This window comes from Xenopus laevis, chromosome 5L, assembly GCF_017654675.1.
Source record: "Xenopus laevis strain J_2021 chromosome 5L, Xenopus_laevis_v10.1, whole genome shotgun sequence".
NCBI classification, from domain to species: Eukaryota; Metazoa; Chordata; class Amphibia; order Anura; family Pipidae; genus Xenopus; species Xenopus laevis.
Genome location: NC_054379.1, coordinates 53,789,127 through 53,911,022, shown reverse-complemented (window position 1 = coordinate 53,911,022; position 121,896 = coordinate 53,789,127). Strand labels below are relative to the sequence as shown.

The following is a 121,896-nucleotide window of genomic DNA, read 5'->3' as shown; positions in this document are numbered from 1 at the left end:
TCTGAATTGCCATCTCCCATAGACTCCATTATAAGCAAATAATTCAAATTTTTAGAAATGATTTCTCTTTTCTCTGTAATAATAACATTCATGTTTAAAGGGGATGTAACCCCAAATAGTTTTGCCTAATGAAAGAAAAAATAATTCTAAGCAACTTTCCAGCATTCATGCTGAAAATAATTTCATGTAAAATGTAAATGCAATCGCAATCTATAACAGTATATGTCTTTCCCTTGCTATTCTCTTCACTGGCCAGTCTCACTTTTAAAACAAAGCAGAAAAAGTCATGGTTTGAGGACAGCTGAATTCTGCTACATTTGTAAATGTGAAGTGACATTTCTTTCTACATGTTATTGTTAAAGGGTTTGTTCACCTTTGATTTAGCTTTGAGTATGATATATAGGGGCAAATTCACGATGCGCCGAAGCGCCTAACGCTAGCGTCAATTCGCTAGCGTTGGGCATTTTCGTTACTTCGCAAATTCACTAACGGACGCTGGCGTAACTTCGCTAGTGTAACTTCGCACCCTTACGCCTGGCGAATTTGCGCAATGGACGTAACTACGCAAAAAACGCTGGCGTTTTTTCTATATTATGGGTGATAGGCTGAAAAAGATTGAAACATTTTTTGGGGCTCCCCTCCTTCCCCCCTACATTTCCTAACTCATTTAACTATACAGTGGGCACATGTGTAGGGCAAAATAAAAATTTTATTTGATGTTTTGAAGGTTTCCCAGGCATTTGTAGTGCTGCTACATATTCCTCCATTGAAATTTGAATTTGGCGCCATATGCAAATTAACCATCGCTAGGGTAACTTTGCTTCGCTTAGCAAATCAACGCTAGCGCAACTTCGCAACCTTACGCTACCCCTAAGCGCAACTTCAGATTTTAGTGAATTTGCGGAGCGCTGGCGAAACTACACCTGGCGCAACTACGAATCTTAGTGAATGTCCCACATAGCGTGATATGCAATTGGTTTTAATTTTTTTTTACTTGTGGTTAGGAGAGGGTCTGAATAGAAAGATTAGTAATAAAAAGTAGCAATAACAATAAATGCGTAGCCTTACAGAGCAAATGTTTTTTAGATGGGATCAGTGAGCCCCATTTGTAAAGTGTATAAAGTCAGAGGAAGGCAAATCATTCAAAAACAAATAATGAAGACCAATTGAAAAGCTGCTTAGATTTGCCCAATCTATAACATACTTAAAGTTAAATTCTGCAAATGTATAACATAGAAAAAATCATTAACTGACCCCTGAGTATTTGTATTTTAACACTTTTTTAATATCCTTAACCTCATTCAGTGTTTTTTTTTGAAGCCTAAAATGCCATGGCACCCTGTCTCATAGAACACAGTGGATGTATACAAACTAGCACCCTGTGCAGCACAGGGGATCAAGTAGACAAGTTGGTGGGCTGAGAAGGACTATTGCTGCCAAATAGTTTGCAGCTCTGCACAGGTAAAATAAACATGGAATCTGAAACTTGCCAAAAAATATGAAGGAGCCGTCACATTGGTTCATCATGCAAAATATAAAGCAAAATAAAAAGCAAAAGCAATAGGTCTACCCTAACTCAGTAATGAACAGGGAGTTATTATCACATAGACCATACGATTGCTCTACATTGCAAATTGCACTAGCGAAATTGTGATTAGCTGTTATGTATCAAACTCTCAGAGGGCCTCCTGATTGCTGTGCTGGCCTCAAAACATTGCGGCTCAGGGGCTGAATATTCCTGCTGTGGTAAATGATAAAACACAACACAGACCTGGTTGATTTCCCTTCTCAGGACAAAGTATGGAGCACCCCTTGTGCACTTTGGTCACGGTACATTTACACTGTTATTACAGCAGAAAACCTGTTAATCCTCTAATGGCTGCTCCTGTGTATTACATTAATGCTCACTATAAACTCTGCTGTTGTGCATTTCATGCATACTCATTCTATACTCTCCTGCTTTTTCTGCCTGCACAATCCCTACAGGAGTTTATACATATCCCCTGTATCCCTTGTACATTACAGGCTAATTCCTTTCAATTCCAAGTCTTCTTTATACTATCCCTTGTGGCTGCTCATTCCATGTTTCCTACCTGCTAGGCTACAACCTCTGATGAATGCATAAAGGAATCCCTACCCTCCCTGTATCATTCCTGCCTACTCTGTTATAGGGTAGTTTATCCATATTATCTGCCTTCTCTATTTAACCAATAAAGGCTGCTCCTGTTCTTTACCAGTCTTATCTATATAATCCCCTATGGTTGCTCCTGTATATCCCGTCTGGTCTGCTTAATCCCTTATGTCTACTCCTGTACAGTTTCCCGGTCTCCCTACCTGCCTGTTCCTGTACATCCAATTGCTCATTCCTGTATATTCCCCTATCCTTTCCCTGTGCTCATTCCTGTATATTCCCCTATCCCTTCCCTATGCTCATTACTGTATATTTCCCCTAGCCTTTCCCTATGCTCATTACTGTATATTCCCCTAGCCTTTTTATTTATTGGTAACTAAATAAACCTGTGTTGCATATTCACATGACTATAAGCTGCCTTTGTGACTCAATCTTTTTTGTATTAAAGGGGTAGACTTGAATAGAAAGATGGGTAATAAAAAGTAGCAATAACAATAAATGTGTAGCTTTACAGAACAATTGTTTTTAGATGGGGTCAGTCATCCCTATTTGAAAGCTGGAAAGAGAAGAAGGCAAATCATTAAAAAGCTATAAAAAAATGAAGAAATGAAGGCCAGTTGAATAGTTGCTTAGAATTGGCCATTCTATAACACAGTAAAAGTGAACCACCCCTTTAAATGGCAGGATTATACATCTGTTGTAAAGCCCTTCTTTTGTTCTCAATAGCTTCCAGTTGAAATGACTAAAACAGTTTCTACATTCTTATTGTACATCAATCGAATTTCTAATTAAAAATAAATGAATATATATTTATAAAGGAGCTTCATCTGCTAAGTAAGAGTGTGTGAGTACTACAGTATACAAAAGTATGAGTATCGGTACACAAGTGGCATCCCCAAGTGATTGTATTTACTTACCTGAAACCCCAGGCCGGTGCTCCTATCAGCAGAAAACTGCACCAGCCCAGGGTTATTCCAGCGAGCACGACTTCTTCTTTCTTAAAATTTCCTGGGGCAGACACATGCGCATTAGAACAAAAAAAAACCAACTTAGTTAAAGTTCAGCTTTTTACTGTAATGCGCATGCACAGCCGCGAGAAGAAAGCCGGAAGAGGATCGCTCCGTGGTGCTCACTGGTATAACCCCGGGCCGGTGCAGTTTTCAGCTGATAGAAGCAATGGCCCAGGGTTTTCAGGTAAGTCAATACAATCACTTGGGGATTCCTAACATTTGGCACCCCCAAGTGGAAGAAGACATTCCTTCTCCTTTATATAAGATACTATTCGAGTTTTGAGGTCATTCGAGGTAAAAAAAAACTGTATCTATCGACCTTTGATAAATCTGCCTGACACTTTTATGCACCCATACTCTTCCACTCCCACACTCTTCTGCTTATATATTCAAATACTTCCATACTCTTCCACTCTCATGCTCCTGCACTTGCTTGCTCTCATACACTCCTACTTCTATGATATCATACTCTCATGCTCCAAATAAGATGATGAGCGGCACTCCGAACAATGATTTTTATTCAATTTAGCGAGAATAGCAATGCCTGAGCCATTTCGGACTACACAGACCAATAATACCAGCATGAATTATACAAATACAGATTAACACCCTCTGCTGGACCTCACAGTTAAAACCAAAACCAATTATTTGCAATATATAGAGTACATATAATCGACTGTACATGTATGGGACCTGTTATCCAGAATGTTTGGGACCTGGGGTTTTCCGGCTAACGGATATTTGTAATTTGGATCTTCATACTTTGTCTACTAGAAATCATGTAAACATTAAATAGGCTGATTTTGCTTCCAATAAGGATTAATTATATCTTAGTTTGGATCAAGTACAAGATACTGTTTTATTTACAGAGAAAAAGAAAATAATTTGTAAAAATTTGGATTATTTAGATAAAATGGATTTTATGGGAGATGGCCTTTCCGTAATTTAGAGCTTTCTGGATAATGGGTTTCCGAATAACAGATCTCATACCTGCATTAAAGACATAAAAAGTAAAACTGGAAAAGAGAATCAATATCATATGTCATGTTTAAACCCTTTGATTTTCTTGTATCCATAGTCAGAATCCTATCTTCCCTTAAGTTAAAAGGACACAGCAAGTCTCCCTTTCTTAAACCTATTGGTACCTGTTCAATTTTCTTTAGACTCTGGTGTACTGATTATCAGTTGCATTTCTGTGGTCTCTGATTCTGTCTTTTAATACTACGTACTGTATGGTCTACATATTGTTTTTCACAATGTTTGCACTGGAACCAATATACAATCCTTTTTGTACTGTATTTGCATTATGTTTTATTGTAATAACATTTCCTGTAACTGTAAAGGTAAAGTGTGTGCTTGCCACACTCATAACTGCCCTTAAATGATAGCAAAGTATCCTTACTTTGACCATGAAGATATTAAACTGGGAGATAATGTATTACTTAGAGTAGGTGCTCTCCTGGATACACCTTTAGACTGGGGTTTTTAAAATAAGATTAAGAATAACAATCCAGCTAATATTGTGAAATTCTGAGCTCAAGTCCGTAATAAAAAAATACAAATATTTTGTTTAGTAGTATTTTTCTCTGGATAATTCCTTACTGTAAGAAGTTTAAGGCAGTCTGAATAGCCTCTTTTTTCAAATTTGAACTGAGAATCTTTACTTATTCACTAAACATTTCTAAGTTAGTACAATTAAGTTTATACCTTACAAACCGATATGTTTATGATGATAACTACTAGCCCATAATATGGTATTGCCTGAAGTGAGTTTAGAATAGATCCTGAGTTCAATCTTTCCAGTGGAAATGTTATCCATAAGAGTTAAATATAGAAAATTAATCTCAGCAGTATCTGATGTCATGGTAAAATGTAAGTTCAAATCATTATCGTTGAAAGAAACTTTCATATAAAGAATATATAATCTATATAGCAGTCGTACCACACAATATGATCACTAAGGGAGTTATGTCCACAGATGTTTGACCACTCCAAGCAAACCATATAGAGGTTGTGTATAAGGGAACAAATTACTTCCCATATCTCTGGAGGTAAAACTCCCCATCAAAGTAAAAAAACTGATGTGACAATAGAAGTTCATGTGATAAAATTGGCTTAAGAAATTTGAAAAAAAAATGTTTTTTTTAAACAATAGGCAACAAGCAGCACAAGACCGATTCAATGAACTCATGTTAAAAAAATGCATATTGCATACATCATTTTTATGCATTGTAAATAAATGACATTTCTCCATGATTTAGGTATTTAGAGCCATACAACCTGCTACAGAAAAAGTCACACACACACACTTTTATGGTTTTTCTAAGTTGCCCTCAGAAATTACCTCTAAGAGCCCTTAATACTGAAAATTGCTTGTAATTTAACATTTAAAGATCAGTTGGCATTCAACGAGTTAAATCACGCTACAATATCTATATATTAGCTCATGTTTGAAAACATACACAACAAATCTTAATATTTGATGTTTTATTATTTTTTAAGGCCTCAGTAACTGCGTAACAGCCATTCTCACCTCAACTGTACTAAAAACACATTTTACAAGAGAATGAGACGTGCCAGAAGTAAAACGCTTTCACGTAAAGATTGCCTATAAGAAATGCTGTAGGTTTAAAAAAATGGCAGGATTTAAATAGGTTAAATGACAGTGGTTTCAAGTTTTGTGAAATCCCCAAGGAGACCCTAAAGTTTTTCAAATTACTGATTAAGTGACTCGGAGCAGTTTCCAGTAAACTCTTCCTTTAATGTTTGAGCACCAGGTGGATGGACGTTCTCACTCGCTGTACTTTCTGTGTTGGAATGCTCGGCATGTCTTTGTACAGACAATCCTCCTTCAGTATTTGTATTATTATTGTTTGATGCATCACCCAACAAGAGGTTACTGTTACTCTGTAAAACCTGAAGGTGAAAAGCAGCAGGAGCAGATTTTTTTCTGCGTGGCGGAGCCTTTGGAATAAATGAATGGTCTTGCATTGGAATAACTTGAGTTGCTGACGATATCTCATCACTTAGTTTCCGTTGATGAATTTTGGCAATCTGAGATGGTGGCAGTGTTCTTGGTTTAGGTACAGGACGTACATTTTGGACATTATTAGAGGCCACAGATTCAGGTATTTGAGGGCTTTTAAATGCAATATTCTGGCCCGTTACATGAGGCTTTACTTCAGGTGCTATCTTTGGTGGAGCATCTTCGAAGTTCATTAAGTCGAGGTCAGAATCCAAGTTGGGTAAAGGGACTGACTGCTTAAGTTTTCCAGCATCACTGATGTTTAAATCGAGTAATATATTATCCACAGTGGCCAGTTGTGTGGAGGATGCAGAATCCAAAGTGCTATTTTGATCTTTTTCCACATCATCCTTACACATTTCTATTTCTGATCTGGTTAGTATAACAGCACTGTGTGACTTTTCAGGATCTACAGAATTTAAATGAACCTCTAGTTTTGGTATGGGCGGTACAGTTGGGGGTAGTTTTGAAGTGCTTGCACAGTCCAAGACATCGACATGAGGCAGTGGCTTAGCAGGAACACCACAAGCTTGTTCATTTGCCTTCTGCTTTGAATTGAAAGCCTGTGGGGATAAAAGAAGGCAAGAAAGCTACAATTAGATCTCACTATCTCAAAGTTTAGTAAAACACAAACCTGGTTGGGTTTCAACCCATACATTGAATGTCTGGTTAGCACTCCTTTTAAAGGGAACTCTTCTCATACACAGAACTTGTTCATTATTTTAGCAGGAGGGGGTTTTGCTGCCTTTTTGCTATCTGCACAAAAGAAAAGGGATGCACCGAATCTACTATTTGGGACTTGGCCAAATCCCCAGAGAAAGATTAGGCAGACTTCCTAACCGAATCCTAATTTGCATTGCATTTGCATATGCAAATTAGGGGCAGGAAAGAATTTAAAACATTCTTCTTTTGTGAAGAAAAGTTAAGTGATTTCCTTACCCGCCCCTAATTTACATATGCAAACTAGGGATCAGATTTGGTTCGATCAGGCACAAGGATTCGGCCGAATCCTGCTGAAAAAGACAGAATCCTGAACCGAAATCTGAATTCGGTGCATCCCTACAAAAGAATACTCTTGCACTAAACATCCAGGGATGCTGCATACTTGTTTGCTACTTAATATAGAGGAAGGTAAAGTCCCCCATTTTGCCCCCTAACTGTATTTGTGGGGCTGCTTCTGAGTGCTTTGAGGAAATTCCTTTTAGCTGGAAAGCAGGGTGCAAAGTGCAAACAAATGACAGATTGTGCCTTTTTTTTCACTTTGCACCCTGCATTACATTTTCTAAATGACCCCTATTGCATTTCTGTTTATACATACTGCATGCACGTGTACTATTTGCAGTCCCACAGATATACACAATTATATGTATTTATAGTGATCTCAGAGACCCTTTACTAGTTTGATGCCCCACTTTAGGCCCAAACTGGCATTTAGAATCAACAGTGGTATTCAGGGCCAGATTTCTTGTTACGGCACCAAGAGGTCGCACCCTGCCAACACCCTTATAAAATCGTGTGTGTGCAGCCTTCAATTTTCTACGAGGCAGGACACGCAGGAGATTTCCTGTATGCCCTGTGAAAACTTAAGGTGCAGATGAGCAGCATGCTGCCCCTTAATATGTGCCACCCTACTCCCGGGCATTTGTGACCTTACACAGAGGCTCAAACAGCCCTCCACCAGCTCACTAAATAGTGACTATCTATGGGACCTCACAGCAGCCCCTTTGGCATTTGCCAGGATCCACAGATTGCCAGTCTGGACCTGCCCCACTTTACAAATAATTGTCTATTTTATCCAGCATGTCTTCTTGTATATTCTATGGAATAATATTACCCATACTATGAGTTATAGTTACATAGTTACATAGTTAAATTGGGTTGAAAAAAGACAAAGTCCATCAAGTTCAACCCCTCCAAATGAAAACCCAGCATCCATACATACACCCATCCCTACTTTTAATTAAATTCTATATACCCATACCTATACTAACTATAGAGCTTAGTATCAGAATAGCCTTTGATATTATGTCTGTCCAAAAAATCATCCAAGCCATTCTTAAAGGCATTAACTGAATCAGCCATCACAACATCACCCGGCAGTGCATTCCACAACCTCACTGTCCTGACTGTGAAGAACCCCCTACGTTGCTTCAAATGAAAGTTCTTTTCTTCTAGTCTAAAGGGGTGGCCTCTGGTACGGTGGTCCACTTTATGGGTAAAAAGGTCCCCTGCCATTTGTCTATAATGTCCTCTAATGTACTTGTAAAGTGTAATCATGTCCCCTCGCAAGTGCCTTTTTTCCAGACAAAACAACCCCAACCTTGACAGTCTACCCTCATAATTTAAGTCTTCCGTCCCTCTAACAAATTTAGTTGCACGTCTCTGCACTCTCTCCAGCTCATTTATATCCCTCTTAAGGACTGGAGTCCAAAACTGAACTGCATACTCCAGATGAGGCCTTACCAGGGAAAACATAATTATGTTTTCATCCCTTGAGTTAATGCCCTTTTTTATGCAAGACAGAACTTTATTTGCTTTAGTAGCCACAGAATGACACTGCCCAGAATTAGACAACGTGTTATCTACAAAGACCCCTAGATCCTTCTCATTTAAGGAAACTCCCAACACACTGCCATTTAGTGTATAACTTGCATTTATATTATTTTTGCCAAAGTGCATAACCTTGCATTTATCAACATTGAACCTCATTTTCCAGTTTGCTGCCCAGTTTTCCAGTTTAGACAAATCACTCTGCAAAGTGGCAGCATCCTGCATGGAACCTATAGTTCTGCACAATTTAGTATCATCTGCAAAAATTGAAACAGTACTTTCAATGCCCACCTCCAGGTCATTAATAAACAAGTTGAAAAGCAAGGGACCTAGTACAGAGCCCTGCGGTACTCCACTAACAACACTGGTCCAATTAGAAAATGTTCCATTTACCACCACTCTTTGTAGTCTATCTTTTAGCCAATTCTCTATCCAGGTACAAATACTATGTTCCAGGCCAACATTCCTTAATTTAACCAGTAACCTTTTGTGTGGCACTGTATCAAATGCTTTAGCAAAGTCTAAGTAAATCACATCCACTGCCATCCCAGAATCGAGGTCTCTACTTACATTCTCATAAAAAGAAATGAAGTTAGTCTGGCAAGATCTATTACGCATAAAACCATGCTGGCACAAACTCATAGTATTGTGATTTGCTATGAAGTCCAGTATCTTATCCTTTATTAACCCTTCGAAAAGCTTTCCTACCACTGACGTCAGACTAACTGGCCTATAGTTTTGAGGCTGAGAACGGGATCCTTTTTTGAATAGAGGCACCACATTAGCAATTCGCCAGTCTCTCTGCACTATGCCAGATCTCAATGAATCCTGAAAAATTAAGTAAAGAGGTTTGGCAATCACAGAGCTAAGCTCGCTAATTACCCTGGGATGAATACCATCTGGCCCTGGACCTTTGTTAATCTTAACATGTTCTAGTCTCTTTTGAATTTCTTCATGTGTGAACCATGCATCATTAGTTGTATTACTAGAATTGGGACTGTTAAGAAGGAAACCTTCACTTACTGGTTCCTCATTTGTGTAGACAGATGAAAAATATGAGTTCAGAATCTGCGCTTTTATTTTTTTTTCATCAACCAGCTGACCCCCCTCTGATAGTAAGGGTCCCACCCCTTCCTGCTTCATTTTTTAACATATTTAAAAAATAATTTTGGATTTTTTTTACTGCTAGCTGCAATATCCTTTTCTATAGCAATTTTAGCTTGCCTTATAGCTTCCTTGCATGATTTATTGGCCTCTTTGTACCTTATAAATGTTTCGGCTGTACCAGCTAACTTGAAAGCCTTAAAAGCACGTCTTTTCTTACCCACCTCAACACCAACGCTTCTATTGAACCAAAAAGGTTTTGCTTTGCAACGACGTTCCTTGCTTACAAGTGGAATATACTGACAAGTATATTTATTAAGCACCATTTTAAAGACTTCCCATTTTTGTTCTGTGTTTAACCCTGTGAAAAGCATTTCCCACTTAATATGTTGCAGAGATGCCCTTATACTGTCAAAGTTTGCACGTCTGAAATTTTGTGTTTTAGTTACTCCCTTATAGAATTGCTTCTGCAACAGAATCTCAAAGGAGACCATGTTATGATCACTATTCCCTAAATGCTCACCCACACAAATGTTAGAGATGAGTTCAGTATTGTTAGTTATTACAAGGTCCAAAAGAGAGTTATTCCAAGTAGGTTCTTGAACGAGCTGGAATAAAAAGTTGTCATTCAGCATATTTACAAACCTACTAGCTTTTTCTGTCTTAGCAACCCCATTACCCCAGTCAATGTCTGGGTAATTGAAGTCACCCATAGTAATAACTTGACCCAGCTGTGAAGCCGCTTGTATCTGCAAGAGTAGCTGGGCTTCATACTCGACACTTATACGAGGTGGTTTATAGCATACACCAATGATAATTCTTTTTGTTACCTTTTGCCCAGTCCAAATCTCTACCCAGAGTGATTCTACACCCTCACCAGTGCCAGCTATTGTTATTTCTTTAGCGCATGGCTTTAATTCAGGCTTTACATACAAACACACCCCTCCACCCTTTTTAATCCCTCTGTCCCTCCTAAAAAGGGTGTAACCATTTAAATTCACAATCCAGTCACATGTTTCATCCCACCAGGTCTCAGTGATACCAATTATATCATAATTTTTAGAGCATGCAATTAATTCCAGGTCTCCCATTTCACCTGACAAACTCCGTGCATTTGCCAGCATACAGCGGAGGTTACTACTTTTACTTTTGAAATTTGCATTACTTAGTGAAGAATTATACGTTAAGTTAGTATTATTCTGTTTTCCTTGTAACAGAGGGACCTCCTTAGCTGGTAAACTGTATGCCCCCCTCACTCCTCCCCCATGACCCCTTACTAACCCCACTGCCCCGTCTACCCTAGCTTCCCCATAATTCGTTATCTCACCCACCCCCCCCCCTTGCCTAGTTTAAACACTCCTCCAACCTCTTAGCCATTCTTTCCCCTAGCACCGCGGACCCCCTTCCATTGAGGTGCAAACCGTCACGACTGTATAGGTTGTACCCCAAGGAAAAATCGGCCCAGTGCTCTAGGAACCCAAACCCTTCCTTCCTGCACCAAGACTTGAGCCACGCATTTAGCTCCCTAAACTCCCGCTGTTTTCCTAAACTTGCACGTGGCACAGGAAAAATTTCAGAAAAGATGACATTGGAAGACCTTTCCTTGATCTTAAAGCCTAGATCCCTGAAATCATTCTTTAAGGTCTTCCATCTACCATTTATTTTGTCATTAGTACCGATATGCACTAAGACAGCTGGGTCATGCCCAGCCCCACCCAATAATTTGTCTATCCGATCAACCACATGCCGAACCCTGGCACCAGGTAGACAGCAAACTGTTACCCTATCCACTTTCCTAATAATTGAGTCCCCTACAACCACAATCTGCTTAGGCCTGACTCTACTCTCCTCCCCACCACTACTAGAGAAACTGGTCTTCCGGCTGTTAGAGATCAGCCCCATCTAGAATTGCCAATCCAGAGTTCATACTCCCATCATCTTCACACAAGCTGGCAAATTTGTTGCGATGTATAATCTCCGGATCAGCCTCCATTTTCCTTTTGCCCACCTTAGATTTTCTAACTGTCACCCAGCTAGCTGCCTCAACATCCTGCTGCTGTTCTGTTCCCCCCAAACTATCTGACCCCGCTAGGTCCTGCTCAGTGAGCAAAAGACTCCTTTCAAGATTGTCAATCGACCGCAAAAAATTGCATTATAATCATATTAATTGTCGTCTTAGAGTTCCTTCACAAATGAAAAGGGATTGCAGCTTTTTAGATGATCAGAGAGCCAGAAAAGGAATTGATCGTGGGCATATAATCCTATACATCACTAATATTAAACTGTGTATTTTTATTATTTTCCGGACATGCCCCACTTTACAAATAATTGTCTATTTTATCCAGCATGTCTTCTTGTATATTCTATAGAATAATATTACCCATACTATGAGTTATAATCATATTAATTGTAGTCTTACAGTTCCTACACAAATAAAAAGGGCTTGCAATTTTTTTAATGATCAGAGAACCAGAAAAGGAATTGATCGTGGGCATATAATCCCATACATCACTATTATTAAACTGTCTATACATTTTTCTTATCCAATAAACATGCTTACAGGTTCAGGCTTCGCTTCAGATTTTTGCTTTGTGCTGGGAACCCTTGGTGGCGGCCTTTGTGGCACCAGAGCTAGCTCTGAGGCTGGGACAACCTTCTGTGGTGAATTCTTTGGCTTTTCATTCAAATTACTGTTTTGTTGACGTACACCAGTCTGAGACACTTCTTGTTTGTCTGAAACATATTAAAATATCTGATGAAAATGAACATGTTCCTGCTTTACAAAAACTCTTGTTTTCAAATGAATAAATAATGAATGGATGAACCGCATACAGTCTGAAAATACATTCCATAAATTAATTATAGCGCAAAATACAATATTTAATACAGTACTCTTGGGTTTCACCTGTTTGAAACAGAGCATTCTCTACATATAATTTTACCATTTAAAGATTAAGTCCATAGTTCTAAAGTCCTTCTGTTGTTACATACCAGACATTTTAATGTTTGCCACAATGGCTGATCTACCCTTGCAACTTGAAGACAATGCATATTGCCTGATAAACAGTGAGTAGATGTTAACTGTCCATCTTTTATTTGGAACCTCCCTTCCATGTGTGGTCAGACATGTGCATACTGATTGAGTCTCCCAGTTCACCTCTTATAGAAAATTTGTGTGATGTAAGATCAGGGGAGACCTCCCCCCATCCGACTATACATAAATGATATGCATAATGAGCAATCTGAAACACTATTCATTAGGCACATGCTTAGAGTCCCAAAATGGCTCCCCAAACCAGTGTTTTCCTCCCAGGGAAGAAGGCATTGTGCAACCTAGAAGCATTTTGTGGCCCAAGTAGTATTGTTTCCCCATAGTATTATTAGCCTAAACCTCAGAAGGAGAAAATGTTCTACTAAGGTGCTCTTTAACATAGTTTACTGTTCTTACCTTTGTTGTTATCCATCAGCCACCGAATAGCTTCTTCTGCCTCCTGAGTTGTAGTGGCCTTAATCTGTTTCACATTGTAAGGTTTGCTGATACCAGACATTGCTAAAGACTTTGACAGAAACAATCCAACAGTTACTATAGGTCATATAAATTATGTTGAACACAGACACTAGGAGTAAAGATGCAGCAATGTGTATCAGTTATATAGGTACTAAGGCACTAACACCATCATCATGCCACATTATAGGTGCCATTTACAATGCACCATGCAGTTTGTAAAGCACTTTGCACACTATGTTCTGCAATGTGCCAAGACATGTAGCATGCCCCTTAAAGGGCATGTAAAGGCAAAAAAATAAAATGTCATTTTTACTTTTTTAATGAAAAAGAAAACTATCTCCAAATACTTTAATTAAAAAAAGTGTACCCTTTTTTTATAAGAAACCTGACTGTATGCAATGAAATTCACCCTTCATATACTGCTGTGGATAGGAATTGTCCCTAACTGCTCTGCAGGGAAACAATCATACTTATGAACAGCAGGCGGAGTTCCCGCCTTACTTCCCAGTCACGCAGAACTCAAGCAGCTTTGTTTGTTTCCATGTAGAGCAGTCAGTGACTATGTAGAGATTTGTGTTGGATTTTATTTTTGCCTTTATATCCCCTTTATTGTTTCGAATTCCAGTTGCAGGGACAAAGATCATGGAGCCAGATTTAAACAGATAAACTGGGATTCTATTTGGAGGATTATTTTGCTGCAGCCACTGGTTCTGCAGAGTTGGAGAAAGTTTGCATCAAACAATACAAAAACTATAAAATCCATATTAGATTACATGACAACACAGGACCCAGTGCAGTCTGCCTATTCTGATTATTAATCAGTCTTGCTGTGTTTGACTTGTGCTGTTTTGATAATCTATGACAATCCCTAAGCGCAGACCACACTGAGCATGTGCACAGTCTTTGTCTTGCAAAGATGTTTAACAAAGTTACAAGATGGTGACCCCCTGTGGCCAACTTTGAAAGCATAAATCATTTGTTTGATTAGGCTTGTGGTGCAGTAAGTTCATGTTATGTTTAGTATACAAAATACAGCATTTCTAGCCTTATTCTATTTTAGACTTTACTTCACCTTTAAAACAAGCACTGCCTGCCCATCCACAAGCAAGAAATTGTGTGGACAACAAAACACTCAGTGTGCCACTGCCCTTACAGCTCATTTATTTTAAAAACTGCAAAAAACAGGTGAATAGCTGTAATGCAATATTCTACCCCATGTGTGAATTTCTATGTCACAAACTTGTACCTGAATTTTGAGCAACAGGGCACTACCTGCACCCAACATTTCTTGGGCCCATGGGGGTTCACCTACATAACCCTCACTAGGGCCCCCTTGTAGTCTACAGTCCAGCACTCTGTGCCTTGGCCCTAAAGCGCCAACAAAGGAAACGCAAGAAAAAAAACAAGAGTGCTCTTGCATTGCACTTTGGGTTCATGCCAGTCCATGTTGTATAGCACAATACAGGTGCAATTTTGCAGCAATAAGGATGCCAACACAGGCACAAATGGGCCATCTGGCAGAAAAAAACACCATGCAAAAAATAGCATGCAATTTTTTAATGAAGCATACACAAAATCGGTTTTGTATCACAATAAAGACAAGGGAGGACATTTTTGCAATGATTGTGACCTTAGCTCCCCCCCACCTAGATTGAAACAATAGCATAGAAAGTTTTCATATCTAGATAATAGATGCTTTCAGACTTACAGGATATTGTGGTGTACCGGAAAAAGGTTTAGCAATTTGCACAGCTGAGGCTTGATGATTGCTTTCTGTCAAAAGAAAAAGACTTGTTAACATACTACCCATAACTGAACACAACAGACACATACCACAGACACATACCACACACACACACACACACACATAAATATATATATATATATATATATATATATATATATATATATATATATATATATATATATATATGTGTGTGTGTGGTATGTGTACACACACACACACAGACTCTGACTTCCAGTTTAGGAATATTTTCTAATGAAATCTGCTTCTAAAAACATGCTTTGTAGTAAGGAATCTATTATTCGGACTGGGTGCATGTTCATTATCTTTATCCTGCTTATTCTTTATGTTTTCCACCAACATACACCAGGCCTGAACCGGATTTTAATAGTAACATTTGTGTTGGTGTTACATATATAGCCTAGAAGTAACGTTGGTTTCACTGTCTTACATATAAGTTCAGTTTCTGCTCAAATGCAATTGCACAGACAGATATCTAAAGCAACAAGGCTTTTTGACAAACCTCTTGTTACAATGCTATACGTTATCAAAATAGGCCAAAGGCAATTCAGAGACAAAATGGCCCCCAACTTCAAAAAATTTTTTTTTAATAAATAAAAAGTTTCACAAAGTAACAATATGCAAGTTGTATTTTTACTACAGAGGGTTTCAAAACAGCAGGAAATCTGAAAGTGCAAAACCAGTGCAAATGCCTTGTCTAACCAGCAGTCTAAAACAAATTCATGTTTTGATATAAACATGGTTTCTTAATCTGTAAAGTAATATGCCTGATATGCAGCCTTACTTGGAGGAGGTGGTCTCTGTGGAGGTCTCTGTGGTGGTGGTGGTGGGCGTGAATGAGGTCTGTTAGGGACTGATAAAGACCTACTTGGCGACCGAGAGCGATACTCCCCAACAGCCTCTAGTTCTTTCTTTAAGGCCATCAAATCTGCATCATCTAAATAACAGCAAATAAAGGGTTATGGCTCAGTCCTACATCTGGCTACTGTCAGATCATGCTAGGTAACTCCTGCCATCCTGCTGCTTCTGGAATTGGTCAAGTTGTTATTGTTAGTGGTGTACCCCTAAGACACAACAATAAAGCACATTCATTCTATATTTAAAAGAGCTGAATGCACTGGCACATTCTTGTTTTTCATACAATATGCCTACTTTAAAATTATTGCCACATTTTTGCTATGATTTCTAAAATTCATTGAAAGACTGTCACCTAAAGATTCATCCAGAGGAAGTCCTAAGCTGGTGTCTCTCCTGCCATTAAATGAAAACTATACCTCCAAAATAAATATTTAAGCAACAGATAGTTTACAACATATTAAGTGGCATATTAAAGAATCTTACCAAATTGTGGTATATATATTTAAGTAAATATTGCCCTTTTTGCCTTGAACCACCATTTTGTGATGGTCTGTGTGCTGCCTCAGTGATCACCTGACCAGAAATACTGCAGCTCTAACTGTAACAGGAAGAAATGTGGAAGTAAAAGCCAGAACTCTGTCTGTGAATTGGCTCATGTTACCGTACAAAAAAAAAGTATATTATTATGAAAAAGGTTGATTTACATGAAGCAGGGTTTTACATATGATCTGTTTTATGCAATTTATTTTTATAGAGGCCTACATTGTTTGGGGGTATAGTTTTCCTTTAATTCGTATTGGTCTACTATTATAAGGTTTGATACAGGCCACACTCTCACTTTCTTGATCAACTTGCCAGTGAGTTTAGTTAAAGGAAAATATTTTACATTAGCAATTAATAAGATAAGAAAACGTGTTATGTAAATAGATTGTACCATGTGTACTCTTTATTTTATATCTGTAGTAAACAAAAAAGTTTTACCTTTGAACGAATGTGGTTTCTTTGAAGTCACTTGGGGAGCCTTCACTGCACACGCTACAGAATCATCTACAGACATGTCACAGACAGCAGAGGGTTTGTTGGTCTCCAGATGCTGCGGCATCAAGTCATCTGCATCATCATCCAATATATCACCTAGGAACAGAATTCTTTAACAACTAATGCAAGAAAGCCACGTAATAGCTCATGAGATAGTGGTCAGACATTGTATCCCATTTTGATACCTCTTAATCATTTTCAAACAGGGTTTGGCACGCCAGTCAGAAAAAAGCAAAACAGGTAACACATTAACATGAATAATAACGGGGAGCAGACAATTAATAAGTGTAAATACAGTGGAACCCCGCTTTTACGGTTTCACAGGGGCCGCTAAAAATTAATTAATTAAGTAAATTTCGGGAAATCTTGAAAAGTGGGAAGAAATGAATGGTGTTAACCTGTGCCGGAGCAGGTGTACTTTTCGGGAAACTGTAATTTCTGGGTATGAAAAAAAGTGGGGTTATACTGTATACTTTGTTCTTTTAATATAGTTCAGAACAAGCATATTGAAAGTTTTGGGAAGAGGAGGACATGACTGGTGGAGAAATGCTACAGCATAAATAACAGAGATTAACTGAAGGTGCAGAGACCTACATTATGAACACCTTTCTCCATTTGTGCATGCCATAGACACTCAGAATACTAGTTTCTTTGATGAAAGGATATTTACTTTTTTGGGCACATGGAGCATGTGAGACAGTATAGCATAGAAGTGTATTGGCCTTACAGCCAAATCTCCACAAATCTTGAGGATACAATGGGGTTATGAGATAAAAAAAATAAGATGCAATGTTTGTCCAGTACAGTACCATACAGCAAGCAATCAGCAGGTATCATTTATTGGTCACCTGTTTAAAAGCAAACATCTTACCTACTTGTTGCCCAAGGTTATTGCTCCTAAACAAATGTAGTGGCTTTTATTAGGCTATGGGCACAAAGGCTGTTGTCAGCGTCTGTTTTCAGCCTGCGTATTTTTGCAGAGAATTTTTTAAGAGAAGCAGATCTGCTCAGTGGTCACACACACAGGCTGAGGTCAGCCCAATTACACAGGCTGAAAACAGCAGCTGACAACAGCCTGTGTGTCCATAGCTTACTGTTTTGTATATTTATACTGATACTTAGGGGCACATTTACTAAAACTCTAATTAATCGCATTGGTTTATAAAAACAAATCCACCCAAACTCCCTTCTATGATTTTAACTAATTTATCAATTTTTCTCAACAAACTCAGAGCAACAAAACAGCATGACAAAATTGAGCATCAATTCAAATTGTACAATTGACGCTCCAAAAACGAATTTTTTTTTATTTTTTGTTGTGAAAACTTGACTTTTATAAATTATCGGATGAAAACCCTAATTTATCCGATTATTCAGTGCGTATCACTATGTCAAGAAACAACATCAGGGACATCTGCCATTGACTTCTACATGACCTTGACAGGTTTGAGATTTAGTAATTTCAGATTTGGATTTTTAACAGCTTTGGGGTATGATAAATCTCTAATAATACGATTTTTCCCTGACCAGAAAAAAAAATCAAGGTTTCATAAAGGGGCCCATAATTTATTGAGGACCTTCACCTTGACTATATCCCTGGACATATAACACCTCTGGGTCTTCTGTCTCATTTACACCACTTTTCCATATACAGTAACAAAAGACACGACAACTTGAAGTGGTTGTAGCCCAAGCATATAGTATTAATGTGGGCGGGAAACAAAGCAATATTGCCTACATTTAATTTGAATGAGGATGACCTGTTAGAACACAGTGCAGATAAATGACACAACACTTTATTGCAGCAATTCCTAAAGTGAATGGGATAGATATTGATGTTTTTGTCCCCCACCCTCAGTTTCAATATGCTAGGGTTATTTTGAGCATGTTGCCATTTCCCTTTTAAATGAATTAATCTAATTCACAGCAGTAATAACATCAAAGACACTTCTAGTTCTTTAGTAAACCTATCAGTATAACGCAACATATTTTAATACAAAAGGTAATTAAACAAAACATTTAGTGGCCTCCGCTCATTATACAGACCTTCTGACTCATAATCCAAACTGGTGAAATCAAAGTTCTCCTCGAGCAGGCAGGAGTTGGCATTCGGTGACATGGGTGCAATGCTATCTCTGTTTCGGGCAATTTCCTCATGCAGACCCTTGAGCCAGTCCTCTGTTTTAGGCCTTATTTTTATTGGTTTGCCATTTATCTGAAATTATACCAATATGTAAGATATAGAATAGCAGTCTGACAACTGTCCTTTGGATTTATCATTCCGTCTTTAGTTTAGGCAATGAAGCATTTTTAGTGAAACAATTACGGTACTTTATTGCTGAAAGCTGCAAACTGTGCAGAAAGCAGCTTTTTTTGCTTATAATTCAGTAAAATAGTAGCTGTGAGGGGAAGTTGCACTTGTGATCTGATGCAAATGATGCATTCAATTTCTGGCGAGTATAATTGCACGTAAATGAGACCTAATCAATGCCATTATAGCTCTTAAATTTGCACTTCAATTCAGTCACAAATCACTTTGAGCTTTGTAGTTTTCTACACATAAGACAGTAGAGAGGTTACATCCTGAAAGCCCATCAACGGTAATAACAAAATAAAATACCAACAATATTTGTGCTTGTGCAGCTGCCATTAATTCAATGAAAGCCTTAAATCACATCATTATAAATGAAAATCTCACCTAACTAATCATTAAAGAATTAAAGTTTCACCAAGCAGTGTCTGTATTGTTTAATGACAAAATCATCTCTAAATCTATCCCAATGAAATAATGCACGTGAATATATTACTCCCTTGCTACAAGCTCTAGAGCCCAACAGCAGTGATGGGCGATTGTGATCCTTTTGCTTCGCCGAAAATTAGCCAAATGGTTATATTAGACAAAATGCATTGAAGTGTATGGGTGACATTTTTTTGACGCGCAACAAATTTTTTCACCCATTACATCCGCGTCATTTTTGCGAAACTAGGGCGAAAACTTTTGCTCATCACTACCAAACAGCCTTCTGAAACTGTTGGAAGGGTGTATGTTCTGCTGCAGTGGGCATTGCTATCAAGCCATTAAGTGCAAGTGTAATCTTGAGTAGCAGTGACAGCATACAGGACAGATTAGGGGTTTCTCATTGGTGCATTTTGGAAAGTGGGACCGCTCTAGAGGGAACTGCAGAAGAGCTCTGCAGAATAGCACTTAAATCTAATAAACCACAGGAATTATCTTTGCATCATGGACAGTATATTTTGTACTTATAATGCATTACTGTATTTCACTGAATCAGGATTTCCTGGTAAACTTATTTGCCATACTTTTAGGGTCAGATTTATCAAGGGTCGAATTGAAAATTCAAATTACAATTTTTGAGTTTTTTTATGGCCAAAACAGTCAAATTCGACTAAGGAATTGTTAAAATTCGATTTGAGTTTTTTTAAAAAAAATTCAAATTAGATTTTCAAGATTTATCATACTCTGGCCTTTTAAGAACTCAAATTTGACTATTCGCCACCTAAAACCTGGGATCAATTTGAAGTTGTTTGCACCTTTCCTGACATTCAAGTTTTTTTTGGAGAAAAAACCCGAATTGAGTTTTTAAAATTTGAATCAAATTAGATTCTAATTCGATTTGAGTTTTCGGGTCGATCCTATTCACCGAGTTTTACAAATTACATTTTTAAATACATTTGTTCGAATTTTGAATTTATGGGAGTTTTTAAAAACTGACATGAATAAATTCGACCTTTGATAAATGTGCCTCCCCATGTGCTAAAAAAGTTAAATGAATTTTACCTTTAATCCATCCAGCTCAAGAACATTTAAAGCTGTCCTACTGTCTTCAAATGTGACAATCATTTGACCTCCAATTAACCTTAAAGAGATACAGACTAAATTAATATCAGTGGTATATGACAAGTACTGCTGCCAGTCCAGCAGTACTGTATAGCTCTGCCCCTTCCCTCTTTGAGATGATTCCTGCTCCACAACTGTGTGTGGAATCAGAGTAGAGAATCTTCTCCTGATGAAGCAGTTTCTTTCCCGGGGCAGATGAGAGTAAATCTGTTGTGTTAAGCTTAGAATGTGAATGCCAGTGTCTCTGTGTGTATCTGTGTCTGTGTGTAAAATGAACGGTTAGTGTTAATGTGTGTAAAGGCAACAGTGTTTAAGAAGGTCAGACAAACTGTGTGTGTGAGTTATAGAGACTATAATGAACCTGTGTATAGCTGTGTAACTACATTCATGTACCCTTGCCCTTAAGCTGGCCATAGATGTACAGATATTATCCTTATGTCAAAACAACCGATCATTCATTGTGATCTTCCGACATACAACTAACTATTCAGATTAAATAAAGAAGTAAAAAGAATAAATCCGAAGATGTTCCATTGTAAAGAACTGTTTAAGTCCCTCAGCTTTCCATAGTGGGTGGTGCACTGATTATTTGCAAAGCAGATGGACTTCGCGTCCCAGAATCCACAATGGAACAAGACTAGGGTGGGGTTGCATTACATTGTGTGTCTGAGATTTGGAAAAAAACAACTTTTATGAATATTGGGGGGGGGGGGGGGGGGTTCAATCTGGGGAATCAGGTATGTTTGCAGAAAAAAAACATATATTTATATTTATTTCTGGAGGTCAAAAAAAAGTGTGTATATATTTATGAAAGGGGTGCTGGGCCCTTTAAGATTTTTCTTTTCGGTAAACGGTTTGGCTAATGGCATACTGGTCGGTTCCTTCTGTTGGTGTGGAAGCTCAAGTGGAGAAAAGTTGATTCTGCCTTTCTCTTTGAAGTGTGTGCAGGGCTGGAACTAGGGGTAGGCAGAGTAGGCGCGTGCCTAGGGCGCAAAGCTGGGGGGCACCAGGCACGTAACTGCTCTGTCGCCTACCCCGTGTCTGGTCCCATTTCTCCCCGGCCGCTGCTGGAATTTCTGTGAGCAAATGTGCTTCTGCGCGTGAGCGAAGTTTTGCGCGTGCGCGCTCTCATGCAGTTTCACGCATGCTTGGCCGGCCAGGTTGCCTAGGTCGCCTGGCCGGGTTGGCCCGGCTCTGAGAGTGTGTACTGGCAGGAACAGGATCATCCTCTCAGGGCACACTCACAGAGCAGATTTTGGCACAGAAACCCCAATATGCATTTTTGCACCAAAATCTGCCCCATGTGTAAGTATGCACTAATGGATAGGGAGAGGAAGGCAACGGATTGCTTCTCCTCTGGCAGTGAAAAAACTGACCTGTGTGCCATTATTGGTAATGTGGCATATAATGCAGGCAAAACTCCGGGAGTGTATTTATTTATTTATGTAGTTAAGGAATGCCTTAAAGGAACAGTAACATCAACAAATAAAAGTGTTATAAAGTAATAAAAATATAATGCAGTGTTGCCCTTCACTGGTAAAACTGCTGTGTTTGCTTCAGAAAATCATTTATATAAATAAACTGCTCTGTAGCAATGGGGGCAGTCATTCAAAGGAGAAAAGGCTCAGGTTACACAGCAGATAGCAGATAAGCTCTGTAGAACATAATCGTGTTATCTGTTATCCACTATATAACCTGTACCATATAGCTTTTCTTCAAATTCCACCTTTGCTACACAAGCAGCTTGTTTATATGAACTATAGTAGTGTTTCTGAAGCAAACAGATCAGTTTTGCCAGTGCAGGGCAACACTACATGATATTACATTAAAACACTTTGGGGGAAACGTAATTAAATTCGCAAAGAGCAAAACTTTGCGAATACAGATTACCATGCCGCAATGTAATATTCTTTGTTAGGCTTTTATTGCATTGCGAATCTTAATTTCGAACATTTAACACCTGCTCTGGAGTTTTGTTAAATGTTTTGTCGCAAATTTTGCAAACCATAAAATTTGCAAACGCTATTCTACTGTTTGGGCAAAGTGTTTGAAAAGGCAAAATGTTTCACTTTGCAAACTTTTATTCGCATAGCAAATGATTTTTGCATCAGCGACCGATATTACATGCCCCAATTTCATTTTTTGGATAAGGATATACTTAAATGATCCTACCTCCCCTATGTTGTATCTGGCTATGGCTTAAGCTGCAGACAGGGCTAGATAAGCAATGTAAGTAACATTGTACTTCACAGTTTAGCCAATCTCTCCAAGAATCTTGGGCACAACAATGGCAAGTAGGGCATGCAGGCCTTTGATATGATCATTCTTTGTACCTTACTATGCAGTTTTTGCTAGTTCGTCATTGTATTGGTGTTGGCCAGAGAGCGGAACACTGTACAACATAATTGCCTATGCCATCCTGTTCTGACAGTTTCTATTTTTAGAAACAGTGAACTACATGTCGAATTACTTATCTGAAGAAACTTCAGCATGATGATATGCTAGGTAATTTCAGGTTTGATGATTGTGTGCCAATGCAAACTTACCTTACAAGGATAACATTGCCATAGTTCTGAAATGTTTGCACAAGTTCTGTGCTTATATCTTCTGGGAAGTCAGATTTCTCTTCAGGCGTTGGAAACAGGATACAAACTTCAACAGTGGCATCAAGAGGGCCCTGAGAGGAAGTAATCTCTTGAAAAACTCTCTCCCTGAAAGTCACATCAACTTCCTGAACGTCCACTTCGACAATAGCCAGCACAGGCCTGTGTGTGAAGCAAATGCATTTCTATTAAGTATAATCGATATATATGATGATATGTATGAATTTAGTGACTCCAGCCCAAAACTAAAAACTGCATATAATATTATACATGCTCTAAAATATACAGGCTGTTCCTGCAATATATAAGCTGGTAATATGATGTACATACTTGTGGGCTTTGGTTATATAGCTTTTTATTATATCATAAAGGACACTGCAATACTGTGTATGGGTTGGTTCTATAATAAATACAGGCAATGAAATGCATGAAGGGACAGAGCAATATGTTGACTTATCATAAAATATACAGACACAATGATATACACACAGTGCCCACCACTCAAGGGTTAATGGGGAGGCGTCCTTGGTTGCTCATCAAGACTAAGATATTGACTATTTGAATACCAGTCCCAGAATCCATTAGGACGGTGGGAGCAAATGTAAAAAATGGATCTTGCTTTAAGCAGCGTAGATGGTTCTTCACAGTGAGGGTAGTGAGGTTGTGGAATGACCTGCTGGTTGATGATATGATAGCAGGTTCTATCAATGAGTGGTTTGGATGATTTTTGAACAAGCATAATATACTGTATAGGCGTTGTTATATACAGTTTGTGTATAGGTAGGTGTGACACGTGCCCTGGGGCTCATTTGTTAGGGTTGAACTTAATTTCGTATTGACTTTAGCAATAAAGGACATGGGGACATTGACTTGCAATGAGAAGAACAGTAAGCAACAAAAGAAAAGTAATGCACATTGAGCCCTAGTACATTAATTGGTACAATTCTTTGGAATTCTTTGTCACCAATCAAAACCTCACATATGCCATAGCTATGAAAGGACTATTGTAATGTACACAAGTAGAAAGGAAGTTATTCTACGAAGCGTATTATAATGCTAAAATGCTTTGCTTTAATGCAGCCATGCAGTCAGTTGTTGTATTAGATAAAAGTGGATATATATATATATTATATATATATATATATATATATATATATATATATATATATATATATATATATATATATATATATATATATATATATATATATATATATATATGACTCAAAAGAAAATTCTACTCTATACTGACAGGTAGAACCCAATATTCTGGTTACAACACTCCCCATGGCCCTGCGGTATGTGGTTTGTTATTATAGTGCACTTTTAACACAGGAGCAGGAACATATGTGATCATCTGCAGGCTGCCTGTAGAGATGCTAATATATATCCTGGTAATACCTACTGTTAGCTTCTCATCTATATATCTGGGCAAATTTAGATTTAATCTTTCCTTATATTATATGCTAAAAAAGTAGTCACTAATTTATTGGCCCATTTTTTAAAGCGACACTGACATTAAGGGGCCTATTTAGTAAACCTCAAATTTTTCTGGTCAAGTTTTAAAGGGGAAAAATTCGAATTTTTAGAGGAAAAAAACCCTAACGTTTTTAGAGATTTATTATACCCCAAAGCTGCTAAAATTCAGAATCTGAAAATGCTCCCACTAAAACCTGTCAAAGTCCTGTAGCAATCAATGGCAGATGTTTATTGACATTGTGGTCTGCGCTGGTCTTTTTATGGTACCCGAAAAAAGTCACGGTTATTGGGTGTCAACTCGAAAAAGTCGTGCGATTCGAGCACCGAATTAGAAAAAGTCATACAATTTGAATTGTTGCACAATTTTGTCGAGACTTTTCCCAAACCGACATTTTCAATCTTATTTTAGGTTGACTTTGTTTTAATAAAAAAAAAATTGGAAAATTTTGAGTTTTGGTAAATACCCCCCTAAAAATTACTCTTCTAACTAAAAATATTAATGTACATTAGAAGTCACCTATATGTCATGATGATTGTTAATGGGTCTGCCTTTGTGAGTAATTATTATTTGAAGTTCTTAAACCACTGTTTTGCCAAACTAAACCTAAACCCATCTCAACCTGTCAGTTCCAATGCTAACAGACTACTGCTACATAAATATGGCTGCCCCTCATAAAGGAACATGGGAGATGAGATAGGTAAAAACATTGAGCAAATGTTTTAATGGCAAAATTATAAATTGCATGCAAACACAATGTTTTAATTTCTGGTGTCAGTATTTCTTTTAGAAGGTTAGTCCAATTGACACACAATGAATTACAGTACCTGTGATCAGAATAAGGAAGTTCTGCTCTGCCATAGTACATAAGTGCACCTGGTGTCCATGTGTGTTTTATTTTAGTACTGAAATCCAGATCACTATCTAGAAGATTAATGTCTCTTGCTACACGTGGGATTTGATTACATGCAAAAGAAGAGTTTGAGAATGGTTGTTAGTATACACATACATTAATCATCTTGCATTATATGGCACAAGGATACATTCACATTACCATTTACCATTTTCATTTTATAGTCTTAAAGGAACAGTTCAGTGTGAAAAAAAAACTGGGTAAATAGATAGGCTGTGCAAAAATAAAAAATGTTTCTAATATAGTTAGTTAGCCAAAATGTAATATATAAAGACTGGAGTGACTGGATGTCTAATATAATAGCCAGAACACGACTTACTGCTTTTCAGCTCTATAACTCTGAGTCAGTCAGCGACTTGATGGGGAGCCACATGGGTCATATCTGTTCAGTGAGTTTGCAATTGTTCCTCAGCATTCAGCTCAGATTCAAAAGCAACAGATATGACCCATGTGGCCACCCCTCAAGCCTCTGATTGGTTACTGCCTGGTAACCAGCGTAACCAGTCAGTGTAAACCAAGAGAGCAGAAAAGCAGGCTATTATGTTAGAAATCAAGTCGCTCCAGCCTTTATACATTACATTTTTGGCTAACTAACTAAATTAGAAACATTTTTTATTTTGCAAAGCCTATCTATTTAGCCAGTTTTTATTTTTATGTTGAACAATTCCTTTAAGAACTCCATCCACTTTTAGCTTTAAAATATATTACTGAGAGTATTTCTTTATTTCCTAAGAGTTTTTTCTTTTGCTTTAATATTAAGAAAAATAGAAGGTTCGTACCTTGATTTTCTATTTAAAAAATGCTACCAGCATTTCTAAGGGTACGGACTGTCCTTTTACTTCTGTTCAGCAACCGCAGTCAGCACTGAGAACCCCAAGCAAAGCTTGAAAGCTGCAACTCCCAGCTCTTCATGTCATTAGCAATCTCCTGTAAGCAAGCTGTTTTTATGTTCAGATAAAAGGGGTCATTTGGCCCTCTCACACTTGCTGGGGAGCAAGTGTGAGAGGGCCAAGAGATGCAAGAACGTGCCTCTTAACTATCACTTAGCAAGCACTTGCACTCCAAAGGTAAGCTGTGCTTTCCTTCTTGCACTAAATTTTGAAGAGCGCAATAATAGGAGGTGCAGCCCAACCCTTACCACCTGCATAGGGCCCCATTGCAGGCTGTGCCACCTGCCTAGAGTTGCCACCTGTCTGGTTTTGTATTGGACATTGTTCTACTGCCTGCCTGGTTTTCCAAAACTAGGAAATTTGGACAGGAATCTCCTTGAATGACACAGCAATCAGCCAATCACCAATTGCCACATTATGGGCCCACCCCCTGATGTCACAAACCCACCCACTAAACGTCACCACCCTGCCCTTTGAATACATTTTAGTATCATGTAGACATTCACATTCTAAGACTACTTGCAATTGATCTTCATTTTTTATTTTTTTAATTTTTTGAATTATTAGGCTTATGTTGTCAGCATTTCTCCAGTGTGGAATTTCAGTAGCGATCTGGCTTCCAATTTACCTAAGCAACCAGGCAGTGGTTGAAATGAGAGACTGAAATATGAACAGAAGATGATCTGAATAGAAATATAAGTAATAAAAATGAACAATAATTAGTAGCCTCGCAGACCAATGGTCTTTTGGCTGCCGAAGTCAACAACCTTCCTCTGACAGTGGAAAGAGGCAGACGAAGAAGACAAATAAATAAAAAAAATATAAAAAATTTAGGCCAACTGAAACGTTGTGAAAAATAGGGCATTCTATAATACAGGGGTCCCCAACCACTGGGCCGCCGAACCACCACGAACCCCGACCGCTCCGACCCTCCCTTGCAAAATTTTTTCCTTTACACCAGTCCCTAGGCCAAAAAAGGTTGGGGACTGCTGCTATAATATACTTATAACAGCATTGTTGCGCTACACACAGCTTTTGCATGAGTAGATGCTCAACCTTATGCAATAAGTTACTTGGGGGCAGCTATACTGGGTACAAACTAACTGGCATTAACTATTTATTCAGGAAAATCACCTATTGAAATGCATTAGGATTGGTGGGACCAAAAAATAAAATGTGCAAAATATTGGAAAGCAAAATAGAGTAAAGTAAAATCAATATTTGACTGTATTTATTTTCCAAAAATACAGTGCATTTTGTCAGGTTTTGAGATTTGACTGCTAAGGATCTCCTTGAAAAGAGTGTGACTGCCATTACAAAGAGAATACCACGCCTTATATACTATGACCCTGGCTCCGGGATGGGCCTCAAAGTGGAAGATAGGGTGGCTTAAATCTGAGGCCACATGGGTTAATATTTAGAAAGAACGCTTATTTACTATCTTAAATAGTTATGGTAGGGTGACTGATACGAATTACTTTTAACATATCTTAAACTTTATTATAGGTTAAGCTGGTGAATTCAGACAGAAGCAAAGTGACAATACCTGATTGATCACATGGCCATTTCTTTCTCCACCAAAGAACCCTGTCGGTCCAGGCTGGTGTGCGACACTTTTCACTTGTGTCATATGCTTCTGAGCCAATGTCATACTTGTACGTAGGTGCAAAATGAATGGTTCCCTCATAGAAGTCTTTAAAGATCTAAAGGGAAACTACTTATTAAAATATTGAAATATAACACAATGTACGAGATATACTTTAAAAATGGCACAATGTTTCAATACACATTTTAACCAAATACAAAGTTGTCTGTATGTAACAGTTTTACCTTACATGCTTGTATTTAAAGTAAAATACCAATTTGGGAAAATATACTATGGCTTTGCTTTGTATATACAATTATTATTATTTGAACTGTGGAGGGTTTAAGAGCCAGCAGGTCATGGTATTCAAGCCATTTGATTGCTTGTTTTCTGGTAAAGTCATGTTGAAGTCAATGGGAGCATCCCTCAGCCAATTCTAAAATATTTAGTTAATTCGAGGTAACGTTTTGTATGCAAAAAGTCCATACATTGTTTGGAACCTTACTAAATCCAATAGTATACTGGTAATGCTGCATTGTAAGCAAATATACAGTATATGGGGTAATGTTATAGGTGGCACAAAGATCGATCAGCAACTAAGGTCTCATAGCAATCAATCAGATGTTTTCTTTAAAACAACAGACTTCCAAATACAGGCAAGGGACCTGTTATCCAGAATGCTCGGGAAATGGGGTTTTCAGGATAAGGGATCTTCCTGTAATTTGGATCTTCATACATTAAGTCTACTAGAAAATGATGTAAACATTAAATAAAGCCAACAGGCTGGTTCTGATATCAATAAGGATTAATTATATCTTAGTAGGGATCATGTACAAGATACTGTTTTATTATTATAGAGAAAAAGGAAATCATTTTTAAACATTAGATTATTTGGATAAAATGATGTCTATGGGAGACAGCCTTTACGTAATTCTGAGCTTTCTGGATAATGGGTTTCTGTATAACAGATCCCATACAGGACCGGACTTACATAGTGGGCGCCCCTAGGCCCACTACCGTTCGTCGCCCCTGTCCGCTCTAGGGCAGAAGCAATGGGAATTGGCGCACGGGAAAGTTAAAAAATAATTGTATCTCCAGCTCATCCCCAGTGTTTGAACCAATGTGGGTTTGGTTGGGTAGCATGCCGCCCCTAAATTCCTGCCACCCTAGGACCGGGCCTAGGTGGCCTTTCCACAAATCCGGGCCTGATCCCATACCTGTAGTAGGTTGATATGGGATACTACCATTGCAGCATTTAACTCCGCTAAAGTATTTCACCTGACTTGCTGGTACATGTGTTTTTCTAGAAGTTCTCTGCAGAACATAAGGCTATTTTGATAGAATTTAGACATTATGTTATGGACACCTGCACTACATGAGGTGGAGAGATAATATGAAGCCAGCATATAGCTGTGGGTCTCCCACTAATATACTAGATCCAGTTTCCTGTGAGACTCATAGACGAACAGGAAAAAAAGCTAACACCAAAACAAATACTCAGCCCCCAACAATAAGTTAACTTGCTTGTGTAAAATATACCCTGCTTATAATGTAAAGACTATGTAGCATCACCGGGAGGATAATTTATCAAACTATCCCTTTTTCCCCACAAACACTGTTTCTTTTGTTTTTTTTGGTCACTATTTAATATTCAACAGAATATTTGTGTTATTTTGGTGGAAAAAACTCACACACAAGCTAGAATCACATCTTTCCATTCATTTTCAGTGATGCTGAAAATCTCAAATGATTTAATAAACTGGATAAATAAATATACTTGTTCTAGATAATTCCCATTGACTTCTATAGACATTTGCCAGCTTTTACTTGCCGAGTTTTTTTCTGTTGACTTTTTGCATTTTTCTGCCTATTGAGGTTTCAGAAAATAATCGAGTGCATTAACATTCAATACATTTTATTTTTTTCCTTTAATTGAGGAAAATGCGCAGCTAGGTGACTGCCTAAAGCATTCCATAGCTGCTGTAGCCTCCAAAATGTAGCACTTTAAAAAAAAAAATCCCTAGGATACAGAGTCTCGTGGATGGTACAATTACTGATACAGTTTTAAAATCATGTCAGTATGCTTTTAAGTTTCTTTACAGGCATGTGTATATCTTATCCACTTTTTATAAACATAACCTTCTTTGCACAGAAAAAAAGCCCAACACTTATAACTAGCTTTCAGATGAAGAAATGTTGATCTAATAATACACAATCCATTGCACGCCAAGTCAGAAACAATATAGCTCTCTTTGTTCAGTTTCCCATAAAAAAAATACCTTTTAAGTGCTGTTATGATGTTAATGAATGCTTTTGTAACACATCGTGACTACTTTAAGTCACTCTGTGAAAATGCCACACCTATTATCTTATAATGCATCTGTATTATTTCCCAGCTGATTTTGCACAGAAAGAGCTTGTAATGTAATAATTTTAAGAAAATGTTTCTTCTATATATAACTCTACATAGTTACATAACTACATAATGAATTAGGATTACATTTAAATCTAAGATCATCCATTTCAACACGATCTACCAGCTAACCCCGATAAAGGCAAACAAACCCTTAGTTTATTCAGCCTTGCAAGGGTTAAAAAAAACCTTCCTGACACAAAGTTTCCAATGTGATTGCTCCCAGGAGACAAAAGAAAAAGAAGAAAGTGTAATGGTAGGGTAGGAGTAAAAATGTTAAAGAATATACTGGTGATTTAAAACATGAAAAGTGAATAGGAGTGCTGGTGGGCACATGGTGCTATGGAGCCCTGTACTTACCACAAGTAATACGTAAGTGTTAAGGACAAGGCTGCCTTTTGTCCACCAAGACTGTGCTTTGCAACTCAAATCAGATTTTTACTACAACACTAAGTGCGGAGTGCAGCAAGACCCTAGACACTAATGAGTGAGCACAAGGTGGAGAAGTTTTACACCCTTATAGTGATGTGCGGGTCACAAATTCTCCGACCCGCACCTGACCCTAACCCGCACCCGCACTTCCGGGTTGCTTTTATAGACCCGCGCCGATCAGCCCCGACGATGACGTCACAAAAGTGGCAGGGCGAGCAGGAGCAGCGTCTATAAAAGACGAGCCTGGAAGTCGGAAGCCGGCATGTGACGGTGGGGGGTGGGGAGAGCAGGAGACAAGGTCGGCACGAACCCACGGGTTTCGGGTCGGCCCGCACATCACTAACCCCTTAGTCTTCTAGCACTTGGTTCCTCCACCCACTCTCTCAGACTCATTAAACAATGTCATCCAGATCTTTTACTTGTTTCATGAGTCAGGAGTACAGAGAATGTAAATCCAAACAAACACTGTTTTTAACAGCAATTTATTTTCTTTCGCCATGCAAGAGATGTGCCATTTTGCATTGTGAGTTGGAAAGTCAAGCCATATAGTTGTGATATGTATTGTATAGCAATACTATTAAGATGCTGTACAGTTTCCCATGGGAAAAAAAATCAGATTTTATGCCATCTCTATGTGTAAACAGTCACTTAAAAATTTACAAATAATAGCCACTGGTAGATACTGTTTCTTTCAAACTTTAGGTGTGACATATGCTGGCAATGTCTCAAGGCATATTTGTTAAAAAAATAAGCATAAAATAGAATTGCCACCTACCTTGCCTGCAGACTTTTGAAATTGAAGTTGATCATATTCTAGAAGCTTTTTCCAGTCCTGGCGTCTAACGTAATAAAACACTTCATCATATGGGAGGTCCAAGCGGTAATTGAAATCACCACACCAGAAGACATAGTCATGGGAAAAGACATTTCTTTCCTAAAAAAAAAAGACAAATATAAAATAAATAGTATGATTAAAATTAATTTAGGGCTTAAAAGCCAAAAATAGGTGTCCGTCCCCCCCACCAACCCTTCATTAATAAAGTGCTGACTAACTTTGATTGCAGCCTTTTTTTTGCACTTTTCCCCACTGCATGGGGCAGGTAAAATGACCCCTCATGATTCCATTTCTTCTCACAACAGAAACATTGAATTAAATTAAGACAACATGATTCTAAAGCAATTCACGGATCACAAAGCTGATCCACTGGGGTCCTAAGTATTTATCTCTTACAACCAATAAATTAATCTTTAAAATCTAAAAATGTCAGAATTTGTAAAAATACTATTTAAGATAGCAGCCAAAAATTAATCTTATCACTTAATCTAAAAATTCAGTCTGCGAGGCTACAATAATAACACATCAATTACCCTTGGGGTAATGTAAAATGACAAGAAGGTTTAGCCAAAATAAAACTTCAAATCAGCTATTACAGGTACTATGCCTGCCTTAGTATGTATTCTCAAGCATGGTCTGGTTTGAGGAAACGGTGTAAAAATAACAAATGATAATGACAGATGCCAATTACCATAGGGAAGCTTAATTTTTGAGTGATCTCCTTGTAGTCTTCACTGCGTTCTTTCACTTGGTTCTGCCCTGCAGTAAAGTGACTACAAATGAAGCAGAAGCTCGTGCTGTAGAACTGGAAGCGAATAGCCACTGCTCCTTTGTTCCCAGTTTTACCCCCCAGCCCGGTTTTTACAGTGTCTGTTGCCAAATCTCTGTAAAAAAAAAATCAATAAAAGAGATGCATGAGGCATTATATTAAAAATTATAGTAAAGCAGCAGTGATTTTACATCACAGTACATGTTTATCCGGAAAAATTCAATGCATGTAGGGGCTGATACCAATAACACTGCTTTGATGGGACATAGGTAGTGGAATCTTGAACCACTGCAGTAAATCTACATCACTCAGAAAAATGTGCTTTGATTCGTCCGTTGCTATGAATGAATGCACTGTATCAAATTATCTTAATATTAGTAAATATTGTACATATTTACCCCATTTTGTACAATGGGAAAGCAAGAAGCATCTAAATGAATCCAGCTCTCTGGCCTATCTCATTCACAGTACCGAAGATTTATTGCCACTGACAACCGGATTACATTGTGAACTGCAGGCTAGAAATAAGCATAATAGGAAGGCTACAATCATAATAAATAATGAAGAATTGTTACTGCTTAGCTGTTGGTACATCTATTACATAGTAAAAATTACTTTAAAGGTGAAAACCCTCTTTAGCTAATAATAGTAAAATCATTTTTACATCAGACTTTGGACTGGCATCAAAATAACCACAATTTATTGAGATTCAGTTGAACATTTTCATATTGCTTTATATGTGGTCATTTTATTGACAACTAATTTGTAAACTATTACACAAATTTTTTTTCTGAAGGCTGATGTCCTGCGCAACAAACTAAACAAACAGTTGATTATTTTAATGACAATCTTTCAATTAAAGAACACTACGTGCCACCATTAGCTCCATGAGTGCCCTAGCATCCATAGATAAAAAGTATTTGTTCTAATTGAATAGGTCCTCCTGGTTTCCAAGATTTAGCAATTATAGTTAAAGTAGCGTTAAATAGATGAAAAAGCTTATCAGCTCACGCAAATATGAAAGAACACAAATGTGCAGATACATAAGGCCCTTTTGTAAACTTACACACACATATTTGTTTAATATAATTATAGATTACTATGCCAATCATAATCACACCTCACTCCTGCAAAACATTCCACTTCTATAAATTCTCATTAAAAATACTTAATGACTCCTTGGCCATCACACCAATGGTTGGTCTACGCTAGGTACGCTTTCTAATTGCTATAAGGCACTCATCTCAGATCCTCCGGAATACAAGTACCCTTATATGATTAAATGGGACAGAGATATTCATATGTCTTCACACCCTGACCAATGGTCTGAGGCAGCACAGATTCTGTCAGGAGCCACGAGATGCACAAACCATTTAAAGTCACACAAAAAATTGTTATATAGATGGTGTCTTACACCTGTAACTTTGCATAAGATTTCCCAAAAACATTCTCCACTTTGCTGGAGAAACTGTGGTCAGTCTGGTATCTTGCTACACTTATGGTGGGATTGGCTGCTATCACAGCAAGTATGGAAGTCCATGTTCAATGTCATAACAGGAGGTCTTGAATTAGACATTCCCTATAAACCGCAAGTGGCGCTACTATTGATGTTTTCGGACCATTTCCCCATATATACGAAAAAATAGCTTTTTCATCTATTTAACGTTACTGTGACTTTAATTGCTAAATATTGGAAACCAGGAGGACCTATTCAATTAGAACAAATACTTTTATCTATGGATGCTAGGGCGCTCATGGAGCTAATGGTGGCACGTAATAAAAACAGATGGTCCGCCTATGATGCAATATGGTTGCCTTGGGTAACATACAGAGACAGGCACAAACGACTAGCAGAAGGCACCAGGGTTCTTACCTACTCTTAAATGTTGGTTAGGGCTCACTTTCCCTACATTAAAAGCATGAGGTTATCATATAATGGTAAGGCGGTCCTGAGGTGTATGGCTGACCCCTTCCCCCCCTTTTTTTTTTGCTACTCAAATTTTTTCCTTCATACCTGGAAACTTTCCTTTTGTTTTCTTGTTCCTGTTTTCTGTTGTTTTAACACATGTTAAATGTGTTTATGCACATTTATGTTTCTACTGTTATTGCTTTACAGAATGTTAAATTTAACTACTATGGTGACCTTGCTTTTTGATGTAAAATGTACAATGTATGTACAGCATTTCATTCTGTGTTCTCTTCTGCATATCTGACTTCTACTGATAAAAGAAGTTTAAAAAAAACAAAAAAACTTAATGAGCCATTTAGTTTATATATCATTCTTGCTTGAAGGGGTTGTTCACCATTGAGTTAACATTTAGGGGCAGATTTATCAATTGTCGAAATCAAAATTCGATATTCGAATTTTCGAGTGTTTTTATGGTCAAAATTGTCAAATTTGACTAGGGAGTTATTCAAATTCGATTCGAGTTTTTTCAAAAAATTTGAATTTGATTTTCGAGATTTATCATACCCTTTAAGAACTCGAATTCGACTATCCGCCACATAAAACCTGCCAAATTGCTGTTAAAAGTCAATGGAAGACTTCCATTGCAGCCTTCCCGACTTTTTTTTGTCCTAGAAAAAAACTTGAATCGAGTTTATAAAATTCGAATGAAATTAGTTTTGAATTTGATTCAAGTTATCTGGTCGATCTATTCAGCCCGAGTTAAAAAAATTGATTTTTATAATAAATTCGAATGGTCATGGGAGTTTATGGGAGTTTTAATAAAAATTCAAAATTCAACCCTTGATAAATGTGCCTCCCCTTATGATGTGGAGAGTAATATTCTGACACAATTTGCAGTTAGCTTTTATTTATTTCTTTATTTGTGGTTATTTGGCTTTATGCTCTCCAATTTGCAAGGTGTATCAATGTTTAGCAATCTGTTTGCTGGTCTGAATTTCAGGTGTAAGATATTTAGGATTAAACCACACAATTTTTAATTTTCAAACAATCAACCTGCAACATAAGAAAATATTTTAAGAAAATAAGACTTATCTTACCTAATAAAGGGCATATGGTAAGGTCTTACAAAAACAAAGAGACAAACTCCAACAAGTTGCCCAGAAGTCAATAGTATGTAGCGATGAGTCCTTGAAAGAGCCTTCTGAATTTGTTCAGCCCACACTTTGCGATTTGTTGTGCTGCAAGTATAATGTGATTTATAAAAAAGACCTTTTTACCAAGAAAATGTATTTGCTAGAATGAATGCTGAAACATGTTCCCACAAACTAACCATTCTCTTCTGGTATAGCCAGTAACTGCACAAGTTGTAAGGCTGAGAGAGCTCACAAATAAAATATTATATAAAGTACATAAAATAAAAATATAAAATAACAATTTGTTAAACACTACAGTTTTGTGGGGAAGTGCTAATAACTAGTGAGAATTCTTCAGGATTTAATACATCTGGCCCATAATATTGAAGTCAACAGGATATATATACAGGTATATATATATATATACCCATGGGAGAACAATTATTTCATTTCCATCATATGAGAAATCTCAAAATCTATAAATGTATATATAGCATTTATACAATTAATCTAATGCACAAAGTAACTTTATTTAGCTGACCTTGCACTGACAATATTTCCTGCGCTGAGTTCAACCATTTCCTCAAACCCAACAGCAAAAATATCTGGCGGGTTGCTTTCGCCATCTAAAAGAAAAAATAAATATGTCACAACAAATTAAAAATATTTCTGAATATTTCAGAATACTCACTGGATATAGTGAGAAAGAAACTCTTTCATGTATATGTCAACATGTAGGTAGAGGTCTGAGGTTCATTACCTCCAGAAGAGTCTTTCTTACCCTTAAAAACTTAAACTTGCAAAGAGCAGTGCTGGTGGTCACCAGACTACCACCTGCCAACAAGCTTTCCCTTACCCACCCTTTATGAATAAAGATCTGACTAATGCGACTAGTGCTTTATTCTCTGGGTAAATGTGGTTGTCAATTGCTATAGACAGCCAGTATGTTCTAATAGACAGGCAAAGAGCTAGTATGCTGGAAACCAGACTACATTATATAGTGAGAAACCGTGGGCACTGGAAATGTAATTATATGCTATATTGCATTATATGTTAAATACTATAGTGTTAAACAGACAGATAAACTAAGTAGACCCTTTTTCTTGGGTTCCCAGGCAGTGCTTCAAAATTGCAAAATAAAGCACAGTGTTTGCTTACAACAGCCCCTCTGGCCAGAACATTTAGATTTCTGCTCCTGGCCTGTAGGAAGCAACTGATACTGACACCACTAGCATGGCCCCCCCAAACATGTAATATGAGAGGCAGTGTGTATTGGCGCTACATTATACAGAGGAGGCAGTTGGTACTACAAACCCATTATACACAGTGAAAGACAGCGGGCAGTGACACCCAAACACATTGTAGAGTGAGAGACAAGAGGTACCAAAAACATTTTATACAGAAAGAGCCTGTGGGTGCTGTCCTTGTTATGCACATTAGACTGTGGCACAACAGTATATTATACAGTCATAAACAGTGAATACTGGCACCCTTGGCACCTAGAGTGATTGGCAGCAGGCACCACACAATGATGTTAGATTATAATCAGGGATGGGTGAATTTGACCCATTTCATTTCACCAAAAATTGGCCGCTGACAAAAATTCACCACAATGCATTAAAGTCTATGGGCGTCACATTTTTTTTTTACGCACTGCAAATGTTTTTTTCCACACATTGGAGGGGTATATTTATCAAAGAGTGAAGTTAGAGATCGCCTCAGTCCACTAGCAGGAAATGCTGCATCTCTCCATTCATTTCTTTGGGATTTTTAAAGGCGTATTTATCAAATGGTGAACTTTCACCCTTTGATAAATACAACTTTAAAAATCCCATAGAAATGAGTGGAGAGAGGTGGCATTTCACTCCAGCAGACTGTGGTGATCTCTAACTTCACTCTTTGATAAATATACCCCTATGTGCGCCATTTCCGAGATGAAACTCAGCAAAAAAAATGTGAGCATCCCTAATTATAATTAATATACAGTTTGACCACTGTGCCCCTGTTTCACAACCAACATTGGAACTGTTGGGCATGAAGCAACATAAGCATTTTGTTGTTCTTTTCTGTGCTTTTCTTACTTATTCTTCACATTCCAATAACTCTTTTTGTTCTTACATTTCTCTTTTTCCCACTCCCCTCACATTAGCCTGTGTATTAGTCAACTTTCCTCAATGTACTCCCCTCGGTTCTATGTTCTCAACATATACTGTATATTTGCCAGCCTTTTCCATGCATTCCTATTTCTTCTTCCATTTACCACAACTTAATGTGTGGCTGACACGTGGGCTGATTTCTCAGTCGGCTAGAGGCTCTTTGCAAGGGATTGGCTGCACCTCAATGATGATGGTGCAGCTGTTTTGGGAGAGAAGATGGCTAGAGGGTTGGAGGAGATTTTAAACAAGTTCAGTTCAGTAAAGGATTCAGTGGAAGACAAGTTAGATGAGACAGTGGGAAAAGGAAGGGAAAATGGGGGAGGAGATTTGGTTTTGTGTACTATTAAGGATAGGGAGGACCACATGTCATATGTTCAATATGATACCAGTATTAAATGTATGTTTGCAAATATAAGGAGTCTGACTGGTAAAATGAGAGAGCTGGAGGTGCAGGACGGAAAATATGATGTGATTGGTGTGGACGAAACATGGCTGAATGAGTCACATGATTGGGCAGTTAATATCAGCGGCTATGCTTTGTTTCGGAGGGACAGATGCAATAGAAAAGGAGATGGGGTATGTCTGTTTGTTAGGCAGGATTTAAAAGCTTATATAAAGGAGGAGGTGATGTTAGAAAATGAGGGGGCATAAGTCTTATGGGTAGAGTTCTTCACCAATTGTAAACAGTCCAGCAAATTAATTGTAGGAGTATGCTATAGACCCCCTAATGTAAGTGAGGAGGAGGCTAAGCTCCTGATGCAAATAGAAAAGGCTGCTAGTTTTGGTAAAGTAACAATAATGGGGGATTTGAATTACCTAGATACTGACTGGAGCAACAGTACTGCCAGATCAGTTAATGGGAACAAATTTATAAACTTGTTGCATGACAATTTAATTGCACAGGTTGTTGAGAAAACAGGATTTTTTATACTTACCGTTAAATCTGTTTCTCTGTGATCAATAGGGGGACACAGGGACGATGGGGTTAAGCTCCACCCTCCAGGAGGCAGGACACTTACTAATAAATTTGTGGGCGTGCCTAACCGGCTTAACCCCCACACTCCAGCTTATCCAATCAGTTTGTCACAAAAGATGCTGTAACAAGATTACGTAATAATCAAAATAATAATAACCCACGTAGAAGGTAAATCAGGGAATTATCCCGACATGACCAAACGGTCAATAAACAAAAGTTTTAGGGCGGGCCGCCCTGTGTCCCCCTATTGATCACAGAGAAACAGATTTAACGGTAAGTATAAAAAATCCTGTTTTCTCTGTCATCATAGGGGGACACAGGGACGATGGGGACTTAACAAAGCAGCCCCCAAAAACAGCAGGGCGGGAAAACGAATTAACCATTACTTCAGCACAGAATGAAGCACCTTGCGCCCAAAAGATGCTTCAGCTGAAGAAAAAATATCAACTTTATAGAATTTTGTAAAAGTATGTACAGAGGACCAGGTAGCCGCCCTGCAAATCTGGTCCAATGAGGCCGAATTACGCCAAGCCCAGGAAGCTCCGATTGCTCTTGTAGAATGAGCTCGAATTCCCTCCGGTGGAATCTTCCCTTTGGCCATGTATGCCTGTCTGATGGTCTCCTTGATCCATCTAGAAATGGTAGCTTTAGATGCAGGAAGACCCTTCCTGGGCCCTGATGGTAATACGAAGAGAGTTTGAGACCGTCGAAAGGTAGTCTGCTTTGGTATTTAGAACTCCTGGGATATGGATCGCGGACAGCTGTACTTCGTTGGTTTCTGCCCAACTGAGAATTTGTTGAGCTTCCAACAGCGCCGCTTTGCTGCGAGTACCTCCCTGGCGGTTTATGTACGCCACTGCGGTAGCATTGTCGCTCTGTAATCGAACCGGACTTGCCTGTAATAACTCTGTCCATTCGGCCAGAGCTAGTCTTATTGCCCTTAGCTCTAAGATGTTGATTGGAAGTTTGGACTCCCCTGGAGACCATTGGCCTTGGGCAGACAAGTTGTCCCAGGTTGCTCCCCAACCCCTCAGACTGGCATCTGTGGAAATTATCTTCCAATCTTGCGTCGCCCAGGATTGACCCTTGGAGAGATTGGTCGGTCGCAGCCACCACTGGATGGCTACTCTTGTCGACTGAGATAGATTGAGCTTGCGAGTGAGAGCTCCCCCTCTCCATGACGCTAGAATGTTCGCTTGCAATGGTCGTAAGTGAATCTGTGCAAATGGAACGGCTTCTATGGTAGCAACCATGAGTCCCAGTACTCTCATTCCTAGATGAACAGTTGGACTCTGATCTCGGAGGAGTAGACGGACTTGCTTCATGACCTTCATTTGCTTGTCCAACGGAAGATGCACCATTTGTGTAATGGTATTGAACTCGAGACCCAGGAATGTCATGTGATGACTGGGTCGCAAATTGGACTTCGACCAATTTATGGTCCAGCCAAAATTCTGCAGAAGACTGATTGCCTTGCTCCGATCTTCCTCTGCCTTTTCCTCTGATCTGGCTTTCAGAAGCAGATCGTCCAGATAAGGAGTGACTGAAATCCCTTGCAGACGTAATGCCGCCGCCGATAGTGCCATTAGTTTTGTGAACACTCTGGGGGCTGAAGAGAGTCCGAATGGCAGAGCCACAAACTGGTAGTGTTGGTTCCTGAATGCGAATCGAAGGAAGGAGTGATGCGGCGGCCAGATTGGTACATGGAGGTACGCATCTCTGATATCGATAGACATCAGCAGTTGATTTTTCTCCATCCCTCTTATCACTGATCTCAGAGTCTCCATTTTGAATCGTACTGATCTGACGAACTTGTTCAGCTGTTTGAGATCTAGTACCGGCCTGAAGGAGCCGTTTTTCTTTGGCACAATGAAAATGTTGGAATAGAATCCGGAAAATCTCTCTGAATGTGGCACTGGAACAATCACTCCAGTTTGTTCTAAATTTGTGATGCAATTTAGAAAGGCAGCAGCTTTGTCTGGATCTGCAGGAACCCTGGACATGATGAATCTTTTGCCAGGAATGGTTGAGAAATCTATGTGGTAACCTTCGGAAATAATTTCGTTCACCCACATGTCTGACGCATGGTTGATCCACACCTCCCGGAATTGGAGTAACTTGCCCCCAATACGCTCCCCCGACTCCGGAAGGGTTACCCCGTCAGGCTGACGAAGACTTATCTGCTGCGGGCTTGATAACCGGTCGATTGGTCTTCCAATGCATGCGACTTTTGTCGTTTGTTTTGGCTCGAAAGTGTGACCGCTGTGGTGAATTGTTTCTTCGTATGTATCGTCTACTTGAACCACGAAAAAACCTTCCCCGTCTGGTGGCCGTAGTTGTTTTACTTTTGGCCTGTGGAAGAAAAGTGCTTTTTCCTCCCGTCGCCTGCGAAATAATTTTTTCGAGCTCTTCACCAAACAGGCGCTGTCCCTTGAATGGAAGAGATGTCAAGGACTTCTTAGAACTCAGATCTGCTGACCAATTTTTCAGCCACAATGTTCTACGTGCTGCAACAGAAAGAGCGGAAGTACGTGCCGTGACTTGAACTGTGTCTAGTGCGGAGTCGCACAAATAAGCCGATGCCTCTGCTATCGCATTGGCTGATGATAACAGATCGGATCTGGAAACTGCATTCTGGATGTCCTTGACAAGCGATTCAGACCACGCTTGTATTGCTCTGGCCACCCAAGCCGAAGCCAGGCATGGGCGAAGAGCTGACCCAGACGAAGAATAAATTGACCTAAGAAAACCTTCCAATCTTCGGTCAGATGGGTCTTTGAAGGATGCCGCATCTGTGACCGGCAATGTAGTGGACTTGGCCAATCTTGATACAGGTGCATCTACTGCTGGGGGATTAGTCCACTTTTCTACCAGTTCTTTAGAAAATGGATAAGACTTAGAAAATTTCCTAGTCGTCTGAAACTTTCTTTCTGGAACACTCCACTCTTCTTGTATTATGTGAAGAAGATGCTCATGAGAAGGAAAACAAACTTCGGATTTTTGCTTCCTCTTGAATAACCCCAAATCATCCTGGGATTTGGGCGTTTGTGATATATTCAACACATCCATAACACCCTTAATAATACCCTCCACATCATGCTGACTATCATGATCTCTGTGGTCCTCCACAGTTTCTTCCTCCTCCCCAGACGAAACTTCAGAAGGAAGTAATTCTCCCTCAGATTGTGAGGATGCCTGCTCAGCTGCAGATTCGTCAGACAAACAATGAACAGACGTAGTAGGCACTTTAGTTTCTTCAGACCGCTTTCGCTTAGAGCTAGTCTTTTGGTCAAGTCTGGCTAACATTCTTCCTAAATTGTCAGCAATAGAGGGAAGACCCTGCAAGGAAGCAAGGGACTGTGTTAAATGAATGGCCCACAATGGTGCTGGCACATCAGCATCTGAGCTGAGCCCCTGACCTTGAGAAATACTCTCCCTTGAAGGATTCTCTGGCTGAGCCGCTGGTGGGCTTGAAACATCTTCTGAAATGAGCGCTGTACTCTGCCCCACTAAACAGGATTTACAGAGCGGCTCCCCCTGCCCTCGAGGCAGCTTAACATTGCAATTGGCACAGGCAAAAAATTTAATCTGCGCTGTTTTGGCAGCCTTCCCCCCTGCCCTGGTGAATAACCCCTCTGACCTACCTTCTGCCATGGAGATTGGGTAAGTAGGAGTGTGGGGCAGCCAGCAACCGCTTACAACTCGCTAGTACTTGCAGGAGCGGAGAAATGAACCATCCGGTGCGCAGCAGAAGCACTATGTGCGCAAGATGGCCGCTGGAACGCATACGCATGCGCACAAAGTGCGCAAGATGGCCGCTGGAACGCATACGCGCATGCGCACAACGTGCGCAAAATGGCCGCCGGAACGCATACGCCGCATGCGTTCCAGCGCAGCGTGATCCGGCCCTCTCCCCCCTCAGCCGTCTCCTCAGTTAGACAGAAGGCGCAGCGGGCGCCCAGACAACAGCATGGAGGGAGAGAACCGGCCAGTACAGGAGCACGCCCTGCACCCCTTACCAAACAGTAAGGATAAGGGGGGGGAACAGGGGGAGGGCTTCCCTGCTAGGGGGGAGGCTGCCAAGCCAGAACTGTGAGGTGAGTTGTTATGCCCAAGGCAGGTACTCACCTCGTGCCCATCCCGGCCAGACCATCTGCCATCGCCAAACTTAGCAGGGATACGTCTGGGTGGTCGTTATAGCCTATAGCGGCTAGAAATGACCCCGGTGGGCGGAGAATACTGGGACTGTACTAAGGACAAACATACGCTGCCCAGAGTAAGACCACAGAAAGAGAATAGTCATCCTTGACTAACATCGCTGGACGTCCATCCTCCTGGTAACAGGACACTTAAAAAACTGATTGGATAAGCTGGAGTGTGGGGGTTAAGCCGGTTAGGCACGCCCACAAATTTATTAGTAAGTGTCCTGCCTCCTGGAGGGTGGAGCTTAACCCCATCGTCCCTGTGTCCCCCTATGATGACAGAGAAAAAAAAACAGAAAAAATGCTATACCGGATCTAGTGATCTCTAATGTCCCAGAACTTATAGCAAATGTGCAAGTCATTGAACCCCTGGGTAATAGTGACCATAATGTTATATAATTTAATGTCTGGTGCAAAAAAACAAATATACACTGGGGCAACAAAAACCATGAATTTCAGAAAAGATAATTTTAGTGCCTTGAGGGCTGCCATTCAGAGCTTTGACTGGGGTATTATTTTTTCAGCTAAAAACACAGAATAGAAATTTTTGTCATTTAAATATTAAATCGTAACTGTTCTCAATTTATTCCCTTAAGGAGTAAATGTAGAAGCACTAAGAATCACCCTATGTGGCTTAATATATAAGTAAAGAAATTAATAGGAAACAAGAGAAAGGCATTTAAAAACTACAAGTCTATTGGGACAGAGCTGCATTTAATGAATATAAACACTACAATAAATGTTCGGAAGGCAAAGAAATGATATGAAGAGTGCATTGCAGCTGAGGTTAAGACTAACCCCAAAAAGTTTTTTAAGTATATTAATAGTAAAAAGATACGGGTTGGTAGTGTTGCTACTTTAAATAATGGTACCAGTATGGTTGTAACAGATATAGAAAAGGCAAATGTGCTAAATCAATTCTAAATCAAGTCTGAGTTCCTAGGCTCACTTCATTGCTCCACTGATGGCTCAGCTCAATCTAGTCAGTGGCTGACTCAGGATATGATTAATAAAGCTTTAATAAAAAACTATGTAAACAAGGTGCCAGGGCCAGATGGCATACACCCCAGGGTTATAAGAGAGCTTAGTTTTATGAGAGAGCTCAGTTTTATGCTGGCCCCTATTTCTGATTTTCTGGTATAGTACCTATGGATTGGAGAAAAGCTGATGTCATTCCAATACTTAAAAAGGGATTACTATCTCAGCCTGGCTATTATAGGCCAGTAAGTTTGACATCTGTGGTGGGCAAATTATTTGAAGGCTTGTTAAGGGATGACATTCTCAAGGGTCAGTATTGGGTCCACTTTTATTTAACTTGTTCATTAATGACTTAGCAGAGGGTATTGTAAGTAATGTATCAGTATTTGCAGATGACACAAAACTATCCAGCCCAATTAATACCATCCAGGATGTGGCATCCTTGCAACAGGATCTTGACAAACTGGCAATCTGGGCAGCTAAGTGGCAAATGAGGTTCAATGTTGAAAAATGTAAAGTCATGCACCTGAGATGTAAATATCCAAGCCACTTATACCCTTAATGGGACTGCACTAGGCAAATCCATTATGGAAAAGGACCTTGGAGTCCTTGTAAATTATAAACTTGGCTGTAGCAAGCAATGTCAGTCAGCAGCATCAAGGGCAAATAAGCTGTATTAAAAGGGGCATTGATTCACGGCAGGAAGGGGTCATTCTTCCACTGTATAGACTAGAGCACTGATAAGGCCCCATCTAGAATATGACATACAGTTTTGGTCTCCAGTGCTTAAACAGGACATTATAGTATTTGAGAGGGTACAGAGAAGGGCAACTAAGCTGGTAAAAGTAATGGAAAATCTTCTATGAGGAAAGACTGGCTAATTGGTGTTGTTCACGCTAAAATATAAAAAAATACAAATATATAAGGGGATCATATAATAATCTCTCTAATGCTTTATTTACCAGTAGGTCTTTCCAGCTGACACAAGGTCACCCATTCTGTTTAAAAGAAAAGAGGTTCCGCCTAAATATTCAGAAGGGTTTTTTTTTACAGTGAGAGCTGTGAAGATGTGTTCTTCCTGAATCAGTTGTACAAGCTGATACATAAGATAGCTTTAAAAAGGGGTTGAATGGCTTTTTAGCAAGTGAGGGAATACAGGGTTATGGAAGATTGCATATAGTACAAGTTGATCCAGGGACTCTGTATAATTGGAGAGGCTTGAAATGGTTTTTTTTGCCTTCCTCTGGATCAACTAGCAGTTAAGCAGGTAACAAAGTTAATAGGTTAAACTTGATGGATGTGTGTCTTTTTTCAACCTAACTTAATATGAAACTTTTCCCATTTTCTTCCTCCATTTAACACATTTTTTCTGCCGTTTTTTTCTTCTCTACTTCTTCACTGACCTGTATTTGATGGGGTTGTGCTGATGTCAGCCATTCAGTTACTGCAGTCATTGGTCATTTTCAGAATCAGTGGGGGGCGGGCAGACCTTTAATGCAGAGCCTGGCTGCTTTAAAAATGAGTGACTTTAGGTTAAGTATCTTCTTCCTGGTCTGCTTCAACTTCACCACTGCTATTTTTGTCCACATAGTCCCAAGTACAGTGACTGACTGGAGTGAGGTTCAAAAGTAACTCTGTAACAATCTGATTCCTGCAGCTGTACAGGGACAGGAAAGCAGCAATAGCGAAAATGCAGCAGACACGAAAGAAGATAAGGGTTTTCAATATAGCCAGGCACCACATTAACTGTCCTACTACTGACACAATCAGCAGCCAGTAACATCCCCCATCCAGAGACACACTTACCAGCACTTAGTAAGGGAGCAGTATTTTTTTCCTTCTTTTATTTTTTTTAAGTGCAAGGCAGGTTTGGTGAGGATAGCCTTAATGAAAATCTACCCATGCTTATATCTTATATCAGGCTTGCATGCATTGCACACCTTATCTTTTTTATCTTTTACTGGGTTAATCATGGCCGCAACTCAATCAGTCATTTGTACTTTTACCAACAATTCTGATTGTTCAAGCACTTGACACAACACATTTTATACTCACCCTGAAAATCTGGAGTTCCAGAGATCTTTGGGGAGTCCAGAAGCCAGTCTGTGAGTTCACTAGTGCTAAGGATTTTACTGCGAAACTGCTTTCCGCCATTTACATTCCATGTGCCCATAGCAACACGAGTTCTTTTATAATTAGTGAATTCAAACTGTCGTTCAGACATGGCCTTTAAAACACTGGGAATTACTGAAAGCCAAATAAAAACAATTGATCAGATCTATTTATGTAGGATTCAACATTGCAAGAACATCTCTGTATACCCTTTCCAGTAATAATTCCGATGACTAATGTTCTTTGACATGAATTGCAATTAATTTCCATTAAGGGAAAGGGTAAATTTCCACTAATGTGCATGACAGGTGCTTCTCTAATCGAAAAAAAAAAAAGGATCAGGCATTGGGACTATTATCCAGAATACTGGGAGTTTCAGTTGATCAGGGATCCACAGGTTATAAGAACCAAGCCTTCTAAAGAGGACTGGCAATGAGAATGTATACCAAGAATTACATTTTGCTGTACTCTTGCCCTTTGTAGTAATTCATCTCAGAGCTGAAACTGGTTCATGTCCCACCAAATACTTCTATAACTAACATGTCGTCCTGCATTACACCTTTATGAATTCCCATTGGCATCTAAACATTCTTCAGCTTGAGACAGAAAGCAAGTAGCTCTAGTAAGACTGTAGCAGCCTAGAATACTTATTGAGCAGGAGAATACATTCATTTTGACAGCTGTCACACACCATCACCCTACCAGTTTGGGTACACAAGGCCAAACTACAGGTTTGCCCTTTCCTCCCCAAACAAACACGTTTTCACTCTCCCAGCAACAGCACATACTGATAGGAACACCAACTGGGCAGACAGAGTTTAGGGAAATGTGAAGGGCTTGTTGTTATTGTGTCACCGACTGCAAAAGTTACTCTTAGAGAAATATTAGTTAAGACAGGGCATAATACCCCATTCCCCTCACACATGAGGAATTTCCTCTATTCGGTTGGAAAGCCTACCTAGCAGTGCAGAGCTATCCATTAGCATCCGTCCTTTGTCTGCATATTGCTCATTGAAAAAGTCTCCCATAAGTAGTAAATCAATAGCTTCTTGCTTTGCTCCATCAAAGAAATTTGTTTGTATGGTTCTAGAAACTGTGCGTGCGCCATCTTTCAGCTTTCCAACCTAAATCATTAATAAAATAAGAAGAATAAATATTTGCCTGGAGAAAATGTCAGACAGCATAATGAAAACAGGGTTTTGTACCTTTGCCTTGCCTTCAAGGGCTTTGCTTCCTGTAAATATCATGCTCAGGTTATGATCATTAGCAGACCACATGGTTTTGTAGGATTCTTCAAATCGTTCCACAACAGACTTCATATCAACTAATCCAAGACTCTCCAGTTGAGTACGTAAAACCTAATTACAGTAAAAAGTTTATCGTTTTTTTTTGTCAATTATTAATAATTCACTTAGCAGAACAAGTGTTCTGCTAATCCTTATAAAGACTTTTGCAAATATGTTCAGACCCTTGAGCAATTTTCTAATTTTGCTATTTAGAAATTCCTGCACTAATAATTTGTTCTCAGTGGCATATTTTATCAAAGGACTGAAACACAAAATAGTTTCTTTTAGGTGACTTTTAGGTTAGGTACAAAATCTTGAAATGTTAAGTATTTAATACACAAACTGTAATATCAAGGCTACAAACCTCCCAATATATTGGAAATAGAAAGAGGGCCAAAAAGATTTGCTGCTAGGAGCGTGGCAATTTTAACCACACCTGTTTTTGTGGCTACACTCCCTAATTACCATGTTCATTTTACAAAGTTTGAACAAATTTCTGTGGTTTTTATGTGTTATTACAGTTTTGCTAATGAAGGTGTATTGCCCTTCAAGCTGTGAGTCTAAGTTCTCTCAAGTGACTTTCTTAGCTTAAATTGTTACAAAAGTATCTACTGTAAGTATCTATTCTGGGTTTTCTGCCAAAAGCCAATTAAGTTAGAAACTTTGCATCTTTTTTTGGCTGCTCAGTGCAGGAGATAAAAGAGAGCCTGAAAATTTCATTACCAAACGGGACAGCGGGTTGAGCTATCAAAATTGGGACTGGAGGTCCCAGTCCCAGTGGAGGTACAGATTTCCATGTTATTTATGCTGCACAGTAGGTTTAGTGAGAGACATACCTCAAGCGCAATATATGACTGGACGCTATTTGTGCGATGCAAACAGTCCAAGCAATTCATTCGGAAAGCTCCTTTCTGAAGACTGTAGAAACAAAATACATAATCTGAATAACCTTTTTTCAGATGCATTTGTACAAGAACTTAAAGGGGTCCTTAGCCTTTCAGTTGACTTTTAGTATGTTATAGAATGGCTAATTTAAGCAACTTTTGAAATGGCTTTAATGTTTTTGTTTTTTTTATAGTTTTTGAATTATTTGCCTTCTTCTTCTGACTCTTTCCAGCATTTAAATGGGGGTCACTAACCCCATCTAAAGAACACATATATTGTTATTGCTACTTTTTGTTACTCACCTTTCTATTTCATATTTCAGTCTCCTATTCAAATTAATGTATGGCTGCTAGGGTAATTTGGACCCTAGCAGCCAGATTGCTGAAACTGTAGACCGGAGAGCTTTTTCATATTATACTAAAAGTTAATTCAAAGGTGAACAACCCTCTGCAGCCTTCCAGCAACCGCAGCCAAAGGCGGAAAATTCACTAAAGGGGCGAAGTGACAAACGTTAGGGAAAATTCGCCAGCGGGACGTCATTTCGGGACTTCACTGAACGGGTGCAGGCATAACTTCGCTAGCGAAGGAGATAGACTCTTGCACTACTTCGCACTCTTACGCCAGGTGAAGTTTCTCTCTGGTGAAAGAGCCTTACTTCGCACATTCACTAAGATGCACCTTTTACTCTTTACCTGTTCCGCCAGACTTGCCTCCGCCAGCTCAGACCAGGCAAAGTGCAATGGAATAGTGCTTCTTCAATTTCTAGTCTTTTACTTTTTAAGGGTGATAGACTGCAAAAGTCTGTAAAAATCTTTTTGGGTACCCGGGCTTTCCCATACATTTCCTAACATATGGCACATAAACTATACACTGGGATCATGTGTAGGGCAATATAACAACTTTATTTTATTTTATTAAGGTTTCCCAGACTTGTGTAGTGTAATGTATTTGCTGCAACATATATGTCCATTGAACTTTAACTTTCCGCCATATGTAACGCTTAGCGCAACTTTGACAGAGTTCGGCGCCCTGGACGCAACTTCAGATTTTAGTGTATTAGCGTTGTCCTGGCGAATCTACGTCTGACGAAGTGTTGCGATGTGAGCAAAGCCGGCGCTGCCGAATTTACGCAGGTTAGTGAATTTGCCCCAAAGACTATGTTTTATATGATACATATAAGATTTGCAGCCACTGACCCATGCTAAGCCATGAAAGATATACTTTTTTTGGAAAATTGGCACCTGCCAAAAATTAATTGTAAATGAATAGTATTGTGATATATATATATATATATATATATATATATATATATATATATATATATATATATATATATATATATATATATATATACATAAAATCAATATAGTAACATCTGTTGTAAATATAAGGATATTATAAGTTACTAAAGAAGTTCCAAAACCATATAAAGACACGAAGCAAAAAAACGTTTTTTTTTTATATAGGTCATAAAACTCAGAGGTGACTTCTAATATTCTCATATTTTGCAAAAGGGGGTACTTTATTTATTATATCACACAAGTTCAGTGAGTCAGAAATGACATCACTAAGCACAGATTGTAAGGATTTATATTTATATAATTTGCATGATATTCATGGTTCTTGTGTACTATAATGACATAAATTTTTACAGAAGATAGCATGTGCTATCAATGATAATTGAGATTAACGACAAGAAGACGTGAACAAAACCCTGTGTGCCTTTTTTCAGACTGAAAATGTGCCCTTAAGTCTGGTTTGCATTTGTCATAAGATAACAAATGGCTCCAAGCTCTTCAAGTTGCACCAGTTTTGTTTGGTGGAACAGTACAGGGGAGACATAAGCTCACAAAAAAACTGCAGACATGCAAACTGAGTATTGTTTGTGTTCAAATGGCATAATCCATCCAGACATTTCACTTAATATAGTAAACTGACCGTGGCGTTAAACTCTCGCCTCTAGTGAACACTCCAAACTCTTCCAAATCCAATTTTAACTGTGGTTTCAACAGATTATCCATTTTCTCTATTTTACCACCTTTCACAATCTGATGGTAGTCAAAGTTAATCATTGGCACATCGTCTGCATGCAGTGATGCCCACAGTAGTTTCTAAAAAGAGGAAACATACAAACACACTTATATCTATACAGAATGCTTCTTAAAATGAACAATTAGGGTCCTATTCACATTCAAGGTTGGGGAAAAAATATTTTTTGGAGTCTTGGGGGGTTATTAACTAAAATCCGAATACTGGAAATTCGTGATTTTTTTTGTGTTATAATAAGACTTTTAAAAAAATCACAAATTTTTGGAATTTACTAAACCCCGAGGGCTAAAAAGCCTGAATATAAAAACACGGCATCTCAAACCTGTTGAGGTTGCATAAAAGTCAATGGGAACAGTCCCATAGATTTTTTGGTGTGTCGGGGGTTTCGGGCAATTCTACAATGTTTTCAGAGCTTTTGGGTAGCAGTATCCCCTGATAATACCAAAGCTAACTTAAGAGGCTTAAAAAAGAAAAGGAATAATAATTATAAACTCCAAAATATGTTCAAACAGCTTCTGACTGGTTTGACACAAAGCTTTCTGTGGGGGCCTTCTTCATAATGTAAAAATGTCCCCTTCTTATGATGTCCCTTTTTCTTTCCATACTCAAATATTGAATCCTCTGCAGAAGATTCGCCGTAATACCAAACTAAATCTAAAATCTTATTTCCATGAAATTGCATTATCTGTATTGCTCACATTTCGTAAATAAGGAACACTGCAATACATCTATACATCTGCCAAATTTTGTCCAAAATATATTTGCCATTTACAGGAGCAAAAATTCAGGGACAGGGACGATTTTTAAAAAAAGTGAAATTACCTTGTAAATTCAAAATAGCTGCGAGCAATAACTAACTTTCACCCTCTTTTCTCTCAGAGAGGCCACATGGCACTGACATAGTTCATCTCTGAGTAGCTACAGCTGACAGTCTAAGAAAAATGGGAAGGGGACCGCTGGAGACATGCCCAGGCTCTGAAGTGTCTCCCTCTATTGTTATGACACTTGCTTTACCAGAAAATATTTTGTGAACTATACATTCATAATGATTGTGCATGAAACAGGAGAAATGAATTACCTTAAAGGCACGACTTAAAACCTCCTCTCCTCCTTTGCTTCGTAAGAGGTTAACAATCACTTGTTTTCCATACTGCTCTTTCAACAGCATCATATGCCTGTAAAATTGTTTTTTTTTGTTAATTTATGGAGGTACATGTGGATCACAGACAATGGTATATAACAAATATATACAAAGCTCACAAGTTTTAGTGCTCACTTTACACCACAAGCATCCTAGCTTTCCACCTAAAAAAAGCCTCTAATTTCTGCACAAGCTGCACTACCCACTCCATGACATGAAAATATTAGTCGTCTGGAGACAGACCTTTCAAAAGTAACTTACTGTAGATTGTAAAAATGCATATGCATCAAGTTCAACCTTTTAGAGGCCCATTTTTAAAAGGTCGAATTTCAAATTCATGTGAATTATTTTTTTTACTCTAATAAATTTTAAATTTATTCGAATTCTCCGGAAAAAAACCTCTAGTGTCAAGAAGGCTATTAACGTCTCCAAATGGCTCAACTGACCATTGATTTGTACATGAACTCAGCAGGTTTTAGGTGGCGAATATTCAAATTAGGACTATTTCCATGTTTGAGTTGTGATAAATCTCACATTCGAATAGGGGGATTAAAATTTAAATGTGTGAATTTTGACACCTATAAAAATCTGTAAATTCAATTTTTGTAAATTCAAATTTGTAAATTCAAGCAGAGGTCCCCAACCACCAGGCCGCAGACCAGAACCGGGCCTCGGATAGTCCTGAACTGGGCCGCTGAGCCTAGCCTGCAATTAACGCCGGCATGCAGAATTGGACGTGCGGTTGCTGCTGACCCCCCGACTCCTCCCAACACCCTCCAGACCCCCCCACTTTTTTATCTTTTAATGTTTATATGGTTTCTCTTTTTCTTCTTAAATACCTTACCTCACTACTCCAATAAGGTTTTTTTGCCTACTCAAGTACCCAATCAGCTCACCTATGCCTTTCCCTATACCCCTGGTTATATTCCAAATAGCCTGTATACAGACCCAACTTCAAAGAGGTCCTGTTCCCTTTCTCTACTCTGCTTATAGAGAACTGAAAGCCAAGATGACTATTGGAAATGTTACTACTTTTTAATGTGGAATTAATTAATTTTGCTGCCATTTGCTTAAAGTAATAAAATAATATATGAAAAACATAATAATGAGAAGCCATGCAATGCAAAATAAGACCTTATAGAACTGTAACTTTACCTGTCAAATGCTGGGGCATTGGCCTCAAGTCCTCTGGTAAGTTTAAGATGGTGAGAGCCAACCTTAGAAACAAGACATGAACATTTTTTGACTACAGGCAATCTAGAAAACTTAATAAACTCAATAAAATTTTATATATCTGGGCAGCTTTTCTCTTATAGTTCCTGACAGAATAAACATCTAGATATGCCCTACTGTGGGCATATTCTTCTAAACTATCTATCTATCTAAACTACCTAATTTGCCAGTGAGTGTTCCACTTTAGGAAAGGAACTTTGCTTTACACACTTCATGCTACAGCACTGAGTCTATGTGGCTTACCAATGGATTTATGCTACTTCTTTACACTTCTACTTCCTAATGATGTAAATTACAGTTAACCTGGGCATTCAATGATAATGCCATGATGCTAGTAAATAAATTCTTCAGAGCAACACAATTGTCTGCCAATATTATTTTTGTTGAATAGTACTTGTCTGTGTGCTTTATTACATAGCCTATTCCACTAATCTGAAAGAAAGGCTAAACTATGTTGGCCATACAGTGTAAATTTCACTTTACTACTTCATAATAGACTGTTATAAAACAGAATTTACAAGTACAGTAAAGAAATGCAATGTTCTCTCTTGGATATGTCCTATCTTGGTGTGCTCACACACTATCTGGCAGCTACAGTATCTTGGGAAAATATTTATAGAAGGATTTGGTTTAATGCTAAGCTTCTTACAGCATGTAGTCTACAGCACAACATTGTGTATTAAGAATATCTGTGCCATGCAATGGATGTTTACATTTATACAGTCTCATACACTGCATTTATACAGTCTAAGGGGCAAATTCATCAATGGTCGAATTTCGAGGGGTTAAATCCCTCGAAATTCGACTGGGGAATAGAATCGAATAGGCAATTCGGGCGAATTTACGCGCTGGCGAATAGTCAAATTGGCGAATATTCGCCAGGCGAAAAGGCGCCCGATCGAATATTCGCTCGAAGGATTTTAGTTCGATCGAAGGCCTTTTTATTCGATCAAAAACTTGGAAAACAAGTCTATGGGACTTTCCCATAGGCTTTTAAAGCAATTCGGTAGGTTTTAGGTGCCGAAGTAGTCAGTCGAAGTATTTTTAAAAGAGACAGTACTTCGATTATCGAATGGGCGAATATTCGCAGCGTTTTTGCGCTCGATCTATTCGAATCATTCTACTCAGGCGAATTTACGCCAATACGATAGTCGAGGAGCACAAAAAACCACTCGAAATTCGAAGTTTTTTAATTCGAATCCTTCACTCGAGCTTGATGAATCGGCCCCTATGTGTGTATACTGGTGTGAGTGGAAGTACATTGCTGAAGGAGAAATCTAGATAAGCTGATTACTTTTGTTATGCTATTGTGACATCTTCCTGCACTCTAACATTAGCTCCTTGCAGCAGTCCATCAGTTACATCCCTGCTCATTAACTGCTACAGTTTAAGACCTAGTTGATACATTTTGTTACATTGTCCCAATATGGTTCAATTTCCTCCTTGGCTAGTTATACAGTAAGAACATTTAGAATATTAACATATCTATCAGTCCTGCAGCATGGGGATATTTAAGCTGTTCAATGAATAGATGAGGTGGGCACACTGGATTTTGCAGTCTAAATGAGTTTTGGTATATTCATTTTTCGATAAAAAGGGCATATATATATTTGCATATGCAGTTGATTATTATTTTCAAGAAAAGGTTAATATATATCTAAGCATTAAAACAAAAGCATTCGGCAGCAAAGGAAAAAAAGGTCTGAAACAACTGAATTCAGAATTACTAAACAGTCAGCTTCCATTCTGTTGGTCGGGTGAGTTTCTGCCTGAGCATTGACTGTTTTGGGTCCTCACCATTACAAAACTGCCAATTTTTCCGTTCTGCCTCAGCAATGAATATTTGGGGTCCTCACTGCAACAATTTGAAAACTGCAAATGTTTCTGTTGTTTACAGATTCTGCCCCCTTTAACACAAGTACAAAGTATCAAATACTAATAAATGCACAATATTTATGAATGCATTAGAAGCTTACCTGCAGCCCTGGTTGTTCCCAAAACATTGGAACAGAGCCTCTGATTTGAACAAAGGAGGAAATATCTTCATCCACATAAATAGTCTAAGAATAACAGAAATTAAATTGAATTAATATATGTTGTATAACATCTGACAATATTATATCAACAAAGTCATTAGACAACCCGCATTTCTTATAGTTCAGAGATCTGTAAATTAAAATTGATTGCTCTGCATGCACATTTATAAAGACTAGTGCAAGAATAAATCTAATAATATAATTATCTACCTTAAATTTCCCTTTTGTGCCCTTTAGCTCAAGAAATATCACATTAACTTGTATTGAAAGGACAAGACAAGCATTTCTGACTCTAACAGTCAGTGCTGGAATGAAGTCCTGTCGTGAACACAAAATGCTGGGAGAATGCATCACCAAGTCACTTAGTAACTGGGGTTTCACATATAATAATATGTCAATTATTGGAATAAATATAACACCAAATTAAAGCTCTGCTATAACTTGAATTTTAAGATTATTCATTTCAATATTGTGAATTTAGAAACTGTTTTTCCCCTCTAACAAATATAAAGTTGGAAGCTCTACTTTTAACCTGAATCACAACTTGATTACAATACTCAACTCTGTATCTGAATTCATAGACTATATCGCTTATGCCAGTCAGGGCATACAATGATTTTGGTGAAGAAGACTTTGCATTGTTGCACCTAAATTAGGCTGACACAACTCTTCCGGGTACAGACAGGACAGGATTTTAATGACAGCATATGGGCCGATTCTCAGCCTGTGTATTTCAGCAGACCATTTTTCAGCCCTGTCTGGTATTAGCCTTAGAGTATACAAATGCACAGAATCCAGGATTTGTTTCAGGATTCGGCCGAATGCAAGTGTCTGATCGAATCAAAACCGATTCCAAAAAAATCTCAACTTTTCGTCAAACAAATAGGAAGTACATTTTTTTAACTGCACACGTGCGCGGTTCTTCCCCCCCAATTTACATATGCAAATCAGCGTTCGGATTCTTTTCACAAAAATACATTTCTTTCATTAGAGGGAGTACCTGCTCTGTTTCAACAAAGTTAGACACATGTCCATCATCATCAACTCCACGGATGTGGAATCTGGCACCAGCCCGTGCACAGCTTATCCGTGAGATAAGGCAAGCCTTTGCTTTTCGATGTGAGGCATACACAGTACGGATTTCTACTCCCCCACAGATAACTTTCAACAGCCAGTCAGCACAGCTAACCTGATAGTGTTTCAAAGGCACATGCAGCAATCTGTTCCTGTAGGGAGAAAACATGGAATATTCACTTCAGTTATGGTAAGCTGTTGAACATTTACCTAGAAGGTAAATATTACCGATTAAGTAAATATACAAAATCAGTCACAGTTATATCAGATTCAAGGGCACTGTGACATCAAGACAAAATGCTATTTTTTCCATTGCATAGAATAATGTAAAAGAATTACAGGGATAAATGAATACAAACTGTAAAAATTAATAAAATGTTTGCATTCACTTTTTCTATGGATGTTCTGTAAGGGTACATAATTGCTCAATTTCAGCCATTTTGTGGATAGCTATGTGATTAAGATAATTAAATGCTTGGGATTGCTTCAAACTGATTTAAACAATATTTGCCTGGAATCGTACACATAAAATAGAAGTTGGAGCTTGGGTGGAGCTTTTCACTGATTGTCCAGCAAATTGATTGTAAGAGTATGCAATAGACCGCTAATGTAAGTTAAGAGGAGGAGGTTAAGCTCCTGATGCAAATAGAAAAGGCTGCTAGTTTGGAGAAAGTAATAATAATTGAGGGGTTTAATTACCCAGATATAGACTGGAGCAACAGTACTGCCAACACAGTTAATGGGAACAAGTTTATAAACCGGTTGCATGACAATTTTATGGCACAGGTTATAGAGGAGCCAACCAGAAAAAATGCTATACTGGATCTAGTGATGTTTTAAATGGTGAAAAAATAGGATAATATGGATTTTTAAAAAAAATTAAAACAATAGGCAGAATGTAATTTCAGCACAACACCTATTTATTATGTTCATTTTGAGCTAGGTGTTTTTAGATTTATACTGTCTATTTAAAAGGGTATGTTACAGAATGGCTAATTCTAAGCAACTTTTCCATTGGTGTTCATTATTTCTTTTATTTATTTATTTATTTATTTATTATAGTTTTTGCCTTACTTGTCTTGTTCTGACTCTTTCCAGCTTTCAAATGGAGGTCACTGACCCCATCTAAAAAACAAATGCTCTATAATGCTACAAATGTATTGTGCCATTACTTGTTATTACTACACTTTCTTTTCAGGCCCTCTCCTATTCATATTCCAGTCTCATACTCAAATCAATACATGGTTGCTAGGGTAATTTGGACGCTAGCAACCGGATTGCTGAAATTGTAGACTGGAGAGCTGCTGAATAAAATATATATAACTCAAAGACCACAAATAATAAAAAATTAAAAACAATTGCAAATTGTCTCAGAATACCATCATCTACATCATACTAAAAGTTAATTAAAAGGTGAACAACCCCTTTAAGTATACAAATCTAAACTAAAACTACATCCTCCTGGGAGAAACAAATGAGTTTTACAGGGGATACCAAATGCACACAGCACAATGTGCACTTTTAAAATTTACATTAAAAAGTCAATATTTTCAAATGTAAATACAAAATATATACATACAAGGAACTCAAGTGTCACAAGCACATGATTAGAAGCATCTGATACAGCCCTTGTTACAAGGAAGCTTGAAATTTAGTTATTTAATCAACGTATTTCTCTTCCTTAATCATTAAGTTTTAACCATACTATTAAGTTACCCATTGTGTTCTCATTGAGATGACAAGGTAGAGGTTTTCTTTTTACTTTGGCTAGAATTGCATACTGTTTCATGCTACTCAATATTTAATGTCACTTTCTAAACCCTTTTACTGTATATACAGTAGTTAGGGGTATGGAGGATAATTATTTAGTTCCCTTTCTTGAAGGGACACTGGCATAAGATAATTACCCCTATAACAATGTTCTCTCTAAACTGTGCGCTCATGTGTGCCCACACAACTTTTGAAGTCAGCACACACACAAAAAATTGTGGTACGCACAAAATTTTTTGTGAGAAAACACAAAATCTTGTATTTATTGTGACATGCAAGCACAGTTTGTAAAACTGACCACACAAGTCTAAAATGTGCTCACAAAATACTTTTTTTTGGCACACATAGCCAAGAAGAAATTTGGGGGAACATTGCCCTATACCCTTCTTTTCAAAACCATAAGACTACGGAGTGCCATGCTATTTTCCCCCACACATGAGCTTATATGAGTTTGATTACATATAAGCCCAGCATGCGGCCCTAGCCTAACCCACTTTTACTGTTATTTACATTCCTGTTTGTGTAATAGGAAGCCCTGAACTTCATAGCTTGAGTCTTGTATTGGGAAGGCTACATATGCTTCCCCTCAATACATTACAAATGCACTAGTTATGCAGTTAATTTAGGATCAAGTACAAGTTACTGATTTACAATTACAGAGAAAAAAGGAATTAATTGGAAGATTCTAAGGGAGATGGCCCATTCTGTATATTATGTTTCAGGGATAAGGGATCCCTTTACCCCACTCCATCTATCAGTCACAAAGCATCACAAATCCCTCAACCAGGGCCCAGTAAATCCAGATTGAGATTTATTCAGCCTTAGTGCAACAATAGGACCTACACTAAAAATTATTACACTTGCCACCACAAGATTAACTGGTGCAAATTTTCATATATAGGAGATTGGCGGTCCAATGATGTGACTCCCTTGAGACTGCATGAATACTATTGTACAATGTAATAAAAGGTAATGTGTTTGCCCAGGTCTAGTAACCCATAGCAATCAATAAAATGTTTTGCTTTCAGTTTTAAGCAAGTGACCTCTAAATTCTACCTGCTGATTGGATCCTAAGTACCTTGTTCATATACTTACCAAAAAAACCAATTTCCAGATTCACAACTGCTGTTTACAGCTTGTTTTTGGGCCCGATGGGTGAGGTCAAAGTTTGATCCAGCATTTGGCCATGAGAAATAAAACATCCCTGAATTAAGTATTTTCCTGAGAGCTGTCACACGCTCTTCTTCTTTGGTCTCCTCCTGAAGAGGAAAGAAGTCTGTAGCTGTGATTTTATAAACTTCAGCATCCAAAATTCTTCCAACCGAGGAGCATCCGCTTACCAATACAAGGAAGTTTAAAGGAATGTTCCCTAGAAAATGTTTAAAGAGTCATTAGGATTACGCAAATACAGATGGGAAAAGAGCATGAAAAACAGCCAAATAGCTTGTCATTCAAAGAATAAATGGCTCAAAATAGTGACTCAACATATTTTCTGCCTATAGGAAACTGTGCATATAGGGATTTGTGCCAGACACAGTTTTTTTGTGCTTTCAGAATGTGCAGGAAAGAGTTTTTCCAACCATGGGATTTGTTGGCACATGGGTGAAATGTGGGATAACTTAAGATCTCACATCTTTATGTGTCATACAGGAGGAACATCAGAGGTGATCTATACTTAAAGACACCCACATGTAAAAAGTTGCACAATAAGGGGGGATTTACTAAAACTAAAAACTCCAATCTATCCACACATTGAACTCATTTATCAAATAATCAGTTTGAAAAAGTTGGTGCAGGAAAAGTCTTGACAAAATCAAACAAAAATTCGAATCGTACGACTTTTTCTAATTTGATGCCTAAAGATCTACATTTTAATTGAATTGTTCCCAGAAAACTGACTTTTTCAGTTTCAGATTATTGTACGAAAAACAGCACAGATCACAATGTCAAGAAATATCTTTACATTGTAAAAAGGACATCTGCCATCGACTGCTACATGACCTCGACAGGTTTTCAGATTTGGATTTTTAGCAGTTTTGGGGTATCTCTACAAATTTGAAGGTTTTTTTCCCTTAAAAACCTCAACCAGATAAATTCAAGGTTTAATAAATAGGCCCCTAAAAGTCATTTGCAAATTAAACATGAAACCAAAATTATTATTATTATTTTTTAAACATCCATGACTTATAAATGTATTTAAAAAGATGTCAATCGTCCCACCAATACTGCACTTATATGGGCTCCCAGAGTCAAGTACCTAGGGATCAATGTAGACCCTAATGAGCTTGAATTCATGGACCTTAATTTAACCCCTCGGTTAGATAAATTCACCACGGTGGTTACGTCCTGGAAACACATGCCACTTACTTTGTGGGGGAAAAAAAACCTTTTTAAAATGATTTATTTACCCAAATTCTTTTACTTTTTTAGGAATTCCCTAACTAATATGCCAACCTCTTATTTTAAAAAAGTGAATTCCATCCTGATATCCTTTATTTGGTCCGGAAAACAACCTAGACTCTCCTGGAAGTTGCTAACTGCTGCAATACCAAAGGGCGGCATGGGTCTACCAGATCTGTGGGGCTACTACCTAGCAGCACAGCTATCACACATTCATGTGTGATAGCTGTGCTTGGTTTAATCCTAATCCGGAAGACCCCAACATGCTCCTGCATGCGCTATTACTAGGGTCATTAGAATCACTCTCACTATGTCCCATGCGCAAGACTCTAATTTTGTACTGAAGGCTCCTTACCTAGCCTGGCAGGATGCTCTGTGTATTGGCAAGATCAAGCCAAACCTGATTTCTTCTCACACTCCACTAATGCACACCTCCCTCACTTCAGGAACCTCCTAAACTTTATATATTGGCCCAATATGCAGATCAAGTCCCTGGGAGACTTGCTAGACCAGGGTACTCTCCTGACTTTGTCCCAGCTTCAGCAAAAACATCTGGATAATCCAATAGACCCCTTTAGATATATGCAATTGAAGCATGTGTTTAGGGGACAATTCAATGGATACAACCCTGTGTATCATAAATTTGAGGTCAGTAATGCACTACATTCGCCGGACCCTTGGAAACTGGTTTCTGTCCTATACAAGGCCCTGTTAGATGCAAAGCCTTCTCCTTTTCAGTCAGCTTTTGGTAAATGGCAAATGATTCTGCCTTCAATTACGGAAGATTTATGGGAAGAGGCCACTGACAGAGCATATTATTATCTGATTTCCACACCGGATAGGTTGATTAGCTTTAAAATACAGCATCTGTACTATTATTCCCCTAATAGACTTTAGATTTTCCCAAACAAATCTCCTATGTGTCCCCGATGCCAATACCCTTCAGCAGATTTCCTCCATGTTATCTGGGTATGTCCCAAAATCCAGAATTTTTGTAGAAAAGTGGTACAATGCCTTTATGAATATTTAGATCTGCCTCAAGTCATTTCTCCCGAAGCTTGTGTTCTGGGGGTTGTAGAAGACTTAGTCCCACATAATTATACCAGAATTTTATACTGGACACTACTGTTCTACGCCAGGAAGGTCATTGTTCAACACTGGCTGTGATCCAAACCTCCCTCCTACGATCACTGGATACATTTGCTGAATCGTATGCTTCCAATGATTAAGATAACATATGAAGCTCGTGGAATACCCGAAAAATTCAGCAAAATATGGGAGAAATGGCTTGATGTTTATCCCCTGCAGCAAGATGGATAATAAACCCAGATAATTGCTATTTTTGTGATGTAACATTATAAATCTGTCAAGTTTTTGCATTGTTATTAAGATTCTATGGTGAATTTTGGTTATATGCATTTTACTGTATTGTCAAATGTGCAATAAAAAACTTGGCCTCTATGTCTTGGACATAGAGGTGGGGTGGTCAAATGCTTTCAGTTTTTTATTTAGCACTTCCTAGATGTTGCTGCATTACTCACATTCCCCCTTCTCTCTCTCAATCTAATTGTGTAGCCAGTGCATAGGCATGGCCATCAGGCCATCATTCTGGCACATACACAAGATTTTGGGGTGATACAAAACTTTCATTAATAAGTGTTCACAATGGCACCCAGCTGCTTGCTGTGCTTGCGAATTCCAAGACTGAAGGTAACAACATTTAATTTATATAGTATAAGTAAAGTTTATTTTGCTCTAACATGAAAGAAAATAATTTTTAATTAATTCTCTTAGGGTGACAGTTCCCCTTTAATTTTTTAGTACAGAGCTCCCCTGCACCAGTGCACTTGTTGATTGTCAAGGCACAAGTTGCATATTGCATGTCTTTAAGTTACAAGTGCTTATTAGTGTATGGATCTTGCGGACTCAATTTTGGAGCAAATGCTTTCATGTGATTTAATTCTACAAATTAAATATAAAGCCTCATTGTACCAAGGAAGTACAGCAGTTATTTCGCTTTAAAAATGTTGAATTGAATTTCCAGCCCTTGGGATCCAGGTAAGACGTATAGTTAACCTGATTTAGTCAAATGGCACAGGAGATTTGGCTCACTGTTTTACGGAGTACCTCACAATCCTAGTAACACATTTGTTAACTACTGCAATTTAGTAAAAAGCCCTTGGATTTATTTGCAACACCTAACGCTCCACCTGTACGCTAAATTAGGGTAGGACTACACGACCGATTCTGGTGTGATTTGACACGCTGCGACAAGTCGCATGCGACAGAAATAAGGTAAGAGATACAAATGTCACATGGTGTTGCAGCGTTGATCCGAAGCGACACGACTATCGGATGCAGACACTGAACCTGCATCCGTCAGTCGCGTCGCGTTGGATCAACGCTTCAGAAGACCTCAGGCTGTCATTGCCAGCAAATGGTATTTTAACCAAGTATTAGAAATTAACATTTTATTTTCAGTTTTTTAAATTGTCCAATTACTTTTGAGCCCCTGAAATGAAGTGACTGTGTTAAAAAAAAAAGGCTTTAGTTTCTCACATTTTTATATCTTTTTGTTCAACCCACTGAATTAAAGCTGAAAGTCTGCAGTTCAACTGCATCTGCATTGTTTAATTTAAAATTCATTGTGGTAATGTACAGAACAAAAATTAGAAAAAAAAGTTGTCTGTCCAAATATTTATGGGCCTAAATGTATATCTATATTGGGGGAAGGCAATATTACATAAGAATAAGAACTATGGGTAGAAACTTCCCTAAAATGTACAGGAACATAATGTGCATAATTGGCTGACTGAGTTTCTTAACTTGTAACTATTTGTATTCAAGTTTTGCTAAACTGCAACTGTATTAACTATAGAAGCAGACTACTTAAAGAGATCCTGTCATAGGAAAACGCATCAGTTAATAGTGCTACTCCAGCAGAATACTGCACTGAAATCCATTTCTCAAAAGAGCAAACAGATTTTTTTATATATAATTTTGAAATCTGACATGGGGCTAGACATTTTGTCAATTTCCAAGTCATGTGACTTGTGCCTGCATTAGGAGAGAAATGCTTTCTGGCAGGCTGCTGTTTTTTCTACTCAATGTAAATTAATGTGTCTCAGTGAGACATGGGTTTTTACTATTGAGTGTTGTTCTTAGGCAGCTGTTATCTTGTGTTAGGGAGCTGCTATCTGGTTACTTTCCCATTGTTCTTTTGTTTGGCTGCTGGGGGGGAGGGGGGGTGATATCACTCCAACTTGCAGTACAGCAGTAAAGAGTGATTGGAGTTTATCAGAGCACAAGTCACATGACTTGGGGCAGCTGGGAAACTGACAATATGTCTAGCCCCATGTCAGATTTCAAAATTGAAAATAAAAAAATCTGTTTGCTCTTTCGAGAAATGGATTTCAGTGCAGAATTCTGCTGGAGCAGCACTATTAACTATTAATTTTTTCCCATGACAGTATCCCTTTAACCTAAAAAAGTGTATACGGTAATACATAAGATAGCTTTCTTCTGCACTATATGGATTATTCCTAAAGATGCCCTATAAGCTTCAACAGTCTTCAACAGGGAAAGCATTCTGCTTTTGGAACTAGGGTTGCCACCCAGCCGGTATTTAACCGGCCCAGCCGGAAAAAAGGGTCTCAAGGCCGGTGCCGGTATTAAAAAAATACCGGCAATTACAGATGCAGCCACTTTGGTTTGTCTGTTTGACACAGAATAACTAAACACAGATATCCCATTTATCTCATTTAACACAGAAAACTGTGTCACAACATCCCATCTAATTAAAGCATTCACCATTGTGAACAATGGTGCTTTGGTATGCTAATGAAAAGGTTAAATGCATTAAATGAGATAAGATAACTTTAGATAACACAGTTTCTTCAATTAACTCTGAGTCATGACGCATTTAACTCACAAATCCAAGTGGCTTCATCTGTACATTGCCGGTAAAATTCTGAGGGGAGGAACCGCCACTTAATTTTAAGCAGCTTCGCTGCTCCCTCCTCCCTCCCTGCTTGAAGTACCCCAGCTATGCAGCGCCGGTCACGGCGCTTACGTGACATGGAAGGTGCGATTCTGGACTGTGGGCTGTGTTTAGGGTTGTCACTGCCGGCTCCGCCCCTTTTTGCTTCATGGTCTGCCCCTTTAGTACCTGTCCCCACCACTGGCCGGTAATTTTATTTTAAAAAGGTGGCAACCCTATTTGGAACTTCCAATGGAGATGTGAAGTGGGCAGTACATTGTTTGTGGGGACTGACCAAGGAGAGAACATCACCCTACAGAGTAGTTCAGAGTTGCAGATCTTCCTTGTAATATGGCTGCAATCCTGCTGGGCTGGTACAGCAACCAAATTGGAACAATATTTATCAAGCATTTGTTAGTGGAACGACATATCCCTTTTAAAAATACAACAACAAAAATTATTCTCTAATGTGTATACTTATGTAAGTAGGTACATTACTGTGAACAAACAGATCTTATTTAATAATAAAATCAGAATAACATGTTTCTTACAGATATGGTTATCTACAGGCAGAAATACAAATGTTCTTTACATAACTCATAAAGGGGAATGTAATTAAAAATCAAAAGCATTATTTAAAATGGCGTCTGCGAAAGTTTCAATGTAAAAATCATGTGCTGGCGAATATTACATTGCACGTTAAAGTGTGCTCTGGAGTTTCATTTAATATTTTTGCAATTGTGAAATTTTATTACATAAACTGAGAATGTTTGCTAAAGCCATTTAGTTGCAAACTTTGCGATTCAGTTGTTGGTGTCGGTAATCCATTAGAAAGGATGCAAACATGGTCGCTAACGTTCGCAAGCTTCTTTGCGCAGGTTTTTTTGCTCTAGACTCCCCCTGATTTATAAATATGCTATGGCATCAAGTATGGAAATCAAGAACTCCCTTTAACAGCTGATTTGCAAACGTAATGGATATGATGGACACCACTGTCTGACCCATCAAATTATCCAACTGATCAGTTCTTGGACCAAATGGACAGATAGCATGCATGCAGTAAAAAAAGAGATTCAGTTCATCTCACTTTTGCTTCTGCAAGGTAAATCAGCACTTGAAATTTCAGACAAACTTTAATTCAATAGAATGGTAGGATGGACTGTTGGAACTAACCTGAAAGCTCACCTGTATATGGCAATATGGTAGAAATCACTATTGAACAATCCTGGGCATGTATGGCCAAGAAACTGCTCCAGCAATGGCCCTGCTACCTGAAGAATCTGCTCCTCTGCAGATCCACAACTTTCCCTCCTCTTGTCTTATGAGTGAGTCACTGTTATAGTCTCCTTTCACACATCAGCTGCAGGAGGTACATTGGGAACTAAAAACAAAAGAACCAGCCAGAAGCATAACAAGGGCACCAGACCCCTGCCAAAAGAATCTTCAGAGGGACCCAGAGTTGCTCCGCCTCCCTTGTCACAACCCCTCTCCCCACCGCATGTTCCTGAGGATCATGCCAAAAGTTAAAGAACTGCAGTTGGGAGGGGGGGGATTTTAATGCTATAGGAAGCAAACCCCCAAGTGCAGGACCCCCATATCCCTTGGCCTCCCAACAAATGTGCATTATCTATATTATTATATTATTAGCTGTAATTTACCAGTCACCCCTGAGTGTGCACGGTTTACTATACAGGACGGAGTGTAAGGACTGCAGGATGCAGGAAGATGGTCCAAAGAATCCATTCAGGCAGTGTAGAGCCATGTAGATCTATCTACTACAACTGATTACTGCAAACAAAAGAACCGAGGAGATTGCCTACTGTCCATATGGAGAGATCTCTCCAAGAAAAGGGTTGTCCTCCCTATTTTAAAATGGATTAATCTCTAGAGAAGTGCACTGACTGTTGGCATAATATTTATTTATAATATATTGTTGCACCATTTGCAGGTACTAGTCACCTAACAGTAACAGAAGCTAATGTAAAACAGTAAGTTTATTTTTCCCCTTGATATTCTGTCAGTGTTATTGGATTTTCACACTCCAGCTGTGGCTAAACCCGTTTATAACTTCTCTTATTGTGCATGCAAACACATACATTATACTTTTTTCCTACATGTAACACGTTCACTTTTTTCCAGGAAGCCTAGTAATTTTTCCGTCGCTTCTGGCAGCTAGTGAAAAGGGAAAATTGGCTTTCATTTATATAGATTTTATATTGTCTTGGAAGGAGTCCAGGATTCAAGAATAATACATTGTTAATGCTGAAACGATTTCCTACGGTCAGATCTGTAGTTCTGATTGGCTGCCTGTTGGGCAATGATGGTATGGCATGTTTAATTTAACTTTCAAATTATTTGTTTTTTTAATTATTAGCATCTCATCTGACTCTTTCCAGCTTTCAAATGCTCTGTAAGAATACAAATGTATTGTTATTGCTACTTTTTACTACTGAACTTTCTATTCAGGTCTCTCCTAGTCATATTCCAGTCTCTTATACGAATCAGTGCATGGTTGCTAGGGTTATATGGGTCCTAGCAACCAGATTGCTGAAATTGCAAACTTGAGAGCTGCTGAATAAAAATCAAAATAACTCAAAAACCACAAATAACAAAAAATGAAAATAAATTGCAAAGTGCCTCAGAATATCACTCTCTACATCATACTTGAACAACCCCTTTAATCCATAATACTGTGTGTGACTACGGTTGGAAACCTGTTCATGCCCTCTATCTTACCACATTTTACTGTGAGCGTGTTGACAGGCTGAAGCCGTGCCTGTCAGTGTATTTGCAGAAAAGGGCCGCTAGAGTGCTGATCACATTTTCCCCACTGGCATATCTACACAAGCAGAGAAAAAGCACCGTGTGCCCCTGGCCCTATAAACATGATAATTTTTATATGCCTGGCACCCAAAACAACAAAACACTTCTCACAAACACCTTTAAAAACAATCTTTAACTTACCTGATTTTAGACAAAGCTCACCCAGGCAGCCATAAGCATCTTGAAGTCTCTCATATTGTCCCCTAATAACCTCTTTTTCATTAGGTGCTGCAAAAATGAAAAACAAACTTTTTAAATTTTCATTTGATAAACCACATTTTTGTAATTGTATATTTGTGCCAAACACAGGCAAACCTTTAAAAAAAATGATATCTATAAATATGTGTGTGTGTAGCATAACACAGGAGTTAGCATAAGAACCAATATGTTGGCCCCATTATGATTTTAGAGTTATTTGTACATGTGCTTGCAACTGAAATAGGGATTTGTCCATTTATGCACTGCTGGTTCTAACTTTTGAAACAATGTTGCAGAAGCAAGCTCTCCTTCAGACAAGACTCCATTTCTCACAATGTTTTGCTTGCTTCTTCACAGACCTGTTAAACGGGTTTTTGATACACTGTACATTCAATAGTTCAAAACAGTAGTTCATCAAATATCAAGGATGACACAGATTGTTCTTTCAACAGCAATTACTGTACATTACATTTGAATTTTTATGAAACAAAAAATTAAAATATTTAAGTTAAATATATGTGGAAAGTTGCTTAGAATTATATTTTTCCTAATAAGGCAACATTCTATTTTTGAGTTTACAACACCTTCACCTGTTTGCGTAGAGTCATAATCTGGTGCAGATAAATGACTTTAAGATTATAGGAATATTGCTATTAGAATCAATAGGGGGAATGATGAATACATGGAGATGTCTCTGATCTGATCTAATTATGTGGAGAGGAATAGGAAGTCTTTACACCCTATGGCTGTTTAAGAAGAAGGAAACCTATAACATGTGCGTAATCAAAGTTTATCATTACAGCCAATCTATTATACATAACACAAGAGAACAAATGCATATATTACCAGCTGCCATATTTAATATTTATAAGCCTAGAACGTTTTTTTTTTATTATTATTTGCAAATATTCTGACTTTATCAATACTTGTGGTAAGCATACAGTATGGCAGCATGTTGCCATTAAAATTGAAGTAGCAAATTGTAATGAAGTGTCCAAATATTAGCAGTAAACACGCAAACTAGGTCACATGTCAGTTTTTTTTGCATAGCATATTCTAAATATTTTGAAAGCATACTCGTAATTTACAGAATGTCTCCAAAAGCATTACTTTTTAAAGCTGCCAACAGAGAAGCAGATATAAGCTGCCTCTTAACTGACCTCACTCTCCTGGAATGTCAATAAGTCAATAGCAGCAACAACTGAGCAAGCTGAGGATAAAATGAATCATTCAGAAAACAATAGTTACACAAACAATTACTTTGTCGTGCAGAACAAAATGCAGGATCTTTCACACAATAGCATTGGTACCAAGAGGTTCACACAGATACTGAAACAAACTCTGCAATGTCATCACCAGGATCCAATATTTTGGGAAGGGCACCTCTTTTTTTTATTTTTTTAAAATACTATGTTTTTGGGGCTTGAGCTTGCTAAATTTCCATGCCACAGTCAATTCATATTCCACCTGTTGGGCAAAAATATTTTCCTCAACCAAAGGTGCGGGCTAATAGAGCCCTCACTCTGGTTGGGGGTAACAGTAGTTTTTATCAAATTGCCACTGTCAGTACTAGGACACCTTCATCGGGAGGAAGCTCCTGGTTTGAACGGCCATGTTGGGGCATACACTTGCGCATAATGAGCGAATGCCGCAACATGATGCGTGTGACATAAGAAGTTCATTAAGCACATGCGTTCTGCACAACATGGCTAGTCGCACCTGGAGCTCCCTCCAGGTTCAAGTGTCCTAGCGCTGGCGGGGGTAAAAAACTAGTTACCCCCCCCCCACACTGGAGTGCGGGCTCTGTTAGCTATTGGTTGGGGAAAATATTTTAGCCCAACAGGTGCCCTTTAAGGAGCACTGGAAGTTGGGTTTGCAGCCTGCTTTTTTCCCTGCTCAAGTCCAAGGCAAGCACTGAAGTAGTATCAAAATGTTGTCAGTAGCTCTTTAACACCTCTAAGCAGTTGTGTCTGAATGCTCTGTTACAGAACCATAAAGCTTGACAGAAATGCTGCTTTGTGTGAAAAAATAAGAAATTGGGTTAAAATCAGACATGGCTGTTTCTTGGTACTGCTCACCTCCATTATGTGATGTTTCTGCACCTGACAGTTGGACACATTTCAGTCCATTCATTGGCTAATATGACCTAGGTCTGAGTGTGAGCACAGTGCCTAATATGTGCCAGAGGATAGACTTCAGTACTTAAACAGAAGCTGTCATGGAAATGTAATTTAATATAAGTTTCATCATACTGAATTAAAAATGTTTTTAAATATAATTGATTAAATATTCTGACCCGTTTCTGAAATAATCAAGTTAATCTTCACTAATCCCCTCTCAACAATGGCCTCTCTTCACACAAGATATGATAGCCTGTTTGTAACTTGCTTAAAAAATAGTTCTTAATTTTACCTTGAAAATAATGTGTATGCAAATGAAGAGCAAAAGTATGTCAAGTTTAACACTGGAAATGTCAGCAAATTACTGAATACAGCATGCAAATCGTCATCTGTTATCCGTTTCTTGCTTTGCATGATAAACATTTGAGCTGAAATAACATGCCTACTATGCAAACTGTCAGAATACAACGGACATCACACTGGTATTGCTGCACTGAATGTATTTCGTTCTGATGGAAGGAGGCACACAGCCTGAAGTAGGGAAGATTCAGATGTTAATAGTTCTGACTCACTATCACTGGGTTTCAGAGAGGAGGGGTTATTATCCGCCTGGAGAACACACGGGTTACCAAGTTAGCACAACAAAAAGCCTTTCAAAAAAATAAAAAGTTTAGGAGACAGCTTTAAAAAAATTAAAAAAAAAGGACAGACACTACAACATGGAAAACCCCTTGACTGAATCTCATGATGCCAAATATCCTTGGCACCCTGTCAGCCAAGATCTGCACTCACGAAGGAGAATCTGCAAAACAGTTGTACACACTTATTTGTCACCATGCAATGCGCCTTTCAAACAATGGCCGACAAAATATTAAAGGCACTATAAACCGGGCATGTCCGTACCATTACAGTACAAGCAGATTCCATACACAGAGATGGAGGAACTTGAGCAACAGATCTAGGCAATTAAAAAAATATCCACAATAAATGTGTCACATAGAATATACCAGCTGTTCTAGGACTGAATGTATTCTGAAAATAACGTCACCAGCCACTAAAGCAGCTGCAACAACATACAAATTGAAGCAACTGCAGCACACATTTTGGCTCACGCTATAACTGCTATTGGGAAACGTCCTGCATGAACACATAGATATTGTCACTGCACGCTGGCAGCCAACTTGCAAAACCACAGCTATAGATACTGCTTGTACATGGCACTTTATTATATATATATATATATATATATATATATATTTGTATGAGTTCTTCCTCTTCTCAAGAGTCAGACATCAATGCTGGATGTAACTGGCAGGAGAAGTGTATATCACATAAATTACTGAATATATCAAAGGGCTTTAGCTAACTGCAAAACAATCCAGGCCAAGTCTTTGCCTCCTCCTATTTGCCTACTGACTCATTCTTCCTTACAGATAAAAAGCAGGCTTTACAGTTACAACTCATATCTTGTCAATTAACATAGCAATTTTTTTATTTTTGCCCAAAACGAAGTCAGCTCCTGTGTTTCAATCTTATTTCTGGCGCATCAAAAGACACCCATTTTGACACCCATTTACATTAACAATAGCATCTGCAATAAATCTTGGGTTTTTTTTGAGACAAAAGACAACACTTTTGAACGGTTTATAAGAATTTATAATATGTTGTATTAATAAAGTAATTATTATAGATGTATCAATATTTTATCAAAAGTAATTATTGCTAATTAGTTAATATTCGTGATTATTTTAATTTATTAATATAAAAGAATTTACTACTAATAAGTAACACTCTACTCCTCTTATGACTAAGGGGGTTATTTACTAAAATCCGATTTTATGTCATTGTTCCAATAAAAAAAGCTTGATCAAACTCCTATTCCTGATTTTACCTCATTTATTAATAAAATAACTCAAATAAATCAGAAAAAAGCAAAAATCCAAATCATCGCTCAATTTATAAACCCAGAATATTTTGGATTTTCATGCTTAACTCAGTGTAAACAACGATATCTTCTAATTGGGTAAGGTACATCTCCCATTCACTTATACATGACCTCAACAGGTCTGTGGATTTTCAGATTCGGGCATATAAGGGGTATAATAAATCTCAAAAAATTTGAGTTTTTTTGTTCTATGAAAAATTCAAGTTTTTGCCCCAAAAAGCCTGACAAGTAGTTAGTAAATTACCCCCTAAGTTTTGTTAACAAAAAACACGTTAAAGCTGCCTCTGTAATGGGTACTGAATAAACCAACATTGCTTTTACTTTGCCTATTGATGGATTGCTCATTAAAGAGGTGGTTCAACTTTAAGTTCACTTTTAGTATGTTATAGAACGGCCAATTCTAAGAAACTTTTCAATAGGTCTTCATTATTTATTTTTTGTAGTCTTTTATTTGCTGTCTTCTACTGACTCTTTCCAGCTTTCAAATGGGGGTCACTGACCCCATTTAAAACAAAACAAATGCTCGGTAAAGCTACACATTTGTTATTATTGCTACTAGTATTATTCATCTTTCTATTCAGTTCCTCTACTATTCATATTTCAGTCTCTTATTCAGATCAATGCATGGTTGCTAGGGTAATTTGGACCCTAGCAACCAGATTGCTGAAATTGCAAACTGGAGAACAACTGAATAAAAAGCTAAATAACTTGAAAACCCACCAGTAATAAAAATGTAAAAGTGATAGCAAATTGTCTCAGAATATCACTCTCTACATCATACTGAAAGTTAACTCAAAGATGACCAACCCTTTTAAGTGCTTGCTCAAGTTCATATGGGTGATTTTGCTCTCCTAGCTAAAGGCTAAGGACAGTGCACCTGGGCCTGCATGTGACCTCAGTGAGGTCTATTATCTGGTTTATATAATTCTTCTCCAGTTAGAGTCACTAATGCTTGCTGGTCATGTAACAAACTGATGTCACATCTGTCCCACTATACAATTTTGTTGCTTAATTTGACAAAATGCATTTTGTGGGTGGTGAGAGAAAATTGTGTAAATTCTGGTATAATTAGGCAATAATTTTTGTGCTAGACTTTGGTAAACCATGCAAAACAGCTTACATAGTGTGATACTTAACAGAAGTGATCACAGTTTAGTAAACCTGCTCTGATTTTTTTTTTTTGGTTGGCACAAGTCATTAGGGCTAATGAAAGACCAACCGTTGTCATAGTGCTAAAATAGCCTCAAAGGTGAAGATTGCCACCTTCAAATGCCAGCTTCCAACGTCCGGGTTCTTCTTTTGTGACGTCACCATTGGGGGTGGATTTATAAAAGGAACCCTGAAGTCTGGCTCGGGTGGTTATGGGTTGGAGAGGTCCCGACCCACACATCACTACTAGGAATGCCAACTTTACTGAAAAAAAAAAGCAGCCTTACTTATTCTTTTATTTGCACCCTGTATTAATAAAAATATAGGGGTACATTTCAAGCAAATACTTATATAGGTATGGAACCAGTTCTCCAGAATGCTTGGGACTAGTGATGTGTGGGTTGAGAATTTCGCCCCGCGGTGACGTCACAAAAGGGGTGGCGGAAGTCTACAAATTCAGGCGCCAGAAGCTGGCAGTACTAGGTCGCGGGCGGGGAGAGCAGGAGAAGAGCTTGACCTGCAACCCGCGCATTTTGTCCAGGGGTCGGCTCGCACATCACTACTTGGGACCTGTGGTTTTCAAGATAAGGGATCTTTCCATAATTTGGATCTCCATAATTTAAATCTGCTAAAATGTATTTAAACATTAAATAAACCCATTAAGATTGTTTTGCCTCCAATAAGAATAAATTGTATCTTAGTTGGTATCAAGTGCAGGTATAGGATCCGTTAACCGAAAAACCCGTTATCCAGAAAGCTCCAAATTATGGGAAACCCATCTCTCATAGACTCCATTATAATCAAATAATCCAAATTTTTAAAAATTATTTCATTTTTCTCTGTAATAATAAAACAGTACCTTGTACTTGATCCAAACTAAGATCTAATTAATGCTTATTGAAGGCAAAACAATCCTACTGGATCACAATCATGTTAAAATCTTTTTTAGTAGACTTAAGGTATGACTATCCAAATTAGGGAAAGACCAGTTATCTGGAAAACCCCAGGTCCCAAGCATTCTGGATAACAGGTCCCATACATTTTAAAATCTGATTTGCTTGTACAGGTATGGGACCTGTTATCCAGAATGCTTGGAAATACATGTAATTTGATTAAAATGGAGTCTATGGGACATGGCTATTCTGTACTTCAGAGTTTTTGGGATAACAGGTTTCTGGATAACAGATCCTATACCGGTACATGCACATCCACAATTGCATATAACAGTATGGCAACAGTGGCAAAATGTGTCCACTTTAAACTGTTTTACAACTTTTTCAAAAATATACACAAATCTAAAAAAAGGCACATTAGCATTTGGATCAGTTTTAAGCCAAATCTTCAGTGTAGAATTTGGTAAAACACATACAAGCTCACATTTTATAAATACCATAGGGCTCTCATTTTAAAACATAACAATGAAGTGCAGCTGCCAATAACCTTAACTCTACGGCAAAAGTTTCCAGACTGAGACTTCTTCAGTTTAAGCCACCATGGGAGGTACTGTATAAACTGTTCACGTTATCCAAATGCAGACGCACACCCTGGCCCTCCTGGAAAAAATGGATCCCTGGTGCTCAGCAAATAGGGCAACCCATTGGCAATAAAGAGCAAAAAAAGTTCACTGGCACACAGGTAATGTTGGCAGGGTAAAACCCTTGCTTTAAATTTATTTAGTGCGGCATGCTAGCATTTCGTTCATCCTGCCAGCATTACTTGTGTGCCAGTGAACTTTTTTGCTCTTTTTTGGTTAAAACTGTCATCAGGACCCCCTTATGGCAAAGAAACAGCTATAGGAAAACCAGTCATCTAGCCATAGATCCAAGTATATTTAAACTAGCAAATAGACATTTCACCCTAAATCTCACCCAGGCTGAACATGAGGCTAAGCTTTCAGGTGTATATAAGATAGAAAAACTTAAAACACTTTGTAGGCCACAGGAATAAACCAATATTAATTGAATACTGAATGAATACTGTAAATTTAGCACAGAAGACCATGGGTGTGTCTCAGTATGAGAGATAACTAAGGAAAGATAAGCACTAATGCAATCTGCTTCCCTGGCTCTTGCCATCTACTGGGAAGATCCTTAGAGTAATGTCTATTAAATCTGGTGGTGCTTTGAAAAGCTTCCAGGTCAAAACAAAAAGCCCCACAAATAAGTAAGAATGTATGCCGAAGATTTTGCCCACACTGTATATTATGTACAGAGATTCCATTTTATCCAAATAATCCACATTTTTAAAAATGATTAACTTTTACTCTGTAGTAATAAAGCATTACCTTGTATATTATACAAACTAAGATATAATTAATCCTTATTGGAAGCAAAACCAGCCTATTGGGTTTATTTAATGTTTACATGATTTTCTAGTAGTAAGGAGATCCAAATTACAGTAAGACCAGTTATCCAGAAAGCCCCAGATCCTGAGCATTCTGGATAAAGGGTCACATGTTACATAAGCCAATATATATATATATATATATATATATATATATATATATATATATATATATATATATATACATATATATATATGCCATTGGATAGGTACAGGCGGCCATTTACACAGCTCTGCCCTGTCAGTCACTCACTCACTAATAGGTGAAATGAACTTTCCATAAGCATACACTGTAATCCTGGCACCTGCCATTTGCACCACACAGGTAATACTGACCAGACCTGTAAGAGTGTAAAGAATGTTAACTGTAGGAATGGGTTTTGAGTAGGGATGCACCAAATCCAGGATTCGGCCGAATCCTTCTGCCCGGCCAAACCGAATCCGAATTTGCATAGGCAAATTAGGGGTGGGGAGGGAAATAGAGTGACTTTTTGTCACAAAACAAGGAAGTAAAATATGTTTGCCCCTTCCCACCCCTAATTTGCATATGCAAATTAGGATTCGGATTCTGTATAAAACCAAATCTTTAGCGAAGGATTCGGGGTTTGGTCGAATCCAAAATAGTGGATTAGGTGCATCCCTAGTTGTTATGTTAGAGACGTTTGAGAAAGATGAATAAATCCGAGAGAAAGTGATATGCATGGGTGGAAATAATTTCCAGATAAAATATCTGCCCAGTAACAACTGTAGCCCATGGTGGGAGTAATTGGGTGGCCTTCCAGCTGCTGAACTCGCAGCATCTGTGGTGACACTGCATTTGTATTGACTGTGGAGGGGTGTAGGCAAGGCAGCCAGTGGCAGCTGATACTTACTGAGGGTGGCCACTGTGCCCGACTCGAAGAGCAGACAGTCCTCCCTGTTGCGGGACTCGAGAAGGACACTATAAGGGGCAGGCTCGTGCCTGACGTGCACTTTCAGCGCTTTACTCAGAGCCATTGTTCCGTGTGGGGCCGGGTAGGGCACAAGCAAAGTGCCAGTACAGCAGGCAGACACCACACAGGGGATTTAGGACCCCATCATTCCTCATGAATGTACAGCAGGGAGGGGTAGTAACTGTGCCAGCAATGGATATAACTTGGCACCCTCCAGTCCAGAGACCCTCAGCCCGGTGACACTCACAGCCAAGCCCGGCCCAGTAGCCACATCTTCAGTTTGTGCAGCCAGTGGCTATGGGAGTGAGGGACCCGCAAACCAGTTGCTCTGTCACAGGGACTCGCCTACTTCTTAATCTGGATCAGAATTTAATCATTTCCCGCTCCTATTTCCAGCCGCCGCCGCCGGGGAGAGGACGCTCATTGGAAGCAGTGCAGCAGACTGAGTCGTGCGCAGCCCGGAGCTGTCAGACTGGAAGGACCGGGATCAAGTAGCCCGTAGTTCTAATCCAGCATCATATATAACCTTCGGGCACATCACGTGATTTCCATCCTTATAGTTGTTGGTGATCTCATATTCAGGCTGCGATGGTTCAGCTCTGTTGCAATTGTGTTTCTTTTCCTGGAATCTTTTTACCCTTCGGGAGTTTAGAGAGTTTTCTTGTGGAGCCTGCAGGGAGTTTACTTTCTTCCTCCTCAGCTCGCTCCTCCTTCCTTGTTGGGCAGGTGAAGCCCATTGGCGCCCTCTAGCGCTTGCAATGTACAAATCAATGGCATGAACTACAGGAACAAGAACCAGTTTTACTTGTATCGGATGCTCCTCCTTATTTTACTTTGGTTTGGTGTGTACTGAAAGCATTCCTTACTGAATTCATGATTCCACATCTGCTGGCAGGTGTGGTGTTTATACAAATGGCCTGTAGGTGTCACTGTGCACATGAGCTGTTCATGCACAATACTTTCTATACAGCTTGGGGTGTTAGAGTAAAGCTACTGTTGATGTGTAATGGCTGCATGAACCTGCTAATAAAGCCCTGTTATACTCTGGTGCTGCTATAAATCTCTCATGAATTATTTCTGGAAAGAAGTGTTTTCTTATGTTTCAGTTGTTCAGTTCCAGTCCATGTTGTGTCTCCTGGCTGACTCTAGCCATGTTCCCTCTACAATTCTCTACATGTGTTTGCCATTTTTAAGTGTTTCAAATCCTCTTCTTCCTACTGTTAAACACACACTAGCCCTGTTTTGTAGAGTTCCAGACTGATCACGTAATAATACATATATGCAAAATATACCCTTATAATAAGGGCCGCCCAGCTGCCATCAGAAATCACAGGCCGTACAACAACATTTTCCCCAGCCCAGTGCCTAGGGTTGCCACCTGGCCGGTATTTTACCGGCCTGGCCAGTAAAATGTCAAAATACCAGCCAGTGCGCATGCGTGGAAGGGCGCGCACACATCAAAAAACAACTGAGCTGCAGCCACAGCTTAAGGACACAAGGGTCCGGACTAGGGGAAGGGCTCAGAAGAGGTACGTGCTTGGCGCCCCTCTGCCTTTGCGCCCTAGGCACTTGCCTCTTCTGCCTACCCCTAGTTCCGGCCCTGAAAGCTGGCCATAGACGCAAAGATCCGATCGTTCGAATCCTCGAACGATTGGACTTCCCCATCTCCCGACCTGCCACTAACCTTCAGTTTAAATAAAGTAGTAAAGCCGATTTTCTGCCCCTACAGCAATCGTACGAAAGTTGATGTCCGACAAAGCTCCCACTCCCACTGAAAATCGTCAGATCAGCAATATATGCAGAGATATTATCGGCAGCCGACAGAAATCTTTTAACCTGGTCAATCGTCCAAACGTCCGATCTCCATGGGACGAAAAATGTCGGGACTCTCCACACACGGTCCCAAAATCGTACGAATCCAGGATTTGTACGATTGGATCTTTGCATCTATGGCCAGCTTTATGCTGGCAATGATTCGCCAGCGTTACCGTTTTTAGGCACTTCACTGATTTACTAACGGGCGCGGGCGTAACTTCACTAGTGAAAGAGACAGACGCTAGTGCTCATGCGCACTTTCTCATTTGCAGATTTTACTGAACGTTGCCTCTTTTGCCAGACTTGCCTTCACCAGCTCAGACCATGCAAAGTGCAAAGGAGTACATAGATCTTCCTCATTCTTCTGTTACTTACATCATATTTTTAAGTGGAAAAAGTTTCTAATTCCAAAAAACTTTTCCTTTTTTTCCTTTTTTCAGAGTGATAGCCTGCAAAAGTCCTTAAAATAGTTTTTTTGGGTAATCGGGTTCCCCCATACATTTTCTAACATATGGAATATTAACTATACAGTGGGCTCATGTGTAGGGCATTATAACAACTCTATTGTCTTTATTAAGGTTGTGTAATGTATTTGCTGCAACATATACGTCAGTTTTCCCCAAATAGAGTGAATTGGATAGACCTGATTGTGCTGTACAAAGCCCACAGTTTGTAATCTGAGGACAATGGAAGAGGGTTTCACTTACATAAGATGAACATAAATATCTTCAACCTCAGCGACTATCTTTTCATCTGTTCTCGTTATCTCCATTGTAGCGCCATTTATATATTGTTAGTGAATTTCCAAGGAAAACAGCTTTCTCCTAAATATGATTACTCATTTATGATAAATGTACAAAGTTCATTAATTTAAAGGATAATTAAAGTTAAAATCACTGCGTGGGTGCCAATTGTTAAGTTAGGTTAGTGATTATAATCACTTACCTTATACCAAAAGCAGTGCTTCTGTTATGCTCCCTGTGTGTGTCATATTCTGTCTGCCCTATGCTCCCTGTATGTGTCATATTCTGCCTGCCCTATGCTCCCTGTGTGTGCCATATGCTGCCTGCCCTATGCTCCCTGTACCACAGAAGTTGGACAAAACTGTTATATAGAGTGCAGTTTGTTTAAAAGCTGATGTAAATGCAACAAAGCTGGAAAAAAACACATATAGTTATTGAAGTGCTTTCTAGTCCCTGAACTGCCATCATGTGGTTATAAATACAAGCTGCACAAAGGCTAATCCAGTCGGATGATCTATTTGTGAAATAAGAGAGATTGCCCATAAACCCATAAACAAATTTAAAAAAAAGTTAATTTTAAATGAACACAATATTAGCACAATTATGGAAACAATTCCCTATGTTTTATCATCATAATACAAAGTTTTCCCAAAATTCCAGTGTAATTCTGGCTGTGTGCATATTTCTTTTCTTTGTTTTTCTTTGATGCAATTTGTAAGTAAAGTGCACTGTTGCTATTTGAGAATAAAGGAAACAATAAGACTCTATAGGGTTCAATTATGAAGGCAAAGACAAGAGCTACTTTGCAATTTGCCATGTGTGTAACTGTAAACCATAATGTAGTGTTTTTCTTGCACGATCTCAGTGTAATTTCAACGGTCTTTCACCCTCATTGTGCTGTTTTGTGAGACGCTAAATGCAACCTTTTATAGTGATCAAACAAATCTGAGCAGGCTGTAATGGACAACTTGTTAGTTCCAATACGGTTTAATCTATGAAAGTTTTTAAACATGCAAAGCATATAACATTAGGGTTATATTGGGTATTAAAAGGTCAAAATTTGCCACTGAATGAATATATCAAGTCAAAATGTACTTACAGATCTCCAGTTTTAGGTAATTGTTTACAGGGAACTTTGCACAGATAACAGATTATTTTTAAAATTATTTTTCAAAAGTTGTACTGCTTTTTTAAATGTAAGAAACCTTATGCTGGTGCCCCAAAACAGAAAAGTTGGGGTTTCCTCTAACAGTTAACTGTAAGTTTGAATTTGGTCACCACTGAATGTAGTTACATGATAGAATGGCTTTTAGCTAAATATTCTACAGGAAGCTACTTTATGGCACAAGAGAATTTTTTAAATTTTTGTGTGGAGAAGGGACTACTGATCACAGCCCCCCCCCCCAAAAAAAAATACAGAAACGGAACCCTTACACTACATATAGCCAAGTACCAAGTATATTAATATCTACATCGAAGATGATGCCAACAGAGATGCACGAGAATCATTCCTAAGGTATACAACCGTCCCCCCCAAAGGAGGCAGGGTTCTGATGGTGGCCCTAGCACTGCATCAGCCTATGGTCTGTTGACTTTCCAGACATGATAATATAGAATGTCCACATGCACACACTGTCATGACTGTCCAGTGCTTTAGTACTGGGAGAGAACAGCACCCTCCTCTATGTCTATGCACATGCAGGACACCAAACGTTGGCCCTCTGTGGTTTAATGGAACACACACTTTTGACTAATAAATCAAATGTGTTGGTTCTCTTTGTGCATAGACTTTCCAGACACAAGGGGGGTTATTTATTAAAGGTTGAGTTGTGTTTTCTCAAAAAATTCAAGTTTTTCCAGGGTAGTTTCACTAAAAAAAGGCCGATTCCGAAAATACTCCAGCTGAAACCTTTCAAATGCATGTAAAAATCAATGGCAGAGGTCCCTTTAACCATTTGAAGTTTTTTGCCTTAATGATTTTAATGTGTTTTACGCTGGTTTGTGCTCAAAAATGCAATACATTTATTGTATTCAAGGTTTTTAGCCTTTAAACTTGATAAATTCATGGTATTCAAGTTTTTCACATTCAAATTTTTTTCATAGATAAGCAAACATTCGAGTTTGTGAGTTTATTTGAGGTAGGAAAAAAACCTCACAAACACGACCTTTAATAACCACCAAAATGTCAGAATGGAACTGAATAGCAACAGCAATATTGACTGTGATTTTACCAATTATATACCTTTCAACCTACAAAATATTCATGCAGCCCCATAGCACTGAGCTCCCAGTTCTACACCTGCATTATATAACTTTGAATTATTAACTCTACAAGCACTGATTGTATTTTTGCTATTAATCCTGGCAGCAATGTGTCAATATATGTGTAAATTAGATCTTCATGTTGGGAGGGACCCTGAAATTATTTCACAATGGGATGCAAATCTCCAATTACACCTTCGTATTCATTGTCATCTTGATGTATGGCTGAACGTGTCAGGACATGTCCCAGAATTTTATATTCAAATGTTTCCATTTATGGCAAATGTGTTGTGAACCTGTTCTGTTTAAGCCTATTGAAAAAGAAAAACAAACAGGGAAAAAACACCATATTTGAGCCTAGTGACGTCTTTCATTGGATTTACTTGAGTGCTTTCTGCTATGTAATTGAAGCTCAATTGTCCCCTCCAGCCAGTGTCTAGGCCCTTTGACTGGCTGTACAGTTATAGCAATTGATCAGCAGGTGGCTGTTATTACAAAATTCATTATATTGGCCATTAATGGGGGAGTGTTATATGTTTGTTAGTGCAAAAAACATTTGTAAAGAAATGTTAGGGACCATGTTTGCTTCCTTATTCACTGTCGGACTGGCCCACCGGGATACCAGGAAAAGTCCCGGTGGGCCAAGGTGTCAGTGGGCCCTTATGCTGCTAGACATCTGGCCTATTTCATGGCCATTTCTTATTTCTATGAGAAATAGATGGAATAATAGATTATAGTATGTGAAAAAGAGACTAGGAGAATAGAGGTTGAGTGAGGAGAGAAAGAATAATATTACTAAGAGTGGGCCCCTGGTCTAAGATTAATTGGTGAGCCTCTAGTCAAAGGTTTTTTGGTGGGCCCCTGGTGTCCCAGTCCGACACTGTCCTTATTAATCAATTACAGACCTCAATGACTTCTTCGCAAAGTGTGCAACCAGATGGCTTTTGCAAACATTTGCAGTGTATGTAATAGATTTTGGCAATCACAAAGCATATTTTGCGGTAAAATATTACAGAAACTGCAGAGCTGGTGTTACTGCTAACCATTGCTTATCAATGTAATAATTGCCAGCGAATGATTTTACATTGTGAGCAGTGGTAAACATTCGCAAAAATTGCAATTTTTAATAACATTCCCCCTTAAGTGTTTGAAAAGCATCTTGAGCAATTTTACACAATTTTTTATGCTTTAATACTGAATAAATAGTCAACAAATGTTAACAACATTTGAATCTTTAGTCAGATAGCCTGTATTAAATATAATAAATATACGTGTGGCTAGGGTTTGGTGTGCCAGGTCAGTGGCTCGCAGGTCTCAGATCAAAAACATTATTCTTTCAGAATAGGTATCTTCATCTCCCTTGTCACCTTTCACCCTCATCTGACATCACTTGCATGTTTATGAAGATGTAACTTTTGTGTTTTGAGGCATGTTATGGGTAGTAGGTCATTTGCATGCGCTAAAAACTATGATATAGTTGGTATCACTGAGACCTGGTGGGATGAAACATGTGACTAGGCTGTCAATTTACGTGGGCAAAACGATAAGACCTGTTAATGTTAGAATTAAGGAGCATAAAAACGCCATTAGGAACTTCAAGGTTGACACCTATAGTGACAATCCCGTGTCCAGACATTTTGATGCTGCAAAACATAACGTTTGCCAAATGAAGTGGAAGATACTTGAGGTTATACCTAAGCAAGATAGGGGGGGGTGATAGAAACACCTTACTCCTACAGAGAGAAGCTCGTTGGATTAGACGTTTAGAGAGCACCTACCATAAAGGGATGAACGAACAGTTAAATTTAACATGCTTCCTCTAATTTATACTGCGCAATTATAATTTAATGTGTTTCTTTTTCAGGAGGTATTAATAGCCAAATAGTCTCAGTTTACGATGTCCGTAAGACTATCGCCAGTGGTGAGTCTAATAAATATAGAATTTATAGTACCAGTCTAAGTTCAAATATTTAAGTAAGAAATTATTGTTAACTCCCCTAGAAGTGAGAATGTAAAGGGGTTATATGAAGTTGATAAAATGGTAACATTGTATAAATTATGTTAAAATTGTTACGATAACTATGTTAGGAACATGTATCAAGTTGTAGTTGGATAGGCTTAACGAGCAGTTTCCTTTTTGTTCAGGCTAGGTTAATGTATGCAGTGGCCTGTCGTTTTATTTGGACTTAACACGGAGCACAATGATTCACAGACAAGATTGAGGACTGTTCTTGTAATGCATTTTATTTACATAAGAAATATTTTATGGCATGGACACTTTTAATAGGGAGTTGAAGAATGTATGTATTTATTGATCACATATGGAATGTATAACACATCTTGTTTAAGTAATTTAATATTTATTCTTGTATAAAGTAATTTGTATTTATGCTATTAATGGAAACAACAATTTAAATGCATTTTTTGATGTATGTACCCAGAATGCACTTCAGAGGTAAAAGGTTAAGGAAAGTTTAACCCTTTAAGTGCCAGCAGAATTTCACATTTTGGTTACGCGAAATGCCAGCCGTTTTTGAAACATTTTGTGCTCTCTCACTTTAGGGGCATTTTCTAAGGGGAAACCTATAGTTTACCTAGGAAAACTATACATTGTTTTTTTCGGGAGAAACTGAGCTTTCTAAATCTGCCTGAGTTTTCATGTATTTCCACCTGTGCAAAAAAATTTATAGTACTAAATACCAAAAAAAAAATGAAAAATTACAATTTTTCATCGTATATCAATTTATACCAGAAAAATATTTCATGTTATGGATGAAAATCCAACTGATTTGGAAAGCCTTATGTCTCTCGAATGTGCCAATACCAGATATGTATAGTTTTAGGGAGATTTAGGATTTCTGTACAGCAAAAACTCCCGACAGTATATTACCGAATTTTGAAAGCACTAAGGCAGAAAACGGCATGCTTTAGATTCCAAGGCAAAAAATCCTGAAACCGTAGGTTTACCCCAGAAAACCATACATTTTTGAAAAGTACACATTCTGCCGATTACAAAATGGGTAACTATGTCTCTCTACTCCCAACTACCAAACATAAAAGCTTGTCTGAACATAGCGGTTTTTCAAAAAAAAATTCAAAATTCTGAAAAATCATTTCAAAGGTTTTATTTTGCTGCTCCGCATATCCCAAACTATATTAGGTACCAAGAAAAAGCACCTGAAATATGATTGCCAGGGGTCCACTGAACAGTTTGATACCCATTATGCATAGGTTTACCAAAGTATCTGGCATTTAGAGACACCAATATGAAGTTAGCACATCCAAATTGTTCAGGACTTTACTTCAGCTACTGAGAAATCAACACATTGACTGCATTTTTTGTGGGGTAAAAACACAGAAATATATGTTTACCCCCCAAACCCATATATTTTTGGAAAGTACACATTCTACTGAAGCTAAAATGGGTACCCATGCCTTTCTGCTCCAAACTACTGAGTCGCAAGGCTTTCCCAAAATTGTCGGTTTTGGTGAAATATCTGAAAATTGCCTCAAACCTTCAAATTCCCAGCACCATATCGCCCATGTATCATTACGTACTAAGAAAAAGCACCCTAAATATGATTGCCAGGGTTCCTCTGAACATTTGGTAGTCATTGTTCATAAGTTTACCAAAGTATCTGGCATTTAGAGGCCCCAAAATGAAGTTAGCGCATACAAACAGTCCCGTGGGTAACTTCAGCAAATGAAAGATCAACACATTTACTGCATTTTTGTGGGGTAAAAACACAGAAATATATGTTTACCCGCCAAAACCCATATATTTTTGGAAAGTACACATTCTACCGAATCTAAAATGGGTACCCATGCCTTTCTGCTCCAAACTACTGAGTCGCAAGACTTTCCCACAATTGTCGGTTTTGGTGAAATATCTGAAAATTGCCTCAAAAATTCAACTTCTCAGCACCATATCACCCATGTATCGTTACGCACCAAGAAAAAGCACCCTAAATATGATTGCCAGGGTTCCTCCAAACAGTTTGGTGGCCATTGTTCATAGGTTTACCAAAGTATCTGGCATTTAGAGGCCCCAAAATGAAGTTAGCGCATACAAATAGTCCTGTGGGTAACTTCATCTAATGAAAAATCAACACATTGACTGCATTTTTGTGGGGTAAAAACACAGAAATATATGTTAACCCCCCAAACCCATATATTTTTGGAAAGTACACATTCTACCGAATCTAAAATGGGTACCCATGCCTTTCTGCTCCAAACTACTGAGTCGCAAGGCTTTCCCAAAGTTGTCGGTTTTGGTGAAATATCTGAAAATTGCCTCAAAGCTTCAACTTCCCAGCACCATATCACCCATGTGTCATTATGTACTAAGAAAAAGCACCCTAAATATGATTGCCAGGGTTCCTCCAAACAGTTTGGTGGCCATTGTTCATAGGTTTACCAAAGTATCTGGCATTTAGAGGCCCCAAAATGAAGTTAGCGCATACAAATAGTCCTGTGGGTAACTTCATCTATTGAAAAATCAACACATTGACTGCATTTTTGTGGGGTAAAAACACAGAAATATATGTTTACCCCCCAAACCCATATATTTTTGGAAAGTACACATTCTACTGAATCTAAAATTGGTACCCATGCATTTCTGCTCCAAACTACCGAGTCGCAAGGCTTTCCCAAAGTTGTCGGTTTTGGTGAAATATCTGAAAATTGCCTCAAAGCTTCAACTTCCCAGCACCATATCACCCATGTGTCATTACGTACTAAGAAAAAGCACCCTAAATATGATTGCCAGGGTTCCTCTGAACATTTTGGTGGCCATTGTTCATAAGTTTACCAAAGTATCTGGCATTTAGAGGCCCCAAAATGAAGTTAGCGCATACAAACAGTCCCGTGGGTAACTTCAGCTAATGAAAAATCAACACATTGACTGCATTTTTGTGGGGTAAAAACACAGAAATATATGTTTACCCCCCAAAACCCATATATTTTTGGAAAGTACACATTCTACAGAATCTAAAATGGGTACCCATGCCTTTCTGCTCCAAACTACTGAGTCGCAAGGCTTTCCCACAATTGTCGGTTTTGGTGAAATATCTGAAAATTGCCTCAAAGCTTCAACTTCTCAGCACCATATCACCCATGTATCGTTATGCACCAAGAAAAAGCACCCTAAATATGATTGCCAGGGTTCCTCCGAACAGTTTGGTGGCCATTGTTCATAGGTTTACCAAAGTATATGGCATTTAGAGGCCCCAAAATGAAGTTAGCACATACAAATTGTCCTGTGGGTAACTTCAGCTAATGAAAAATCAACACATTGACTGCATTTTTGTGGGGTAAAAACACAGAAATAAATGTTTACCCCCCAACCCCATATATTTTTGGAAAGTACACATTCTACATAATCTAAAATGGGTACCCATGCCTTTCTGCTCCAAACTACTGAGTCGCAAGGCTTTGCCAAATTTGGCGGTTTGGGTGAAATATCTGGAAATTGCCTCAAAGCTTCAACTTTCCAGCATCGTATTGTCCATGTATCATTACCAGCATAAAGCATCCTAAAAATAAACATAGGGGTCTACTAAACAGTTTGATGCCCAATGTGCATAGATATACCAAACTATGTGGCGCACAGAGACCCCCAAATGACAATATGTATAGACATTTTCACCGCTGACGCGCTGGCTGCTGCAATATAACCACCCGGTGTGTGTATTATGCGACATTAGACCACCTAACAGTACAGAGACCCCAGAAAACCATATATTTTCAGAAAGTACACATTCTGACGAATCCAATATGGGTAAATAAGTGTTTCTACTGCAAACTGCCAAACTGCAAAGCAATGCTGAACATAACGTTTTTTATCAAATTTCTGAAAATTGTCACAAAGATTGAATTTTACCCCATTATATGCCCCACATTTCGTAACTTATCAGCATAAAACATCCTAAATATGAACGCCAGGGGTCTACTGAACACTTTGATGCCCAATATGCATAGATATACCAAACTATGTGGCGCACAGAGATCCCCAAATGAAAATAGTGTATATACATTTTCACGGCTGACGCGCTGGCTGCTGCAATATAAGCACCTGGTGTGTGTATTATGCGACATTAGACCCCCCTAACAGTACAGAGACCCCAGAAAACCATATATTTTCAGAAAGTACACATTCTGACGAATCCAATATGGGTAAATATGTGTTTCTACTCCAAACTGCCAAACTGCAAAGCAATGCTGAACATAACGGTTTTTATCAAATTTCTGAAAATCGTCAGAAAGATTGAATTTTACCCCATTATATGCCCCACATTTCGTAACGTATCAGCATAAAACATCCTAAATATGAACACCAAGGGTCTACTGAACACTTTGATGCCCAATATGCATAGATATACCAAACTATGTGGCGCACAGAGACCACCAAATGACAATAGTGTATATACATTTTCACAGCTGACGCGCTGGCTGCTGCAATATAAGCACCTGGTGTGTGTATTATGCGACATTAGAACCCCCTAACAGCACAGAGACCCCAGAAAACCATATATTTTCAGAAAGTACACATTCTGACGAATCCAATATGGGTAAATAAGTGTTTCTACTGCAAACTGCCAAACTGCAAAGCAATGCTGAACATAACGGTTTTTATCAAATTTCTGAAAATTGTCAGAAAGCTTGAATTTTACCCCATTATATGCCCCACATTTCGTAACGTATCAGCATAAAACATCCTAAATATGAACACCAGGTGTCTACTGAACACTTTGATGCCCAATATGCATAGATATACCAAACTATGTGGCGCACAGAGACCCCCAAATGGATATATAGTATATAAAATTTACAAGGCAAAACAAAATAAGGCAGTAAAGAGTGAAATGCAAAAAAATCCAATAAAACCACAAAAATCAATGTTTTTTTTCCAGACTAGTGTTATCGGCCGTCAGAATCACAGTTTGAATATTTTAGCTGGGCCAAACAGGTTATACGGCTATAAACAAGTGAACACAACATATGCAGAGCTGAAAATGCAATAAAATGGCTAAAAATTCAATAAAATGGCTAAAAATGCACCAAAATACCCAAAATTGCAATATAATCACCGAAATAACATACAAAAGGTATTGCACAGTACGGTTAGCGAATACGCTATTCGTAATGGCAATAAAACATTTTTTTCAGCCAAAAAAAGAGACGATGCGATAAGAAAAAAAAAAAAAAGCCACAATGCCATGTATGTGCGTGTGCGTGTGTACAAATGGTAAATTACATGTTATGTGCGCGTGTGTGCACGTGTGTGTAAGTGCAGTGAGTGTAAGTGACCCCCCCAATCCCCAAAAATGTATGTGTAAGTGTGTGTAAGTGTGAATCTAAGTGTGTATTACTGTAATAAGTGTGTGTTGGTGTGTTTGTGTGTGTAATTGTTGCACTAACCTGAAAAAATCGCTGGAGACTGTTGCAGGCAATCAGGAAGAGCCCCTGGAAGACATCTGCGTCGTGGTTCCTGTCTCTGTGCTGTGGGGGCGGAGATCGACGACGCAGTGCAGGCTGCAGCAGCAGGACACGTAAGTAACACGTGCCTGCTGCTGTTTTTGGGCCCCTGGGCGATCGCGCCCCAGGGGCCACTCGATCCCCTGCTCTGCTCGTTGCCTAGGGGCAGGGGATCGAAGCGGAACGGAGTGAGCGGCTCTAACAGCCGCTCCTCCGCTCCAGAACCCGGAAGTGCTGCAGAACGTAGAATCTACGTTCTGTGGCATTTCAAGTTACTTTTCCACAGAACGTAGATTCTACGTTCTGTGGCACTTAAAGGGTTAAATACTTCCCTTGTGTTTGGTTTTGCACACTTGATAAAGGGCCAACGCCCAAAACATGTTGTGGAGCATTTTTCCCCAATAAAAGCACTTTGCAGTCTGCCTTGGATTTGTCCTGCTTTCTATTATAATACTGACTGTATCAATTTGGGTGTGGACACAGGACACCTTGCAGGAGAATCCACCTACATATACTAAAGGTGAGCTACAGCCTATGTATAATTGATTTGTCAATTTAAATAGCTACACCCTTTTTTTTAGGAGGGACAGAGGGATTATATAGGGTGGAGAAGTTTGTCTTAATGTAAAACCCGAATTAATGCCGTGCTCTAAATAAATAATTAATAACCTTAAATGGCACTGGGGAGGGTGTGGAATCCCTTTGGGGTGAGATTTCAACTGGGCAAAAAGCTACAAAGAAAATTATCATTGGTTTATGCTACAAACTACTTTGCATAAGTGACAAGCTTGAGGCCCAACTACAAATGGAGGCGGCTTCACAAATAGGTCAAGTTATTATTATGGGTGACTTCAATTATCCAGACATTGGCTGGGCTAATGGGGTTGCCTAGTCAGAAATAGCTAAAGGGTTTGTAAATATGCTTAAAGGAAAATGATACCCCCAAAAATGAATACTTAATCAACAATATCATATTAAGTGGCATATTAAAGAATCTTACTATACTGGAATATATATTTAAGTAAAAATTGTCCTTTTACATCTCTTGCCTTGAACCCCCATTTCGTGATGGTCTGTGTGCTGCCTCAGAGATCACCTGACCAGAAATACTGCAGCTCTAACTGTAACAGGAAGAAGTGTTGAAGCAAAAGACACAACTCTGTCTGTTAATTGGCTCATGTGACCTCAGAAGTATAGTTTGTTTTGTTTGCTTGTGTGCACAGTGAATCATACGATCCCAGGGGGCTGCCCTTATTTTTTAAAATGGCAATTTTCTATTTATAATTACCCAATGGCACATACTACTAGAAAAGTATATTATTATGAAAATGGTTTATTTACATCAAGCAGGGTTTTAAATATGAGCTGTTTTATGCAATCTTTTTATAGAGACCTACATTGGTTGGGGGTAGTGATGGGCAAATTTGAGGCGTTTCACAGAAAAATTTGCGAATTTCCAGTGTAATTCGCAAAATGGCGCCGGCGACTCGTTTTTGATGCTGTTGGCCATTTTTTACGCCAGCGTCCATTTTTGGACGCCAGCGCACATTCAGCAGCGAAAATGCATATGCGTATATTTTTTTTGACACCGTGAGAATTTGCTGCGAATTCGTGCCTGGCGAATAAATTCGCCCATCACTAGTTGGGGGTATAATTTTCCTTTAATGACAGCTTTTTATTTAAGCTAGTTCAAGAACCTACTAGGAATAACTCTCTTTTGGACCTGGTAATAACTAATAATACAGAACTCATCTCTAGCATTTGCGTGGGTGATCATAACATGGTCTCCTTTGAGATTATGTTGCAGAAAGGGAGTAACTATAAGGGAGTAACTAAAACATGAAACTTTAGATGTGCAAACACAGAAGAAAAATGGGATGTCTTTAAAATTCTGCTTAATAAATATACGTCCCGTTATAAACAAGGAATGTCATTGCAAAGCAAAACCCTTGTGGTTTGACAGAATTGTTGGTGTTGAGGTTGGTAAAAAAAATACATGATTTTAAGGCTTTCAAGTTAACTGGGACAGCTAAAACATTTGTCAGGTATAAGGAGGCTAATAAACCATGCAAAAAAAGCTATCAGACTATCATGGTGCAGAGTGACTGGCGAATTACTAATGTGATGCCTCTATTCAAAAAGATCTCCCGTTCTCAGCCTCAAAACTATAGGCCAGTTAGTCTGACATCAGTGGTAGGAAAGCTTTTCGAAGGGGTATTAAGGCATAAAATACTTGACTTCATTGCAAATCATAATACTGTGAGTTTGTGCCAGTATGGTTTTATGCATAACCGATCTTGCCAAACAAATGTAATTGCCTTTTATAAGGAGGTGAGCAGGAACCTTGCCATGCAATGGCATTGGATTTAATCTACTTAGACTTTGCTAAAGCATTTGATACAATACCATACAGAAGGTTAATGATTAAATTAAAGAATATTGGCCTGGAACATAGTATTTGTAATTGGATAGAGAACTGGCTGAAGGATAGATTACAAAGAGTGGCGGTAAAAGGAACATTTTCTGATTGCACCAGTCAGTGCAGTGGCAGTGGAGTACAACAGGGGTATGTACTTGGTCCTTTGCTTTTCAACTGGTTTATTAATATCCTGGAGGAGGGCATTGAAAGTACCATTTTTGCTGATTTTACTAAATTGTGCAGAACTATAAATTCCATGCAGGATGTTGCCACTTTGCAGAGTAATTTGACTAGACTAGAAAACTGGGCAGCAAACTGCAAAATGAGATTGAATGTTGCTAAATGCAAGGCATAAATAATATAAATGCAAGTTATACACCAAATGGCAGTGTATTGGGGGTTTCCTTAATTAATTAGAATCTAGGGGTTTTTGTAGATAAGTTGTCTAATTCCAAGCAACGCTATTCTGTGGCTGCTAAAGCAAATAAAGTGTAACTCAAGGGATGAAAACATAATTTTGCCTCTTTATAGGTCCCTGGTAAGGCCTCACCTGGAGTATGCAGTGCATTTTTGGTCTCCAGTCCTTAAAAAGAATATAAATGAGCTGCAAAAACATGCAACTAAACTGGTAAGTGGATAAATTATAAATTATTTAAGCCTATTAAAGAGCGAGTTAAACTTCCAAACACCTTTTTTTCAGTTTAGTCGTTTTCAGTTCCCCAAAACTGCTTTTTTTTCCAATTGCTTTCCCTTTTTTTTTTAGATTCAAGTTTAGAATGCAGTTTTCCTCTCTGGCATTTCAGACTAGCAGCTCTTTAAAAATTGGTGCAAATCTACATCAGTATAAGAAGAATGCCAGCAACTAATGTATTTTCAGCACTTCTGTAGAACAGCTCAGTAAATTTACTGCAAAATGGATTTATTGCATCTTATTACTTCTTGGGTTGAACTCCTTGAGGTCAAATAGCTACTAAATTATGTAGGCTGCATCAAACTCAGCAGAGACTGAAATGGTCGGACAGCAAGGACACAAAGCACGGCAGACACATTAGTGACAGCTGAGTGATGAATCTATCAGGCAAGGCTTAACCTTTCAATTGAAGATATAATATAATTTTTAAATATGTAGTTCCCCAAACAAAGCTAGCCAATAACTGGTAACTATGGCTTACTGAACAAGTGCAAATCTGCCAACTGTTAGTAAATAAGACCAACATGGTATAAAAAAGAAGGATCAAATTCACTAGTATATTGAACATATAAAGGCAGCTGTTAGAATTTCTTACAATATTTGCTAATATTCCACAGATGCTGCTGAGAAATGTATCAACTAATGTAGCAAATTGTGACAGTTCAGAACCCGCACCTGAATAACTGAGCTGCCAGACAAACACCAGGAACATGAAGCTTTGAACTTCAATTTTGGAAAAACATTTAAAAATAAAACAACTGAAAAAAGTAATTTCTGGTAAACAATCTGAAGACAACTAAAATGAAAAAATAAACTTCTTGGAAGGTGAACAACACCTTTAAAAATCTTAAATTTGGATTGTTTAAAAACATTTAAAAAACCTTGAACATCACATTCTGCGCTAATAGTTTTCAATGAGTCTACCAACTTTCAAAAAACTTGAATTGAAAAATTGCTTCAATTTTGCCTAGAACCACTCCCATTGACTTCTGCATGAACCAGCTTTAAGATGCTGAACTGATCTTGGAAATTTTAATTTTAGAAACTCCAATATGAATGGGGGAGTTTTAGTGCACAAAAAAATCAAATGACACTTCAAACATTGATAAATCTCCCCCTTGGAACTCTACTGCCAAGCAGTGTTGATCCAAGTGACAGGAACAGCATTTATCTGACCATAACAGTAATTCCTATGAGTAATACAAGTTTGCAAGCCAAGGCACCTCAAAATAAGAAATGTGAACAAAATACCAGTGTATCATAACTTTTAAAGACTAATTTTCTCCAAAAATGTCCTTTCTCTGCCTCTGTGATATGCTCGGAATGGATTCAGATGTAACAAAAAGTGTCAGAGAAATCCCCCGATTGTTAATTAAATATAATATTTATATATTTCTTAATAGTAACACATAACATCTGGATTACAGTAAGTTACTGTAATTAATGAGCTGAAGAAAGTGTAACTAAAATGGTAAAAGGGATGGAGGGTAGACTGGTGTTCTTTTCTCTGGAGAAAAAGGGGCTTGCGAGAGGACTTGATTACTCTTTATAAACAGATTTATAAATAGACAGATTCCCATAGAAAAGATCAAAGGAAGAGAGGCTACCCCTTTAGGTTAGAGAACAGAACTTTGATGATGTTGTGATGACAGACCATATTAACGCCTTTTATAGGGGCTTGGATGATTGTTGGACAAGCATAATATCCAGCAAGAAGTTGGTATATATAGTTTAAGCGAGTGTATAGACAAGTCTGTAAATGTGTATATATGTGCACGGGGGTAACTAACCCACGCTCATCAAATGTTGTAACAAGTAAGTAATCACATATTAGGCAGAGTTCTCTGTGAGGAAGAAAAAAATTGATTATTTTAACACTTTTCATGATCACTGCAATTCCAAATATATATAACATCCTGTTATTTCCTTAAAGGGGTGGTTCACCTTCAAACAACTAATTGTTTTCAGATAGATCACCAGAAATAAAGATTTTTTCCAATGACTTTCCATTTTCTGTGTGTGACCGTTTTTCTAATATTGAAGTGTAAAGTGTAATTTTTCACCTTCTAAAGCAGCTCCGGGAGGGGGAGTCGCAGACCCTTTAAACTGTTCTAAATGGATACATTTAGTTGATACATTTCTTATTTTTGTCCCTGCTGAGCAGAATCTCTGGGTTTCATTGAAGGCAGCTGTGAGAATTGATACAATAGTTGCTAATACTCCAGAGATGCTGCTGAGAAATGTATCAACTTAATGTTGCTAAATTGTAACAGTTTAGAGTCTGCATCTGAATTGCTGAGCTGCCAGACTCAAAACACCAGACACAGGGACATTCAATTAGATTTTGGAAAAACAGTAAAAAATAAATAATGGACGCAAACATGTCACGCTAGCGGACTTTTGTCCCGATCAAATTACTCTGTCATTCCAACAACTTAAGGAACGACATAATATCCCTCACTTGCAATTTTTTCGATATCTGCAACTTAGACACTATGTGGAGACCGAAATCAAACTTCAAAATACCCAGCCTATGACGTATTTCGAATCGACTTGCTTCAAACGCTCATACCCCACACATCTGATATCTATATTATACCACCACATCAGTAAAATTCTCCCTTCATTTATTGCTGTGGATAAGAATTGTCAGACATTCCCTAACTGCTGGGCAGGGAAACAATCATACTTATGAACACCAGGGGGAGCCCCCACCTTACTTACCAGCCATGCAGAACTCCAGCAGCTTTGTTTATGATGATCCCTAAGCAGCCCAGACCACACTAATTATGTGCAAGGTCAGGGTCAGGCAAAGATGTAAAACAAAGTTACAAGATGACAGCCCCCTGTGGCCAACTTTGAAAGCATAAATCATTTGTTTGATTAGGCTTTGTGGTGCAGTAAGTTCATGCTTATGTTTAGTATACAAAATACAGCATTTCTAGCCTTATTCTATTTGACTTTCCTTGTCCTTTAAACCTAAAAGCCGAGTATGTGAAATCAGGATTCTACTGTATACAGTGGCGTAACAAGCGCTTGCCAGGCCCCCCCGCCAACATTTTTTAAAGGGGCCCGGTGCGCATAGTAGCAGTCCCCCTCTCCTTCCCCCGCCGTCGCTTGAGTGTGCTCGCCTGCTCAATGTGGCTCAATTTTCTTTAAGAGAGATGGTGTAGAGGGGTTGCAGCTGGAGCGAGGGGGGCCCAGAGGGTGCTTTGTGGCAGGAGGCCCAGAGTCTGACCCTGACTGTGCATCCTGCTGGAATGCTTTTTATGCTTTCACATGACAAAGTGCTATTAAAAATTGCATCAGGTTTAGGGAACAGGTAGCTTCTGCAGTGTATAGCCTTTGGACTCACCAAACAGAACAGCAGGTTGGACAGATAGCAACTCCCTTGATTATTTATAAAAATGCATTATTCAGTTAATACTCATAAATATTGGCAAAAACCATTGAGCTTCTCCATCAGGGAATAGAACCCCAGTCTCCTGTATGACAGACAGCAAGCTTACCACTATACTACCAAAGACTTACTTGGCAACTTGCTTCCTAAAAGGATTCTTGTGCATGAGATAGTTCCAACACTAACCACTCTAATGATTTCCAAACGTTCCATGTTTGTAGAGACTCCCAGGCAGCCGAACTCTGTCTAAACATGATGCAAAGAGAGAGGGCCAGGGCACCTAACAGCTAAACTGCACCTGCGACCTTACCTGGATGTAATTCCTTTGGCAGGCCCCTAAAAGGGTGCAGGGGTGAGAACCCTGGTGCAGCTGCACCCATTGCACCCCTGGTAGTTCAGCCACTGTTAGCAAATCACCTTCCTTGTGTGCCATTGCTCTAATCTAACAAGCCTTCATATATCTTCATTCATATGGACATGTGTCTTTTTTCAACCTAACTTATTATGTTACTATGTTACCTAGCCAGATTTGCAGGCAGATATACTTTGCCACAGAAATGACATTCGTCTGTGCAAGAGAAACTGCAAGCAAAGAATGAATATATTAAATACAAGCAATATTTTATTGCAGATTCTCATTCATAGCTTTTTACTTCCTTCAATAAAACATGGAGGGCCCTAACAATAATGGCTGCACATTTTCACGCCACTGTTTGACTACGTTGGCATCAGGATTAAAACATTTATTTAGCATGGTAGAACTGGCGAACAAATTAAAAAAAAGGCAAACAAGCATGAATACAGCAGTCAAATACATCATTTAAAAGTATGAAACATAAAATGCCATTGCAATGTACATTTTTTTAAAGTGAAAGAAGATAGGTTTACTGAAATGTTTATGATAGTTTCCCTTTAAACATTTGATTTGAAAGCTCCATTAAGCCAATGCCTTTAAAGGTATAAGATTTCAGAAAAGATAGTTAAATAATGAAATCACAGATTACGTGTTGCCCACAAAACAAAGTGACACACTTGGCACTTTTAATTCATGGGGGCAAATTCACTATGCACCGAAGCGCCTTACGCTAGCATCAATTCGCTAGTGTAACTTCGCACCCTTACGCCTGGCGAATTTGCGCAACGGACATAACTACGCAAATTCACTAACGCACGCATTATTCTGAAAGCTACCTTTTACGCTAGACTTCCTTCGCCACCTCAGACCAGGCAAAGCACAATAGAGTAGATAGGGATTTCTTCAAAAAAAGTTAAAAAATTTTCTAAGTCCCAAAAAAGATGGCGTTTTTTCTATATTATGGGTGATAGGCTGAAAATTTTTTTGGGGCTCCCCTCCTTCCCTCTTACATTTCCTAACTCATGGCAACTTAACTATACAGTGGGCACATGTGTAGGGCAAAATAAAAATTTTATTTGATGTTTTGAAGGTTTCGCAGGCATTTGTAGTGCTGCTATATATTCCTCCATTGAAATTTGAATTTCACGCCGTATGCAAATTAACCATCGGTAGAGTAACTTTGCTATGCTTATCGAATCAACGCTAGCGCAACTTCGCAACCTTACGCTACCCCTGAGCGCAACTTCGGATTTTAGTGAATTTGCGGAGGGCTGACGAAACTACACCTGGCGAAGTGCGGCGAAGTTACGCCTGGCGCAACTACGAATCTTAGTGAATGTCCCACATGGACTCAATATTCACTAGGACAAGACTGTTGTGTATTGTTGACAAGCTAAAGTTCAAAGAGTTGAATAATGAATGCTCGATTGTGTAGTTCTGCAAGGGTATGGATTTTTGCACCCAGCACAATGTTTTAACTGAAAACACTCGGCAATGCTTTCACTGCTGGGTTTTACCCACAATACAACTGTTATAGGTTTGGTAGGGTTGTTGGTAGCAGATGGGCAGAAGCTAAAGATTGCCTATCCCTTTAAGACAGGTGTGGTATGTATTATTAGTTCCATTGTATAATTAAAGGGGATCTATCGTGAAAATCAAATTCTCCTGATGGATAGTTGAGGTGGAAATAATAAAATCTTCAAATATAATTCTTTAGCAGAAATGCTTACTTTTATTGTAAAATGAAATACTAATACATGCAATGAGGGTGCTTTCTCTGAGAGACAGTTCAAGCTACTGCTGAATGGGAGTGGCTTCTCACTAGCTATGACGTCACTTAGCAACTAGCAAAGTCCCACCCTTCTCCATGCTGAATAGCATCCTCACACCAACTGTTACTCTGGAAGCTCATTGTGAGAAAAGTAAGGCTGTCAGGTCTGCACATTCTCTTAGTCAAGTACAGACAGAGATACTGGTAAATATTGTACTGAGAAAAATATAAATATAGTGTTGTATTGGCAGGAGAGCAGTGAAAATTGGGCAGGAGGGAATGGAAAATTGGGCAGGTGGACAGTGATAATTGGGCAAAAAATACAGCCGTATCATCCTAAATTTTGGCGGTTTTTACATTTCTGAAAACACCTAAAAATATTGCAATTGGCCACATTTATCTCACCCAATTTCTTACATACAATTGGAAAACACCATAGATATTGACACCAAGGGTATACTGAACAGTTTGATGCCCAATATGCATATGTAGATGAACCGAAGCAGCGGACATGTGTGGACCCCAAATAAAAAACAATTAGGCAAATCAATGAAATAACAAAATAACTGATCCGACAATGTGGTTAGCGGTCAGAATGCTTGATCCAATAGCGGAATAACAAGAGGAAAACTGATAAGATTATGAAAAAAAAAAATTAACATAAATATATGTGTGCTTGTGTATGCATGTGTGTACAGCTCTAAAAAGTGTGTAAATGTGTATGTAAGTGTGTAAAAATGTGCAAAAGTATGTGAGTGTACATGTGCCTGCATGTAAGTCTTGTTAAAGTCGGGTCCTGCGATGAATGTGTCGCAGGACCTAGGTGGCAGCCCCCTTGGCTCGTTGCCTAGAGGTTTGGGGACACAACAGACTCGTCTGCATGGCGGCTTAGGGAGCCCTTGACTGTGTAGTACCTATGTGCTTAGCAGTTAAAGGTTTAAAATTACTTCCTTTTTTCTGTGTAGTAATAATAAAACAGTTTATTGTACTTGATCCCAACTTAGATATAATTAATACTTATTGGAAGCAAAACCAGCGTATTGGGTTTATTTCATATTTCCATGATTTTCTAGTAGACATAAGGTATGAAGATCCAAATTATGGAAAGATCCATTTTCCGGAAAACCCCATGTCCCGAGCATTCTGGATAACAGGTCCCATACCTGTACATACCCCAGAAAACTTTATATTTTTGGATAATACAGATTCTGACCAATTCTAGATGTGTGAAGACATCTTTCTACTGCGAACTGCAGAGCTATGCTAAAAAAAGTAGCAACAAACAATGCAAGCATAAAGCTGCAATAAAATCACAAAAATCAAATACAATTGTGAAAAAACAAAATAACTGGCTGAACAGCATGATTAGTGGTCAGAATACTTGATCCAATTGTCATGCTGCCAAATAAACAGGTTTTGGTGAAGAAAAACACAAAATTATAAAATAAAGAAATACAAATAAAAAGTGTGTATATGCATGTGTACACTCTTCTAAATATGTGTTTTGGTTTATAAGTGTGTAAATATATGTGCATAAGTGGGCAAAAGAAAAAAGCAGACAAAACTTTTATAAAATGTGTGTGTGTAGAAATATATGTTACCTGTGCAGGAAGACTGTTGGCAGATCTGTAGAGTCCCTATGTACAATGTCTTATGCAGCAGGAAGTTTCAGGCAGTGATGGAAGCATTGGTGGTGCTTAAACTAATACAGAACTAGAACTCTCTGCTGCACCAAAGAATGGATTTTGCACTTTTATAAAAGTATAAAAGTATTGTTTAAAAAGTATGGTAGTACATTGGCTTTGAAATCTTACTTATCCATTTCCCCACCTAAACACACACAGCTCCTAATGTCTTCTATTCTATGTCCCCAAACTACCCTTGGCAAACATTTGAAAAGACAGTTCAGTAGTAAATTAGTAAGCTGTAAAGATTTCCTTCTCTGTTCCCCCCTCCCCTCTGTTTCATTCCGTTCCAGACTCACATAACTCCGTCTCCTGCTCTCTCCTTCTTCAAACCCTCCCCCTCACAGAAGGGCAGAATCGGTAACTTGTCACATGCTCCCTTCAGTGTTCCCTGCAGCACTTTCACTTTCACAAAGCTTAATTAACATTCACAAGCATTGAATGTGCAGGGTGGAGGGTTAGAAGGAGAGAGCAGGACACAGTTACGTGAGATAGTCAGGAAGTATTAGAAGTCACTTTACTATGCCGCTTTTTCACCTGCCTCTCTGGGGGAGCGGTGGTCAAAACAGAAAGCAGGCGATTTGTGTGTATTTAGTTTGGGGAACAGCAAGCCTTTCAAGCCACTGCACTGCCAATGCTGATTAACGGGGTGCAAGGGGAAAGTTGCTGGCTGTTCAGTAAACTGTTCTTGAGTGACAGCATTGGCAGCCAATGAGAGTGAGGGTAGACTTGTCTTGCAAATAAATCCGACCCGACCTCAGAGCTGGTCAGAGACGGGTTGAAGAGAAGCAGCTTCCACAGGCTTCACTACAAAAGGTGAAATATTTTGAAAACTGTACAAAATGTTTAATACATTATATTTAGGAACTTTTATAATATGACATGATGATTTATTTCAAGAATTATTAATTTCGCGATAGATCCCCTTTAATATTGCAGCAGAAGGCTGTGCATAGTAACTTAAGCCATATAATATTAATCCATATGATCAGGTTTAGAAACCTAACCCTCCTAGCTTTTATAGTTAGCGTTTTTATTTGATTAATATATACATTCTATTTTTATATAAAAAGGTATGGCTGTCAAAAGTCAGAAGTGATGTTTGCCATATCACTCAATCCCCCACCAGTTAAGATCTATATTGCAAATTCTTATCTGTGGGAAGGGTCATTCAATTGTTCATCCATGATCCATGCAAGGCTCCATTCAAGGTTTCACACAGCAACTTCACTCAGACACTCTGGGATGGGAGATTCTACTTAGGAACAATGTTACATCTTTAAAGTGAGGCAACAAAACTATATCTGTGATACAAATATATCTGTATTTAGAGCAGAATATATGTTTAAGCAGAACATTTCATCATTATAAACAACTGTTTTCCTCATTATAAACAACTGTTTATGTGTCAAAAGATAAATGTTAGATAAATGAAAATGTTATCTTCATATGTTGAGGAAGATTAGAAGGCCACAATATTCATACTTGTATTTCCCTGCTGTATTAAGCAAAAGTGACATGTGATGAATATATAATTCTTTTAAATAATGTTTTCCCCCAGCTTCTCTAAATGGTTACCGATTGATCTTAAGACCTAAGGAAGTGAAACATGAAGTTGGTTACCAGCCTGCGTGAGTGCATTTTCTCGCCAAAATCCAATCTACGTGTCTGCATCCAGGGATATTTCACCTGTGAATGCCGACCCCATGAACAAGCAGAGGCCAGTGAAACGCCTAATTGGCCTGCATTTAAACGCAGCCTTATCATCAGCCCCATGTGTCACTACCCTTAATCTCTCATAGGCCCTTTATTGTATTAGAATCTTCCTAGGGAGCCGATATACGCCAGATGCAAATCCCTCTGTACATAGCATTGACCTTAGAAAAAACTAGAAAAGGACGTGTGACATGAAAAAGCCTGTGGCTTGCCAACAAAAGAAATTGTTTTCCAGCCATTAAAGGATGAGTAACAAAAAAGTAAAGAGCATCATGTACATTTAAACATTTTGTAGTGTTACCTTACACTTAAAACATTTATTTGGGTTAGTCTTATATTGGCCATTATATTAAGCATTTTCTGCATTGAATTGTTGTTAGAGCCAGGCCCTGAATGTCCTACAGAGCTCTATTTGGACATTGCTTGAGAAACTCTAGCAGAGTTTGAAACCTTGCTAGACCCACTTTGCATAACAGGTAAAAGTCTTTTAGGATACAATGATTTATTTTGTATGTAAGGGATGATTGTCAAAACTCAAATATCATTTATCTATACACCTATAAAAATGATAGCTTAAGTAAAGCAAGACTGTTGCAGAGAATATTTTATTTTCAGTTTTGTTGTTACTGGTCTTTTAAGTTTCCCCTATCCTGCAGTGACTTATAACATAAAATTATGCCTGTAGATGTCTTCCCAAAAATTAAACACAATTCCATAGGTTTTATATATTGTATAGTGGCCCTTTAAAATAAGTATTAATTTTCTTTGCCATCGGTAGGTCTATCATATAATTCACAATTAAAAGTGTCAAAAATGCTATAAATTGGTCCTCAAAGAATAACAGAAGTTTTTGTGCATCACAGCCTTTGAAAGGCCTCAAGTCGTGGGCTGTTTGCAAGATAGAATGAGAAAACATTCACTTGCTGTTTTGTATAACATATCTGATTAGAAATGTGCAAGATATAAATACAGTGCCCGGGAGTCTCTAAACTAAATATAGGAGTTTGGCTACTTCAGTCCTATGAGCAGCAGATGCTTTGATCGGTTCCTTTACAAGAGGATAATGCTGAGTGCAGTGTTGATGTGAGCATTTAGCAAGGTTAACATACGAGCATGTTATATGGTAAACTTATTAGCTATACCTATGAGTGGCATATACATTCTCATAACTGCATAACATAATTTGGCTCTGGTCTTCTAGGAAAGCAACAAAACTGCCGGTTAACAGATGCCAGATTCCAGGAGAACATCTTGGTTGTTACACAAACTACACAGTATACATATGCTCTTATTTATACATTTCTTGGTAACTCGTCATACCCTTTCAACCACTGCACTTCTGTTTTTCAACAAGCTGAATAACAATTTACCCTGTGGTATCCCCCCATGTTGGGTACTAAAATCTGTGCACCCATTTACTCACAACTTGTACTCTGAAGGCTTTTGATCCTGTTCATAAAGTGTTAAGGCATTGCACAATGTCGCCAAATACCAGTTATAGTACCAGCTTCTTTTAAAAGAAAGTCTGTTTTTGTCCTGAGTGATAAAAATGAGCATAATTTAACAGAAGCAAACAAAGCTGTAACAATTCTGAGTAATAGCGAAAATATAAAATGTAAAATTGCACAAGGCTTGTGGTACAATTGTATCTCATTTGGCAAAGTCTGTTTATATATATATATATATATATCTTCATATATTCTTATCAATATAGATATTTTAATGAAGGCATGCGTTGTACAAACCTGTGTATACATATACGAGATCACTTTAAATTGCATTTAGTGCTAAACACCCTGCATTTCACTTTTTGTTGAGTATGTCCAATTGAATGCCTAGAAACAAACACCCACTGAAAAACACACTTGCACACAGTGGGTCCACCAAATATGAAGGGATTTGGGACAGGAGGCAAGTCTCTTTGCATGGAATAGCTTTGAAATATTTTCACTCCCTTTGACTAGGATAAGAAAGATAGCATAGGGTAAACCAAATCCCCCCTAATACAGTATATATTTCTTAAATTGTGACATTAATGCACCCAGAGTAATGCAACTGCCACCTTTCAAACTAAAACATTTTGTGTAAAGATGAGTTGTAAACACATTGGCCGGAATTGAACAATGTAATGGATTTCTCTTAGAAGCCGTGTCCAGATGGATTTTTCAAAAAATCATCAAGTGCACTTAAAAATTTTAATTTCGGTCCATTTCAACAATTTATTTCACATCACTGGGAATTGACCTAGGGCTTGCTTCAACTTTTCTGCAATCTAGAAATAGGACATAAAGAATAGGTTATTACTTGTAACAAAGGGGTAATTCTGAGTAATAAATTAGAAGCAGTGGGCACCAAAACAGTATGCAGTATAAAGCTACTTAAAGTAAACAGGTGGCAGGATCAAAGATGCACAGAAACAGTATGACCAAACATACACCCTAGCTTCTGGTGAGTTGGGTAATCTAGGTACCCACTTCATCTACTATGACCCCTCCCCCACTCCAACATTTTGCAGTGTGTGTGTGTGTAAATATAAATCTGGGTAAATAGGCTGTGTAAAATAAAAAAAGAAATTCAAAATAATTTAGTCCAATTTAATAGCCAGAAAGCCATTTCCTCCTTTGCAGTTTTATAACCTGTTACCAGTCAATGACTTGAAGGGGGCCATATGGGACATAACTGTTCAGTTAGTTTGCTTTTGTATCTGACCTGTGCTAAGAATCAAAAAGCAAAACAACTGAACAGTTATGTCCCCCCCTTCAAGTCACTGACTAAAAGGCTAGAAAGCTGCAAATGAGGATGTTTCTCGCTGTAAGGTTAGATATCTATTCACTCCAGCCTTTATAGATTAAATTTTTGGCTAACTATATTAAAAACATTTTTTATTTTGCACAGCAAAATATTGTAGTGTTACACTGAATTGTTCCTTTAAAAGAATACTTAATTAGTGGAGTAGCTCAATGATTTTTATTTGCTTTCTAAAACCAAAAAAGAGACTGTTTGTGGGAATGTTAAGATCATTCATTGATACGGTTATTCAATTAACTACTGGGAAACTTACCGTCTCATAAAACTGTATCTGTTGCTCTAGGTAAAGCCGAATTACACTGTTGTAATCATAAATCCGATTTGAGTGAAAGTGATTCATTTCGGCTGTTGGAGTAAAAGTGCACAGGGTGTTATAAATAAATCAGCAGACACACAGGACTAACTTTCAGAAGTATTTTCCGACACTTTACCTTGAAGTGCATATGACATGACGCTTACTCGCTTCATCATGTTTGCTTTGTCTTGCTGTGTAATTTTACCTGCAACCACCAATTTATCACTTTCCTTTACTTTCTCTAGGGCTCCCTGTTTAAGAAGAGAGTTGTATATAATATATAAATTCACAGAGAAATCATAGGTATTCAAGACAAGGGCCTGACATGATGTGATATAAAATATCAGCCATTTTGCCTTTGAAGGGACAGTATACCCCCTTGTTCAACATGTGTTCAATGAATAAAGTTTATGATGAAAAAAATCTATGGTTTTTATTTCTTGAGCTAAACAGGACAAACAGTGAAACTGAAGTTACTCCATGGGGCATGTTTACGAACAATGGAGATAAAGATCTCCGGAGATGTTGCCCATGGCAACAATTCAGCAATTAGATATAAACAGTTACCTACAAGTAAGAAAACAAATGCTAAGATCTGATTGGTTGCTATTGGCAGCATCTCTCGAAAATCTCTGTTAGTCAACATGCCTCCATGTTTGGTAGATTATTAGATTTCTGGTGCACAGGTAATCACCCTGAAAAATAGACTCATGCTTATGTGTGCTCTAGTAATTTAATTATCTGCCTTTCAAGGACTTAATTTTCCCTACTGCAGTACAGGGCAGAACTGGCAACCTGTGGATTGTGGCAAATGCCAGAAAGGCTGTTGTACGATACTCTATACAACCACTATTTAGGGGGCTGGTGAGGGCTGTTTGGGCCTCTGTGTACTTGAAATGATATACATTTTTTCTTTAGATAAACATACCAAACAGGGAAATTAGAGCTACTTGGGCCTTTTGATGTAGATAACTAGGGCATGTCTAATGCACTAATATCATGCAAGTTCTCTAGCAATTATCCCTTATTCTGTACTTTATAATGATAAAATGTAAATGTAGGAAATGTACTTTCCTATAACTTCCTAAGTAAATAAACCCTTTTGATTATGTATTGTACCAGCAATGCAATTTCACACGTTAGGTAATTTAACTAATTATATACAGTATTTAAAGAGGAATTTAATTGTAAGCAACTTTCGAACATACCTTTAGCAGAAAATTAAATGGTTTAAAAGTTATTTATAAATGTAATTGTGCTGAAGTATTGTTTGTTTGACTTTTTATATTCACTGTACTTCTGGTTTTGATCCCTCAATGTAGCAGAATAGAGAATATAAAGAAAAACTTATAATGCTTTCATTTGCAAGTACAATTTTCAAACATTTATTTTATGTATTTTTAGAGCGCCAACATATTGCACATTGCTGACGTGTCATTTGCCTACGGTTACTTGCAAGGGGGGGGCGGAGATATATACTTTTATCCTTATCCAAATCATGATTACCTCAGATCACAAAAACAGGAAGAAAAGCCATTTCAAATCCCAAATCCACAGATATTTTTTCCTGTTCAGTCAATTAATTTTGATAAGATTAAAGATTTCCTAGCTGATCAATCAACATTAGATGGATTTAGAAAAATTATCCTAGGTTATCCTAAATCTGTCAAAGAGTTAGGCCCATACATCTTTGGACAGAGACAACTTTTTTCTAATTTTGTTTCCTGTACATTACCACAATAAATTTTAAATGAAACAACTCAGATGCAGTTGAACTGCAGACTTTCAGCTTCAATTCAGTGGGTTGAACAAAAAGATTGCATAAAAATGTGAGTAACTAAAGCCTTTAAACACAATCACTTAATTTCAGGGGCTCAAAAGTAATTGGACAATTGACTCAAGGGCTATTTCATATTTCCTTCGGTATGTCATTATCAATGAAGTAGATAAAAGCCCTGGAGTTGATTTGGGGGGGGGGGGGTGCTTGTATGTGGAAGATTTTGCTGTGAACAGACAACATGCGGTCAAAGGAGCTCTCCATGCAGGTGAAACAAGCCATCCTTAAGCTGCAAAAACAGAAAAACCTATGCGAAAAATTGCTACAATATTAGGAGTGGCAAAATCTATAGTTTGGTACATCCTGGGACAGAAAACACTGGTGAACTCAGCAATGCAAAAAGACCTGGATGTCCATGGAAGACAACAGTGGTGGATGATCGCAGACTCATTTCCATGGTGAAGAGAAACCCCTTCACAACAGCCAAACAAGTGAACAACACTCTCCTGGAGGTAGGCATATTGATATCCAAGTCTACCATAAAGAGAAGACTGCATGAAAGTAAATACAGAGGGTACACTGCAAGGTGCAAGCCACTCATAAGCATTAAGAATAGAAAGGCTAGATTGGACTTTGCTAAAAAAAGAAAAAAGAAAAAGCCAGTATAGTTCTGGAAAAACATTATTTGGCCAGATGAAAGCAAGATCAACCTCTACCAGAATGATGGCAAGAAAAAAGTATGTAACAGGCGTGGAACAGCTCATGATCCAAAGCATACAACATCATCTATAAAACATGGAGGCAGTGTGATGGCTTGGGCATGCATGACTGTGACACTAGTGTTTATCCATGATGTGACACAGGACAGAAGCAGCCAAATTAATTCTGAGGTGTTCAGAGACATACGGTCTGCTCAAATCCAGCTAAATGCAGTCAAATTAATTGGGAGGTGTTTCACAACACAGATGAACAACGACCCAAAACATACAGCCAAAGCAACCCAGGAGTTTATTAAAGCAAAGAAGTGGAATATTCTTGAATGGCCAAGTCAGTCACCTGATCTGAAGCCAATTGAGCATGCATTTCACTTGTTGAAGACTAAACTTCGCACAGAAAGGCCCACAAACAAACAGCAACTGAAGCCGCTGTAGTAAAGGCCTGGCAGAACATTAAAAAGGAGGAAACACAGAATCTGGCGTTGCCCATGAGTTCAAGACTTCAAGCTATCATTGCTAGCAAAGGGATTTCAACCCTTAGAAATGAACATTTTGTTTTCAGTTTTTTAATAATTTGTCCAAATGCTTTTGAACCCCTGAAATTAAGTGATTTTGTTAAAAAAAAGGCTTTAGTTCCTCTCATTTTTTTGCAATCTTTTTATTCAACCCACTGAATTAAAGCTGAAAGTCTGCAGTTCAACTGCATCTGAGTTGTTTTATTTAAAATTCATTCTGGTAATATACAGAACCAAAATTAGAAAAAAGTTGCTCTGTCCAAAGATTTATGGGCCTAACTGTATGTGGTTATTATACCTTGGTGAAAATTGTCTTTTTGAAATTTTCTTTATCCCAGTTTATCTAACACATATACTTTTTTGTAACCTTTTTCAGCAATTTATTGAAAACTGTTACTATTTTTTTATTTCAATGCAACAGTAACTAGCTAGAGAAGAGGATGCATAAGGGTAAAACGAAGCAGCACTCTTCAGATGGAGTGGAAAAAAAGAAGTGTCAAATTTAGCAGTAGTGATCATCTAACATACCCTTTTTGTGTGTATTATATATAATGATAATAAATAGAGTTGCAATTTTTGTAAGTGTTTTGTCTCCCATGCATTTTGTTATGCTCTACTCAAGCAGGTGTCTCTAACAATTTGTTTATTCTCATGATGGGTGTCACAAAATATTGATGGCTACTACACTTTGCGTTTGAACCAGAAATAGCAGTGCAAAACCTGTACACTGCATTGTGGTTCCATAATTTTTTTATTCAAATCTTATTTACATCAGAGGATCTTCTTTGTGCTTTCTTACAGACTGTGGAATTTTTTTTTGGAGGATGGGAAGCTGCATTAAAAAACATATTAAAAAATTGGACTATACAACTTGTAATAGAGTCCTGTGTCATATATATTCTAGATGATTTGATTTCAATGCCTAATACCTACCTTGTGAGCAGAGATAATGTCTGGGAAGCAACTTAAAAAACCTTTATATTCATGATTTGTTTCCATTAGGTAATGAAGATCTTTCTTTGGCTGAAATAAAATGAACAGTTTAGAACACTGTATTATAAAATAAAGTGCTAAGTGCAAAAGAAAGGGGGCCCAGAAGAATCAAAAATGTTTCTCCTTCAGTTTTATAGCACTAACATATTAACCCATTTGGATTTTTACTTGCCACAAGTCAGATATATATACAATATTAAAGGTCTTGTAAGTAGTGATGAGCAACATTTTTCACCAAGTTTTGCCACGAAAATGACGCCCATCCAATGGGTGAAAAAAGTTGCCGCCCATAGAGTTCAATGCATTCCAGCGGATTTTTGCTGTTTCACGAATTTTCAGCAAAGCAAAACAGATCACATTGGCCCATCACTACTTGTAAGCCATCTGCTGAACCAAGCAAACAATTCCCCAGAATACCAGGCCAGACCAGACCAATATTATTAGTTTAATGATTACTTTGAGAGAGCACTGACTGTTGTATTTTGCTTTCAGTATGTCTTTCTAACCACTGTCTCAACAGGAAATATGTTTATATTCTGAACTGCATGCAGCACAAAACATTACATTAATATTCTTAGAATACCACGGTCTGCATGGCAAATGATAAGGTGAATATATGCTTTTAAAGTTCATTATGAAAGCATATATGAATACACATCTTTGAAGTCCATGAAGATAATCTAACTGTATTGATGACTTACAGCATAATGTATAAAGTATGTGTAGAATGGCTCTATCACCATCACTATTTCTGAGGATATAGCCCCAGTTTAGTGTTTGTTTTCTTGAAAATTTGTTTGTAGAGCAGGGCCTTTTGATTTAAGATAATAAGTGGCAAATTCTACATCACTGTTTGATAAATGTGACCAACAGCACGCAGCTCACTGTTGGGGGTGGATAATAACTGAATGATATAAAAAGATTAGCACATTTCATGTGCCACCAATACTGTACTTCCTAATATAATATCTGACACAATCTAACATGTTCATTTTACCTGTTCTTCCACCAGGTTAGCAATAGCTTCATAAGTTTTTCCTGCTTCTGTGATTGCACTGTTCAGCTCTGTTTCACCTAAAGAAACAGGCCCATAATGTTAAAGATATCACTATGTTAAATAGAACAGCTATCACCTTCAGCACAATAGCAGAAAAAAGAGGAGGAAGAAAAAGAGAAGGTCACTAATAAAAAGTGTAAAAGATGTATACATGAAGGAGTAAAAGCCAAGAACAAGGAAGCCAAGGATTAATTTGTGACAGAATGGTTTTGGAATAGGGAGACCACAGAGTTATGATAGGAATATTGTCAGGTGTGTAAAGCAGAGTAGGTGTGTATTCCAATATACTGAAATACCCTAAAGGAGACCTATTGCAGGACCCTCTTATTGGTGGTTTTGCAGAATGCTGCAGAATATGTTGGCATTTTATAAATACAGGAGCAAGTCTAAGGGGGGTATTTATTAACATTGGTGACAAACATCACTGGTGATATTGTCCATAACAATCAATCAGACTATGCCACTTTGTTTTCTGTCTAAGTGCAAGACCAGGGGACTGAAATATCATTTGGTGAAATAACACAGAAATAACAAATATTATAGATAAAATAACATAGGTGCTATACAGTACTGGCACACTTACAGTTCAAAATTTACTGCTGCTTGGTTGCTAAGGGTAACTACAGTGCTGGAATTGTTGGTGGAAAACTACAAACTATTTCAACATAATTTTCTCTCTTTCCAGTCTTACAGATATTTTGGTAACAAACCAGCAAGCCAAGGGTTAAGCACATATTTAAGCAATGCATTGGAATGTCTTGTATTTCTGGCAGTCTTAGTTTCAAGGCCAACAACATAATTCCCCAAACAGCAGTAATCAACCCGAGTTCAAAATTAATATATTCGAAGGCAATAATCTTGTATTGTGTATTGCCTAGAATTTGATTTCTAATAAACGATAACCTGAAACCTTAGAAAAAATGTAAATGTAAATTAATTGAAAAAAAATTCTAAGCAGTTTTGCAGTTTACTTCTCTGCTTTCCCTCTGAAGGCATTTCTCTGACAGTTGCAGGAACTGACCAGCCAGTGGTGCTGTTGTTACAAAATTCATTATATTGGCTGTTAGTAAAAACTTAAACAAAATTGGGGGGGAACCCTGATCAGTTTTTCATTAATTGTTTTTTAAAATGTACTTTAAGAATAAACAGTAATACGTGTTACATCAACAGAAAAACATACCTTGATAACCACTGGTGCCAAAAACTTGTGACAGACTCTGCAAGGCTTTTCCAATCTTCTGATATTCCTTGGGTAGCGCTAATAAAAATAAAATGGCTTATAACAATCTGGCTACATGCTCTAACAATAGTATTGTGTAAAAACTTCAGGACAGTCCATTTACTCACAATATAAAGACATACATATATACTATTAAAACCACAATATTAACTTTCTTTATATGTCATGAACCTAAAGATGGCCGTACACTTCTGACCTTTCAGTAGTATCTGAATGATCGACCCAAAGGCCAAGAATCGATGGATACCAAACAACTGGCCATATATGTGGATACCTACAATTTATTGTTATCTTCACCTCCTATACAATTTCTCATCTACTAGTTTGGACAGATAAATGTAGATTCCACAGGTTGATATGAACAGACAGTCATACACAATTGTCAAAATTTGCCAAAATGCCCTACCAAAGTTGCTGGCTTACAGGAAAACAAAACTCTTTTTAATAGCTTAAACAAAATTTGGTGGTGCCATCTTACAACTCTTCTCTGCAATCTCTCTACAGGAGCATACACAGTTAAAGCTGATTTGGATACGACTTTAACTATACATGTGAGTGTGAGCCCAAAAACCCGAATGAGCTACTTTTTAGAAACAGCTACAGCGAAGGGTATGTTTAGGGGGAGCCCAGTTGGGCTCGTGAGGAGACAAGCTATTAAGGAGGGGTTTGCTTTCCTTTAAAGATGCAGCTATTTAAATGCTAAGCTTCACAGATGCCACAGAAATGCAGAATATGTTAATATAAATGCTATTATTACAGATGTGTTCAGTCATCACAAAGATACTGTGGACAATATGAAAAGACAATAAAATATATTCACTGTTTACAAGACCACTGTCCTAATTTCCATCAGTGGCCAATAATAGAAGAGAAAGATGGGATCCAGAAAGCACATGACAGAGATTGTAATAGCAGAGCGAGTGTTTTCAGAGGCTACAGTGAGGTGATCTTATCTATGTAAATCCTTTTGAAAAAAAATTGAAAATTGAATATACAACACACGTCCTGTGCATCGCTTCCAGTGCTCCTGGCCCACAGTAAGCAACTCCTTGACACCATCATCCATGGCTTTGGTAAACCTGCTGACTGCTTCACACTTTTGCTCCCTGCAAAATTAGAAACAACAGAGCATAAGTTAGTTCTTTTTGAGGTGTGTTAATTAGCTGGCCTCTAATACATGAATCAACATATGTATCACATGTCAATATGGAGGATAAACACCTGCCTACAAAGTTGCATTGTATCAGTGTTTTTGTGAAGCTGTTTTCAGCAAATATGCTGAAACACACACACATAAATTTGTTGCTTATGATCTTTGGTGCAATATGCTCCTGCATACCTTCAGTCCTATAAAATTATCATTTACTTCATTAAATAAAGAGATTAAACACAATGTAAAAAAAAACTCTAGTTAAAAACATCTGGCACATAAAAAGGAATACATTACACTTCTATCATATCCAAGTCTTGGGCTTCTGGCTCCACTGTGGAAAAAATCATACTGCCAACAATTTCATCTTTTTCTGCTTTTCTCTTGCCTGTTTTCCATTCCTTTCAAAAACAAACACATTAACATTAATTCAAATCACATTTTTATTATTGTATTTACAAATGTTTAGGGTTGAATATATTTTTAAATGCCAAAACTTTTGGTTACCTAAATCAGATTCTAAGATTAACAGCTTATACTAAGTGAATGTGTAATATCACTTAGTACCCAAAGACAAAGGGTTTTGCTGCCGGAGATATCTGCATGTTTTCCTTCCCCAGAGAAACAGTGCCTACTTCCAATATCCAGGAGATCTAAGCTATATGTAAACTTACCTTCCCTAATGACACGCCATATTGCCTGTGAGTGAATGCTATAGAAATGTGTAAACCCAAAAGAAATGTATATGTAATTGCGTGTTACTGTATGTACTTCGGCTTTCCCTCCCCTCCCCTTTTTTTTCCTTTCTGTACACCCACCCTACTTATTTTCAGAAATCAATAAAAATTATATTACAAAAAAAAAGGACACACTGCCAATATTCAAAAGATTTGTGCTGTGTGTATGTGTGCAAGACTGCAATCAAAGAAAAAGATCTATGCAGTCAATAAGTCTGGATGACAGGCTGTCGGGCAGGCTAATTATATGGCTGTCTCTATATAAATTAATGGCAAAAAAAAATCAATATAATATTTGTATGCTGTAATTCCCACAGCAAAAATACTTAACCTGTACAAATAGTATAGACACTCCCCAAAAAGGAATACTAAGACAAAGTAGCACAGGGTTACTAATCATAAACTATTACTGCTGGACATTAAAGAAAGCAATGTTCAGAGGGCATAGATGAAAAAGTTTGGGAACCACTTTTAATTCTTGGGAGTTTTGTTTATCATTGGCTGATAGTAACAACTTCCTTTTAATATATAACATACCTTATGGAAACAGTAGTATTTCATCAGTGACATAAAGTTGATTGGATTAAAAGAAAATCACAATATGCATCATAACAAAATTAGATCGGTGCATAAATTTGGGCAGCTCAACAGAGATATTACATTAATACTTAGTTGAGCCTCCTTTTGCAAGTGTAACAGCCTCTAGACGCCTCCTATAGCCTTTGATGTCTGGATGGCGGTATTTTTGACTATTTGATGATTTTCAAATTGGGGGACTGTGACGGCCATTCCAGAATATTGTACTTCTCCCTCTGCATAAATGCCTTTGTAGATTTCGAAGTGTGTTTAGGGTCATTGTCTTGTTGGAATATCCTAGCCAGACAGCCCCACAGCATGGTGGAATCTCCACCAAATTTGACAGTAGGTAGCAAATGTTTTTTTTGGAATGCGGTGTTCTTCTTCCGCCATGCAAATGCTTTGTGACCAGATAATACATTTTTGTCTCATCAGTCTAAATGAGCTTTGAATTGTAGAACGATGTAAGGATTCTCTGCATATGCCACTCCTGTATTTTTCTTGGCCTGCCAGATCTGGGTTATACAGCAACTGTGCCTGTGGCCTTCCATTTCCTGATTACATTCCTTACAGTTGAAACAGAGATAGCTTTTTGTAGCCTTCTCCTAAACCATGATAATGAACAATCTTTGTTTTCAGACATTTTGAGAGTTGCTTTGAGGATCCCATACTGTCACTCTTCAGATTAGAGTCAAACAGAAGTACAACTTGCAATTGGCCACTTTACTGTAAATACTGTACCTTTTCTCATGATTGGACACACCTGCCTATGAAGTTCAAGCTTAACAAGCTAATCCAACCAATTTGGTGTTGCTAGTAATCAGTATAACAGTTACATGCATTCAAATTAGCAAAATTACAAGGGTACCCAAATTTTTTCACAGCCATTTTTCCACATTTGATTTAATTTCATACAACCGAATACTGTTTCACTAAAAATCTTTGTTCAGAAAACACCCCAGTACTCAGATGTTCCTGAGAAATGAAAGACATGCCACTGTTATCTTTTTTGTTAAGAGTGAAGTAAATTATTATGCAGGCTGAGAGGGGTTCTCAAATGTTTTCATATGACTATAAATGATTACCACTTACTGTAAAATAAATGCAGCACTAACAGGAGAGATATTGTCTATGGGGTTACATTACACAGAAGTAAAGTCATAAACAAGTCACTTGCCTGTTACTTTGATAGAAAAAACCCATAGGGATAAAATAAGGGAAAGTAAACAGAGTAAATAAGTCTAAAACACACAATAAAAAAATGTCAGTCTCTTAAGTTATTTCTTGCCGATCACCTCACAGTCTCTCCACTGTAGATAAAAAAATCCAACCAAATGTGTATACTTCCAGAAAAATATGCACAAGGGATCAGCGCCTGTGGCAACAGAAATAAGGAACTCGCATAGCGTAATACGTTCGATGTAAATGGTATATATCACCATGTGCTTTTAATTAGCTTACTCTATGTGTGTTCCCCCTTTTTTTGGTTTAGGTTATTCTATAAGTGCTCCCATTTCCCTTATACACAACTGGTTAAAGGGAACAGGTGCTGGGGGGGGTGCAAATTAAAAACAACTTTAAAAGCCAATTTAAAAGCAGAGTCCTTCGGTGCAGCGATGGGTGAATACAGTTTTCAACACAACACCTCCACCGTTTGGTAAAATTGCCTACTTACAAACCACTCTCGTGGTCAAGCGTATTCATTAACTCCTCCCGAGTGGTCTTAGCTTGACTTTGTATCCTCCATAGACTCCAGGGGAAGGATAGAAAAACCGGAAATAGTATAATAACGTTTTATTTAAAAAATCTTAAAAGCAATAAATACACTCACATTTTGTTCTCAATAAAATCGCATTCAGTCCAGTTTGTTGTAATTTTTCGAAATCCCCAGGGATGGTCCTTGCCAGCCGGATCCAGACCTCCTTGTGGTGTGCGTGCTGAACTGGTAAGTGACCTATCCTTCCCCTGGAGTCTATGGAGGATACAAAGTCAAGCTAAGACCACTCGGGAGGAGTTAATGAATACGCTTGACCACGAGAGTGGTTTGTAAGTAGGCAATTTTACCAAACGGTGGAGGTGTTGTGTTGAAAACTGTATTCACCCATCGCTGCACCGAAGGACTCTGCTTTTAAATTGGCTTTTAAAGTTGTTTTTAATTTGCACCCCCCCCAGCACCTGTTCCCTTTAACCAGTTGTGTATAAGGGAAATGGGAGCACTTATAGAATAACCTAAACCAAAAAAAGGGGGAACACACATAGAGTAAGCTAATTAAAAGCACATGGTGATATATACCATTTACATCGAACGTATTACGCTATGCGAGTTCCTTATTTCTGTTGCCACAGGCGCTGATCCCTTGTGCATATTTTTCTGGAAGTATACACATTTGGTTAGAGTAAATAAGTCTGCCAGTTTCTGTTCTTGTTGCAGTTTTTCATATTCTAAATATATATATATATATATATATATATATATATATATATATATATATATATATATATATATATATATAATATATATATATGAATGTACCTTTTCATCGCGAAAATTAAGAAATTGCTGGAAGGTGTCACTCTCTGAGATAACAGGATGCCGGCACATCCTTGACATCCATCCTTGTAGCCTCTCCATTCGCATTTTTATGAACTCTTCTTCAAAACGCCCTACAAAACATAAATAAAAATTTTCATATTCCCAGGCAGACATAAGCCATATGCAGCTGATTTCTTATATTCCTTTTTACTGTATTAAAGGTATCATACAAGCAAATTAACATGAAACAATCAGCAGATTTTTTTTATTCTAAACATGCTTTCATATTGTTCTGTAAAATGGGGAAAGAAAAGCAGCAAAAAAAACAAAACAAAAAACCCAAAAACAGAAAAGAATGATAGAATGGTGCATGAAGAGAGGGACAAAATTGCACAAAAAGAAAAAAAACAAGGAAAGATATTTAAAGCAAACTGAGAGGATGATTGAAGGTAATTGCAGTGGAAAAAGTGGGAATAGATGGGAGCTTCTCCTATCTCCATAAAACACAGAGAAAACATGGGAAATATGATATAATTCTTCCTGAGGAAAAGAGAAAATGTAAAACACAGCACATATGGTGAGTCCAGAAAAATATAGTAGATGCATTTTCTGGTATTTCCTTATTCTTTTGACTGTGTTGATAATCAATTTTAAATTTGTAAAACATATCCATACTATAACAAAGAGACTGAAAGCATCATAAGCATGTTAGATGTTTGGGGTTTTAGTAGTCCTTTATGTTAAGTTCAGGCGTTGATAATATGGTACATTTTAGCTGGGGGAATTAATAATCTTTTAATGCTTTTGCTTAAGAATCCAGAATCCTGTAATCCAGAAAGCTCAGATTTACATGAGTTTGTGAGCGAATAATTCTAATTTGTTTGTAAATTATTTCCTTTTTCTCTAGAATAATAAAACAATACCTTGTGCTTGATACTAACTATAGCTGTATATCGGTGGCAATACAATTCTGTTGAGTTTATTTCATGTTTAAATGTTGTACAGCATTCCAGATGACGGTCCTGGACAACTATATATTTACCATTTATCTTTAAAGGGTTTTTAAAGTATGATGTAGAGAGTGATATCCTGAAAAAATTTCAATTAGTTTTCATTTTATACTATTTGTGGTTTTTGAGCTATTTAAGCTTTTTATTCAGCAGATTTCCAGTTTGCAATTTCATGAATCCAGTTCTCAGATGCACAGATTTTATTCCCGCACATAGATGTAACATTTCTACAACCCTGTAACTGTATTGTAATGAACACTGAACGCCCTTGTATATTTACTGCAGTCTGGCATAATTCTCCTGCATGTGACAGTGAATGCTGGTCTGTTTCCTGTTTGCTCTGTGCAACTCATCTGGCACAGAAACAAAAGGAAAACGTTCTATAACAGGAACAGCACAATTTCTATCACAGGCTAAAGAGGAGCTTTTGTAGCACAAGACAGTAAATAGCAACCCACTCTTCACAGCTGAAATAAAACTAACATTCGTAGGGAAACCTATTTTAATATGTAGGCATATTATTTAGAGTGTTGACTACTTCTTCTCTCTGGGGTTTATAAAAAAGAGCATTTGATTTAGTAATCTTCTTTGATTTAATGCAATAACTGTATATGAGATTATTTGTTCTTCAAATTTCTTTCCATTAGTACGCAGCAAACAGGAAACAGACCGGCATTATGGCCACATGCTGGGGAATGAGATTGTTGCAAAGTCAAAAGGGTATTCAGAGTTCCTTTATACAACATAACCTATGGCTTTGACAAAAATACTATTATTGTTATTTTTTTGCTTTAAGAAATGCCAGCGCGTGATTAATAGCGATCTACCGACTGGTCTAATAAGTGACAAAATTTGAAAAGCAAAATAATTACAAAAAAATTATTTGTTTAAAATGGGCCCTATCGGAGATGGTCGTCTCATAATTTAGAGCTTTCTGGATAATGGGTTTCTGAATGAACAATTCACACCCCAAAGCTGTGTATTTACAGATATAAACATAGATTCTGCAGTCAAATAAAGCATATATGGTACTAGCGCAGAAGAACCAGTGTGCTTCAGATTCAAAACTTCCTAGCATGTGGTGCTGGTAAGGGCACTATGACAGGCACCTAAAGCGTTAAATTGTTCGTAATGTTTACATTTCTACAATCTATATTATTGAAACATAGATATTTACCTGTAACTTGCTTGTCTGGAAGAGAAGGAATGGGTATCGCTAACCCAAATTTAACTAACAGGCGCTCATACAACCAATCAAAGTGCTTATACCTGTGGTTTACTGATCGGTTTGTATTCTACAAAAATAAAGTAAAAATATTGTTTTACAAATTCATAATCAACAAAAGATACTCTTCAAACTGTCATGGTCCTGAATAAACACTTATTAAAGATGGCCTAGTAATTTTATAGCCACCTGAAAATCTTTTTATTTGAGCTGAAAAATGCACATAAACCTACTGCACTCTATTTAGTTCACCTGTTATTGTGGTTGCCCTATTCACCTTTATGACTTGGCTACAGAGGAGCTTATTTATATAAACCGTAGCAGGGTTTCTGAAACAAACATGCAATTTTTACCAAAGCAGGGTAACTGAATATAGAGTACTTTCATTGTTGTGTTACCGGTACTTTAAAGGTGTTTTTAACTACTATAAGTTTAACTCCTATAGCTACCCATTTATTTCTAATTTCAGCTCACTATTGAGCAAGTTCTGTATGTTTATTTCATTATACTTTAATTATAAACAGACCCTTAATGTATGTCATATGTAATAAAATTCTACATGTTCCAGTGTCTGCCCATTTACTTACTGTTGCTGTGAGCTGATATTCAATGTAACTCTTCAGACCATACATTTTGGTTCCCTTTCTGGGATCAGCTACAATGCAATCAAATGTTGAAGTTGGGTAGACCCACATTGGCCCATAATCTCCTATCTTCCCGACACAAATACAATAAAATTAGAAAATAAATGTATAAATAGTTTGTTGTCATTTTTTACATTTTCATACAGGATTTTGAACAGCATTTAATGTATTTAATTTAAATGCTTAATACAAATGTGACTCCACATATTTTCCAGACAACTATCAACTATGCAGTTAAAAACCTTTCACCATTACTAAGACATGGTGATTTGTCTGTGCTTTTTTTCTGGGGTAACAAGAAATTGTAGTGTCAAAACATGGCAATGCAATTCTTATTAACAGGAATCACCTGAAAGTAGGGTACATGGCTATAACCATTCCTAAACCTGCACCCACCAGTGTTTTTGTGCCATACTCACATATAATTCCTGCTTTTATTAGGTTAGGTACTGCTTAAGAAAATCTGCACAAAATACAGAAACTGCCACATGAGCCATTACCCTAACAGTGAAATTACACAAGGAAACATACAGGGACATGCAAAAGTCTTCACCCCCTTGGCATTTTTCATGTTTTGTTGCCTCACAACCTGGAATTAAAATGGATTGTTTGAGAGTTTGCACCATTCATTTACGAGAACATACCTACAACTTTTAAGATTTTTTTTTATTATTATGAAGCAAACAACAAATGGATAAGTCTCTATGAGCTTGCCACATCTTGCCACTGGGATTTTTTTCCCAAAACTGCTTCAGCTCCTTCATGTTGGATGGTTTTCGCTTGTGAAAAGCAATCTTCAAGTCTGACCACAGATTCTCAATTGGATTGAGGTCTGGACTTTGACTAGGTCATTCCAACACATTTAAATGTTTCCCCTTAAACCACTCAAGAGTTGCTTTTAGCAGTATGCTTCAGCTCATTGTCCTGCTGGAAGGTGAACCTCCTTCCCAGTCTCAAATCACAGGCAGACTGACATAGGTTTTGCTTAAGAATATCCCTGTATTTAGCACCATCCATCTTTCCCTCGACTTGGACCAGTTTCCCAGTCCCTGTTGGGGTGATGGGATGTGTTGGGTTTGCGTCAGACATAGCATTTATCTTGGTGGCCAAGTCTCATCTGACCAGAGCACCTGCCTCCATACATTTGGGTAGTCGCTCACATGCCTTTTGGCAAACTCAAAACGTGCCTTCTTATTTTTTTACTTTAAAGGGATACTGTCATGGGAAAAAAATTTTTTTTCAAAATTAATGAGTTAATAGTACTGCTCCAGCAGAATTCTGCACTGAAATCCATTTCTCAAAAGAGCAAACAGATTTTTTATATTCAATTTTGAAATCTGACATGGGGCTAGACATATTGTCAATTTCCCAGCTGCCCCAAGTCATGTGACTTGTTCTCTGATAAACTTCAATCACTCTTTACTGCTGTACTGCAAGTTGGAGTGATATCACCCCCCTCCCTTTTTCCCCCCATCAGCCGAACAGAAGAACAATGGGAAGGTAACCAGATAGCAGCTCCCTAACACAAGATAACAGCTGCCTGGTAGATCTAAGAACAACACTCAATAGTAAAAACCCATGTCTCACTGAGACACCTTCAGTTACATTGAGAAGGAAAAACAGCAGCCTGCCAGAAAGCATTTTTCTCCTAACGTGCAGGCACAAGTCACATGACCAGGGGCAGCTGGGAAATTGACAAAATGTCTAGCCCCATGTCAGATTTCAAAATTGAATATAAAAAAATCTGTTTGCTCTTTTGAGAAATGGATTTCAGTGCAGAATTATGCTGGAGCAGCACTATTAACTGATACATTTTGAAAAAAAAATTTTTTCCAATGACAGCATCCCTTTAAGTAATGTTTATTTTTTCTGGCCACTCTTCCATAAAGCCCAGCTCTATGGAATGTACAGCTTATTGTGGTCCTATAGACAGATACTCCAGTCTCTGCTGTGGAACTCTGCAACTCCTTCAGGGTTACCTTTGGTCTCTGTGGTGCCTCTCTGATTAATGCCCTCCTTGCCCAGTCTGTGAGTTTTGTTGGACGGCCATCTCTTGACAGGTTTGTTGTGGTACCATATCAGAAAAGGTGTGTTTATACTGACAGATCATGTGACACTTAGATTGCGCACAGGTGGACTTCATTTCACTAATTATATGACTTAATTGGTTCCAGGACTTTTTAGGGGCTTCATTTTTTTTTTTAATTTGTTTTTTATATATATATTTTCTCATTTCACTTTAATAACTATTTTGTGCAGATCTATCACATAAACTAACTAAATAGGTAAAAAGCCAAAGGGGGTGAATACTTTTGCAAGGCAGTGTATCATTATTTTGAATAGCAAGGTCTTGTTATACAGAAACACATTGTACTGTGATGCAATTTGTTAAATGCTCATGTTACATCTACAAGTTCTAAAGGTATTCTACATCCTCATAAGTACAATAAAATATTTATTTCTTAATGCGGTCACTTTTGGAGAAATGTTTCAGGAAACAGAAGGGTTTTTTGTAGGACTTACCATGACTAAAAACAAAAGCAAATTGTGCTCCATAAGATTTTTAAATGAGCTATGAATGCTTTAATAAAAAATAGAAATTGGATTTCATGTTTAATTTGAAAAGGACTTTTATTATACAGATTTGTGTGTCTGGGTGACAGGTCCATTTTAAGTCTAATAAAAAATCACGTAAACATTTGCTGTTGCATCATTTTTAATATGCAAAATTAAAAATAAATCAAGCAATAATTTAAACATTAATTTAAACCAATAAGAAAGTTTGCCTCCAATAAGGATTATTTATATCTTAGTTAGTATCAAGTACAAGATACTTATTATAACAGAAGAAAAGGAAATCATTTTTAAAAATTTGAATTATTTGATTGAAATGAAGTCTATGCTAGAAGGCTTTTCCTAATTCAGAGATCTTTGAATAACATATTTCTAGATAATGGATCCCATAGCTGCAATATTTAAAAATAATTAAGTTAAATACAAACAAAAATAAAACTTACAATAATTGGAATTTTTTCTTTGGTTTTGGCTAGCTGTTTTGCCATAAGATATTGATCAACTCCAGATTTCGCAAAGCCAGGAAATCTACAGAGACAGGATAAACATTTAGAAGTGTGCATTTACAATGAGAGAATGAATATCCCAACTGCAGTTGAACTAAATTTATGTTATACCTAAAACTTAGCAGTTATCTAGAGATCTAAGAAATATAATCAAAGTACAGTACAATCAAAGAGAAATACATTTGAAAAACTTATGTAGGGGATGTCTGCTTCTTTACATGCATTCAAGCCTTCACAAAAAGTATAAAGACTGGTTACATTACTTGCTAAGAGGTATTTTCATGGATGCCGGCCGCCCAGCTCCACGCTGACCTGCTCCAGTTTCAGAATCTTTGTAACCAAGGTAACCCGGAGGAGAAGATTTTGTATCATCCCAGTCATCATCCCAGTCATCATCATCAACAGCTAGGAAATAATACATTCGCTTTCAGAAAATGGCCATCAGGTTGAGTAACAGATTACTCAGAACAAACATTGCCTTGAATATGTCTATGAAGGTTTTCATTAATCCAGATCATGGTTTATCTAGTAGAAGTAAATCTAGAGCAACTGGACTTGCTGATTAATCATTGAAGACATTTCACTACTCATTCGAGAAGCTTGAACTGAAGAGGCTGCTTGGATGAGTAGTGAAACGTCTTTAATGATTATTCAGCAAGTCCAGTTGCTCTAGATTTACTTCTACTAGATATTGCATTCAATATTGCTTTAAAGGCTATTTTAATTTTTTAATGCATAATTAACTTTGGTGAGAAATACATTTAATTTAGCATTTATGTTTGTGTTTACATCCCCCTTTAAGTTTTCAGCAGACTAAAAAATGTTCTTTCAGCATTTCCTTGCATTTTGTATAAAACATACTTTTTTTTATATTAACAAGATATTCAGACCCTGGTGATGAAAAACATCCACAAAGCACAATGGCACAGTGTAGTCATTGTTAATTTTTCTGCAGATGTTTTAGGAGTAGACAATTTGTTTTATAATATATTGATTCAGTTTTTTCTCTCCTTTTTTAAGGGGTGCTCAGTAATAAGGTGGCTTACATCCTAGCCAACTGCTCAAAAAGAAAAAAAAAGCTCCAGACAATTCAATAGCTATAACTCAAAGTGATAACGATGAAGAGTTTGAATTTATTGCAGGATATTTAAACAACTGCACCAACCCAACAGATTAGCCATAGAGCTAATAATTTGGACCACAAGGAGGAAGCTGAGGCCTATGCATTTTCATGTATCCAACTCTTCCTAACTGATTTCAAACCTTGATTATGGATACTCTGAAAAACTGCAATACTGTGTTTCCTGGTGAAAATGTACCAACATATGGTAAACAGGGAGAAGAATAAGTGAAAGGGGGTTGAATCTTATGAGGACATCAATTCCGCACATAATTCTCCTAAATTCTGAAACTGTCTATATTTCACACAATTCCTGTACATCATGATAGCATTAGACTTACATTAAACCTCTGGTTTCAGTCTTGCAACAGTCAGATTTCGGTTGCGCTGAACTCATTTGTAATGCCACGTTAAGCACATAACACGACTATATATCAAACTTAATGTGATTACTCGCATGGAAGACATGTGTATGCAACTATATAAATATAGA

General features: G+C 38.0%; 2 protein-coding genes across 6 annotated transcripts in view; both read right to left on the bottom strand.

Moving 5' to 3' along the window:
* Positions 1-4,188: 4,188 nt before the first annotated feature.
* Positions 4,189-76,434, bottom strand: synj2.L (synaptojanin 2 L homeolog). Of its 3 annotated transcripts, none has more exons than XM_018263087.2 (27): positions 75,535-76,434; positions 67,049-67,135; positions 58,801-59,074; positions 55,862-56,087; positions 54,802-54,885; positions 52,748-52,809; positions 51,530-51,626; positions 50,341-50,513; positions 48,354-48,435; positions 47,437-47,589; positions 47,190-47,355; positions 46,175-46,366; positions 36,349-36,433; positions 35,772-35,912; positions 32,688-32,880; positions 31,937-32,095; positions 28,278-28,434; positions 25,756-25,873; positions 23,395-23,613; positions 20,789-20,867; positions 19,036-19,204; positions 16,933-17,085; positions 15,878-16,030; positions 15,037-15,101; positions 13,269-13,377; positions 12,381-12,553; positions 4,189-6,729 (listed from the first exon to the last, which is right to left on the bottom strand). In XM_018263087.2, the coding sequence occupies exons 1-27, from the start codon at positions 75,656-75,658 to the stop codon at positions 5,857-5,859; spliced, it is 4,566 nt and encodes a 1,521-aa protein (XP_018118576.2). In that variant the 5' UTR covers positions 75,659-76,434; the 3' UTR covers positions 4,189-5,856. The 3 variants fall into 3 exon arrangements, with proteins under 3 accessions (XP_018118576.2, XP_041418702.1, XP_041418701.1); XM_041562768.1 differs by lacking the exon at positions 75,535-76,434 and adding an exon at positions 65,258-65,465; XM_041562767.1 differs by lacking the exon at positions 75,535-76,434 and adding an exon at positions 65,270-65,465.
* Positions 76,435-99,516: 23,082 nt separating this feature from the next.
* Positions 99,517-121,896, bottom strand: part of snx9.L (sorting nexin 9 L homeolog) — a 55,383-nt gene continuing 33,003 nt past the window's right edge. For 2 of the 3 annotated variants that reach the window (XM_041562213.1, XM_041562212.1), the window contains 13 exons: positions 120,547-120,688; positions 120,221-120,305; positions 117,147-117,272; positions 116,512-116,629; positions 114,325-114,455; positions 110,776-110,879; positions 110,331-110,434; positions 109,269-109,346; positions 108,029-108,105; positions 106,972-107,061; positions 103,167-103,281; positions 102,989-103,080; positions 99,517-102,199 (listed from right to left, as the gene is read on the bottom strand). In XM_041562213.1, the coding sequence (XP_041418147.1) occupies positions 102,152-102,199; positions 102,989-103,080; positions 103,167-103,281; positions 106,972-107,061; positions 108,029-108,105; positions 109,269-109,346; positions 110,331-110,434; positions 110,776-110,879; positions 114,325-114,455; positions 116,512-116,629; positions 117,147-117,272; positions 120,221-120,305; positions 120,547-120,688 (1,310 nt within the window). In that variant the 3' untranslated portion in view covers positions 99,517-102,151. 3 annotated transcript variants of the gene reach the window in all.

Bases quoted from the DNA above. Each gene is read 5' to 3' on its own strand.
- synj2.L (XM_018263087.2), bottom strand. From the start codon at position 75,658: ATGGCTCTGAGTAAAGCGCTGAAAGTGCACGTCAGGCACGAGCCTGCC. The intron at 51,627-52,747 runs GTAAAGTTACAG...ACAATTTTACAG, and splicing joins AATGCCCCAGCATTTGACAG to GCATATGATGCTGTTGAAAG. The intron at 19,205-20,788 runs GTAAAATTCATT...GTATAATTTCAG, and splicing joins TTGAGCTGGATGGATTAAAG to ATAAATGGCAAACCAATAAA.